At 49.7% G+C, this 143693-nt stretch overlaps 1 protein-coding gene across 1 annotated transcript; it reads left to right on the forward strand.

The window, feature by feature from the left end:
- Positions 1-9539: 9539 nt before the first annotated feature.
- On the forward strand, positions 9540-94836 carry SYNDIG1 (synapse differentiation inducing 1). The gene is made up of 3 exons (XM_065402127.1): positions 9540-10004; positions 22467-22604; positions 94678-94836. The coding sequence occupies exons 1-3, from the start codon at positions 9540-9542 to the stop codon at positions 94834-94836; spliced, it is 762 nt and encodes a 253-aa protein (XP_065258199.1).
- The last annotated feature ends 48857 nt before the right edge of the window (positions 94837-143693 follow it).

Raw genomic sequence — 143693 nt, forward strand, 5'->3', positions numbered from 1 at the left:
CCCACCCCAGCCCTGGGCTCTCACCCCCACCACCAGTGCCCTCCCCCACCCGCACCCCCTGCCGCCCCAGTCCTGGGCTTTCTCTCCCCCCCCACCCACTGCTGCCTCAGCGCTGGGCTCTTCCCCCCTCACCCCACCCACACCCCCTGCCGCCCCAGCCCTGGGCTCCCCCCCACCAGTGCTGACTCCGCCCGCTCTCCCCTTGCCTCCAGCTGCTCGGGCGCTGGCAGGGTCGGGGTAAGCAGCGGGGCTCCCGGACCGTGCCTCAGCCCAGGGTCCCTCCAGCCAGGGCTCCTGCCTCCAGGACTGGCCGGGACCTGGGAGGGCAGGGCTGGGGGACCACCCCGGCAGGGGGCTGAGGAGCCGGGGCAGGGTAGCCCCAGAGGGAGCGGAGCCCTGGAGAGCGGGACGCAGGCCCCGCCCTCTATGGCCCTGCTGCTGCTTCTGGCCGCCCTGCCGCAGCCCCTGGGTGGCACGGGCCGCTTCGCCCAGCCCCGGCTGCAGCGCTGGGGGGCGGCCGCCCTGCAGCACCTACAGGTGGCTCCGTGTGCTCCGCGGGGTGGCCCCCAGCCCGAGTGTTCCCTGCTCGGAGCCTACCCGGCCCAGCCACAAGGTGTGGGCGCTGCTCCCCCGCGGCGCGAACTGCAGTGGCCCCAGGGCGCCCCCCCACGCATGACGCGCTGCTGCTGCCAGGGCCGGCTCTAGGCTTTTGCCGCCCGAAGCAAAAAAAAAAAAAAAAGGATGGTGGCCGGAATGCCGCCCCTGAAAATGTGCTGCCCCAAGCACGTGCTTGGTTTGCTGGTGCCTAGAGCCGGCCCTGCCAGTGCAGAGCTCGTAACAGCGACCTGCTGACGCTTCGCTAGGGTTCCAGGGAACGACCGTTCTCCAGGCTGGGAATGGACAGGAAGAATCTCCTGCAGGTAGCTCTCTTGCCAGCCAAAATATTCTGCGCTACAGCTTGGCCTGGGAACTTGGGCAAGGAGCGTTTTCGGCCCTGCGAGTGAGCCGTGAGTATGTGATGCTGGCCTACGAGCCGGGCAGCGAACTCCCCTGAGGAGGGGGGCGGCGGGAGGGAAGCTCTATAGATCAGAGGAGCCAATGTCAATAATAAATTAGTTGCAGTGCTCGTGTACTGCTGTTGGCTTCCATTCTCCCGAGTGAATGCAATTCTACACCAGGAGCCTGAGCCCCAGGGTAGCAATACTGAAATTAATGGGGCCAGATCCCCAACTGGTGTAAATCAGCATAGGGGCATTGAAGTCACTCCTCAGGCAGCTAGAGGGGTCGCTAAGGGGTCCCTGGACGGCAGTGGAGTTGTACCAGTATACGCCGGCCGGACCGTACGTGTGTTTCTAACAACACATGCGTCACAAAATCAAGCACCTCAAACTGCCCCCAGCTTTAGCATCCGACCAAAGTTAGAACTTCACCAAACAGTTATTGAGCATTAGAAGTCCCGGCAAGGCTCAGCCCCACCTGTCAGTAGCCCAGCGACCTGCCCCGCAGCGGATCCAAGCTGACCATCCCGGCTTGATTCTGCACTCTTGTGCCATCCGAAGAAGCTGCGAGTCCTGCATGGGGAGCGTGCTCCGTGCAAAAGGGGCAAGTGGCCCATGTTCACAACCCCCCTAGCTCAGGGAGGGTCTGCTCCTGCTCCTGTCAATCTTGGTGGAGAGTTTAGCATTGATTTCATAGGGAGCAGGGACGACCACAGGAGGAGCGCTGGGGTGAAACACGTCCAGCTGTTGTCTGCTGAAGGAGGATCAGCTGGTCTCATGGGGAGACAGGATAAAGGGGCAAATAAAGAGATCTTCAGAGCTCTGACATCCCGGCGGGTTGCTGCTGCGTGGGGTCAGGGCTGCGAGGATCTGAATGGAAAGCGATATGTTTGTAACAAGGGAATGAGCTCTTCTTCTTGTTGTTGTTATTGTAGCAGCAGGGAGAGGCCAGCCAGGGCTCGGCATTGTGCGGACACTGAGGAAATGACCGTCCCTGGCCCAACGAGTGAGAATTTTAAATCTCTCCCTGACCTGCCGTTCGGCAGAAGTCAGTCTGGTAACTCCAGGTGACACATCCGGCTGAAATAAAAGCCACTTTGCAGCACATACGATGGCAGTGTTAAAGCCCAAGTGAAGGCCCAGTGCAGACGCTTCTTATTGCATACCCAAACACTCCCCTTAGCTTTGCATTTTGACCCTTAGTTCCATCCCGGCTGGGACCCTGGTTCATTTCTGCGCGTTTCAGAAGCAAACTCTGATTCTAGTTTTAAAGAGGTGCAGCAACGACTAACAGCAGCGTTCCCATCCCGAAGGCAGCGATGTCCTGCTGGAGGACCCAGCTTTCAACAGGTTGGCAAATGAAACCCATTGTGCCCCTTGCCGAAAGTGTGGGTAGCCTGGGCTGAGGTTGGTAATCGGATACATCTTCCCCTTTCTTAGGGCTTGCTTACACGAATTGTACCGCTGTCGTTTTACCAGTCTAATGACCCATGTGACACTCTTACTCCAGAATAAGAGAGCCTTTTTCCAGTTGAGTTTATATTGCTTTCAAAGTGACATCAGCTAAACTGGAAAGAGGCTCTCTTATGTTGGAAGAAGCTTGCCCACATGGGGAGATACGCCAGTATAACTATCTCGGTATAATTAAGCCACTGAATTTCCCCCTATAGATGAGCCCTCACATGCTCTCTGAGCCATGAAATAGTTAATGTAACGTAATCACTAAGACCCATTGAAATCAGTGGTGCAGTTCATGCTTCTGAGCAAGATTGTTTCTGGCTCTCTGCAAACTCAGGCAGACACCTGCATTGGTTACATTCAGGCTACGTTCTCAAGGTTTTTTTCACAACCACAACAGCTAGAGACTTGCTTTTTTTGTAAATGAAAGCTGAGTTTCTGGAGAACAGTTGAGAGGCCTATTTGTGTTGCTCTAGCTGGTTCTTCAGGTGCACTTCATATTCTGGGGAACACTATCCTAATAGATTAATAACCCCCCCCCCTCCCCAGAAGAACTAAATCGATGTAGAGATTTATTTATTGTGGTGAGGGTTTTCAGAAGTGCTCAGCACTGGCTGAGTTCTGCCCTCAGTGAAATCCATGATTAAAACTCCCGTCAACTTCAGCGGGAGGAGGGTTAGGCCAACGAGTGCTTCTGAAAATCACATTCTTAAAACAGATCATTTACAGATGAAAAAGTCAAAAATCTTGAAAATGTTCATTCAAAAACCCATTTTTTTCAGTTAAAATGTTTTGTTTCAATAATTTTCAAGTGTTTTGACTTTTTTTTTTTTTTCACTCATTAGCTTAAATTTCTAAACGAAAAGTCACTGCGAACCAGAAACCTGGCATTTTTGTTTTGAACAAAACGAAGTATTTCAACAATTTAGTAACTTTTTTTTCAACATTGTTTAGAGTCTGGAGATCTGTGCAAACGGACCCTGTATCATCAAAACCAAAATTGTTTGTGAATCAGCATTTTTTGATGAAAAAGCAATTTGTGAAAAAAAATTCCCAACCAGCTGTATGAACAGGCTGAGAATTTTCATAATTTCCCATAAGGCTCTTTTGAACAATGGACTAATACGGCGTGGGGGCTAGACCTGATAGCCAGACTCCGACTTCACAAAGTGACACACACACAGGCACAGCTAAGAAAATTGTCTGTAACTCTGTTTGCACGTGCATAGCAGGGAGGGCGAGTGCCATGGTCGGTGCTTTATCTTTGCCTCAAAATGCTTGTCCTTATATGCCTCTGAAATATGTCTGGTTTCACTCTGGTAAACCTGTGGCTCAGAAATACAAAGGACTTGTGAGGGCTTGGAATCAGACTGTCTGCTGAGGGTTCATCCTTGCTGCTTTACTGCTGAGAAATGTATAGATAACTCTGAGTCCCTCAGTATCTATTGCCCTTGTTTTCTACTGCACAACAAAATTTGTTGGCATTCAAGTTGATTATTGATTAAAGCTTAGTGGCTCGCAGCTCAGGAATTTCCCCTCAAAAGAAATCAGTGACACCTTTTATTATTTTGTTGTTGCTGTATTCAAATAAAGAGAGGCAAGCATCTCACCCAGTCTGTGCTCAGAACATTGGGACAGCTTCCTGTTAGGGGTGGTGCGTGGTTAAGCAGCTACAGATTATGGCACGAGGGATAAGCAGTTTTCCTAGAGTGTACGGCGTATCCTGATTGACCATCCAGTGACTTTTTCTGAGATATGTGAGATGCATGATTCCTTGAGAATCACCTCTGAATTAGGGGAATGCATTAGCCCTATTACTATAGGAATGCTGAGTGGAAATACGGTTCATTTTCTCATCCTTGCAGTAATTTCAGACATAGATTTCAGAGTGGACCAACCAAATGATCCTTCCTGTTTAAGAAAATGCCTGTTGGTTTAGGATCGTAATTCAAGTGGGTGGCCACCAGCCAGTTAATCATTAGCTCTGCCCTGGGCGTGTTGAAATCAATGGCAAAATGCTCTTGGGAGAGTGGCGCCTTAAGAAATGTATGTGTTACTTCACCTTTAAGGTCTGGAACTTCTGGTGTGGCATTCCTAGCTGGAGACCGAACTTGGCCTCTGGGCTACACTTAAATGAGATCAGCCTGGGTACGCCATTCAGGGCTGTGAAAAATCTCATGCTGTAAGCCATGTAGTTAGGTCAACCTAACCCAAGGGGTAGACACGGCTCGGTTGATGGCAGAATTCTTCTGTTGACCTAGCTACTGCCTCTGAGAGGTGGGTGAACGATGTTGATGGAAACACCCCTTTGGTCGAGGTAGGAAGTGTTGACGTTATGGTGCTCTAGCGCCATTGCTGCGCTGCCGTAGTGTAGACATACCCTCCATGATCACCATAGCAACGAGAGTGGCCATTGTTTGCTTTTTTTTTTTTTCTCAAATCACCTACGTGACTGAAACAATGAGGAGTCCGGGGGTACCTTAAAAACTAACTATCTGTTAGTCTTTAAGGTGCCCCCAGACTCCTCGTTGTTTTTGTGGCTACAGACTAACACAGCTACCCTTCTGCTAAGTGACTGAGGAGTCTAAGTCCCAAGATTTAGGCACTTACAGCCAAAATCCCATTGGCTTTCAATGAGATGTAGGCGCCAAAGTACCTAAGTCACATTTGAAAATGTCACTTGGCTCCTAAGTCACTTAGGTCCATATTTCAATTGACTCAAGGGGAGATAGGTGCCTAAATGCCTTTAAAAAATCTGGCCCTTATGCACTTAGGAAAGCTTTGCTCTGTGTTCCCCAGCCTCACACCTCTTTTCTCCCCTGGGATGGGAGAAGAATTGAAGGCTGGCTTTCATTTCCAAAAGTGCCAAGTGATTTTTGGCTGTCTCAATTGTGGAGTGGCCAACTTAAGACCCGTGAAGGGCTCTAGTTTTCAGAAAGTTCTGAACGCCCTGCCTCTGTCAGGGCCCTTTGTGCTGCTTCAAGTAGGGTCCTCAGACTCACTGGTCACCGGAAATTTAGGCCGCTTGGTGCCCTGCCAGATTCTCCGGTCCCGCTGCTTCTCTGAGCACTCCCTAGCCACGTGTGGACAGGGCCCAGGAAGCTGCTGTCCCTATGGTCATGGAGGCAGGATTAGCCTGGGTGCTTTCCCGAGGATAATGCCACTGATCTTGCCATTGCCGTAAGTGGCCCAACTCTCCACCGCTTTGTGTCCCCACTCACAGCTGTGCGGAGCAAATCCAGCGGGTGTTGAACGCTCTGCCAGATGAGATGGCGAGCGTTTCACTCCCACTTGTGCTGTTGTAAATAACAACCCGGGATGAGACGCCGGCTCCTGGAGCTGGGTGTTATCTGGCCAATATTAGCACCTACAGCAAGCAGGCAGGGAATTTGACAGCTGAACTTGAAGGCAGAGATAAGGGTGGCTTGAAATTGCTTTTTCCCAAGTGCTACTGACACAGACAAGACTTTCTTTGTTGGGCGGTGTGACTTCCCGGAGGTGTGGGTCCTGATCGCACGACCTTAGAGAAGCCACTCAGGTGACCGGCACAACAGCGGCAACCCTGTGCATTATTTTTGGGCACTGCCTGACGTACGCTTTTTATCCCAAATGATGCCCCAGTTGTGGGGCTTCCCGTCGGCATTTCTACGTGGTGGCTCCGTGTGCGTGGACAAATGCGTGTCAGGTGCCAGCCACGGGGCAGAGGGCAATTGTTGGTTGAAAAATTTCACTCTACTGAGAACCAGAACACTTTTTCTATCTGAGACGGGAATGGGCAAAGCTGGAATATCCAGGGAACAATGGTTAGCCCAGGTTATGATGTCTGATACTGAGAACTCATCAGAATGTGAGAATGTTTGTTTCTGTGCTTTCCTTGTCTTGTCTTGACGTAACCTCACTAGCTAGAAGAGACCGATTAGGCCTCTTCTAGGGGCTGAGTCGCATAAGAGGTTGGTGAGGCTACGACTGTGCCCATGTACGGGCATTAGTCCTTTAGCTCCAGCAGCAGGTACGTTTGCTTTCAGGTCTGTAGGGCCTGTGTTCAGACCCACTGGCTGACCCATGCAGCATTGATGACGCTGACACTAACGGTACATCTACGCTGCAATTAGACAACACGACTGGCCTGTGCTAGGTGGCTTGGGCTGCGGGGCTATTCAATTGTGGCGTATATGCCCGGGTGATACCCAGGTTTTTTAGAACCCAAAGCAGTGGTCATTTAAATTTTTGTTCGTTTGTTTTTTTAGGCAGTGTGGGGAATAAATTAATAGCGGGCACAGCTCATCCATCTGATAAATGATTGATACAAGCAAGTGTGCTTTTATTGAAAACTGCTATTCATTAGATTTTAAGCACACATACGCGATAGGTGTAGGACATATTAGGTAAAGTTATTTTCCGTTTGAGACGGCTTGGAGTGATCACCAGCCGGGTTTTTAGGGCCCTTTTTTTTGTCCAGCTGATGGGCAGTTTAGATGTCAGCTTTTTGCCCGAAGAAAAGCTCCCCGAACTGCTTTAAAGCATATTTTTTTATTTAATTTTTATAGCTAATTTTAAACAAAGACAAACAAATCATAACCTTTAGTGATTTTAGTGGGTTACCAATTTTTTCAATGTTAATGAACTATTATTTTAAAGCATTTTTAGTATTTGTAGTTATAACAACAATATGTTAGGGGCACTTAAAACCAAGGGTGCTATTTATTGACTTTATTATATAATTTTTTGTTTTATGTTTTTATTTTGATAGCAAAGCTGCTCACATGCAGCTGTGTGGCTTTGCCTCTTAGGCCCTAACATTTCCCTAGCTCTGAGAGGTCTGGTTTAGAGCTGGCAGTGGCTGAACATACAGAATTGCTGACTGCAGTTCTGTCCGATTGTGGGGTGCACATAGGAATGTGACACGGGCTCAGGCTGGAGCCCGGGCTCAGGGACCCTGCACGGTGGGAGGATCCCAGAGCTCAGCCTGCTGCCAGAATGTCTACACTGCAATTAAACTGCCTCGCGACCCGAGCCAGCGGGCACGGGCCAGCTGCAGGTGTCTAAAGGCAGTGTAGACACACCCTTTGTGAAATGAAAGCCAGGGCTGCCTGAAACGACTCCCCAAACCCATATTCCTTCCATATACAGCAGCCTCCTTAGATGAGGAATTGTTTGGAGATGGGTGAAAAAATAACTGCTAGCATGAAGGTCTCAATGGAAATATTAACACACAAACCCACACTATAGATTTGTGGTGATCTCTGGAAGAACTGAGTCCCATTAGCTCCTTGGGGCAGATGTAATCCCTTGCGCTCAGGCAGTATTGTTCAGTCAGTTTGAAGGGAAACTGCCCCCCGGCCCTTCCCCTTTTCCTCAGACCAAAAGGCTGAAATTTCAACAGATAATGCGCCCCTGCCAGGAACCCTGAGAGCTCGGCAAGGATCCATTTGCTGTCAGGTCTGGGCAAGCACAATGGATGCTTTCACTTCGCCTTGCTTGTGGACTTGTAAGTGTTTTTGACTGTGGCGAGTGCACACCAGGACAGGAAATTCTCCATCCACCGATTGTGTGGTCGACGTGCGAGTGGAGTGAAAAGCACTCGCCATGCAACCCGCTGCGTGAAACATTCTGGGTGATGGGCCCCAGCCAGGCAGTGGGCACGGACCCTGCCTTTCACATCCCTGCCTGTCGCGCCGCACACCGCCACGTTCCCTGCTGTTTCTCTTGGAACCTGATGTCTTGGCTCCATCAGCAGCGTGGGAGGACCTGAATCGACCTGTATGTCGTGCATGTCCTACCTGGCACACAGGGATTGCCACACTGGTCCATCTGGCCCCTTATCCTGTCTCTGATGGCCATCAGCACCAGCGGTTTCAGAGAGAGGCACAAGAAACCCTGCGTCATGGCTCTGTCCCTCTAATGGCGGTTCAATATGAGAGGTTACAAGCCTGCTACTGGCTGTGAGCTAACAGGCCTGGTGCTTTGGCTCAAGCCAAGTGGTAGCTGCTGTTGCTTTTAGGACAAGGGTTCCGTCCCCTCAGATGATCCACCCCCTGGTGTCATTGATAGGTGATGACCCATAGGGAGCTTTGAACTCCTCTGAAACTCAGGGCAGCTTACGGGGCCAGGGGGAGCACAGGATCCCTCCTAGCAAAGCCTCTCTCGCTGGCCCTGCGCCTGGCTGAAGCGTGTAGAAAGGGGCGGTGAGTCTTCGACACTCTCTGTGCGAACAGGGCAGGCCAGCTTCCAAGATGTGTGTTTTCTTCCCGTTCTTTGTTCATTTGACAGGGGAAGGTGCGGTGGATGCTCCTGGGCTTTTGTGCCATGAGTGTGGAATATCTCCTGAGGGTCAGTGCTCAGCTGAAATCCTCCTCTTGGCATGGCGCAGCCCAGTGCGAAAGCGTAAACCCCAGGCCGGCTCGGGCCCGTCGCTTGGGCGTTCCCTCTTGTTCGATGTGTTAAACTACAGGGGTTCTCAGACTTCATTGCACTGCGACCCCCTTCTGACAACAAAAACTACTACCCGACCCCGGGCGGGGGGCCCAAAGCCCCACTGCCCCAGGTGTGTGTGTGGGGGGGAGGTCAAAGGTGAAGCTCAAGAGCTTCAGCCCCAGGCAGGGGCCTGTAACCCGAGCCCCGTTGCCCAGGGGTGAAGCCCTTGAGCTTTGGCTTTGGCCCTGGGCAGTGGGGTTCGGGCTTCAGCCCCAGGCGCCAGCAAGTCGAACCAGCCTTGGCGACCCCATTAGAACGGGGTCCCGATCCACAGTTGAGAACCCCTGCGTTAAAGCCTTGCTTTAAAAGGACTCGGTTAGAAAAGGCCTGGGAAGTCCCCACTCCTGCTAGCTGTGGTGTGCACTTGGGGCTCTGGGTGGGCCGGGCGATCTCTCTGCATGGAGTGGCTGGCAGGATCGGGGCCTACATTGCTTCAGTCGTTACACCTGCTACCAGGTGTCGGATGCAGATTTGGGAGGTCCTGCTATTTAATTTTCATGTTAGTATTTATTTCACCCCCCCTCAGGAAAATGGGAGCCATTACTCCAGTGTGACCAGTGTTTCCGAGTGACCAGCTAAGATCCCTGTGGGAGGAAGGCGAAGAAAAACATGGATGGGCTCCTAGAACAGACCAGTGTGTTAATGCACAGTAAAATCGCTGAAGCTGGGAAAAAGAATGGCTTAATTAACACCAGGAACTTAATGGCGGAGAACAGAGATGGCCTGGTCTCCGTGTACCCAGCCCCACAGTACCAGAGCCACATTGTGGGGAACCTCGCTGCTCAAAGCAGGAGCGACCCGGTGCAGCAGCTGCTGGACCCCAATATGCTCCAACAGACCGTGGGGTCCCACTACCGCCCCAACATCATCCTCTACTCGGAGAACGTGCTGCGCTCCTGGGGGGAGAGCGTGAGCGCCGAGTGCTGTGAGACCACCTTCATTGAGGACCGCTCCCCCACTAAGGACAGCCTGGAGTACCCCGACAGCAAGTTCATCGACCTCTCCGCTGACGACATCAAGATCCACACCCTCTCCTATGACGTGGAGGAAGACGAGGATTTCCAGGAGCTGGAGGTCAGATATTGCATGTTGCCTGATCGGCGGGGGATGGGGGGGCGTTATTTCGAATGGTGTGGGAGGGGCATGATGCTCATTTCGAGGACTGGTGTGGCCCCGATCCGGCAAGGCACTTGAGCACACGCAGGACTGTAACTCGTCAGGTGAAACCTCCAGCCCCATTGAAGCCACAGGCAAAATTCACATTGACTTCAGTGGGGCCAGAATTTCACCCGTTCGCTTCAGTAGGGAGCCTCACAGGCTTACAGTGGTGCACATGCTTTGCTGGGCTGCGGCCTGGGTCGTCTTGCCTGGATCTGGCTACCCCTAATTGCCCTAAGAAGCGTGTCCACATAAGATGTTACTGTATTAACAGCCCTGAACCCCACAAAGTTCTAACTATGTTGGTTGATGCAGATGTTCCGAGTGAAGGTGAGTCCATAGCCTCACATGGTCCAAATAGAACCTAAGAGGCTAAATATTTCTTTATGTTGTTCCCTGGCCAGGGGATTTCTCCCTTCAAAAAGGGCCGGATGGGAAGAGTTTGCAAGCTTCCGTTTTCCCTAGGGCTAGCATTACCCTTTGATTGGCTCAGAGACATGCAGCAAAAGGCAGGAATGGTTTTTTCTTTGCTGTTTCTGTACCGATAGGGCAGGGAAAGGGGAATTCTTCACGGCCAGTTTAGTGGCCGCCATGCCGTCTTGGCTACTAACTCCACGCGAGAGACGTTGTCTTAGCAAGGTGTGCCAGAGGAGTTTCTGTAAGAACCCTGTCCTGCGGCGTTTGCCAGTCAGCTCTGGGGGCTGGGATTTTAGGAGAACAGATTGAGCAGCTGTCCCCTTCAAAGCCAGCTCTTCCACGTGGGGTTTGATGTAGAGAATTACAGTGGGTGTTTAATTGCATGATGCTGTTGTTGACACATCTGGCCCTAACTCCTGCTCCGAGAGCCCCTCCCTTTAGTTGAACTCAAACCAGCCAGGCCTCCTGAGGCCACCTGGAATTCCAGTGAGAGCATGGTGCGAGCTGCAGACTGCCCCTGGAGCCCACGTGCTGGGGGGATCAGTGGAGGGCCTGTGTGCACGCTGAATGGGCTTCTCCCTCTTGCACAGGGTTCTGTGGTCTTTAACAACCAAATATACAAGAGGAGCCCAGTCCAAACGTGCCCTGCTGTGGTCCGGGGGGCGCTTCCTGCTAAGTCTAATGGCTGTTCGATTGGGTCTGCGGAGGCGTGGTTCTGTAAAACCGGAGGCGCTTTCCCTCTTTGCTTTCAGAGGAGGTAGGAGAGACGCCCTCCTATCGCTGTAGGGAGCAGCGTCGGCTGGTGGCTCAGGCGCTGGGCTCAGGAGACCTGCATCCTGCTCCCATGTCTGCCCCCGACCTTCAATGTGACCTTGCAGCATTCTGTGCCCTGGTTAGATCGCCCAGCCTCTGGAGCCAGGCGCGTCTCACGCTCTGCGCACGGACAGCGCCTGGCACAACCCAGCCCCCATCTCAGTTGGGGGCTCCAGCTGCTACTCTTCTACCACAAAGAAAATTCTGCTGGGGGGGAGCTGGGCCAATTGCTGTATTAGGACAAGTGCTCCGAGCAGCCATGGGACGTCTTCACTTCGGGTCCTGGGTAGAGTTCGGGTCACCCCAGCTGGGGTGAGTAGCTCCAGGGGAAATGCACGGTGGAGGTGCCCGTCTGAGGAGAGAGCGGCAGGGAGTCTGCGTGTCTGAGAGAGGCGAGGAGGAATGTGTGTTGTGTGCAACAGGCACAATGGGGCCCTGGTCTCAGTCGAGGCCTCGAGCGCTGCTGTACTACAGCAAACACACAGCAATTGTCCCCCTGCCCCAAACAGGGACCCCGTCTCTCCACACCGCGTGTGGGGGTCTATTGTCTCGGTGCCGAGTGGGCACTGGGGCTGCGATAAGCGCTTGAACCCGGGCTGAGATGATGGCGCATGTGTGTGTGTGTGTGGGGGGAGTAGCTCCGTGCATGATCCCGCTAGCAAAGACACAGGGCTAGGCCCGTGCCAGGCCTGCAGCCTCACTGAGCCCACAGGCAGCTGGCTCGAAGCCAGAAGAGCGCTGCGTTAGCGCGGCTGGCTCTGCAGAATTGGCAGCCGCCGGTGGGAGCTGAACGCTTCGTGCCAAGCCAGCTCTGATAGCAATCGCAACACCCCGCACTGCTTAAGAGAGCCCCTGTCACGGAGCAGGGGCCCTGCTGACGGAAAGGGGATAGCAGGGGTCAGCATGAATGGGCTGCCTCGACCCACCGCGCCCGGATCAACCTGTTCATTGGGCCCCCCAGTGCAATAGCAACTGAGCACCTCAGAATCGACAGCGAAGGGAACCTCCCGGCACCCCTGTGAGAGAGCGAAGTGTTCCCGGCCTGAGACACAGAGAGGTTACGGCCCAGGCTCTCCAAAGGAGCTGGGTCCCTAGCTCCCAGCGAGTTCAATGGAACTCAGACGTCTCAGTAGCTTGGAGGGTAGGAGCCCCAGGTCAGAGTCTATGGCAGGCCCAGGACTTGAACACAGAGCCCTGATCTCTAGCCTTCTGCCTCAGCCCCACCCCCCATCTTCACAGCCGCTCCCATGTCTCGCCCCCTGCCTGCCCCCTCACGGTGCTCAGAATGTGACACCGAGAGGAAACCGCAAAGGGTGGGTCCCCTGGCATGGGAACATGCGGCCCAAACATGCCTCTCTGGGTGCGGCCCCTGCATCAGTGGCTGGAGGTTGCCACAGCGTGAATGAAGAAAACATTAGCGCAGCAGCTGCTGAGGCGGGGACTGAGCCGCGCTGGGTTGTTAATGACATACAAATGTCTCTGTCTAAAAGAAGAAACGGGCTTCTAAATGACACCGCAGGAGCCCTGCAGGCTCCCCGTGCTCATCCCCAGTTATTGGTGAGCGAAGGGGTCTCCCTCCTCCTGGTACTAAAACGGAGGAAGGGAAAAGGGTTTCATCCCACAGCTTCCCTGGCTGTGCCGCAGAGTTGTTAAGGCAGATCAGCAGTAAAGGGAAATGTGAGCAGAGATCCAAGTCTTTTTTTCATCAGCCTTTGGAGAGACGCAGAGAATTTGATCCTGCCATCCCGTATGCGCGGCACATCGCTGCGTATCTGGGAGAATCAGCTGCTGTGCCAAGAGACACTTGGATGTGAGTTGCATGGCCCAGTGCCCATTCAAGGCACAGATTTGCAAGGGAGGTGTTGTCTTCCCCACACATCTGCGTTGTGGCTTCTTTCTGGGCTAACCCCCAGCAGCAGACCCTTTCTAGGCGGGCCAATGTGTGACCTTGTCTACATGGGGAAGTTATACCGGTTTGAATTTACATTGGTTGTTAAACTGATTTAGCTAAATATTGAATCAACAATATTTAATAGGAAGTTTAATAGACAGCAGGTTTAAAACAAACAAAGGAAGTATTTCTTCACACAATGCACAGTCAACCTGTTTAACTCTTTGCCAGAGGATGTTGTGAAGGCCAAGACTATAACAGGGTTCAAAAAAGAACAAGATAAATTCAGGTCCATCAATGACTATTAGCCAGGGTGTGCAGGGATGGTGTCCCTAGCCTCTGTTTGCCAGAAGCTGGGAATGGGCAACAGGGGATGGATCACTTGATGATTTCCTCTTCTGTTCATTCCCTCTGGGGCGCCTGGCATTGGGCACTGTCAGAAGACAGGATATTGGGCTAGATGGACCATTGCTCTGACCCAGTTTGGCCGTTCTTATGTAACATTCAGAGGGGTAGCCGTGTTAGTCTGAATCTGTAAAAAGCAACAGAGGGTCCTGTGGCACCTTTAAGGCTTACAGAAGTATTGGGAGCATAAGCTTTCGTGGGTAAGAACCTCACTTCTTCAGATGCAAGTCATCTGAAGAAGTGAGGTTCTTACCCACGAAAGCTTATGCTCCCAATACTTCTGTTAGTTTTAAAGGTGCCACAGGACCCTCTGTTGCTTATGTAACATTGAATTTCATCTGTTGTTTTGTTGTCTAGTTACCCGGTTTAGTGAGATTCCTTTGTAACTCTTTGCAGTCTGCTTTGAACTTAACTATCTTGAGCATAGGCACCGACTTCCTCTCTACCCGGGAGGTGCTTGACACCTCCCACCTCCGCCCCAGGCCTGCCCCCACTCCACCCCTTCCGCCAAGGCCCCACACCACCTCTTCCTGCCCCCACCCTGCCTCTTTCCACCCCCTCCCCCAAGCGCACCCTGTCCCTGCTCCTCCCTCCTCCCCTCCCTGCAGCTAGGGTTGCCAATTTTGATTGGATGTATTCCTGGAGGTTTCATCACATAACATAATCTTTAATTAAAGATTAATCTTTAATTCCTGGAGACTCCCGGACAATCCTGGAGGGTTGGCAACCCTACCCCCAGCACCTCCTTCAAGGTGCAGAACAGCTGATCGTGGCGGGTGGGAGACGCTGGGAGGGAGGGGGTGGAGTTGATCAGCAGGGCTCTGGGGGGCAGGGGGTGCTTGGCTGCCAGTGGGTGCTAAGCACACGTTAATTTTTTTTTTTCATGGGCACCTATGATCTTGAGTAATTTTGTATTGTCTGCAAACCTCACTGCCACCTCACTGTTTACCCCTTTTTCCAGATCATTTGTGAATATGTTTAATAGGACTGGTCCCAGCACAGACCCCTGTGGGACCCCGCTATTTACCTCTCTCCATTGTGAGAACTGACCATTAATTCCTACCCTTTGTTTCCTATCTTTTAACCAGTTACTGATCCAGGAGAGGACCTTCCCTCTTATCCCATGGCAGCTTAGTTGGTTAAGAGCAAACTCAAAGGCTTTCTGAAAGTCCAAGTACATTATATCATATACATTATATCAGCTGGATCACCCTTGCTCACACGCTTGTTGGCACTCTCAAAGAATTCTAATAGACGGTGAGGCTTGATTTTCCCCTACAAAAGTCATGTTGACTATTCCCTAACATATTGTGTTCATTTATGTGTCTAATAATCCTGTTCTTTACGATAGTTTCAGACAATTTGACAGGTACTGAAGTTCAGCTTACCAGCCAGTAATTGCCAGGATCACCTCTGGAGGCATTTTTAAAAACTGGGTGTCACATTAGCTATCCTCCACTCATCTGGGACAGAGGCTGATTTAAGCTATACATTATGTACCACAGTTAGTAGTTCTGCAGTTTCATATTTGAGTTCCTTCAAAACTCTTGGGTGAATCCCATCTGGTCCTGGTGATTTATTACAGTTTAATTTATCAAATTCTTCCAAAACCTCCTCTGCTGACACCTCAATCTGGGACAGTTCCTCAGATTTGTCTCCTAAAAAGAATGGCTCAGGTGTGGGAATCTCCTACACATCCTCTGCAGTGAAGACTGGTGCAATGAATTCATTTAGTTTCTCTGCAAGGCCTTATCTTCCTTGAGTGCTCCCTTAGCACCCTGGTCGTCCAGTGGCCCCAAAGATTGTTTAGCAGGCTTCCTGCTTCTGATGTACTTAACAATATTTTACTGCTGGTTTTGGTGTCTTTTGCTAATCGATCTTCAAAGTCTTTCTTGGCCTGCCTAATTATACATTTTCACTCGACTGGCCAGAGTTTATGCTCCTTTCTATTTTCCACAGTAGGATCTGACATGCGTTTTTTAAAGGATGTCTTTTTGCCTCTTAATATCCTCTTTTTCTCTGTTGTTTAGCCATGGCGGTGGTGTATTTTTTTTATTTTTTTTTTAGGTCCTCTTACCCTTTTTTAATGTATTGATTAATTTTTATTTGGGGCATACATTTTAGTTTGAGCTTCTACTACGCTTTTTAAAAATAGTTTCCATGCAGTTTGTAGGCATTTCACCTTTGTGACTGTTCCTTTTAATTTCCATTTAACTGGCTTCCTCATTTTTGTGTAGTTTTTGAAGTTAAATGCTTCCAGTGGGTTTTTGAAGTTAAATGCTACTGCAGTGGGTTTCTTTGGTATTTCCACCCCCCCTGCACGGATGTTAAATTCAGTTACATTATGGTTGCTGTTACCGAGTGATTCAGCTATATTCCCCTCTTGGATCAGATCCTGTGCTCCATTTAGGACTAAATCAAGAATTGCCTTCCCCTTTGTGGGTTCCAGGACTAATTCCTCCAAGAAGCAGTTATTAATCGTGTCTAGAAATTTTATCTCTGCATCCTGTCCTGAGATGACATCCAGCCAGTCATAATGGGTATACTTGAAATCCCCCATTATTACTGAGTCTTCTGTTTTTGTTTCCTCTCTAATTTCCCTGAGCATTTCACAGTCATGGTCACCATCCTGGTCAGGTGGTGGGTAGTGTATCCCTGCTGCTATACTCCTATTATTCAAGCACAGAATTTTTCTCCATAGAGATTCTATGGTACAATTTGATTCGTTTAAGATTTGTACTACACCTCTACCCCGATATAACGCGACCCGATATAACACGAATTCGGATATAACACGGTAAAGCAGTGCTCCGGGGGGGCGGGGCCGCGCGCTCCGGTGGATCAAAGCAAGTTCGATACAACGCGGTTTCACCTATAACGCGGTAAGCTGTTTTGGCTCCCGAGGACAGCGTTATATCGGGGTAAAGGTGTATATTTGACTGTATGCTTTTTTTCACATATAATGCCACTCCCCCACCAGCACAACCTGCTGTGTCATTCCTGTATATTTTATAGCCTAGTATTATTATGTCCCATTGTTTATCCTCATTCCACCATGTTTCTTTAATACCTATTATATCAATATCCTCAGTGAATACCTGGCACTCAAGTTCACCCAGCTTAGTATTTAGACTTCTGTTTGCAGTGCTGTTGTAGCCATGTTGGTCTCAGGATATTAGAATGACAAGGTGGGGGAGGTAATTTTTAAAGGATGCATTTTTGCCTTAACAGCTTCTGTTACTCTGTTGTGTAGCCAAGGCGGCGTTTCTTTGGTCCGCTTACTGTTTGTGTTTTTTAATTAGGGTATACATTTAGTTTGAGCCTCTCTTATGCTGTTTTGAAATGGTTTCTCTGCATGTGACTGTTCCTTTTTAATATTGCTTCACCAACAGAAGTTGGTCCATTAAAAGATATGACCCAACCTACCTTGTCTCTCTATTTAGACTTCTAGCATTTGTAATAAGCACTTATAACATTTGTCAATATTTAGTTGTCTGCCTTCCTGTGATGTAATTGAATGGGACTCTCTTTCATTTGACTGTTTCTCTTGAGTTCCTGCCTGTACTTTGTCAACTTCTATCCTCTCCTCTTTGCTAGGACACAGATTATCCCCTTTAATAAATCCTCCCCTAAGGGGTGTCTCTGTCTGAACCATGTGCTCTTCTGCACTTGTCGACTTTCCCTCGGCCCTTAGTTTATAAACTCCTCTGTGACCTTTTTAATGTGAAATGCCAGCTATCTGGTTTCATTTGGGTTTGGGAGCCCATCCTTCCTGTATAGGCTTCTCCTTTCCCAAAAGGTTCCCCAGTTCCTACTAAACCTAAAACCCTCCTCCCTACACCATCGTCTCATCCACGCACTGAGACCCAGCAGTTCTGCCTGGCCCTGTGCATGGAGCTGGAAGTATTTCAGAGAATGCTACCATGGAGGTCCTGGACTTTAATCTCTTACCTGACAGCCTAAATTTGGCCTCCGGGTCCTCTCTCCTGTCCCTATGTCTCTGGTACCAACGATCACCGGTGCCTCCCCTGAACTGTACATAACTCTATCTAGATATCTCAAGAGGTCCGTAACCTTGCAGGCAGTTCTTTATGTCAGGGCTAATGGCTAGACAACCCATCAAATAAGGCTTCATTAAAATACTGCACCGGCTCCTTACTGAGGTATTCTTCTGCGGCTGGGCTGCTGTCTCTTCTCCAGGAGTATCATTCATCATACCCCACACACTCTGCTATGCCAACGTCTCAGTGACTAGCTTATTAAAGAAACCCAAGTTATTGATGAAATACAGGAGTGAGAGAGTGAATTATTCATACATAGAGCATAAGAGAATGGATTTGAGTTCTCGTGTTAAAAAAAAATCCTGCGATGTCTGAAATATTCTCTGTAAAATGAAAAAAAGAGAGAATGTTTAAGTGAGTAAAAACCGAAACCTGTTACATCTGTCTCAGTGCTTATGTGGCCCTTTTCTCCATCGTGTCTGAGTGCCCGGGACTCGCGCCTGGCTTTCCAGCCTCACAGCACTTCTGCGAGATAGAGCAGTGCTCTGATGGGGAACTGAGACCCGGGGAGGCTCAATAACTTGCCCAAGGTCATGTCAAGGGGAGTTTTGGGATTGATTTCAGTGAAGCCAGGATTTCACCCCGGTCTCTGTGTTAACAAACTCGACTTACTTTGTGGCGCCTACATGGAGGATGAAATGGTTAACGGGATTCCAAGGCCTCTTATGACTGAAGTCAGACTTGGATATTGATTCTAAAATTCCTGGCTGAGAGCTCAGGTTGTACAACATGTGCCCAGAACAAATGCCAGTGAAGGAGGTTTCTCCGTGGACAGGCTGGCGCATGCTAAAGCAATGTATGTTCCTTTGAGTGCAGCTACCGTGAAATACATACAGTCGGTTCTGCGGGGGGAGCCTTTTCATCCAATGTTGGGAAATGAATTGCCTTCCACCCTAACACAGTGATGAACTTCGTGCTGATATGGCTCAATAGTCCAGCAATGACTCTTCAGAGTGTGCAGAAAGCTGAATGGTCCAATTCTCATCTCAGATGCACAGAATCCCCTATTTTGGAAGAAACCCTATAGGGCTTGCACACGAGTGGGAGTTTAGACATAGGAAACAATAATGCAACATGTGCGTGAGATGGGAATCTGGTATTTAACAGACCTTTGCAGTTTCTATGGCATTTATGTGAGTTGAAGAATCTATCACAGGTATTTGTGTGCTCCCCATTGCTATAGTATTCATGCACCTCACAATCTTGAAGATATTTATCCTCAGAATGCCCCATGAAATAGGGAAGTGCTCTTAGCCCCATTGTACAGATGGGGAACTAAGGCACAGAGAGGCTAAGTGACTGGCCCAAGGTCTCTCTCACACAGTCTGTGACAGAGTAGGGACTTGAGCTCCCATCACCTGAGCACCAGACCAGCACCCTAACCACTGGATAAACTTCCTTTCTGGAATATTAATGCAAATGCAAACCTATGGGCCCAAGCCTGCAAACACACTTTACTCCCTGGCCTCGTCATGCTGCAGCCAAGCTATGCACGTGTGTACAGGTCTCTAGAATCTGACCCTATAGTAGAACCCCAAGTCCCAGAACAATGAACTCTCTCCTGGGTTTTCACTAGAAACCATACTGTTTTCAGGGGTCTAGAACTTAGCTGTAACAGCTGCTTCTTGTCAGTCAGTGTCTGAGGTGAGAAATGGATTTTTTTTTTCTTCGATACAGTTTGCATTCAGTCCACTTCATCTTTTTATTTCCTTCGTTAGTGGAAACCAAACTGGTATTTTTTTTCTTCCTTCTTTCTTTGATTTCAGATGCAAGTTTGGGAATTCTCCATCCAGAAACTAGCTTTGATGTTTGAAATGCATGTTTGCAAGGTGCCAACTCCCATGTGCAGTAGAGCTTTGAGGTTGTATTTGTCTCTCCATTTAAAACAAATGACCTATTAACATTAACAAAAGCACCTGGGGTAACAGCAATTCCTGGACACTGTGGTACTGACCCGATCATACAACTTTTGTGGCCTGACCCAGGTTCAGTGACGTCCTTCCCCATTTACCCTCCCCGCCACCCCAGTTGCATAGAACAGTGCGAAGTGTGTTGTGAGCAAAGCAAAATCAAAACAGCAAGTTTTCCTGGGATGTTCAAAGGGGCCCAACTCCCATGGGACTGTCAATGGCAATTTAGGGCCCTTTGAAACCCCCCAACCTTAGTTCTCAGCACTTTGAGGTCTGCAGCCATCCTTCTCTCCTGCAGGAGCAAGTTCTATAATGTAAGTGTAGGCCCGGCAGATGTTCTGCGTCCCACATGCGCTGGCCTTGGGGAAATGTTCATCATTCTAGTGGATCGTAGCTGGCGGGGGAGGGGCTTTAGTGTGGGAAAGGGAATAATCTGTTACAGGCAGAACAGACAGATTGAGAAGCTCAGGTCAGACCCCCTCCCCACGTTCCATGATTCGACTATGTAGGCGATTAATTAACAGGCTGCACTAGTTATGTTTTATTTGCATTTGATTTTTTTCCCCCCTGAAAGGAAATATGTTAATAGAGCTCTGTCAAGCCGTAGGGATATTAACACTTGTTAGCCATGCATGAGGCTTGGGGCTAATTTTCACTTGTCTCTTTACCAGCCTTCCTCTGAGTCACACTTACTACACCTGGGGTCCAGACATAGAATCATAGAATATCAGGGTTGGAAGGGACCTCAGGAGGTCATCTAGTCCAACCCCCTGCTCAAAGCAGGACCAATCCCCAACTAAATCATCCCAGCCAGGGCTTTGTCAAGCCTGACCTTAAAAACCTCCAAGGAAGGAGACTCCACCACCTCCCTAGGTAACGCATTCCAGTGCTTCACCACCCTCCTAGTGAAATAGTGTTTCCTAATATCCAACCTAGACCTCCCCCACTGCAACTTGAGACCATTGCTCCTTGTTCTGTCATCTGGTACCACTGAGAACAGCCTAGATCCATCCTCTTTGGAACCCCCTTTCAGATAGTTGAAGGCTGCTATCAAATCCCCCCCCCCCCTCATTCTTCTCTTCTGTAGACTAAATAAGCCCAGTTCCCTCAGCTTCTCCTCATAAGTCATGTGCCCCAGTCCCCTGATCATTTTCGTTGCCCTCTGCTGGACACTCTCCAATTTGTTCACATCCCTTCTGTAGTCAGGGCCCCAAAACTGGACACAATACTCCAGATGTGGCCTCACCAGTGCCAAATAGAGGGGAATTATCACCTCCCTCGATCTGCTGGCAATGCTCCTACTAATGCAGCCCAATATGCCATTAGCCTTCTTGGCAACAAGGGCACACTGCTGACTCGTATCCAGCTTCTCGTCCACTGTAATCCCCAGGTCCTTTTCTGCAGAACTGCTGCTTAGCCAGTCGGTCCCCAGCCTGTAGCCGTGCATGGGATTCTTCAGTCCTAAGTGCAGGACTCTGCACTTGTCCTTACTGAACCTCATCAGGTTTCTTTTAGCTCAATCCTCCAATTTGTCTAGGTCACTCTGGACCCTGTCCCTACCCTGCAGCCTATCTACCTCTTCCGCAAACTTGCTGAGGGTGCAATCCATCCCATCATCCAGATCATTAATGAAGATGTTGAACAAAACCAGCTCCAAGACCGACCCCTGGGGCACTCCGCTTGATACCGGCTGCCACCTAGACATCTATCCATTGAGCCCGACGATCTAGCCAGCTTTCTATCCACCTTATAGTCCATTCATCCAACCCATACTTTTTTAACTTGCTGGCAAGAATACTGTGGGAGACCAAATCAAAAGCTTTGCTAAAGTCAAGATATATCATGTCCACTGCTTTCCCCTCATCCACAGAGCCAGTTATCTCGTCATAGAAGGCAATCAGATTAGTCAGGCATGACTTGTCCTTGGTGAATCCATGTTGACTGTTCCTGATCACCTTCCTCTCCTCCACGTGCTTGTGCCATGGTCAGTATTGTAACTAGCCCCAGCAAGGCCAGACAGGCTCTATGCTGGGATTGTAAAATGAGCAGTCTGGTAACCGTTCCATTGCGGGAGGATGTGTGTGCTGTTCCTTGCAACCTGCAAAGGAATCCTCCACTCCACACTCACATCTTTAACCCTTCCCAAAATGCCTTGAGATGCTTGAAACAGCATTAGCAACATACAATGCAGTCCCGAAATGTACACGTCCCGGTCCCAGGCTGAATGACTCCAGGACAGCATTTGTCCTGGATTCCCTGTGGCACCACTCTGCCTCTGCCTGAGGCTCTGTGTGGCACCAGCCTCTTCCCAGTGGGGGGCTGAAGTGAGCCTTAGCACCCACTCGCCATCAGGCCCCGCCCCTGCTCCTCCTCTTCCCCCCGTGGCCCCGCCCCTGGCCAGGCCAGAAGCCGGAGACGGGCAGTAGTAAGAGTTGCCTAGGGAGCCCCAGAGTCCCAGACCCTCCCCCTGCCCTGGTCAGCGCAGCCCAGGGACAGGGACACAGGCCGGGCGCTGCTCTGGGGCACCCTAGCTCCAGTAGAGGGTCCAGGGCTCCCCACAACGGCCAGGGCTCCCTGGGCAGCTCTTCCCACGTCTCAGCTCCGGCTTCTGGCCTGGCCAGGGGGTGGGGCCACGGGGGAAGAGGAGGAGCAGGAGGCGGGACCATGGAGGGTGTGGGGCTCCTGTATGTGACCTTTTTTTTTTTTTTTTTTTTTGCATTTTGGAAAGGTGATTATCCTGTCTGAGCTATAAAAATACGCCTCAAGTTACCGGGGAGGTTCTACTCGTAGGTGCTCACAGACGGCACCTTTGGCAGGGGAGGAGTAACTGAATTATTAACCGGAGTCTTTTCTTTCTTCCTTCTTCCACTTGCTATTCCAGAGCGACTACTCGAGTGACACAGAGAGTGAAGACAATTTCCTCATGATGCCCCCAAGGGATCATCTCGGCCTCAGCGTATTCTCCATGCTCTGCTGCTTTTGGCCACTGGGAATTGCTGCCTTTTATTTGTCACACGAGGTAATGTAAAAATCTCTCCTGCTAACTCAGAACACGGCAGCCTAGGATTTGGATGGACCCAGTGTGATGTGGAAGGAGGCAACTGGGCATATCTTTTTGGGTTACACACACATGATGTGGATAGCTAGAAGCAGAGAGCGGTTCAGAGTGTAGATAACCCACTGGTGAGTGTGTGTTCCAGGTCTCCTTCTGTGGAAATGCATATATCGATGGTGGCATGTACCTATATGTTTTCCTTTGTACCGAGTGCAGATGCTATAAAAGTCCTTAGCTCTGATTCTTGTGGTCCAGTCCTATGTTGCTTCATAGTTGAGAGGGTCACCACTTTCCTGTTGGAAAATATCCTTTTTGGAAAAATTCAATTTTGCACGGGAAAAATTTTAAATTTTGCTGAAAAATTTCCATCCCCCCTCCCCAGGAAAACTCAAAATCACCGCTCCCAGACAGCCCACCTGGAAGGCTCCGTCAGTTTCATTTTCTGTCCAGGGAAAAAGTGACATTGACAAGAGCATTCCAGACAGGCAGAGGGAAAGCTGAAAAATTCCAAAATGGGTTTTTTCTGGGAATCCCTTCCTGTGAACCATTTTGCTTTTTCGACTTTTCAGCCCTATTCGGGATAGACAAATTTGCAAAAACATGACATTTTTCTTAGGAAGGATTTCCTTTTTCCAGCCACGCTATGACTAATATCCACTCAACGTCTCCCTCCAGTGCGTCTTCAGAAAGGCTGAAATGCCGGAAGTCTCTCAGAGCAGAGGGTAATGTAACTTACAGGCCTGGAATCACATTGCTGGACTCATCGGTGGTTACAATGAAGTGTGCTGCCAACACTAGACAAAAATATAAGAGAAATGAAGCAGCACATTGGCGCATGCCATCTGTGTGCTTCACAGCCCTGAAATCACTCACATTCTAGTCTGACTCTCTAATCTCCCAGCTCTAAAGTTCACCAGTATTGTCTCTGTCATGTCTGTATGTATCTATGTACCTCTGAGGCCCTTAAGATCAAAGGAACCTACAAATATGGTTTATTGTGTAGCACCTAGAGCAGTGGTTCTCAAACTTTTTTTTTTCGCGGACCACTTGAAAACTGCCGAGGGTCTCAGCGGACCACTTAATGATCTTTCCAAAAGTCGTTTTTACCATTAGCTAACTATTGTAAAGCGCTTTGGATAAAAGCGCTATATATATAAAAAAACCTTAATAATAATTAATGGTTTTTTGTTCTACAAATAAAAGCACACAATTCATTTTTTAACATCAGTAGTCTTACTTTTCTAATGCGATGGATGTGTCCTCTCTCCCCTGCCGCGGCAGCCCCCGAGCTGGGGCTGGGAAACCACAGCAGCCACAGAGCTGAGGCTGGGAAGGAGGGCTGTCCCTCACCGGCAGCCGCAACCCTGGAGCTGGGGAAAGTCGCCTCTTTCTCTGGGGACATGCAGGGCTGCAGCGACAAATTCCCCCCACTGTCCCCTCCCACCTCCCCATATTGTCCCCAAGGCAGCCACATCACCTTACATGTGCGTCTTCTCCAGGGTCCAGGCACCTAATTAGTGGAGCCACACCTGCGCAGTTCCACTAATTAGGTGGGTGGCCCTTGATTCTCTTGTGTGTGGCCACCCAGGCGTGCATCTTAGAGGGAACTATCCGCAGACCACCTGAATGGAGCTCGCGGACCACTGGTGATCCATGGACCACAGTTTGAGAACCTCTGCCCTAGAAGATGCTTAAAATTAAAATCCGTAGAAGTTAGGTTTTGAGCCAAAGTGTAGAGGAATATGGGAAAATGAAGTTGCTAGTGTGAGAAAAGTTAAAGATAAGTTGGAGACAGAGTGTTCTGGGCAAGTCAGAGTTGGCAAGCACATGACCTGGGGTTGTGTTACCATTATGTTTTCATAGAATCATAGAATCATAGAATATCAGGGTTGGAAGGGACCTCAAGAGGTCATCTAGTCCAACCCCCTGCTCAAAGCAGGACCAATTCCCAACTAAATCATCCCAGCCAGGGCTTTGTCAAGCCGGGCCTTAAAAACCTCCAAGGAAGGAGACTCCACCACCTCCCTAGGTAACGCATTCCAGTGCTTCACCACCCTCCTAGTGAAATAGTGTTTCCTAATATCCAACCTGGACCTCCCCCACTGCAACTTGAGACCATTGCTCCTTGTTCTGTCATCTGCCACCACTGAGAACAGCCGAACTCCATCCTCTTTGGAACCTCCCTTCAGGTAGTTGAAGGCTGCTATCAAATCCCCCCTCATTCTTCTCTTCTGGAGACTAAACAATCCCAGTTCCCTCAGCCTCTCCTCATAAGTCATGTGCTCCAGACCCCTAATCATTTTTGTTGCCCTCCGCTGGACTCTTTCCAATTTTTCCACATCCTTCTTGTAGTGTGGGGCCCAAAATTGGACACAGTATTCCAGATGAGGCCTCACCAATGTCGAATAAAGGGGAACGATCACGTTCCTCGATCTGCTGGCAATGCCCCTACTTATACAGCCCAAAATGCCGTTAGCCTTCTTGGCAACAAGAGCACACTGTTGACTCATATCCAGCTTCTCGTCCACTGTGACCCCTAGGTCCTTTTCTGCAGAACTGCTACCTAGCCATTCGGTCCCTAGTCTGTAGCAGTGCATGGGATTCTTCCGTCCTAAGTGCAGGACTCTGCACTTATCCTTGTTGAACCTCATCAGGTTTTTTTTGGCCCAATCCTCTAATTTGTCTAGGTCCCTCTGTATCCGATCCCTACCTTCTAGTGTATCTACCACGCCTCCTAGTTTAGTGTCATCTGCAAACTTGCTGAGAGTGCAGTCCACACCATCCTCCAGATCATTAATAAAGATATTAAACAAAACCGGCCCCAGGACCGACCCTTGGGGCACTCCGCTTGAAACCGGCTGCCAACTAGACATGGAGCCATTGATCACTACCCGTTGAGCCCGACGATCTAGCCAGCTTTCTATCCACCTTACAGTCCATTCATCCAGCCCATATTTCTTTAACTTGGCGGCAAGAATACTGTGGGAGACTGTGTCAAAAGCTTTGCTAAAGTCAAGGAATAACACATCCACTGCTTTCCCCTCATCCACAGAGCCAGTTATCTCATCATAGAAGGCAATTAGGTTAGTCAGGCACGACTTCCCTTTGGTGAATCCATGCTGACTGTTCCTGATCACTTTCCTCTCCTCTAAGTGTTTCATAATTGATTCCTTGAGGACCTGTTCCATGATTTTTCCAGGGACTGAGGTGAGGCTGACTGGCCTGTAGTTCCCCGGATCCTCCTTCTTCCCTTTTTTAAAGATGGGCACTACATTAGCCTTTTTCCAGTCATCCGGGACCTCCCCCGATCGCCATGAGTTTTCAAAAATAATGGCTAATGGCTCTGCAATCTCATCCGCCAACTCCTTTAGCACCCTCGGATGCAGCGCATCCGGCCCCATGGACTTGTGCACATCCAGTTTTTCTAAATAGTCCCGAACCACTTCTTTCTCCACATAGGGCTGGTCACCTTCTCCCCATATTGTGCTGCCCAGTGCAGCAGTCTGGGAGCTGACCTTGTTTGTGAAGACAGAGGCAAAAAAATCATTGAGTACATTAGTTTTGGTTATAACCGGTTTGAGCAAGATTTTTCATTAGTGTTTTTGAGAATTGTGACTGTTTTATTACAATGCTGTCTATATTAAGAGCATGGGAAGGACACTGGGGCAGATGTTAATTTAAATCATGGGTAAAGAGCCAACAGGAAGGTGGTGGAACTCTCAGAATGGTAAAGGACAGTTTAATGCTAATTCGTATTATAATGGCATCTAAAAGGAGTGGTTTTGCTAAATTGTGGGAGCGTGCCAATTAACATCCAGGGTTCCAGGATGAGACGGCTGTGGCTGATCACCCATTTCACCTTTGAGTGTCAGGATAATAGTAACATTTGTGTAAGCCGTTTGCCTAACGAATCATTGTTTCTTTTTAATAACATTTGATTCTATCATTCCAAGTGTCGCCTAGCAGGCCTCTCCTAAATCGATTGTCTGTAACTGACCTACACAGTCAAACCTAAAAAACTAAAGTTGGGTTTTATTGAACCCTTATCTTTAACAAGGTAATATTGGGAACATTTCAACATAAAGGTTACAAAAGGTTACAGTAGGAGGGAAGAGGTATGAAGCTACTTTATTTTAAATGTATCGATCACTGGACATTTGATCTTAGCTGCCTCCAAACTGCAGAGAAGATTAAGACTGATTCAGTAGAGAATTTAACAAGTTTTTCCTTGTTTGAGGGGTATTGATTGCTCCAGGCTTGTGTCAGGGGAATGTTCAGGAGAAAGCTGAAAGTGGAGATTGCATACCTGGTGTAGAAACACAGTACACCTCTACCCCGATATAACGCTGTCCTCGGGAGCCAAAAAAATCTTACTGCGTTATAGGTGAAACCGCGTTATATCGAACTTGCTTTGATCCACCGGAGTGTGCAGCCCCGCCCCCCCGGAGCACTGCTTTACCGCGTTATATCCAAATTCGTGTTATATCGGGTTGCGTTATATCGGGGTAGAGGTGTATTTGGGTGCCCAGTATTTCAAGTCCTCTGCCATCCAGCCAAAGCTGTTAGTGGACAAGATTCAGCACAATATGAAATGTTTTCCTACCATAGAGAACTGTTCCATGGAGGTGCATTTGGGATCCTACTTTGTGGCCATGACCCTACTTTTATTTTGGGTAGGTTGCTGTAATACTGTTACTCCAGTAAGACTGAAAACTACTAACTGGTTTTATCCAGGCAGTGAACTTACAGCCGGTTCTATTAAATGCGAAACCTCCCCACTGTTCATGTACTGGTACCGTTTTGATTATAAATGCACCCAGAGGGAGGTTATTTAAATGCTTGATTTCCATACTATGGGTGAGCATAAGAACGGCCAGACTGGGTCAGTCCAAAGGTCCATCTAGCCCAGTATCCTGTCTTCTGATAGTGCCCAATGCCAGGTGCCCCAGAGGGAATGAACAGAACAGGGAATCATCAAGTGATCCAGCCCTGTCGCCCATTCCCAGCTTCTGGCAAACAGAGGCTAGGGACACCATCCCTGCCCATCCTGGCTAATAGCCATTAATGGAGCTATCCTCCATGAATTTATCTAGTTCTTTTTTGAACCCTGTTATAGTCTTGGCCTTCACAACATCCCCTGGCAAAGAGTTCCACAGGTTGACTGTGCCCTGTGTGAAGAAATACTTCCTTTTGTTTGTTTTAAACCTGTTGCCTATTAATTTCATTTGGTGTCCCCCTAGTTCTTGTGTTATGAGAAGGAGTAAATAACACTTCCTTATTTACTTTCTCCACACCAGTCATGATCTTATAGACCTCTATCATATCCCCCCTTAGTTGTCTCTTTTCCAAGCTGAAAAGTCCCAGTCTTATTAATCTCTCCTCATATGGCAGCTGTTCCATACCCCTAATAATTTTTGTTGCCCTTTTTTGAATCTTTTCCAATTCCAATAGATCTTTTTTTGAGATGGGGCGACCACATCTGCACGCAGTATTCAAAATGTGGGCGTACCATGAATTTATATAGAGGCAACATGATATTTATCTATCCCTTTCTTAATGATTCCCAACGTTCTGCCAATGCACATTGAGTGGACGTTTTCAGAGAACTATCCACAGTGATTTCAAGATCTCTTTCTTGAGTGGTAACAGCTAACTTAGACCCCATCGTTTTATATGTATAGTTAGGATTATGTTTTTTCCAATGTGCATCACTTTGCATTTATCAACATTGAATTTCATCTGCCATTTTGTTGCCCACTCACCCAGTTTTGAGAGATCCTTTTGTAGCTCTTCGCAGTCTGCCTGGGATTTAACTATCTTGAATAGTTTTATATCATCTGCAGATTTTGCCACCTCACTGTTTACCCCTTTTTCCAGATCATTTATGAATATGTTAAATAGGACTGGTCCCAGTACAGACCCCGGGGGGACACCCCTATTTACCTCTCTCCATTCTGAAAACTGACCATTTATTCCTACCCTTTGTTTACTATCTTTTAACCAGTTAGTGATCCAGGAGAGGACCTTCCCTCTTATCCCATGACAGCTTACTTTGCTTAAGAGCCTTTGGTGAGGGACCTTGTCAAAGGCTTTCTGAAAATCTAAGTACACTATATCCACTGGATCCCCCTTGTCCACATGCTTGTTGACCCCCTCAAAGAATTCTAGTAGATTGATAAGGCATGATTTCCCTTTACAAAAAACCATGTTGACTTTTCCCCCAACAAATTATGTTCATCTACATGTCTGACAATTTTCTTTACTATAATTTCAACTAGTTTGCCCGGTACTGAAGTCAGGCTTACTGGCCTGTAATTGCCGAGATCACCTCTGGAGCCCTTTTTAAAAATTGGTGTCACAGTAGCTATCCTCCAGTCATTTGGTACAGAAGCTGATTTAAATTATAGGTTACAAACTACAGTTACGACTAACAGAAGTATTGGGAGCATAAGCTTTCGTGGGTAAGAACCTCACTTCTTCAGATGACTTGCATCTGAAGAAGTGAGGTTCTTACCCACGAAAGCTTATGCTCCCAATACTTCTGTTAGTCTTAAAGGTGCCACAGGACCCTCTGTTGCTTTTTACAGATTCAGACTAACACGGCTACCCCTCTGATACATAAACTACAGTTAGTAGTTCTGCAATTTCACATTTGAGTTCCTTCACAACTCTTAGGTGAATTCCATCTGATCCTGGTGACTTATTACTGTTTAGTTTATCAATTTATTCCAAAACCTCCTCTGCTGATACCTCAATCTGGGACAGTTCCTCAGATTTGTCACCTAAAAAGAATGGCCCAGGTTTGGGAATCTGCCTCATATCCTCAGCCATGATGCAAAGAATTCATTTAGTTTCTCCGCAATGGCCTTATTGTCCTTGAGTGCTCCTTTAGCATCTCGATCGTCCAGTGGCCCCACTGGTTGTTTAGCAGGCTTCCTGCTGCTGATGTACTTAAAAAAAAAAAAAAAAATTGCTATTACTTTTTGAATTTTTGCTACTATATATATATATATATATATAGTAGCAAAAATTCAAAAAGTATATATATATATATATATATATATAAACAGCAAGCAGCAGCCTGTTGCAGAAGAGAAGAGCCCACTTACCATTACAATTACCTGGCTCTGTCAAATTTCAGAGGGCCTGCTGGGAAAAAAGGTCCTACCAGGAGGCATCTTTGCAATTCAAATAGATTAATAAAGGCTTGATTGTCAGAAAGGAAGGTACAGTGTATTGTATATTACCTCCAGGGCAGGATGACAAGCATTTGTGGGGAGAGGGTCAACAGTTTTTGTTTTTTAATTTAAATTTAAATATATTGTGAAATGTTAGTATTATTAAACTCCCTTTTTAAATGTAAAATGTATTTTAAAAAGCTGTTCTCCCCCCCCCACCTCCCCCCCCCCGCCCCCCCAAAAAAGAAAAAAGATCTCTGAATGGTTATTGAGAGGTTTTAAGTTTTGTGAATTAAAAATTCTGAGAATGTTTTCCATAAATTATTCTGAAGAAAAACCATTTGGGAAAAATGTTGAGTCTTTTGGGGTGGCGGTGGTGAGAGAAAGACACGCACAAAGTGGGTGAGGGAATATCTCTTATTGGACCAACTTCTATTGGTGAGAGACACACTTTTGAGTTACACAGCGCTCTGCTTCAAGTCTGGGAAAGGTGCTCCGAGTGTCACATTAAATCCAAGGTGGAACAGATTGTTTAGCATACATAGTTCATAGAATATCAGGGTTGGAAGGGACCTCAGGAGGTCATCTAGTCCAACCCCCTGCTCAAAGCAGGATCAATCCCCAGACAGATTTTTGCCCCAGATCCCTAAATGGTCCCCTCAAGGATTGAACTCCTGGGTTTAGCAGGCCAATGCTCAAACCACTGAGCTATCCCTCCCCCATTGCAAGATATTACCTCACCCACCTTGCCTCTAGTATATTCTAAGGAACCATTCTAGGTGAAGTGGCCTGTTGACACCCCTATAGACATAGGTCAAAAAAGGGAGGTTAGTGGGTTGCAGATTGTTGTAATAAGCAATAAATCCAGTGTCTTTATTAAAACTACGATTGAAATGGCTATCAAAGTTATGAATTTAAGCTCCCAGGCCCGTCTTTTGAAAGTGTTGTGCAGGTTTCCTTTGAGGATGAGGACTGATCGGTCAGACATAGAGCGATCTCTTTGTGAAAAGTGTTCACCCGCCGGTGATGTGGTGGTTTTGTCTTTTATCACTTTCCTGTGTGAGTTCATTTGAGAGCGCAGTGATTGTCTGGTTTCCCCCACAGAGTCATTATTGGGGCATTTAGTGCACTGGATGAGGTACAGCACAGGTTGTGACAGGCTTGTGTAGGATCCATGGATCTTGAAAGGTGTGTTGTGGGAGGCATTGATCATTGTAGCAGGTGGAGATATGTCTGCAGGGTTTGTATCTGTTGTTCTGGCAGCATCTGGTGCTGCTTTGGGTTGGTGGGTCCTGGTCTGCGGAAGCTTGCTTCTGATGGTGAGCTTGGCGAGGTTGGGTTGGGGGGGAAGTTTGCAGGTCAGGGGAGAGTGCATCATGGAACGGGCGACCCAAATACCCTAAGAGAACTACACACCCCTAGTTGCACCTGCCACCCCATACTGGAACCCATACAGGGTATCATCAAATAGCTACAACCCATACTCGATGGGGACCCCCCCCCCCCGCTGAAAGAAATCTTTTCTGAACCCCCTTATCTGGCCCCATTTTACAGACAGGAAAACTGAGGCACAGGACGCTGAAGTGGCTTGTCCACAATCACCCGGCAGGCCAGTGGCAAAGCCAGGACTAGAACCCAGGTCAACTGAGTCCCAGTCCAGTGCTCTATCCTTTAGACCTCACTGTCCTATCATGTCACGTGACATATCACACCTGACAGATAAGTAAACGATTGAAGGCAGAGTCAAGGCGGGTAGTTTGCAACCAGGCTTGCCGAGATTTGTGTGCCTGGACAATTCTGCAAATACTCGTGTGCAGCAAACAAATGTGCAGAAAAGGAACAAAAGGCTAAATTCATCAGACAACTTGTTTGTAACAATACCATCATAGGAACAGCTCTGGTTCTTGGTGACGTTACTGTCCCATGCAGCAAAGGGGATGAGACTAGGGACGTAGGAGTGTTGGCTTAAATTTTCAAAAGCGATTCGTGACTTTTCAGTGTCTCTATTTTTAGTTACCCAAATTGAGACACCTTAAAGGGGACTGGCTTTCATGAAGAGCTGAGCACCCGACCGCTGAAAACATGGCCCCTTTGCGGGGGTCTCAGGTTGGGCCCCCAAACTCCCTCGTTGCTTTGAAAATGTAGACCAACGTTTCAGCTCAGGGTTAAGTGCCGCCCTGGGGCAGCGAGGAGAGGCCTGTATTGCCATTGCCTGTGCAGTATCAATTCTGCAGATGCTTTATCCTCTCCATCCTTTCAGGCTGACATCTTATGTAAGCATTAAAGTCACGTTCCAATAAAATAGTGTGATATCGTCAGAAAAAGAGCGAGAGTAAGCGCTTTGAAGTGTCCCTCCTGAGAACTCAGAAAAAGAGCCTTTTCTTTGTCCTTTGTAACAAAGCAATATTTTAGAAGGCTTAAGCTTTAAACGGCTTAGCAAAAGAATGACTGCGACAAACCCCTTTGTTTTGGGAGCGAGTCAAAATTAGAAGCATTTCTTCAGTCTCCTCACACAAAGCTCTTGTGAGAAAGGTGCTCTTCAAAGCCGGGACGGTTCATGGCAGAAATCTTCACAGCTGAGCTCTGTGCAGGTCTCCAGGTCCAGCAGTCCAAGGCTGCACTTCCATCCTTCCTGCCTCAGACCCCCCTTCCCCAGGAGAATTGTACTTAGCGTTGCGATTTAAAAACCCCTCCCGCCAAGGCTTTCCAGGCTCCATACAGAAGACACAATGATGTCTTGGTTCCTTTTAAACTGTTTAAATGTTAATAATTAGTTAATATTGCTTCTAGTTCATTCATATTATTTCGGTATTTACATTGGCCTAAATCTTGAAGTCCATACTCAAAATCACTCAGGGACGCTCCCAATGGGCCAGATCCCCAGCTGGGGTAAATTGCCACTTCAGTGGAGTTACACCAATTTACACCATCTGAGGATTTGGTTCGTTGTCTTCAGTGACAGTTTGCTCCAGTAATAACCTCAGCATTTGCTCCACACTGCACGTGTATGTGCTTGAGGTTGCCAAGTCAAGCACTCAGCAGTTAGGAAATGCCAGTATTAAGGTTGCCCATGTAACCTTAATTTGGCCCCTTTCTGTGTATTCGGTCCCCTTCTGCGTACGTGTTAGGATAGGCTTTAATTATACAATCCCATACTATTTTTTCCCCCGGACCCCAAACTCATTCGGTGACTTGGTAGCTGTTTAATATCTCTCTTTAACCTCTTCATCCAAAGTACAGCTGCAAGCCTTATTTCCTGCCCAGAATACCGAATTATTCACATCCTCCCAGGCGGTGCTCTCTCCAGTGTGTCTGAGAGCTAGATCCACAAAGGGGACTCAGACACAGCGTAGCAACACCGAACGTTTAGGTGCCCCGCCGTCAAATGGAAGCCACCGCTCTGAGTTATGGGTCCAGGCTCCCTGGACAATGCTTGGGCGGGAAGAGGTGCCGTGAGACCCACAAAAGCCAGCGTTCCAAGCGGGAAGCCACCTAAGCCAGCCAATAGGAAATGCCAAGGAGAGGGGTATGGCCTAAGCCCCACCTCTTAAAGTGACTTGGGTAGCTAAGTCCGAGACACTTCCTTCCATTCAGGATTCACAGCCGGGTCCTCTCCTGGAGTCCGGCACTGGGATGCCCTTATAGGCTTTCGCCTAGTGGTTAGGACTCTCATGTTTGATTCCTGCTCTGGCTAGCTAGCAGGGTCTTGAATGTGGGTCTCCTTTCTTCCCAGGGGAGTGCACTAACCACTGGGCTATACAGTCCTTCTGTCTCTGGCCTAATGCCTGTTGAACTATTTATACACAGGGGAACTGATCCGACAGGAAAGACCGAGAAAGCCCCACACCCAAGTATCCTGTGGCCCAATGGCTCCCCCAGCAATGTTTTGTACAGGGCCTGATCCCGTGGGCTGCAACTGAGAAGTCCGATCTGGTCGGCTCCCACAGGCAGGATAAGCAGGGGAACAGCTAGGCTGAGGCTACCTCAAGTCGAGGCGGCTCAACCAGCTCTGCCTGCAGAGTGTATCCAGCTTGTGAGAGCATCCGGCTTGTGCTCAGAGGTTGGGGAGTGACGCCATTAAGGTGCTCGGCTGTTACGGGACTCTGTAATTCACATCTCGTTTCTCGAGTGCATCATCCGATTTGTTTCTAAAGCTGTAGGCTCACGTGTACAATCTTCCAGTCCTGTGTGCTCCTCTGTATGACGGTGGTTTTCTTGTCTCCTACCCTGTGTCTGCCTAGTTTATTTAGACTGTGAGCTGTTTGGCGTAGGGGCTGTCTCTTAGTGTGCTGTGTGTATGGGATCCTGAGCTCGACTGGGGCCCAAGCAGTCAGTTTCCCGCTGAGCCCGAGTTACCGCCTGCTGCCCCCGGGGTCATCTCTCCTCCTCCTGCTGTGGGGTTGGAATGGTGGGAGCTGCATGCACAGCTCCTGCCAGCCGCTGCCGCTCTGTGTCTGCTGCGGCGCGAGAGGCGCAGCTGCTGCCCGGCACGCTCACTCCGCAGCACGCACCGCGCAGAGCAGTAGCAGCGGCTGGCAGGAGCCGGGCTTGCAGCCCCTCTCCCAGCACCAGTCCTGCAGGCAGGAAGAGGAGAGAGAGCCTGAGCTAGAGACGGCCCCGTTGTTTTCCAACCTGACACTTGGGTTGGGTCTGGTTGCAGAGCTCTAGTCTGTGCACGTGATTTTCCTCTCACTTAAAGTAGTGGAAATCCAGCTTGTCTGGCCATCTTGTTTCCCCCAGATCACTAGGATTCTGCCCACTGGCAGCTGGGAAGAGTCTCTGAAATGTGGGGATTGGTTGGCTGCACGGCGCCAGGACTCTTCAGGCCAGAGTGCGATACTAGAGCAGCGGATGTGAAAATAATCCATAGGAAATGAAATCGACCATGAAGCAGAGCAATACTGCCCCCTTGGCAGTGACTTTGGGGGGTTTGCCTTCCCCTGCAGCACAGGGAGTGGGTCACTTGCCAGGATTACTTGGGTGTGTCTGTCATTGCCCTGCCATTGCGGGAGCCTCAGGCACTGGTGAACCTGGGTCCCGCCTGTTCTCTGCCAGTGGCACATCTCCTGTGGGCTGGGATACTTTGGTCTGGTTTTGCTTGTCGGGTGCTGGATGGTGCCGATGGCCTATGATATACTGGAGGTCTGACTAGATGATTTGCTGCTCCCTTCTGGCCTGGCAGTCTATGACTCTAGGACTTGACTGGCATAAAGCACCCATGCAAGTTTGCAGTGAGTTAGCTTCCCAGTTTAGGAGCTTCTCTGGAAAGGCGCAGCCCCTAATAACCCTGGCACCAGGCCTCAGCCCCCCTCAAGCGCACGTGAGGACGCAATTCCAAGATCAGATATACAGACGCTCTGGGGAGGTCCCTTCAACTCTTCATAAGAAGCGGGACATCTGTGGTGTTCTGCCTGCCAGCAGCATTGCAGAGCCATGAGGACACGGAGAGAATTCCACTTCCAATTCCTGCAACAGGTGGTGTTTGCCCAGAACACCGGCCCTGCCAACATCCCTGTTCTCAGGGTACCTTTCAATGACCCCAAGTGGTCACTGGTCGAACATCTCGTTTGACTGACACTTCTTCAGAAGCACAACACGCCCAACCGTCCATGTCGGTAGTTGACTCAGAGTATGGACAAGACAGCTTGCTACAGCAGGTAGGCACCCCTGGCTGATCTCCTCTCAACGTTCTCATCTAATCTGCTGCCCCTTAAGGCAAACAGACGAGACTCCACAACAAAGCATCCAGTGTGTGCCGGAGAAGTGCTTGAAAGCAGATCAGGTAGACTATTCCTTAACAATCATTCCCTTACCAAGGAGGAATGAAGGCCAGATTATGCACGTGCAGATTTCACCGAAGAAATGTTTTCCCTCCAGCAAGGTGGCTCACATGTGTGGATGCTCACGAGGGACTCGGTTGGCTGCATGCAACGGACAGACATGGCTGTCATGGCAGTGATCATTCCACATGGTGCCTGCGTATTAAGTTGAGTTTGAGTGTGTCTGCATGTCTCTGGGTATAGCAAGCCGGCGGAGAAGGGCACGTGCTTGCCGGAATACAGATCGATCCCTTGTTAATGAATTTGGTGGTGCTGGGATGAATGCATGCCAATCAAGTATGTATGGGTTGTTATTGAAAGGCACCCAGGCTGAAATTTAGCATCCAGAGTGTGTTTGCAGAAAGCCTTTGGTTTTTCATTGCTCTCTCTCATCATCGCTCCGATCACACAGATGACAATCGGGTGGGCGGAGGGTGGCAGTCAATATGGAATGATGGCAGCCAAGGCCAACATTAAATAACATGACAGCTGTTCTCAGCAAAGCTACGGGAGGAATGACCTCGCTGGAAATCTATCCCAGCGTAAGGGGACTGACTATGGTGTCTGGAGAGGAAGAATGGTTTGGTAATTAAGGCAGTAGCCTGGGATGCAGGAGATCTGGGGTTAATTCCCAGCCATGCTGCAGACTTCCAGATGATCTAGCTCATTTGGGGTTACAAAATCATCCTCCTTTGAAAGGAGTCTGAACATAGAATAGAATCCAGCAGGGGTGGTGATTGTGTGACGGAAGCGCTGTCTTTACAGTAATTTTGTCCTATCTATTGGCTAAAATGGGCTGTGGATCAGGAAACCTTAGCAATACCTTGGAGAAGGCCCCTTCCTTCCCCCTTGTCCCCTTGGTCTTGTGATTGGGTTCCCAAGTCAGGAACCAAGGCACAGCAGAGGAGATTAGGTTAATGAACCGCTTGATTGACTCGGCCCTGAAGCTGATTTTAAATCATTAGAAAGGTAGCTTGCAAGGAACATTCTCATCACCGTTCAGTTTATTACGCGTCATTGTTTAATTATGAGAAAGCTGTGGCCCAGAAAAGAAACCAGCTTGAAATGTTCAAAGAGATAGAGGGGTCTTTTACAACCACCCGAGTGTGGCAGGAGCTGGTCCAGCCCGGGGATTGATCTATGAATGCTTTATGCTCTGAGACCATAAAAACAAATGCAATTTCAACCGGTGCTGCTGTCGTGGCCTATATTAAAGGTTATGTCACAATGTTAGTCAGTGAAGGAACGCGTTGTTCCGACACCGAGGGAGAACGTGGTTTTTAGAATACCCTTAATGTGACCTGTTCTTGCTTTCTTCCTGAGCACTGCGCTTCTGACACATTTATGAGGCTGCATGATAGAGGATGTCCGTGCCAGTGCTAACAAACATCATGAAAATTAAATGGTTGTAATTTCCTTTGTGCTCACAGACATTGATAACACCCCGTGGTGTCAGCCAAGATCCGGTACCCCGTTGCGGTAGGCGCTGTATCCAATGAGAGACGGTCCTTGCCCAACAGAGCTACAACCTAAACAGACAAAGGGAGTGTTGGCGTAAGCCTCGTTTTACAGGGCAGAGAGAGTGAGTGATTTGCTTCGGCTGGCCCAGGAAGTGCATGGCAGAGTCGAGAACTGACCGTAGATCTGAATCCCAGCTCACTGCCTTACCCACCAGCCTATCCCCCTTGGGTGCTTTAAGCCTACCACAAATTTCACTTAGCAGCCATTTCCTTTGTCTCTGCTTGATGAGACATGTAGTATAGCCCATATGATGGGTGGGATTTTCAAAGGAGCATCAATGACTGAGGAGCACAAGCCTGGATCTTGGAGTTCGTGCTGCTCAGTCACTGGTGCTTTGGAAAGGGGCGTCTTTCAAACCGTGGTGTCTTGTTCTCATCCGAGTGGAAAACAGGCCTCAAACGCCTGCCCTCCCAGCCCGTTCTGTGGCCCTCATCACCATAACAGCTGAGCCTCCTCAGGCCCAGTAGAAGGTGTCGCCCGCCTGGTCAGCCGGAGGTAGGGCAGTGCTGTTATTGTACACGTGGGGAGCCGAGGCACAGGGAGAGACATGACTTGTTCACGGTCACACCAGGAGTTTATGGCGGAGCAGGGACGTACCAGGGTTGGGTGCAAGTGCCGGAATCCAAGGATTTAGGGCTAGATTCCCAAAAGAAATCAGGGGCCCAAATCCCAGAATCAGCCCCCACTGGGGCTCCCAAAGCCCAGTTCAGCTGCCGCCCAATCTGTAGGTGCCTAAGTGTTTGCAGTAAAAGTTCCCTAGGCGCCTGTTTCTGCAGCCCTGCCCAGTCCCCTTCTCCCAGTCTGCTGCTAGTTAATAACCCCCACGGATGAGACTCAAAGATCCCAGTCTGCCAGTGGCCGAACTTTCTACCCCACAACTGGTACTGCCCCCCAATGCCCCCCCAAACAAATGGACTGGTGCTAGGCACACTTGTCCCTCCAATCAATCACTTCGTGCTGGACTTCCACGCCCTCCCCCTCCCCGAATCAGGGCTGCTCCCTTCCCCAGCTCGGCAGCCACCCCCACCTCCCAGTACATCCCTTGCGACCCCGGCACTCCCCGCCAGTGCCCGCCGCCCAGAGCTGTGATCAGGGAATTCCTGACATGGGCTGCCCCTGGGCACTATACGCCTGTGCCACCCCATAGGGCACCCTTGGAGTCCGCAGGCGCTCGCGGGGAGTTCCAGCTGTAAACAGTCCCTGGAAGTAGGCACCTAAGCCAGGTCAGACCTTCCTTATGAAAAACCAGAGGGAGAGAGACGTCTCTCCATGATAGCCTGCAGCCCCATGGCCGGGGCACTCTGCTCGGATGTGGGAGACCTGTTTTCAAATCCCTATTCGACCTGGCTTGGAGCAGGAACTGGAGCCCCCCCCTCCCCCGGGTGAGTGCCCTGACCACTGGGCTATTGGGTATGCTAGGGCTCACCCTCTGCCCAATCCACCTCCTCCTTTGGCGTGAGGCCCATCTGGTAGGCCTGCTTTGGACGGCACCTGCTGGACTGGGCCCCACAGGCAGGGAAGTGATACTGTGAGAAGCTTGCCGGGACTTGGGCGTCCCCATTGGCAGGAATTTGGGCCGTTAGGGAATTTGGGTGCCAGCTAAACAAGGGGTTTGAGGCTCTCAGTAGCACCCAACTGGTGAACTTGGGCACCTAAGGTGTCAGCTAGACGTATTAGCCCCTTTGTGGATCCAGCTCTACCTGGCTGGCCTGAGGTCACTCAGCAGGCCTGGGGCAGAGCAGGGATCTGAGCCAGGCTGATGCCTCAGCCATCAGCCCATCCTTCCATGGCTGGCGCTTTTAGTGCACCTAAGAATTAAGCTGTAGTGGGGCGGACGGCCCCACTCCCTGAGAGTGTGGGCTGCGGCAGGCCAGTGCGCCTGCGCAGACAGGGAGCCAATTAGAGAAGGTCTTATTGGGAGCCAATCAGGGCCCAGATTGGAGGCAGCCAATCAGGGCCAGGCTCAGCCCTATAAAAAGGCTGCTCAGGGAGAGAGCAGGCAGTCTGTCCCAGGCCTTCGATAGGGGAAGGTCTGTCTCCAGAGCAGAGAGACTAGCACCGTGGACAGCGCAGTGCTGGCCAGGCTCGGGGAGCAGAAGGGAACTCCAGCCTGGTGTCTGCCAGACTGCAGGCCCTGAAGGGAAGGACCTAGCGGGTGCAAGGGGCCGTAGGGGAAGCGGCCCAGGGAAGTGGACAGACGAGGGGAGAGGAGGAGGACAGTGAGGCTGCCACCATAGGGTCCCTGGGCCAGGATCCAGAATAGAGGGCGGCCTGGGTTCCCCCCCTTTCCCCTTTGCAGTACACCCAGCCATCGGCCGTAGGGAGCAGCCATCATAGACTACGCCAGATCCCTCACAAGAGGGATTAGACTTTGGGGTGTGTAGTTGGACATGTTGGCTGGGGCACAGAGAGACTGCTAATCACCAACACCCCCAGAAGTGGGTGAGACCGGAGCAGTGGGCATTGCCAGAGGGCAGTGTCCTGAAGAGGACGCCGCCGAGCAGGAAGCAACGCGGGTCCACATGCCAACCAAGGGCGAGACAACGGGCGGGACACTACCGAGAGAGGGCGCTCCACTGGACTGAGCTAATTCCTGAGATGACCAGCAGGAGGCGCTGCGGTGGTGAGTCCCACTGTCACATAAGCCCTTGTGTTCCTAGCTGTTCAGAGGCAGCCAGACTCCTCCCGCTGGAATCACACCTGAACCTTTGAGATTTCTCCAGTCCGAGAAGGCCGTGTGTAAAATGTCGCTCATCAATCATCTCAGAGCAGTCTGGAAACTGGGAAGATTGTAACGCAACCGGCATGTGAGAATGGGGAAGATGTGGCGTGAGGGGGAAGGTGCAGAAAAAGGTCAATAGCGCTTTTCTCCAGTGTACATAAAATATTCCATTAGTTTTATTACCGAGAATACATTAGCATCATGTGTATCAGTAGGTGCATTTTAGTGCCGTATGCACCTCTGAGAGATGAGAGGAGGCTGAATCTAGCGAAAGGGCTATTTTGATTAGAAACAGCCCTTAGCTTTGGGAACAATGCAGTAATATTAGATAATGGACTAATCTTTCACCTCTGACTGCACAGATTTCAGTTGCCTAAGACACAAATGAATTGAGTGGTGGAATTAGATGACTCAGGAGACTGGTAATAGACTATGGGAAATTTAATCTCTAGATCACTGACCAAGGCTGGTAGTGGCTAAAAGTAATTACCATCCGATGGCTGCTCAGAGACCTGAGGCTAAGGCACTGATTCAGGAAAACACATGGTTTCCCTGACATCCTAGCGGGCTTGGCTCCCGAACGGATTGGTCAGTAAAGCTGTGCATCTTCGCTATTCCTGCTGTGGCCCGGTAAATGATCCAGGTCATGGAGATAAAGCTCAATCATCTCTGGCTACTTCTAAGGGCTCTCGTCTGCATTTCAGTTGTAGGGCTTTCAATCAGCCACGGCTCACAGGACCTCAGCCAGCCGCCAGCTCAGAGCTCTGGCTGAGATTTGCAAAACACAGGAGGCTAAAGCCTGGCTCCTAAATCCATATTTAGGCACCTGATTAAGTAGACTGGGTTTTGGAAGCACTGAGCCCCCTGCAGCTTTTACTGAGCTCAAAGAGAACCTCTGAGGGGCCCACTTTGGTAGTGGGAATTTTATTCATTATTTATTAACGTAATGCCTGGCTGCCCCAGTCTTGGCCCAGCACTCGATACAGACACAGAATAAAAAGCCTCCAAAAGCTTACAATCTAATAGTGCCCAAGCCTTTTACAATCCAAGCCATGCAGCCGGGCATGTACATTTAGACATTTCACAGCTTGGCCAAAGACGCACCATGAAAACCTTTGTGAACGGTGGAAGCAGCCAGTCCAGCTGGGAGCTAGAAGTGTCTGGCCGACATCCTTTGTAATTTAAGGCTGCTAGAATCAACTCCTGCTTGAGAAGTTCTTTTGTCAGTGGTTTGAAAGGGGTGTCTGAATTGTCTTATGTCTACACTACGAAATTAGGTCGAATTAATAGAAGCCGGTTTTATAGAAATCGGTTGTATACAGCCGATTGTGTGTGTCCCCACATAAAATGCTCTAAGTGCTCTAGTCGGCGGACCGCGTCCACAGTACCGAGGCTAGCGTCGACTTCCGGAGCATTGCACTATGGGTAGCTATCCCACACTTCCCGCAGTCTCCGCCGCCCATTGGAATTCTGGGTTGAGATCCCAATGCCCGAATGATGCAAAACAGTGTCGCGGGGGGTTCTGGGTATATGTCGTCAGGCCCCTCCCCCTCCATCAGAGCAACGGCAGACAATAGATTCGCGCCTTTTTACCTGGGTTACCTGTGCAGACAACATACCACGGCAAGCATGGAGCCCGCTCAGCTCAGCTCACCATCACCATATGTCATCTGGGTGCCGGCAGACGTGGGACTGCATTGCTAAACAGCAGCAGCAGCTAACTGCCTTTTGGCGGTAGACGGTGCAGCATGACTGGTAGCCTTCATCGGCGATCTGGGTGCTGGCAGCCGTGGGGCTGGCAGCCGTAGGGCTGCATTGCACCAGCCCTTGCCTTTTGCCTTTTGGCAGTAGATGGTTTATTACGACTGGTATCCGTCGTCATCGTACTGCAGTGGCTGTCAATCATGGGCACCTGGGCAGACATGCTCATCCTATCGAACTGTCTTGACAATGATGGCTATCAGTCGTAGTATGCTATTTTCTGCCAAGTGCCCAGTATTTTCTGCTAAGCACCCAGAAGAGGCCGAGGGCGATCTGGGTGCTGGCAGACGTGGTGCTGGCAGACGTGGGGCTGCATTGCTACACAGCAGCAGCCCCTTGCCTTTTGGCAGTAGATAGTGTACTAAGACTGATAGCCACTGCAGTATGACGATGATGGATACCAGTCGTAATATACTAACTGTATACTATATACTAACTGATGTTTCACCAACATCAACGTGGGATGGCCGGGAAAGGTACATGATGCTCGCGTCTTCAGGCACTCTGCTCTGTTTCGAAAGCTGGAGGAAGGGACTTTCTTCCCGGACCAGAAAATAACCGTTGGGGATGTTGAAATGCCTATCGTGATCCTTGGGGACCCAGCCTACCCCTTAATGCCATGGCTCATGAAGCCGTACACAGGCAGCCTGGACAGGAGTCAGGACCTGTTCAACTACAGGCTGAGCAAGTGCCGAATGGTGGTGGAATGTGCATTTGGACGTTTAAAAGCGCGCTGGCGCAGCTTACTGACTCGCTCAGACCTTAGCGAAAAGAATATCCCCATTGTTATTGCTGCTTGCTGTGCGCTCCACAATATCTGTGAGAGTAAGGGGGAGACATTTATGGCGGGGTGGGAGGTTGAGGCAAATCGCCTGGCCGCTGATTATGCGCAGCCAGACACCAGGGCGGTTAGAGGAGCACAGCAGGGCGCGGTGCGCATCAGAGAAGCTTTGAAAACGAGTTTTGTGACTGGCCAGGCTACGGTGTGAAACTTCTGTTTGTTTCTCCTTGATGAACCCTCCGCCCCGCCCACCCCACCCGGTTCACTCTACTTCCCTGTAAGCCAACCACCCCACCCTCCCCTCCCCCCTTCGACCACCGCTTGTAGAGGCAATAAAGTCATTGTTACTTCACATTCATGCATTCTTTATTAATTCATCACACAACTAGGGGGATAATTGCAAAGGTAGCCCGGGATGGGTGGGGGAGGAGGGAAGGAAAAGGACACACTGCAGTTTAAAACTTTAACTCTTATTGAAGGCCAGCCTTCTGATGCTAGGGCAATCATCTGGGGTGGAGTGACTGGGTGGCCGGAGGCCCCCCCACCGTGTTCTTGGGCGTCTGGGTGAGGAGGCTATGGAACTTGGGGAGGAGGGCTGTTGGTTACACAGGGGCTGTAGCGGCAGTCTCTGCTCCTGCTGCCTTTCCTGCAGCTCAACCATACGCTGGAGCATATCAGTTTGATGCTCCAGCAGCCGGAGCATCGACTCTTGCCTTCTGTCTGCAAGCTGACGCCACCTATCATCTTCAGCCCGCAACTTGCTCTATTCATCCCGCGATTCAGCACGCCACCTCTCCTCTCATTCATATTGTGCTTTTCTGTAATCAGTCATTGACTGCCTCCACGCATTCTGCTGTGCTCTGTCAGCGTGGGAGGACATCTGGAGCTCTGTGAACATGTCATCCCGCGTCCTCCGTTTTCTCTTTCTAATCTTCACTAGCCTCTGTGAAGGAGAAACATTTGCAGCTGGTGGAGGAGAAGGGAGAGGTGGTTAAAAAAGACACATTTTAGAGAACAATGGGTACACTCTTTCACGTTAAATTTTGCTGTTCACATTACACAGCACATGTGCTTTCGTTACAAGGTCGCATTTTTCCTCTTATATTGAGGGCTTGCCGGTTTGGTGTGAGAGATCACTCACGCAGTGTCAGGCCACAGATTTCAGCTTGCAGGCAGCCATGGTAAGACACAGTCTTTTGTCTTTTTTAACCTTCTTAACATGTGGGAATGGTTTCAAACAGTAGTGCTCTCATTTCCCATACCAAGCACCCGTTGGGTTGGCCATTTAAAATGGGTTTGCAATGTAAAAGGAGGGGCTGCGGTTTCAGGGTTAACATGCAGCACAAACCCAACTAACTCCCCTCCCCCACACACCCAATTCTCTGGGATGATCACTTCACCCCTCCCCCCCACCGTGTGGCTAACAGCAGGGAATATTTCCGTTCAGCAGAGCAGGAACGGGCACCTCTGAATGTCCCCTTAATAAAATTGCCCCATTTCAACCAGGTGACCGTGAATGATATCCCTCTCCTGAGGATAACAAAGAGCGATAAGGAATGGATGTTGTCTGCATGCCAGCAAACACCGGGACCATACGCTGCCATGCTTTGTTATGCAATGATTCCAGACTACGTGCTACTGGCCTGGCGTGGTAAAGTGTCCTACCATGGCGGACGGGATAAGGCAGCCCTCCCCAGAAACCTTTTGCAAAGGCTTTGGGAGTACATCCAGGAGAGTTTTCTGGAGATGTCCCTGGAGGATTTCCGCTCCATCCCCATACACGTTAACAGACTTTTCCAGTAGCTGTACTGGCCGCGATTGCCAGGGCAAATTAATCATTAATCATTAAACACGCTTGCTTTTAAACCATGTGTAATATTTACAAAGGTACACTCACCAGAGGTCCCCTGTGTGCCCTCAGGGTCTGGGAGCACGCCTTGGGTGAGTTCAGGGGTTACTGGTTCCAGGTCCAGGGTGATAAACATATCCTGGCTGTTGGGGAAACCGGTTTCTCCGCTTTCTTGCGGCTGTGAGCTATCTACATTATCTCCATCCTCATCTTCCTCGTACCCCGAACCCGCTTCCCTGTGTGTTTCTCCAGTGAGGGAGTCCTAGCACACGATTGGGGTAGTGGTGGCTGCACCCCCTAGAATGGCATGCAGCTCCACGTAGAAGCGGCATGTTTGCGGCTCTGCCCCGGACCTTCCGTTTGCTTCTCTGGCTTTGTGGTAGGCTTGCCTTAGCTCCTTAATTTTCACGCGGCACTGCTGTGCGTCCCTGTTATGGCCTCTGTCCTTCATGGCCTTGGAGACCTTTTCTAATATTTTGCCATTTCGTTTACTGCTTCGGAGTTCAGCTAGCAGTGATTCGTCTCCCCATATGGTGAGCAGATCCCGTACCTCCCGTTCTGTCCATGCTGGAGCTCTTTTGCGATCCTGGGACTCCATCACGGTTACCTGTGCTGATGAGCTCTGCGTGGTCACCTGTGCTCTCCACGCTGAGCAAACAGGAAATGAAATTCAAACGTTCGCGGGGCTTTTCCTGTCTACCTGGCCAGTGCATCTGAGTTGAGAGTGCTGTCCAGAGCGGTCACAATGAAGCACTGTGGGATAGCTCCCGGAGGCCAATAACGTCGAATTCCGTCCACACTACCCCAATTCCGACCCCCTAAGGCCGATTTTATCGCTAATCCCCTCGTCGGAGGTGGAGTAAAGAAACCGGTTTAAAGGGCCCTTTAAGTCGAAAGAAAGGGCTTCGTCGTGTGAACGCGTCCAGGCTTAATTCGACTTAACGCTGCTAAAGTCGACCTAAACACATAGTGTAGACCAGGCCTCATCAGGTGATCAGTTCACATGACTGTGTCCAAACGAAAACAAACGACACCAAACCGACCAAACAATCCAGCACAAAGTAGCCGTTGCAAGATGTGCAGAGACGCATGCTGCATATCTGAGAATCCTGGCCTGGTCTTTGTTATACAGCTCTGATTGCTGTTAGAATGGAAGAAAAATACCCCTGCAGACTGCGGAAAGGTCAGCGTTAAGTCCTTTCTGCTGAAGACATCCATTAATTTTATCACTCTTTACATTACACAGCAGGCGTGAGGAGCTTTCTTTTTGCAAAATGGGGCCGTTGCTGTATAAAATGAAAGAGCTTTATTACATAAGCTACATCCAAAGACATACTCCCGGAGAAGACCAGAGCCTGATTTCTGTATCACAGAAGAATTAAGATCACTTATCCTCCATATTCTGTTGTGGGTGTCACAGTTCAGGGCACCTGCACCTGTATTCCCCCTCTCTGCTCCAGCCAGGGCACCCGCCCTAGGCTCCCAGTTCATCAGCTGCATTCTAGACCTGCATCTCTCCCTGTTCTGGTGGGGGTGTTTTCCCTGCCTTCATGGGGTCATTCCCCAGCAGAAGTCAGACTGGCTGAGCAGGCCCGCTTTGCTTCTCTCCTCAGAGCTGGTACGCGGTGGAATTGCCACAGGTTTGAGTTACCCCCCAGCTCTTTCGAAGCAAGCACTTGTATTCGTCAGGCGAAAGCTTTACAGAGCAAACACGTGAAAAAACCCGTGGGCAGGTTAACAAGCGTGCCGGAGAGCAGCCCCTCCCTCCACCAAGGGCCCACGCTGCTGTTTAGTCCTGCACACCCCACGCAGGCATTTTTCCGATAGTCACAAGTTCATCACAGCTTCCACTCGGAACAGGCACCCAAGTCTTAGGGGCCTGAGTGGGCCAAAGACTTTCCAACCTTTCCAAGGAGTGAATGACACAGGTCAGGTGAAGCTTTCCTGCAGCCCCTCCCCCCCCCACCACTACGAACCCCCTGTGGCCGGGGGCGTGAGGGGAAAACCGTTGTAGACGCCCTTTGGCGAGTTTACTGGTGTCGTTTTTCATTCCGCTCCCTCCGGATGAGTCAGGCTCCCTAGGGACCGCTTCGCTGGTGTGAATTGTTCTAGTGCCACTGAGCTGTAGTAATTAACACCCCTTCAGGCTCTGCTCTGAGAGTCCAACCAGACAGGCTGTAAAGAGAAGGGGAAAAATGCTGACTGATGACATCTTAGGATCTTCTCTCACTGACCTAAAATAGATTTGTCCATATATAAGAATGACATGATTTAGGGTCTGGTATCCTGGGACATGCCAGGGCTGGCAGCAAACGCTGAGCCTCGCTTCACAATGGTCCATGGAAAGGCCACCTAACGCAGCAGGGTTACAAGACCCCCCCTAGTCCTGTCACCGGGCTGGGAGCGGTCACCCTCCTAGACCTATTCCAGTGTAATTCGTGGCTAAAATTCCTCCATGAAGGGAATAAGGAAGGAATATTCATCTGGGAGATGATGAGCATGTATTAATAAGGGCAGCTCTTCAAAGCTACTCGGAGATCTGTAATTCCAGCACCAGGCACCACCTGCCATTGTTTGTCCCACTAACAGCGTGCTTAAACAAAGGACTACGGCCCAGAGCCTCAAAGTAATTTAGGTGCCTAACTCCCATTGGAGCCAGCGGCCTCCAGATCTAAAAGCATGAGCTATTGGTGGGCGCTGTTACAACCCATATCTTCTGTGGATTGGCACAGAGCACCCATTCACCACCAGTGGGCTACATGAGCTTGATTCGTGTTGTTTTGTGTCCTTGAGTGTTGTTCTTATTCAGTTAAAATCATTGGAGTTGACTAAAACAGCAGGATTGTTGTAGTCCATCCTGGCATTGAGTGGCCTTTTGGCTAGTGGCTGCACTATGCAAAGAGTTTGAGTCTGCTGGTCCTTTGAAGTTAAAATTCTTTTAGGTCAAGCCACAGAAGTCTGTGTTTAAACCCAGAGATTCCCTGGTTCCATTCTTGCAGCTGAACTGACAATGGCCATTATTACGCTGAACAATCAGAGGAAAAAAATGCTGCCAAAATGTGTTGCGAGATATTGAATTTGCCACTCAGACTTGCCATCCCAACTGACTTGGTTCTGGAGCCTTCACAAGAAAATGACTTGGGACAGGTCTGGAATCCCATGTGAAGGGTCCCCATTGGCACCAGGTGATCCAGGCAGCAGGGCTGAAGGGGGAAAGGTCTCTAAAAAGAATGGAAGAAAAAGTTTTTTAAAAGTGGCCATGTGTGGGAAAAAATGGATTGTCTCCATTTTGACTGAAAAGGGGAGGCTTGTGACCTTTTGTTGTTCTGTTCAGGGCATACACCCAGAGAGTTAGAAATTCGGCAGCAGGACTCTCCCGGCCAGGCGGTGACCGAACACTGACTGTAACGCACAACAGCCTTGTACAGAGACAAAGCAGGCTGCTCCCTGAGCCAGAGAACCACAGCTCAGCCCTCCTTACACAAGGCTGCCTGTCTGCAGACGAACTATTGAAGACCCAGATAAGGGGCGTCCCTACAGAGCCCCTTAGCCTGTCAGCAGGACCAGGAAACCTCTTAAAACGTAAAGTGACAGCATGCCATTTTCACACAGCTTTCAATACACCACATCATGCGTGACGGGTACAGTACTGTTTTTATGGCAATGAAAATGAACGCTGCCCAGGGTTAGGTTGATTTATAATGATGATTATTAGCACTGCAGTAGCACCTAAGAGCCCGGTCGTGGGCAGGACTCCCCTGCTGCACAGGCACAGAACAAAAAGACCGATCCAGCCACGCTTACCCCTGAACTGGGAAATACTAATTTGCAATTGCTAGTTCTTTGAACCGTGAAAGAAAGCAAGGCACAGTACATGCTGACGGCAGCCCAGTCCCCTGGTGAGGTTATTTGTTTGCTGCTAGCAGCTAGACCACATAGAAAAGTTTGAGTCTCTGCTACTGCCTCGGAGCTAATTGAGCCGCTCCTTTCACTCAGGTAGTAGAACTCCGAGTGTTAGAGCCAGAGACAGGAGGTTTGTTCCTTGCAGCCGACACGAGGCGTTCTTACACTGAACAGCCAGAGGAAAATGCTGCCAAAGATTGTCATAAGGCATTTCAGTTTCCACTTAGATTTACATATGGCTGAAATAGTCCTGTTTTGTGATGCATGCAAGTGTGTTACTCATTCAGATTGCAAACTCTTATTTTGTGTGTGCAAGAAACTGCCCGTTCATTTTTGTTACTGGATTTATTTAGTGGCAGGGGGTGGGAAACATTTTTCAAGAAAAGCAAGTTGAAGATTTCTGGTCCATAATACATGGTGCAGTATAATTCCATTGATTACTAATTCCAGAGAGAGGAAACAAACCAATGATGTCATTGTCTTGTGTCTTCATTCGAACATTTCATCTCCTCTTTTCTGGATTGCGTGCTTCATAAAATCAGAGCCATTAGAGATGGGACAGACCGATCAGTTCGTCTTGTCAGTTTGTCTGCCACTGCAGTGTTGTGTAGAATAATAAAGACATAGTAGAGACAGACAGGATCTTCTCTCCCACACTTCAAGGATGATCAATATTAAACAATTCTGTGACTGTTTCTGTCCTTCACCGTGGGATGGATCTGAAGTCCACTGAAGTCAGTGGAAAGAACCCACTGATGTCCAGGGGCTGGGATCAGGCTGAAAGTCGCCATGGAGCCAGTTTTCCCCTCTCCCCATTTTTTTGTGCCTTCTTAAGCCACAAGTGTGGAAGCCTCTTTCCAGGTGCCCAGCTCAGGGACAGTGGAACCAGGCAGGTGGGGGGGGGGGGTAAACACCCCTGCAGTGGAAGTATTGTGGGGGCTCTACCCCCACATAAACTCAGGCCCATGTGGGGGGCCAGGGAAGTCAAGTAGGATGTGGAGGGGCTGGAGCAGCTCCCACAATGTCCCGCATTGGGCTGGGGAGCAGGTAGGAACCCCCCAGGACCCCCCCTTCCCAGCCAACTGGCACTGCACCCCCTGGCAATTCTCCCCTCCTATCCCTTTGGCCCCCCATTCACAGCACGCTTCTGCCCCGGGCTTGACTGGCCTCTTTTCCCCGGGAGCTGCAAATGCCCAAAGTGTCTCATGCTGGCACCCGAGCCTGGAGGCAGCCAAAGTGGTCTGGAAAATGTGTCTGTCTGAGGGTGAATGCTCAGGGCAGGGGCTGGCTCTTATTGTGTGTTTGCAGAGTGTCTGGTACAGCGAGGCCCTGATCTCATCGGGGCCTCTCGGGGTTACTGAAATACAACGTTCGGTCATAGTCGTATTCCAGTGCTGCCCTTTGGGGCAGTGGCTGTCGTCTTCTGTGTTTGTACAGCGCCTAGCATAATGGTCCCTTGCTCCCAGGCTCGGACTCCTAGGCACTCACTCACACGCCTAATGTCACTACAACGCCTCCTCGTCAGGGGTTACAATGACACTCCAGCTTAGCTGTCTGACATGGGCAATGCCTGACAGGAGCCCTCCGTAGCACAGCCTGCCTTCCCACGGGTAATGAGATCTGTGACATCCCTACGAGAATAGGGCCATGGTTTTTTTTTTTCCTGGCGAATAGTAAATTTGCCCCAAAAATGCAGTTTGGGCGGCACTGTAACAATGTGTGAATTCGATGAGTTCAGCCAAGGGGGAAACAAAGGTAAAGTGCTTTGTTTTGGCCATTTTGAAATGAAGCATTTCAAATTGTAATTTCAGAACAGTGATTTGTTTAGAAATTTAACTGTTTTTTTTTTTTTAAAGGCAAATTAAGAAAAGTGTGTGGGGAGAAACAGAGAATAACCAAAAAAGAAAAAATTCATTTCAGGTCAAATGAAATGTTTCATCTCTTTGTTTCAGCAAGAAAACCTGCGAAAAGTCAGTTTCAGTTCAACCAAACCACATTGTTTTGGATTTTTCAGGTTGGCCGTCAAACCAAAAGCTCCATTATTCACTCAGCTCTAATCCCTCGCTGCTAAGAATGGCCAAATAAGCATCTAGTCAGACTCTGTTATCATGTCCCCAAGGAGATGAATGCCTTTTACCAGGAGATTATATGCCACCAATTATTTCACCAGGGACGAGTCCTAACTGGTGGGCTTTTAAGACATGGAAAAAGCTGCTCATGAACCAGCTCGTCTAGTGGAGCTTCCGCAAATTGCTGTTTCATGCTTATTAATTCCACTTCCTCACAGCTTGATCCCTTGGGCGGGGGAGGAGGGGAAACAATAACAGAACTAAGCACCAAGGTGCTCAAGGCAGAATCCCCATGGTGCTGAATGAAGCCCCTAGATTCATAGATATTAAGGCTAGAAGAGACAAGTCAATCATCTAGTCTGACCTCCTCCATAATACAGGCCAGAGAATTTCACCCGGTTACTTCTGTACTGAGCCCAATAACAATTCATTCTCACCTACTGATTTCTGTTGGATTGAAGAGCAAACGGTGCGTCAGACATCCAGAATATGCCCCATGACAGGGGGAATTGTAAAGTGTTACCCGCTGTGCTGTTGATTTCTTCCTCCAGCATCTCCCTTTTCAGCCGTGCACACTCCAGCCTCGCACCGCTCCAGCACGCCTCTCCCCATGCCCGTCACGCCTCCTACACTGGAGTGGAGGGCAGCAAGCCCGCTATGCCCCTCTAGGCCAACTGAGGAGTCCCCCATGCTTTGGGGCTGGCTTCCGGTCACACCTGCACAGAGAACTCAGGATGTGGCCCCTGGTCTCTGAGCTCCCATTCTCAGGGGTGGTGATGCCCCATTAACTGCTCGAATAAGGAGTTTCTGCTAATGTCCAGACCAGCATGCCATGTTCACTGGCGGGATGCTGGGCCTGCCGTCCACCTGGCCCCAAACCTCTGAAAATGCCTTTGCTTGAGCCTCTGACTTTTCCTGAATGCAGGAATCTTCAGTGCTGAAGCCAGAACTGGAGCTTTCCAGCATCCTGATTTCTTTTTCACCTGAGAAACTCCTGCAAGGCAGCACCTCTTCCCAGGGATCAGTTTTCTCAGGGCAGCCATTTCCCCAGCACACATTCTGGCGCTTTCTCAGAGCGAATCGATCACTGCAGTCCTCACAGGGCCCCAGCTGTTTCTCTGTTCGAGGGGTGATTTGCAGTCTCTCTTATTTGCAATTGCTTCCCATTCTCCACTGCTTGTGTTGGCCTCGGCTTCCGCTGGCATAAGCATCTCTGTGTCCTGGTCGCAGAGGTGACCCCAATGCAAAAGAGCCGCCGAGAAGAGTCTGGCTATTCCTCAGTCAGATGAATTTGCTGGCTCCTGTTGTAGCAATCCCTGCAAGATCCTGAGTCTAGTCTCCAGCATTCTCTCTAGCGTCTATGTGATAACACGTGCCACAGATTTCTTACCCGTCAATGGCCATCAGATGTGGCTGTCCCCTGAACTGGGGCATTCGGAGTTGTGACTCTGGACATATTCCAAGCAAGGAAAAAGTGCTCCCAGCTGTTCCTCTTAGCTCTGCTGTATGGTCTGCAGAGAAACCATGAAGAGAAGGCACTAAGGGGTCCCCGGGATGTTATAGTGCTGATCATGGAGGTCTGTGAGTGCCACTGAGGAACATTTCTTGGCTTTATGTTTGTGATTTACATTGATTGCATGGTAGAAGTTTACAGTCTAATATAAGGTTTTGCAGCTGTGTTGGGAGCAATAAAGAAGAAAATCATGTCATGAAGCGCCTTCTGGTCCTGACATAAACTTCACCATGACACATATTATCTCTGCTCTCAGCATCACATATATTTCCCATGTACAGCAGCATTATCCCTTCCAGAACGTCTGTCAGGGTCTGCTGCCCCAGTCCCCCAAGTGACCACCCCCTCCGCAGAAGAATAGAGCAGAAATGTCTCACTAAAACGCCCGCTGATTGCCTTGTCTTTGCAGTTCAGAGACCAGCCTACGGGATGATGATTACTATCGGTTTGTGAGAACGAAATCCTAGTATGAGTTGTAAAACTCAGCTGTAGGACTAGCTGGAAAATGAGGATTCAGTGAAACATTTCAGATTTGACGTTTGCTTTTGTTCTGCATTGGAATGAACCCAAGACCTTTTGTGAAAACCAGAGAGAGAGAGAAACACCTCCTGTGATGGGGTATTTACCCCACGAATGCCATGAAATCCAGTCTGGGTGCAGCTGGAGGGTGGGCCAGGCCTAATTAAAGCTATAAGCCAGCAAGTTCCTTCTCTCTGGGAAGCAGCCTGGAAAAAATACTGACCAGGAGAGACGAGCTGGAAGTCTGACAGGCCCTGGTGTGCTGTAGCCTGGCTGAACCCTGAGGCCATGGCATTGATCCAGGCCTAGAAGCCTGTGGCTAGACCAGAGGACTGGCTAAAGAAGCAGAGGTCAGCCTGCAGTGAGGTGGCTGCCAGCTGAAGGTTTGGTTTCTATATACAACACATTAAGGCTTTGGCAAAGGATTCCTTGGCCCTGGAAGAGGCAGGACTCTGTACAGTAGTCAGGCCAGAGAGCCAGGACACTTCTATGGCCAGAATAGGCAAAAGGAGAGAAGGGGAAGGGGAAACTGAGGCAAGTGGCTGCAACACACATCAAGCCAGGAGGGAGGTGCTGGGTTAGCAACTTGCCACACATTCCCCCCCCCCCCCCCCCCGCCCCCGAATAGCCAGTTGGGTCAAACATTTCCTTGGGATTTGGGAGACCCAGGATCAAGTCTCTGTAATTCAGAGCAGGGACTTGAGCCTGCATTTCCCAGATCCCATTTGAGTGTCCTGAACAGCTGGTGATTCAGGAGAGGGTCGGTGTCTCTCTCTCTCTCTCTCTCTCTCTCGACCAGAAATTCCATCCTGGGCCTGAGATCCTTTCCCACCTAAAGTCTCATTGGAACGATACATTCCCATGAAAATTTCCAAGCAGCTGCAGTCAGCACCGCGCTAACCAGTATCTAGCTTGGGATCAGACTTTGTGGTCCACTTCCTAGGCTGTTCTCAGTCTCCCCTTTGTAGTCCTGTTGTGTTAGCGCAAATTACGGAGCGATCAGTGGTTGCTCTTTAGTTAAGGTTGTGACTTGGTTTCTGTTAAAAGGAGAATGTTGAATCCTGTCTAAATTTATATTAGATAGTCAGATTGGCTTGAAAACTGATATGCTAGTTTCAGGGGCAGAGTAAAGTTTGTGGTCAAGATCTGAGGTCATTTGATCTTGTTATTATTTAAATCTTCACCATGCTATCAAACTCTCCATCAATGGGTGAAGGGGTACATGCCTCAACCCTACCTGAGGGTCACTCACGGGGCCACCCCAGAGATTCATGGATTCTGAGGATTAAACCAGATCTAGGACTTCACTAAACTTCCTGGCTCTGTGCCTCCGTTTCCCCTCCCACCCTTTGTCTACTTAGACTGTGAGCTCTTTGAGGAAGAGGTTGTCTTTCACTGTGGGTTTACCCAGTATCCAATGTAACCTAAATTTGGCTGGGGCCTCTAAAACCTATTGTTATACGAATGCTGCTAATAGAATACCTCTACTTGTGTGTATTGTAAAGGAAGGAAGGCCCTGTACGCAGGGAAGGAAAGCAGGAGTCATCACCCATGTTTGTCTCAGAGCATCGTACCCCCCAGGGGAATGTTTTTCAGGCAGTTGAAGCATAGGAGTTGTGATAAGATGCGGCTCGTGTGTGTAGCACAATGTAGCAGAGAAATCAGCAAAAGGAATTTATGTGGGTCTGAAATTCAGAAGCTGTTTGTGGCAAGGGCCCTCTGTTGTTATGTGCGTCCAGCAGCTCTCACTAGAACAGGTCAGAGAAACTTCAATGGAACCATATTCTCTTGAAATTGAAACTTCACAAAATCGGGCCAAGTTTTGCCGGAATGTGTTTGTGGAAGAAAACCAGGAAAGAGTTCTGATAGTGTCGAAGTGGTTTGACATTTTTGGAATGAAATGTTCCAATTTTTTGTTTTGAAGTGACTGTTTCTTTTATTATTATTATTATTATTATTATTATTATTTATTATTATGTGCTGTATAATAGAAAAGTCACAATCGCAATGAAATGTTTTGATTAATGATTTTTTCCCCAGCATTTTCCTTCGTGGAGAATTTTGAAACTTTTGGGGTTTTGCTCTGAACGGAAATGACGTCAGAATTTGAAATCTCAAAATCCTTCGTGAAATGGCACTTTTGCCTCTGCAATCTCTGCCTAGCTGGGGCCTTGCTCGCTGCTACCCTAGCACAATAAAATCCAGGGCCACCCAGCTCCAAATATGGGGTTTGATTTAGGGAGGAGAGTGTTTCTTAGATTAGGTCTACACTGTAAGCTGGGGTGTGAGTTACCTGCTCGTGTACACGCATTCATTGAGCTAGCGGGAGCAGAAATAGCAGTGTAGACACGGTAGCTTGGGTGGTGATGGCGGAGATGGAGCTGAGCGCCTGAGCCATGCCAAGCACCTGCCCAGGGCAGGTCTGTGCTCAGCACAGCTCAGCCATGCCTCTGCTGCCGCTTTCGGCTGCACTACTATGTACATACACACTAGCTCGGTGAGTGGTGGCGTGAGTGTGTACAGACAAGCAGGGGAATCACACCCCTAGCTCGTAGTGTAGACATAGCCTTCAGGGGCTGGTACCCAGAACTAATACCACAGTAACTAGGGAGAAATTGTGGATTATTTCAACATGATATTAACAGTGTAACGGCAACTGATATTGGATGATTTGTAGTTTCTTCCCATATTGTTAAACGATGGAATGAATCCAGTTGCTGGGCCAGTTCTTGCCATCCTGTTGATTTATTTTATTTATCTGCTATCTGTTCTTTGCTTATTCTTTACAACCAGTGTTCATTTTACTTCTTCTCTCTTTTGTATACAGGGCAGGTTGTTGTTCCATACCACACATTTCATTTGTTGCCTGGATGTAATCTCGCCACATTCACAGGGTAGCTAAGCCAACAATACCAAATTGCCAATATTTTCTTTTAGGATTAGGCGCTAATACACTGCATTGGTTTCTGGTCTGGAAAGTTAACCGCATCTTTTTCAGGATTGCTGATTTCAAAGCTGTTCTCGGTTTGGGAAATGTTTACTTTCTCAGTGCTTTATTTTTCAGAATTAAACTCATCTAAAATAAATTGCCTTTTAAATCAACTGGAAAAAGATGGTTAGCAGTGTGGGTGTTTTAGTATTGAACTAAAGCTATGGAACACTAAGAATAGATGCTACTCATTCTAGCAGGCTACGCTCATGTGTTTTTCTCCTTCAAACATAATTTCTCTAGCTAGTCAGAAAATAGGCTTTTTTTTCCATAGAACATTTTGACAAAAACCGAAAAATTGTTGTCTTTTTTCAAAATTTTCCATGGAAAAGTTCAACTCTTCAGCAAAAAAATCAAGCAGCACATTTTTTTTTAACCAAAAACCTAAATAATTCAATTTGGAAATGCTGCCTTGGTGCCTTATGGGAGTTGTAGTCTGAGTGCTTGGGTATCCTGGTTGGAGACTGCATCTCCCACAATGCATCATCATGTCTACTCATGGTGAGGGGAGACAGTTGCATCATGGGGCATGTAGTCTGGCCAGGGAGCCTGGCCCTCAGAGGAGAAAGGAACATGTGGAAACCAAACTACAGCTCCCATGAGGCACTGTAGCAGGATATCCAAATCAAAATATTTTTGTTTTGGGGGGTAGGTTTTTGTTGAAAAACAAATCTTTTTCTGCAAAAACACTCACATTTTGGCAATAACCCTGTTTAAAACAAAAAAATAAAAAACAAAAAACCAACACCTCCAGTTATGATGGAAAATTTCCAACCAGCCCCAATCATTTTCTGTAATGAATCTAAACCTCAGTCTTGGAGAACCCCACTGGAGTCAGTCTCTTGAATTGGGAATATGGTGATGTTGTTTTATTTAGGGAACTCTGTGTTTTACCCAGCCTTTATCTTCATAGAACCATAGAAAGGCAGGGCTGGAAGGGACCTTGAGAAGTCATGAAGTCCAGTCCCCTGCTCTTCGGCAGGACCCAGTAAACCCAGACTAGCCCTCACAGGTGTTTGTCCAACCTGTTCTTTAAAACCTCCAGTGATGGGGATTCTACAGCCTCCCCTGGAAGCCTGTTCCAGAGCTTTAGTACCCTTACAGCTTGAAATTTTTTCCTAATACCCAACCTAAATCTCCCTTGCTGCAGATTAAGCCCATTACGTCTTGTCCTAATTCAGTGGCCATGGAGAACAACTGATCACTGTCCTCTTTAGAACAGCCCTTCATGTATTTGAAGAGCGCTATCAGCTCCCCCCTCAGTCTTCTTTTCTCAAGACTAAACATACCCAGTTGTTGGTTTTTTTACCTTTCCTCACAGGTCAGGTTTTCTAAACCTTTTGTCATTTTCTGTTGCTCTCCTCTGGACTCGCTCCAGTTTGTCCTCATCTTCCCCAAAGTGCAGCACCCAGAACTGAACACAAGACTCCAGCTGAAGCCTCATCAGTGCTGAGTAGAGAGGACAGTTACCTTCCGTGTCTTATATACCATATCCCTGTTAATACTCCCAAAATGATATTAACGTTTTTAACACTATATCGCATCGTTGACTCGTATTCAGTTTGTGATCTGCTATGTCCCTCAGATCCTTTTCAGCAGTACTACCACCATGCCAATTATTCCCCAGTTTGTAGTTGTACATTTGACTTTTCTTCCTAAGTGAAGTGCTTTGCACTGGTCTTTATTGAATTTCATCTTGTTGCCCATCCATTGTGACGTCCATCTTGCCTGCTTCACAGATGTTTATTAGTATTTACAATCTGCGAGGGACAGTATTTACCAGGCTGCTGTTTCTGGTGTTATCTTCACAATCAAAATGAGATGATCATGATGGTCCTAGAGTCTGAGTTTAGGAATCAAAATAAAAGCCTATCTGCAGGGAACAAAGTATGTGAGACTCAGACGTCCCTCTGTAACCGAACAGCCAGCTTCCAAGGACGCCGTTTTCCAAGGTTGCGTTGCAAAAAGGCCACTGCTGGGGAGGGACTAGAGCAGTGCTGCTCTCACGCTTTTTCAGATTTCACAATACATCTCAAGTCAGAGAATCATCTCCCTTCCCAACCCCAATTTCCCACCTTCCTGGCAGTCGCTGGGTAAGAGATTTTCAAAGACACAAATGAGAGGCTGTGTCACAGTAACTCCAACCCCAAGCATTCAGAACTCAGGAGGTAGGCCCCAGGAGAGCCTGAGAGTGGCCTAAAGATAATCTATTTGGGTTTCATTTTCTTTGCCTTCCAGTTTTTCAGCCTTGACGGTTCACGTTTGAAAGCTTTTTCCCCCGCAAACGCTGAGGACTAGGAACTGACTTCTCGTGTTTTCTTAATGAAAGCTGAGATTCTCATCGCATCACCTGATCCCAGGAGCTGAGGCTTCCAGAAAAACACCAGCTATGATGAAACTCTCACTGAAGTCACCAGAGCTGACAATGTTGCAGGTGCCTAACTCCCTTTGACTTCCCATGGGAGTTGGAACCCTAGCTGCCCTTTGTGTCCTTGAAAATCTCTCCCTAGGGTGCTTGGCTGAAGGGGTGACTGGGCAGTGTGGACAGCAGATTCTGTTCGTGCAAAGTGTGTGTGCAGCCGACACCATCCATGTCGGCTAGTCCAGGGTGCGGGTCAAGAGAGGGCGGATGCTCCTACAGGTGGGGTGCTCTCTCAAGGTCTCACAGAGGGAGTAGCCCCTGGGCTCTCCCAGGCACAGGGCCTGGATTGTCTCTCGCCCCTGTGCACAGCAGTCAGGGAGAGGGGAGAAGGTGGCTTTCAGCTTGCTCCTGGCTGCCTTTGTGCCCTAAAGAAACAGACTGACGCTGAGGGGACCTGGGCTCATGTCCTATCTCTGCTGCCGGTTCCCTTGTGACCTTGAGCAAGTCGCTGTGTGCCTCTCGTCCCCCTCTGTAAAAAGGGGGTCATGGTCCCCAGCTACCTCCCAGTGACCTTGTGAGGATACGTTTACATGGTGAGATTCTGGTTCCTCTCCCCAGGCACAGGGCTTTGTACGGCCTCTCCCCTCGTGGGGGGGGGGGGGGCTGGGGGCTGTACTCTGTTATATCGGTGAGCCCCTCCAGTTGTGTTGGCATCTGTAAATCTGATCATGATTAAATTCACCCCCAGAGGAACAGCCAACAAGGAAATTGACGAAGCAGCCACATGGAGGACCAAGAGGTACTTAATTATCTGTACAGCCCAATAGCTAGTGCATTAGAGACTGGCACTCGGGAGACCTGGGCTCTGTTCTTCATGCGGCTGCTGACCCCCGGGGTGACCCTAGGCAAGTCACTCTTCCATTCCCCATCTGTAATTTGGGGGGTTATGATACCTGCCTCGCCTGCAAAGCACTTGGTGATCGATGGGTGAAAGCTGTTGTGTGAGGTGGTGGACAGAACCCCTACAAGAGACTGGTGGGATCGATGGAGTGGGAATTGGCAGGACCGATCCAAAGAGTGGTTTCAATCTGTGTTGCTAATGTCTGCCTGGCTTCCCAGTAGAAACATGTTGCTAAGTGCTGCTAACAGGTCTGGGAGTGTGTCATTCGGTGTGTGGGTGGGTAAAAACGTGTGCAAAGGAAGCTCGAGAACATCAGGAGGAACTGCAGCTCTTTACAAATAGCCTGGCCCCGTTTACAAACCCGAACACCTCCCCCGCTAGCTGGGAAGATCAGACGATGCCACGAGGAAAACTGTGAATTCTTAGCTAGAAACAATAATGGGCCTGATACTAATCTCGCTCCAACTGACTTTACGCCAGTCTCACCCTCTTGATATTGCTTCTAATTGACACCGACAGATATATTGTTATTTCTATTACAGCCGCGGGGTCCTGCAGGAATCCGTTCCCTACCCAATGCCAGTCACGACTTTTACCAAGGCTCTTGAAGAAAATATAAAATCATTGCTGATAAAGTTTGCAGGTGACACACAGATGGGTGTGGTGAAAAAGAGAGATGAGGACAGGTCACTGGTACAGAGCGACTTGGATCACTTGATGCAGTGGGTGAAATCAAAACACCAGGCCTTTTAATGCAGCCATATGCAGCTTCATCAATCTAGGAACAAAGAGTGTAGGTCACACTAACCAGCTAGGGGACTGGATCCCAGAAAGCCGATACTCTGAAAAGGACTTCGGGGTCATGGTGGATAACCAATTGAACATAAACTCCCAGTGTCATGCGGAGGCTAAGAGATGTAAGATGACCTATGGATGCATTAACAGGGCAACATCGAGCAAAAGTCGGGAGGGGATAATAGACCTATTCATGACACCAGTACTGGATACTGTGTCAGTTCTAGTGTCCACACTTTTAAAAGGATGTAGAAAAATTGGGAAGGGTTCACAAAAGAGCAACAAGAATTCTCTGAGGTCTGGAAAACCTGTCTTATAGTTGGAGACTAAAGGAGCTCAGTCTTTTCCCCCTCACATAGAGAAGATGAAGAGGTGACTTGATCAGAGTCTAATTAACATGAGCGGGGAAAGATGTATGATACTAGAGGGCTCTTTTATCAAGCAGACAAAGGCATAACAAGAGCCAATGTGGACGTCATCGAAATTCAGTCTGGAAATAAGATGCCGTTAGTTAATGGTGAAGGCAAGTAACCAGTGAACATTTCACCAAGGATTGTGGTAAATTCTCCATCACTTGGGGTCTTTAAATCAAGGTTCGATTGCTTCCTAAATGGTACTAAAGTGAAGTCAGTGTGAAGATTCATGTGCTTAAAGTTAACCATGTGCTTAAGTGTTTTGTTGGATCAGGGCCTCTTGCCAGGCAACTGAACCAGCTGGAACACCTTGTACATGAGAACCCAGATGACCAGAGATCAAGGCAAATCAGAGAGCTGTTTGTGTTCTTTTACCATCTACTGGGTAGGTGGCTTTGACATACTGGGGTATGATCCAGACCAGTGGGGGGCCGAGTCACCCCTGCCCTGTGACCTGGGTTGTCTTGCAATATCTTGCTGTTGTAGCTTCCAACCTGGACTTCTCACAACCAGCCACCAGCCTGCAGCCCGCTCCCAGATGTGTTTGTGTAACTGTAGCCTGCAAGTTACACCCTGGTTCTCAGGGCCGGCTCCAGGCACCAGCCCACCAAGCTTGTGCTTGGGGCGGCACCTGGAGGGGGGCGGCGCGGCGCTCTGGCCGCCGGGGAGAGCGGAGCCCTGGCCGGGGCTCGCCGCCCTGCCCCCGGCGCTCCGGCCGCCCTCCCCCCCGGCGCCCTCCCCCCGGGGCTCCGGCCGCCCTCCCCCCCGGCGCCCTCCCCCCGGCTGCCGGGGGGAGAGCGGAGCCCCCGCCGGGGCTCGCCGCCCTCCTCCCAGGGCTCCGGCCGCCCTCCCCCCCCCACCCCTGCTGGGGGAGGGGGGCGGCCGGAGGCTTTTTTGCCTGGGGTGGCAAAAAAGCCAGAGCTGGCCCTGCTGGTTCTCACCAGCCTTGGTGACCCCAACACACTCCCAGTCCCAGACTTACCCCCAGTAATGTATGTCCTGCACTATCCAGCCCTCTCCCAGGCAGTCCAGAAATAAGTTGGTTATTCCTTTCAGGTAATAATATACACAAGTTTATCATGATAAATGAAGTTACGCAGACACTATAACTTTAAACACCCTAGATTAGATGACACAATAAAACAAGTTGATTAACTACAAAGAGATACCTTCTAAGTGAGCACAAGTCATGAGGCATAGAAGTCAGAAATGGTTACAAGAAAAATAAAGATAAAAAACTTGCTAGTATCTACTTAGGAAACTATCCTAGTTGCAAAGCAAACTTTCTCACCACATGCTCCAGCAGATTACTACCAAATGCTGAGGTCAGGCCCACCCCCTGAGGCCAATGGCTGTTTCCTTTTGTATTCCCAGGTGAAGAGAATGAGGTGGGCGGGCGGAGGGTGCCTGGGGGTGTTTGCCTCCCTTTTGATAGTTTTAGTCCCCCTCTTGAAATACATTTCCAGTTGACACCCAAGAGACTAAGGGTATGTCTACACTTAGCCGCTGGTTCGGCGGCAAGCAATCGATCTTCTGGGATCGATTTATCGCGTCTTGTCTAGACGCGATAAATCGATCCCGGAAGTGCTCGCCGTCGACGCCGGTACTCCAGCTTGGCGAGAGGAGTACGCGGCATCGACGGGGGAGCCTGCCTGCTGCGTCTGGACCGCGGTAAATTCGAACTAAGGTACGTCGACTTCAGCTACGTTATTCACGTAGCTGAAGTTGCGTATCTTAGTTCGATTTGGGGGGTTAGTGTAGACCAGGCCTAGGAATCTATGGGGAAGGATGTTCCTTGCTGGTTGTTTTTGTTTTTGTTTTTAACTTCTTTGAGCTTCCTTTGTTTCCCCTCCCAGCTTGATGACTCTGTTTACTACTTAAATGCATATTAAGGCAGCCACACATTCCTTCCTTTGTTTCAGACAGACCTGCCTTCTTCCTGGGCAGGGCTGTGGGGTTTGGAACATGTGTCAATAACACCATACAGGGGAATCCTATTACTTCACATATGATGTTGCCACACACATTGTACAAGGACAATACAGACCAGCAAATTATGAGTTTTCAAATGATACCTTACAAGGCATACCTTGTACAAAGATTATTACAGTAGCGTGTAGGGTGTGAATACAGGGGTGTATTCCGTCACACTGGCCATGTATTTTTTTCAGTCACTTCCCATTTCAGGCACAAACACTCTCTCATTTGTAAACTGAATATTTTGTCTCTACTTTACCACGATCTTGGCGGGCATAAGCAATCTGCAGCTTCTGGCCTTTGTGAACTTGGTATAAAAGAACTCTCATCTGAACATGGGTGTGCGACATGAAAAATACTGAAGGCTGTAATAGGTGAGATGCAAAGGTGAGATGTAATCAGCCTCTTGGAACAATCCGTTCAAATGTATGCATGATCCTTGGGTGACAGCTTGCACTTACTTTGCTCAGTGGTTCTACTGTTCCTAGCAGTAGGAAACTCAGACAGATGCTTCTCATTCCAAGTAACCTTTTGTCCCAGAACAGTGTGCTGAATACATGATCAGAAAATGACCTGGGGGGATGTTGGTCTGCAAGACTTTCAAGGCTTGTCATTCTCTTCAGTTTCTATTGAAGTGCAGAAAACCCCAGAGGTAGGCACCTTAAAGTGGCGCTTCCCAGTCTTTCATTTCAGAGTGTGTGTTTGGAGTAGTCAGCCCCAATTTCTAGCTTTAAAAGTCCTAAATGCCTTGGAAGATCTTCTCAAGCTTTTGATTTGTGGGCATTCATTACACCGACCATGAAGCTCTCCCTGGCGTCACTCCAGTAGTCTTAGCTGTTGAAGTGTGAACAGTGAGGAGCATGTTCTGTAATTTTTTACACCTCGTACGCTGATGCTCTGAGAGGCTGCTGGTAACTGACATGCTGAAAGTATGGTATGTGACTTCAGGAAATGCCACGTATTCTGTATTCCTGAGCAACTTTCTGACACAGCTTACAAATCAGGTTATTACTGAGGTAATGTCCCGTTACTTTTAATAGCAGAAGCATTGAAAGTCAGCAGATAAGGTACCTTTTACCTCCAGTGGGACCTAACACTTATGCAGGTTCTTAAATTTGCTACTGTGAGCCAGTGGGATTCCGGTAGGAAAATTAAGCACGTGCCTAAGTGTTTGTAGAATTGGGGCACAGATAGATAAGGAAAAGGCCAGGGTAGTGGGAGATGGAGAAGGTAGCAGAGACCTGGAGAGGGCTGTTGAGAGCAGGAAGGCTCCTGCAGGAGACTCAGAGGTTATATCTACACTGCTATGGAAGCCCAGGGTTAGTGGGACTCGCGTCAGCTGACCCGTGTTAGGGAACCCTGTATTGTATTGTAACCCTAGGTTAAGAATTTTCTGACCCATGTTCGAACCGAGGGCTCTGGAGTCCACACTCTCGTGTGCCAACCCGACTCAAAGTAACTGTATCCCAGAGTCCCCAGTGCCACCAACCCTCGTGTGGCCGCTGTAGCCCAAGCTGCATTGTGGGAAAACTCTTCTGCCCGCCCTGCATGTTACCAGGAAAAGGCAAAAGGCTCACTGAGTTCACTCTCTGTTGCAAACCCACGGGGCTCTCCAATAGCGTCCTTGCAGATCGGCGGTCAGATGAGAATGGGTTAAGGCCAGCCTGAACTGCTGCAGCTTCTGGTTTCAATAGAGTGGAGTTCGGATTGTTGGGATAGAGAGGACTAAGGAAGTTGTCTTGTGGTATTGTGGGATACTCCTGGATGACCTGAGTCAAGCGGCGCTGCAGCTGCAAAACAACAGAGCTCGGACCCTGGGATCCCGGCTTGACTTGAACTCAGACCCTCCAGCCCTGCAGGGTCCTGGGACCCTGGGTCCGAGCCCTGGGTTAGCGCAACAGTAGTGTAGATGCAAGGAGGGTTAGCCTTGAGCCCGGGCTCACGAACGGGCTTACTTTGCAGTGTCGACATATTCTGAGACACCCGGGGGGAGAGAGCTGCAGACGGCAGGCGGCTCCTGCGGCCTGCCAACGCAGGGACAGACTCCAGGCAGCAGGGTCTGGGAGGGCCTTGAGGAGGAGCGAGGGAGGATGAATACATGGACTTTGATTGTAGACTCTGAGCACTTCCTTGCCAGTGGGCTGTGATCCATAATGAGGGGTTTATTGGCCAAGAGAAAACTGGCCTTTGTGGAGTTCTTGGGGTGATGCTGGCAGGCCAGGCGCCAGTGCATGCCAGGTCCCCACGTCCCCGCTGGATACTGCGAGATGCAGAGCTGGGATCTGCATGCTCACCTGTGGGTTCATAGTGCTACGAAAGGAACTAAGCATGTCTATGCCGCTTGGACTGTGGGGGTGGGGGTGGAGGGGTGGTAAGGTGTTTCTAGGCATAAGCAAGAGCTCCCTAGCTGCTTAGCCCTAAAGATCAAATAGCGCTTGCTGTTTATAGAAGCCGATATTATCTTTTGAATCCTAGGACTGTAACCAGGGCCGGCTCCAGGCACCAGCCTACCAAGCATGTGCTTGGGGCGGTACCTGGAGGGGGGCGGCGCTCAGGCCCGAGAGCGGGGCCGCGACTGGGCTCGCCGCCCACCCCCGGCGCTCCGGCCAGCCGGGGAGAGCGGGGCCGCGGCCGGCCTCTCCGCCCTCCTCCCGGCGCTCCGGCCGGTCGGGGAGAGCGGGCCCACGGCCGGGCTCTCCGCCCTCCTCGCGGCGCTCCGGTCGGCCGGGGAGAGCGGGCCCACGGCCGGGCTCGCCGCCCTCCCCACGGTGCTCCGGCCGATCGGGGAGAGCGGGGCCCCGGCCGGGCTCGCCGCCCTCCCCGCGGCGCTCCCCGGCGGGGGGCGGCGGGAGGCTTTTTTGCCTGGGGCGGCAAAAAAGCCAGAGCCGGCCCTGACTGTAACTCATTCGTGTGTCTACGTTTGCTTGCTTTAACCCAGTAAATAACTCGCTAATTTCCTGTTCCTATTTAATACATCTTCACATGGTTTACTATAGGATTGTACTATAGGTTTACACGGGCGTTGATCTGGGATAAGGGCCTGGTCCTTTAGGATTAGGAGCAAACTGAATATTGCTGTGATTCTTGGAGCAAGGGGCCATTTATGCCAGAGATACACTCACCTGGATGGCAAGACAGTCTGGAGTACCCCGGGGCCTGTCTGTGACTCCGTGTTCAGGCTGTTAAAGTGCTGGCGGAGTCTGCACTTCGTGCAGTTGGTGGGTGACATCTAAGTTTGGAACTCCCAGCCAGGGCGGGGATTGAGCCCTGGTTTGTAACAGCCTGACCTGATTCTTCCATCACCGTTAGGAGCATGATGCTTGGGAAGCCCTGAAAAGGGGAAACTGAGGCAGGGTCCCTGTGGGGCTGTCCCAAGCCATAAGCGGGTGCTCTAGAACGGCATCCATCCACACGCCTCAAGAAAGCCAGACCAGTGTCCTGCTGGCTTTGTTCGGATCTCTTCTGTTCCTCTTCTAGCGCTGCTCTTCGGGGGTGATGGGTGGGACCTTGGTGTGGATGGCGTAGCTGTGACTTTGGCAGATTGCCAGCCACGTCCTGTTTAGCTTCTGACATTTTCTCCCACTTGAGATGGGCCATTCTGGTTTGACATTCTTGTCAGAGTATTTTGTTTTCTGCTTTAGTTACCTGAAGCACAGTGCCTTTGTGGTGGCCTCCAAGTTCATGGTGTTTGGCTCAAGAAACGTTGTGAGATGTTGGAATGGAGGTTTTTGTCCATCTGTGCACAAGTCTCTGCTCTGATAGTCCTAGTGAAGCATTGTGAGATGGGCGGTGATATTCTAAGAATGCGAAGTAGGGACCCTTGGAATGCCCCAGGCTGTTTGTTTTCCTTTTAAAATCCAGTCCGTCGCTGTTGGCACCAACTTTTTGCTAACTCATTTGACTATGCCTGGCCCAGCACCATGAGGCTTTAGATCTCTGAGACTCAGGCGATAATGAGGGGAAGTCACTTACGCCTTTGTCTCCAGAAGAAAGTTGCACTGGTTTAACTTAAATTATTTTTAAAACCAATTTAGTTAGTGTGGTACAAAGCAGAGTTGGCACACTCTTATTTCAGGTTAGCTTAAGTCAATTAGTAACTAAATTGGTTTAAAATCACCCTCTAGTTAATTCAGTGCAATGGTCTCATGTAGACAAGCTGTTAAACATCTGTGTGCCAGGAGAGGCGCTACTGACAAAACCTTTTGGCTCGCACCTAAAACTGAAATTACTGTTGCATTTTGAAGTCTAGATCTGACCTGCTCAACTGTTCGCGTGGGTGAGAGCTTGCAGTTGAGAGGCTTATTCCTGGAAACCCTTGGGTTTGTTTGTACAGCTTCCAGCACAGTGGGGACCTATGCCAAGACGGGGGCTGCCAGGCACTAAAACAACATGAAAAAATAATAATAGTTACTGAGTAATGAATAGAGGCGGTATTGCCTAGTGGGTAGAGCAGTGCACTAGGACTCGAGGGGCCTGGGTTGTATTCCTGCTGGGTGTTCCTGGCACAGTCACTCCCCCGCGCCCCCCCCCCCCCCGTGCTTAACTTACACCAGGATAATGGTACTGACCTCCCCTGTAAAGTGCTTTGAGATCTACTGATGCAAAGCACTAGATAAGCGCTAGGTATTCGTACTAATGCTCAGAACAATGTTTGGTTATGTATAAATCCTTAATTTGCTTGGTTTTATTACAGTGACCCTCTCTCTCAGCTAGCAGGAGATTATTGCACATACTTTAATTAGATGCACGTCAGCTTTTTCACTCACTTAGGAAGCACAACACATCCCCCATTCTCACCAACATCAAATTAATTTCTCACAACAACCTGTCATATACCACAGAGAGACTGCTCATCGGGCCCGACTCAACACCGCATGCTTTAACATTGTTTTCAAATGGGTCTGTTAGACCAGTCAGTGGTTAATCTGGCAGCTGGCTTGTTGCAAAGACAATGTGCCTTTTTCAAGTGACATTTGGTGTGACTGCACATTTCTCAGAAAGAACAGGAGTACTTGTGGCACCTTAGAGACTAACAAATTTATTTGGGCATAAGCTTTCTTGGGCTAAAACCCACTTCATCGGATGCATGCAGTGGAAAATACATTTCTCAGTGACTTTGTTTAGCAGTTGGTAATCCCCTTCCATTCCTGCTCCCTCTGGAACGGATCATTGCGCTCCAAGCACTAGGACAGGCGGAGCATGCCATCTTGTGCGATTTCTCTTGAGGGCCACTCATTCCCAGGAAAACTCACCTCCCCCGTACCTCGGCAAGGTTCCCTCTCAGACAGAGGGACTCGGGGACTTTCTTTGCTCCATCTTTGACAGCGATTTAGTTTTCTTCTGTTGCCGTTAAGCACATACACAACACCAAGGTGTCCTAGTAAGGGACTGGCATTGATTTGCTAGCCAGAGAGTATGTCTTCACTACCCGCCGGATCGGCGGGTCGTAATCGATCTATCGGGAATCGATTTATTGCGTCTCGTCTAGACGCGATAAATCGATCCCCGAATGCGCTCCCCGTCGACTCCGGAACTCCACCAGAGCGAGAGGCGGTAGCGGAGTCGACGGGGGAGCCACGGCCGTTGATCCTGCGCCGTGAGGACCCGAGGTAAATCGATCTAAGATACTTTGACTTCAGCTACGCTATTCACGTAGTTGAAGTTGCGTATCTTAGATCGATCCCCCCCCCCCCAGTGTAGACCAGCCCAGAGTCAGCTGATGTGGGTCCGGTTACAAATGGCCAGCATGGACCTGGTCAAAAAAAATTCCGTCAAAGCATTTTTGACAAAACAGAAATTTTTGTGGAAAATGTCTAATTTTATTGACAATTTTCAGTGTTTTGTCAAAAAATCCAAAAACCCATAGAAAAATTTCAGCAGAAACAGAACAATTTTATTTTGGTCGGGGGGGGGGGGGGAAACAACCCAGCTGGATCTGGTTTAATATACCCTGACTGGGACAGTATCCATTGGTACTTTAACTATAAGGCTAGTTATTTACAGGTTAGAAGAGAGCTGGTTCATATAAGTCTGGTGCTAGCCAAGGAAAGAGTTGCTTGTGCCAAAGAGAGAAAGTAAATATTGGCCCACATTCGAATCTGTAATTGGCTTAGTCAGTTTGCCTCTGGGCATGCTGGAATAGCAAAATACAGTGTTACGAGAGAGCAATTGAATTACAGAGGGAATTCATAAAAGGGGAGCAAGAGATGAAGTATTCATAGATTCAAAGCCCAGAAGGGACCATTGTGATCATCTACTCTGACCTCCTGTATTCTCCTTGATGTATAATCCAGGCCTTCTCAAGACATGCATGACTAGCCAGTATTTCAAGAGCATTACTATCTTTGCATGCACTCACACGGTAAAGCATACACCTGGGGCAAAGGGTGAAGGTTCATGCTGAAGCCGGATGAAGTTAGCAGAGCTGACCCCCAAATGAGAGCAATCTACAAAGGAAATCAGATATAAGGCACCTCTTCAGGGGGCTGATCCAAAGCCCAGGGAGAGAGTCCCATTCACGTCAGTGGGTTTGGATCAGACCCCACATGAGTGATTGTTTCTTAAAGTGGATCTTAACGACGTCCCGTAAGATCTCCTTGCAGCTCTGTGATGCCATTTTCTGGGCCTCCTCCCCAGACACCTGTGTTACAATAATCATCCTGCCAACAGAGAGGGACTCCAAATGGCTCCTCCCACTGGAGACTATCTATGCCCCACCTCCAACTGACCAGAGGATGTCCCAAGTGGGCCACGTAACCGTTCCGGCTGAGTATGCGTCCTTTGCTGTGCAGTCACCTCCTGTCAGAGACAGAGGGGCTGAGCTCCGGACTCTAGCTCAGACCCACTGAGTAGACATAGTGGGCCAGATCCCTGGCTGGTGCAAACTCGAACCGCTTCATTGGAGTCAATGGGCCAGATCCTCAGATGGTCTCAACTGGCACCATTCCATTGCACTCAATGGAGCCAGGGCAGTTTACACCAGCTGATGATCTATGTTTAAAATGCTATTCCTGCAATCCAAATCTTTGAAGGAAGAGGTAACAGGAAAGTCTGTCCTTAGAGAGACTCCTATGCCACTACTGAATGTCTCAGAAACCAAGCGCGTGTCTTTGGACACCATTAGGGGCTAGTGTTCTCTCAATGCATAGTGGATTTCCAGGGGTAACTGTCAGGTGCTGTCTCCCAGGAGTCAGGCCTAGTGGTTGGAGAAGAGGTTGAAGCCAGACATAGGGTTGGAACTGGGCCAGGGGTAGCGCTGGATTCGAGGTCCAGGGATTGGAACCCAGATCAGAGTCCGTAGACAAGCCAAAATCAGTACCGTAGCCGGCGTGCCGGTGCAAGCCAGAGGTCAGAGCCAGGTGGTCAGGAGGTGGGGACAAGGCTGGAGTGGGTCAGTAACAGGGCTGGAGCAGAGTCAGAGCAAGGACAAGACTGGAAGAGGGCGGGGGCAGGCACCGGAGCCGGCTGGGAGTCTGTGATGCTGCGAGGCAGACGGAGGTTCCTGGTCAGGCGGAGTTGGGGAAATACCTTCGTTTGGGGGTCATCTGACCCAGGCTCTGCTCAGGGATAGGCTGCCACACGCCGGAGGGCGGAGTCCCCACAGGCTCTGCGGGAGGGAAGTCAGTATGGCTGGGTTGTTGCCTGAGTGGTGACTCACCGCAGCTCTGTCGGGGGAAGCTGAGCGAGCAGCCCTGGTTTGGCTGCGGGTTTGCCTCCCTGTAACTCCCTTGTGCATAAATCCTCTGGCACAGATGCAGAGTCCATCCCTAAGGGTATGTCTACACTACGGGATTAATCCGAATTTATATAATTCGAATTTAGGAAACCGATTTTATAAATTCGAATGTATTCGGCCACACTAGGCACCATTAATTTGGTGGTGTGCGTCCAAGCTACCGTAGTAGCATCGATTTCCAGAGCGTTGCATTGTGGGTAGCCAATAACATTGAATTGCCAATAACATCGAATTGCGGCCACACTAACCTTAATTCGGATTAACAATACCGATTTTGACGCTACTCCTCTCGTCGAGGAGGAGTACAGAAATCGAATTAAAGGGCTCTTTAATTCGAATTAAATGGCTTTGTTGTGTGGACGGGTCAAGCGTTAATTCGAATTAAAGCAGCTAAATCCGAATTAAAGTCGTAGTGTAGACCAGGCCTAAGAATACCACAGTCCCCTTAGCTTCACACAGCAGAGCCAGCCAGCGCCCCCTGGACTCACGTTCTCTTTTGGGGGTGAGTGTTGCCGCTCAAATTCTCTCCCAGGTAAACCTGCTCTCCCCCTCGTGGGGTTAAAAGAAGATCATTTAAAGTACAGCAAGGGTGAGTCACCTGTTTACTCCAAGAACTGTGACAGCTGAGACTTGCTAAAGTTCCTGTCGTGACCTTGTGCTTCACTCCCAACCTGCTGCTGGAGATAAACCTCTCGCTCTGCAAAACAGCATCAGCTTGTGTCTAGAGAGATGGGCATTTAAATGGAACTCGCTCCAGCTTGGTAACCCCACTCCTGCATCCTTCCTTTGACGCGGGTACCACTGGGCCGTCTTGCTCATATGCAGCAGATAGCAGGAAGTCTTGAGTTCACGCCATCGTGGGCTGTAGTTCAGGTGCTGTCCCAGCCTTCACTGTTGACAAGCATGATGTATTCACGTCCAGCCAAAGGGTACATGAGTGGGGATGAGGATTGAAAGAATCTTTCCACTGCTTGCAAACTTGCTCACGGGAAAACTTTAGGTTTGACTTCCCTGCAGAGTTAGCCTGTGTGATAGCCATCTATGTCTGAGCACCCAGGTTAGCCTAGCCTGCGTGTGAGCTGCCACACCCAATTTATTGCATTGATGCATTTGGGTCATGGACTATCAGAACTCTTCTTGACAATGACCAAAGACTGGAACGAAGAACAGCCCTTACTGCCAAAACACTGAAGAGGTGTAGACGCCAGTGCCCTCAGTGAAACCAGACTCGCTGATGAGTCCCACCTTGTGGAGGTCGGAGCAGGCTACACCTACTACTGGATTGGCAAGCCTAAGGATGAACCCAGATATTTGGGGGTAGAGGTTGCCATATGGTCCGACATTGCCCACAAGCTTGACTCACTCCCTGAGGGGTGTCACACCAGGACAAACTCATTGTCCTTGGCGATTTTAATGCTCGTGTGGGAACCAACTCTAACACGTGGAGCAGGGTGTTTAGGCCATCACAGCATTGGAAGGTCAAACTCCAACGGCCAAGTACTTCTCTGCCAAGTTCAATCTCACTGTTACGAACACAGTCTTCCAACAGGTCAACAAATATAAGACAACAGTGGCACATGCTGGACTATGTAATAGCATGGTATAGAGACATTAAAGATGTGCACATCACCCATTCTTTGAGAGGCACCAAATGCTGGTCAGACCATCGGCTTGCGAGAAGTACCATGTTGCTACACTTCTCACCAAGGCACCCGGAAGACGCCTCAAACCACAAAAGGAAATCAATGTTGCTGCAATGAAAGATGCCAGCAAACAAGCAAAGTTGGAACAGACACTGGAGACTGCGTTAGCTGAGGTCCCAGAGAACTCCACAGACAATGAGGCAACCTGGCAGAAGCTCAGAGATGTCACATATAATACAACATTCAAAGTTCTTGGCTTTGTAAGGTGGAAACATCAGGACTGGTTCAATGAATCATAGAATATCAGGAGGTCATCTAGTCCAACCCCCTGCTCAAAGCAAGACCAATCCCCAACTAGATCGTCCCAGCCAGGGCTTTGTCAAGCCTGACCTTAAAAACCTCTAAGGAAGGAGATTCCACCACCTCCCTAGGTAACGCATTCCAGTGCTTCACCACCCTTCTAGTGAAAAAGTTTTTCCTAATATCCAACCTAAACCTCCCCCACTGCAACTTGAGACCATTGTTCCTTGTTCTGCCATCTGCCACCACTGAGAACAGTCTAGATCCATCCTCTTTGGAACCCCCCTTTCAGGTAAAGCCAGTGCGGAGTGAACACATACCGCCCTTCAGAAGTGAGGTAGGAGTCGCTGCTGCACTCTCCCCTCTGCCCCGGAGCTGCTCTCCCGGCCTGGGTCTTCCCCATGGCCCCTCTTCATCAGCCAACCCCCTGACAGCTGTGCTGAGTGAAGGCACAACACAGTCCTCCCTCCGCGTCACAGACACACGTTGTTCTTGTGATGTATTGTGTTCTCTATATCACAGGGCTCAGAGCCCTGTTGTGCTGGGCCCTGGACACCACGTCCCCGAGGGACTGGCCGTGCCCCCACCCTATAGCAGGGCTTTTCTCTGTTTCTGCTCGTCATACTACCAGCCGGTTCTGGTTTGCAGAAATGTCCTTAGGCCAGCATGGCAGTGGAACCTGGGTTGTCTCATTCAGATGTGGCAGGACTTCACCCACCTGGCTGAACACCACCTGGATTCCTACTGTATAATAAGAGGGGCACAAATAATCCACACCGCATCTTCTGGTTGCTCCCCCCAACCTAGCAGCATCGTCACGTCGGTCTTGGCTGGCCTGAGTTTCAGCCCACTAGCTCCTGTCCCTGCCCTTTTGTCACCCACACGTTGGCTGAGGCATTGGACAGCACTGGCTGACTTGGGTGAGGTGGAGCTGGAGGTCCTGATCCTGGCTGAGAGGGAAACAGAGTCAGGGAGAGGTGAAGCTCCTGGCCCAAGCTCAGAGAGCCAGGTTGGTGGGGGCATCAGGAAGAGACCCAGCCCAGCCCCCCAGCCACTATTCCATGCAACGCCAGCTCCAGCAAAGTCCCTGGAGCTTTGCCGATTCACACCAGCTGAGGAGCTGGCTCCTAATCTTTACAAAGTAGAAGCAAATGAATTGCATCACCGTCTGACAAACAAACCATCAGAATGTGGAAACGGTCTAGGTCATCCGAAACCTGTTATCTGGATCCTGAGTGCAGCTGGCTTCCCAGAATGAATAGTAAAGAGCTCAGCTTAGATCACGTGCAACTTTACGTGGGGCCCTGCTGTTTGACTAAGGAAGCATGATGGAATTTAACTGAGCACAAATTTCTCAACCTCGTGATATTAAAAGAAAATATTTACTGAGTGAACAGACAATTTTTCTGTAATGGATAGAAATAAAAAAAAACCAAAGTGCCTAGCTAACGTGAAGTCTATCTGTTGGGTTACTATTGCAATGTATTCTACTTTATAAGCAATACCTCAGAGTGTAAGACTCCTCGCTGCTACAGACACCTAATCTGTGACTCACAAGAACCCAAAGGCTCTCCAAGTCTAGTGTAATAGTGTCTGCGTCCCGTTGAAAAAGTAGTTGGCTTCCTGCATTGGGATAGTGCCTTGATGGGAGAGAAGGGAGGGAAGACAGAATTAGAGATGAGCAAATAATGAAAATAATTGTTCATGAAGAGTTTACTTAAGAATGTGCACAAAGTGTGGATTTGAGTATTGGGGAATTATTTGCCTGGCAAGGCTAAGAAAGCAAAAAATACTTAGCAAATGGTGCGTTCTTCAAATGTTACAAAATTCAAATGATTTAAATGAATATTATTCAGCCAGCTCCCCACGGGATCCTGTCATTTACTGAAGAACAAGCAGCCAGCTAGAATGTGAGTTCATAGCTCATCAACGGGGCATCGCTTTCCGAACTCCAAGCATGCAGCTCTGTGCTCCAGTCCCGTCCCTCTGATTCCTCAGCCTGCATGCCGCCTCCCATTCCATGTGCTGCCCTGTCTGAACGCGTCTCCCCTAATGGCGTACGACTGTAGCTGTCACTCACTCATCACCCCTACATATCCGGGGTCACACTTTCAAAATTGCTCCAGGCCTGATTTCCAAGGACTTGGTGCCTACATGGGAACTGAGCCGCCAGGTTTCAGTAGTGCTCAGTTCCCATTTCAGCACCTCTGTAGAGGCCAAGTTTTCTCAAGAGCTCAGTATCCCAGGAGCCTTTGGGAGAATCTAGCCCCTAAGGGTGTGGCCGGACTAAGCTAAAAGGGGAGGTGATCGCTAACACGTTTTAACTAACAGGGAGGGTTTGACAATGTGTGAGTTGGCTGAGTGAAGAGAGGCAGCAGCATTTCTCTGTCTGTAACACAATAGCTCTTGACCACCGCGGCCAATCAATTCCAGAATTTCAGGGAATGTTCTAGGCATCCAGGAGCAGAATGCTTTTGATTTTGGTGAAAATCAGGAACGCCAGAAAAGCCTACATAGAATGCAGGGCCTGTAGCAGCTTCATAGGCTGCTCTCTCTCCTGGCTACACCAGCAACCCTCTAGTTAAAACCTATTCACAAACACATTTTTGAAAAAAAACACCTTTTACCCTATTCTTGATTGACCCTTATTTTGACTCTCCCAAACCTTTGCGGACCCCTTTGACGTTGCCAGGCTTGACAAAAGGAAGCCATTTGAACGGTATTTACATCTGTGAGGAGCTTCTGTCTCCGAGGCAATGATTGTCTGAATACTCCTGTCATAACTATAAAGGGAAGGGTAACAGCTCTCCTGTGTACAGTACTATAAAATCCCTCCTGGCCAGAGACTCCAAAATCCTTTTACCTGTAAAGGGTTAAGAAGCTCGGGTAACCTGGCTGACACCTGACCCAAAGGACCAATAAGGGGACAAGATACTTTCAAATCTTGGGGGGGGGGGGGAAAGGCTTTTGTTTTGTGCTCTTTGTTTAAGGGTTTGTTCGCTCTTGGGACTGAGAGGGACCAGACATCAATCCAGGTTCTCCCCATCTTTCTAAACAAGTCTCTCATATTTCAAACTTGTAAGTAAAAAGCCAGGCAAGGCGTCTTAGTTTTACTTTGTTTTCTCAACTTGTAAATGTACCTTTTACTAGAGTGTTTATCTTTGTTTGCTATACTTTGAACCTGGGCTAGAGGGGGGTCCTCTGAGCTCTTTACGTTTGATTACCCTGTAAAGTTATTTTCCATACTGATTTTACAGAGATGATTTTTACCTTTTTCTTTAATTAAAAGCCTTCTTTTTAAGAACCTGATTGATTTTTCCTTGTTTTTAGATCCAAGGAGTTTGGATCTGTATTCACCAGGAGTTGGTGAAAGGAAGGAGGGGGGAAGGGTCAATTTCTCCTTGTTTTAAGATCCAAGGAGTTTGGATCTGTATTCACCAGGGAATTGGTGAAAAGTTTCTCAAAGCTTCCCAGGGAAGGGAATGGTGGCAGCGGACCAGAACTAAGCTGGTAATTAAGCTTAGAAGTCCTCATGCAGGCCCCCACACTTGTACCCTAAAGTTCAAAGTGGGGATACAGCCTTGACAACTCCACTTCGGGAGACGTTTCCCGTCATCTGCACTAAGCGCTATAGCTGCAGCGTTGTGTGTGTAGACAAGCTCTTATCCTGACAGGTGCTAAGTGTAACCCGCTGGTCTTTTAATGCCTTGAAGGAAGGTCACTGAGGACTGGTTCAAAGCTTTGTGAAGTCAGAGGGAGGCTTTCACCAGTTACACCTGAGTCGTCAGTGCAACCTATTAGGGCATTGGGAGGGCGTCCTTTAGAGAGACACTTTATCCCTTACCATGGACAGATGGGGGCATAGCAGACACGATCTTCTGCCAATGCATTTATTAGTTCAGCATCACTTTTGCTACCTCTGTATTAAAATCTGTGTAGGATAGAACATACCGGGTCAGACCCAAGGTCTATCCGGATCCCTGCACTGCCCCTATACTGGGTTTCCAAGTGATGCAACTAGCATGGGGAATTTAAACCCCAGCCCACACGTCCAAGTGACTAGGAGCTGGCATATTCAGTGACAACTGTTTGAGCTTGACTCCTCCGTTGTCAAACAAATGAAATGGGGGGAGGATGTTTACAACCATTTTATCACTTTTTTGCAGGGAGAGCGGTGCCTATCTATTTGTGTACAGCAAGGTATTCTCTGCCTGTATGCAGCAAGCAGAGGGGAAGGGTCTGTTTAATTTTCTTATTTTTATCCTGTGAAATAATGTTCTATTCTAGAACCTCGCCAGACTGCTAATCATGCCTAGCTGTAATAAAAGGAAGATAATTATTAGCAATTGGAGCTGTCCTGGTTCGCCACTCATGGCTTGCCATTTGCATGCTAATGGATCTCCACCACAGAAGAGTTCCACCCCTATGGCGCAGTTTGTTAAACCTTATGGTGTGGAAAGAAACCAATATGCGTCAAGGCAGCCAATACTGCAATCGATTTCTTTGATGATTCTAAATTAAAGGGTCACTACCAGCTAATGTGACTTTAGAATCCATCGTAATAGTTCACTTTCATGTGAAATAATACTTTGTTTCTATTAGTATGGCAATAAGAGATTTTGAGAACACAGAGCACAGGGGTAATCCATTAAGGGAAAAGGTACTAATAAAACACTGCAGAAAGAGATTGTATCGAACCGCTAGAGGACCACTGGAAATATACAAGTCTTTGTTTGGTTCGTTATCCTTTCTTCCCAGTGATAACAAAAGTGGAAATGTTTAAGATGTATTTGAAGAAAGCTCGTGTTTTCACGGAGGTATTCTCCTCTTCCTTGGGAGGCCCTGGGGCTTTTAGTTAACCTTCACTGTGATCCCAAGGCCTGCTAGAGAAAGGAAGAGCGAGCCTGCGATTAAGACACTGGCTACCAGTTCGGAAGATCTGGGTCTCTAGTTCTGCTAAAGACTTCCCTTGTGAGTGTGGGCCACGCGACCCCACTTACCGGCCGGGTTCTTCATTGCTCCATGGCCCCTTTGTGCCAGCTAGGCTGCTGCAAAGGGTCTCCTGGTGGCTACTACCATGCTGAGGGCTGTAGTACAGGCACCACGCCAGCTGTTCACCTGCGCAGGAGTGACCGGAGGGGGTCAGGCCAGGGCAGACCTGCATCTTGGCCGTTGTGTGCTCTTTCAGAGATCATTGAAGCAGACGTGCAAGAGTAGCAGGGATGAATTGGGCCCGTATCTCTCTCGGCGACAGTTCCCCAGCTGTTCCCTCGGCTTAGCACAATTCCTTGTTGGTCTTGTCTATTTTGGCTGTAAGATCCTCAGAGCAGGAGCTCTGATTTTACGTGTGTACCACACTTACCCCAGTGGAGCCTGGATCACTGATGGGCCTCCAGCGATACAAATAAAACAGAATCTTACGACAATTGCAGTGTCTCATAACCTGGGTCAGTGGCAGAGATGCATGAGACCGGAAACATAGCTGACAGCTAGCACGTGTATGAAGTGGGGTGGGCATGAGACGTGTGTCTTCCATAGCGAGGCAGCAGACTGTTTTGTTGCTCTGATATTACCAAAGGTAATCCTGAAACATGCAGAGCTGTCCTCGATCTGCTCCTGGTTGCCGAGTGAGATAGCTGTTAGAGTCTTGTACGCTTAGGGTTTGTCTCCACTGCAAATAAAAGATGCGGTGTTAACCTGGGTTCTCTAACCCACATTTGCTAACTAAGCAGAGAAGGCATAGCAACTTGGCTTTTAACTCAGTTTGGTTCCTCTACAGTCTTTAGCTCGAAGCGCTAATCTGAGTTATAACCCGTGTCTTCATTGCTATTTTAATCCAAGTTAGTTAACCTGTGTTAACCCCCCTTTTTTTGGGCAGTGTGGCCATTCTCTTGGTGTTGGCTGGGTATCAAAGGACACATTTTAAGGAGCTCTCTGAGGGAAAGGATACATATGTGAGAGCTCATCTACATATGTACTGGGTCATCCAGACTACATACACTCTGTCACGGTAGCACTCTCTTGTGGTTGTACTGAAGTTGTGAAGGTGTGTTCGATTGTACCACAGGGTGCCCAGGAGACCTGGAACACTCTTCTCTACCCTGCCTAGCTCCAACTACAGGTGGGACGTCTGTAATGGAGGAATGCCCAACAGCGGGAGCTGTTATACGTAGAGAGCACTAGGCCTGGGGAGCTCTGGGAAATGTAGTTTAGGCGTCGGGCGGCCATTTTGTTTGTGTTTGTAATGGGTTAAATTAGAGGAGGATGGTTGTTAGAATGATGTTGGGTAGGGTGAGTTACTGCTCTGTTCTTTGAATGAAGAGGGAACTTTGAATTCCTTGGCCAGGCAAATATCGGCCATCTCCTAAACAGCCAAGGGAGGCTTTAGCCAGCAAGCATGGATAGAGGGGACCTGGGACAAGCAGAAGCATGGTTCTAGCTGGGAGCGCTGGCCTAGAAGGCCCTGATCCTGCCAGTAGCGGAGCTAGGAGTGGAAATATGGGTGGGCCCCGACCTTTGGGTGGCCGGGCAATGACAGACAGTGCTCGCTCAGCTTCTCCCCCGACGCCCTGTTCCTAGCTCTGGTGCCCCTAGACACAGGGCTTCACCCGCCGAGCTGGGCAAGCACCTGGGGTGGCTCAGAACTTGGCCAGGCAGAGCTGCCGGAGCGTGGCTTTCTGACAGGTGGGCGCAGAGCTCCGTCCTGCTTCTCAGGTGCCCGAGTGATGCTCCGGGTTGCTGTGGCAGCACTGCACCCCTGCTCAGATCTGGGTGGGCCTGGATGCTAAGTGGGTGGGCCGCAGCCCACCCGTAGCTACACCCCTGGATCCTGCAGACTCCCGGGGACTACTCCTGTACACAAAATGAAACACATGCACCAGTCTTGGCAGGCTTGGGGCCTGCTAGGCTCATTCTGTGATGCACTTGGAGCTCCTTGACAGGGGTTGCAATGGTTTGCGATTTGCATTTTGCTAAATGTCTCCTTCTTAAAAATCAAGAGAAGCTTTTACTGAGGCCGTCCCTGGTTCCCTACTGAGCTGTGCCTCCTTCACACCCACCTGTGCCAGAACTGCCGTTCACCCGGCATTCTTCTGCGGCTGTGGAGCATATTCCAGCCTCCCCCGAGGAAGAGGCTGTTGCATGTTCCAGTTCTTCAGGAATCTCTCTTGGACTCTGATCATTCAAGAAGGTGCATTGTAGCAGACCCTTCCTCCGCCCATACAGAGCCCCTGGCAGGAGAGGGGCTTGGCCAGCTCCCTGCCTGCAGCAGATCAGGTTTTGGGACTTCAGCTGGAGAGCCGATGCTCTGGTGTGTTCCGGCTGAGAACATAAAGTTCTGGCTTTTCCTGAAGTCTGCTCTGACTCATAGAAGACATAGATCTTTCCTGCCAGGGTGCAGACAGCTTAATGCAAGGCTAAGGCTCCTATGTCGAAGCAAGTATCAGAGGAGGAATACAAATGAATCTTGTGTTCTTTGTTCCAGGTCAGCTGGTGAATTTTATTCCGTGTAAAAATGAAAAGGTACGAAGTGAGATTCCTCTGTTGAATGAGAGGTTGAGTCAAGCGGTGACCTGAGGATCTAATCACTTTGGAGCTGTGCATATATTCCCTGGCATTTAGTGACTGTTTAGAATCTGTCAGCTGGAGCATGTGGAACGGAGTGTTGCCTTTTCGCATTTAGACAAGCTACTTATGTGGAATTTGTTTGTCGCTGATTCTTGCTCTGTGCTTGGTATCCTGGATAACTGTTGCTCAGTGGCGGGGGTGGGGGGAGCTCCTAGGTATGGGTCTCAAAGGTCACGTCCCTTTAGCAATCCCCAAATCTCACGTACCTGTTGAGTTACTGGTTACGGGACCGACTGTCGCCGCCTGCAGAAATGCCCGTCGGAGAGGTGCCCTGGGGCAGGGATCGTCCCCAATTTCCCCCCCCAAAACAGCGCCTGGTGGGAAGGTGAGAAAAGGGATGGAGTTTCCCCTGCCCAGGGGAGCAAATAGCAATTCCATGGGTCCCCCAAACCACCCTTGCAGCGGCTGTGGCCCTCAATCAGCCCGTGGGCCCCCTGTGAGTTCCCATGGCGACCGGCTGCCCCACCAGGGACTCAGTGTGATGCTGCCCCCAGAATTCAGGAGGCGGGTGGGCTCCCAGGTGCGCAGGGGGGCTGCAGATCAAACTGTCGCCTGAGGAGCTGCACTCAGCCATGTTTCCCACTGGGTTAATTTTCTGCTGGATTCCCAGGAGGAACTGAGGGGCAGTGAGATTTGGGGCAGTCCCCTCTTGTCCCCAGGCCATCCCGGCCCCAGCCAGGCATCACTGACCCATAGACGTTTGTTGGCTTGAGAACACGGGGGGGTAAACTACGAAGGACACACCTGAAAAAGCAGGAGAGTAATCGTGCTAACGATCTTTTGACTCAGTTCTCACTGTAAAGATAGGCAAGAATGTCAAATAGACGCATGGACTGGAGCATCAGCATGTAAGACTAACATACAGCAATTGCAGGGAGCGCCGGACTTACTCTTTCCGAAACAAAGTGAAGAACTTTAAAGCTCCGGACTCCATTTTTAAACTCTGTGGCAGAACATCTCCAACCCTTTGAAAGAAGAAAAGAGGGAAATTGGCAGGTAGACGATGGAAGGCGAAACTGGCTTGATCTGAGTTGAATATTCTCAAAGAAGTAGAATAGCAAAACCTCCTTCAGCTGGGCGATCGTTTTCTAACGTACAAACACCAGTGCTGGGTATTCAGATACGGAATAGGGTCGCTATTTTATCATTTCCTTTCTTAGAATTCATCCTTTGTTATCTGCTTGACGAATGCAAAGCAGGGGGCATTATCCCAAAAGAAAAAGTAGAAATCCAAGATGAATGCACAGACTGAATGTATCTTGGAGATGTGTCTGATTAGTCTGATTTGTATAAGATCTGTGGACATGACTTCAGTGAAAAGCTACGTAATGAGGGGGGAAATCTGGCTCGTTGGAAGCCAGGTGCGCACTTGGAAAAGTATCCTAAATGTGACAGTCTTACAGCAAAATGTGTCTATCCGAGTTGAAGATCTGAGGGCCTGCACAGCCCCCGCGGGGTGTATGTCTGTGGGGCGCAGGCTGCACATGTATTGCAAAGGGACAACAGCAGCAATCACTCAGAAGAAGAATATTGATCACAGGAATAGCAAAGCTCACCAGGCTGCTGTTACAAATTTTACAGTCAGCCAAGCAAGAAACAATCAGAAGTGCCACTTCCATACAGTTGGGCCAACCTGGTGTATTTAGAAAGATGGAAAGATTTGCCAGAGTTGCGAGGTGTCGCGTTACCGGGCATCTGACTGGGCTGGGTGTGGGAAGAGGGATTCCACTCACATCAAGCAGGCAGGGATCTAGAGCCTCGTGCAGGGAGGAAGGAAGGCACAGCTGAGATACGGTTCAAAATCAGGGGCAGATCCTCAGATGGTGCCGATTGCCAGAGCTCCTCTGACGTCAGAAGCAGAGGATCTGCCGGCTCCCATGGACAGTACGTAGCTCTCTGCTTTAGTTCCCCCCGTGTACAATGGAGGTGATGATACTTACCTGCCTCTCAGGAGTGCTTTGTGTGTGAGTGAGTTAATTGCAGTACAGCACTTTGAGAACATAAAGCTCTATATAAACGCTGGGAAGAATTAGGGGTCTCTTGCTGCTGACGGGATGCGGAATAAGTTTGCAAGGAAAGCGGTGATTTTTGGAAGCAAGAATACCCAGCCACCATGCCACTGATGTGGCATTTTGTCAGTCAGTCTGAACTAGCAAGGCTGTGGCCGGGGTATGGGGATAACAGAGGGACTCACATGGCAGCGAGGCACCCAGCTACCATTGACTTTCCAGAAGAATTGGGCATTTCACTGCCATTTGTGCTTTTGAAAATCCCCCTGTAAATCACCTCTAGATTGAGCGATTGATTGGATGACCTTTACACAGTCCCTCCCCCAACGACTAAACTTGAAATACAAAGCCGTGCAGTGGAACTTGGCCTGCAGTTAACATCCATTGGCAACATTCTTGGAATTCGTATGGCTGCATCTTACCTATGGGCTGTGTGTGTACACGTGCCTGCATCTGCCATTAGCACTTCATTCAAGCATCTGATCTTTAAGGGACAAATTCTACTCCAAGCTGGGGGGAAAGTCCTGATCACTTACCCACAGGCAGCCAACACTTAGGCCTTGGCTACACTTGGCAATTCACAGCACTGCCGCAGCAGCGCTGTGAAGCGCGAGTGTAGTCGCGCCGCCAGCGCTGCGAGAGCTCTCTCGCAGCGCTGTAAGTACTCCACCTCTCCGAGGGAAGTAGCTTGCAGCGCTGCGAGCGAGCGTGCAGCGCTGCAGGTGCTGATTACACTGGCGCTTTACAGCGCTGCACTTGCTGCGCTCGGGGGGGGGGTGTTTTCACACCCCTGAGCGCAGCAAGTTGCAGCGCTGTACAGCGCCAGTGTAGCCAAGGCCTCAGATGCATTTATCTGACAGAATTGTCTTCATTGTCGGGCTGAGTTCTCATTCTTTCAAGTGCATTAAAATGAACTTGTGCTGTTGCTGTGTTTGTCTAACAACATCTCCCTGCGTTCTGCTAGTTCTGGGGGCTATTGTGCCCGGGATTCCCATTACGAGTCTTGTTTTCGGTGTGTCAGGAAATCACTTGGACTTGCTGGTTTTTATCTTCCCTTGAATACAAACTGAAATGTCGCAGGCCCCACTCTGCTGAGACCGAGACAGGACTGAGCCTGTGCCATATCTCCAGAGTCAAAAGGAAATGTGGAGACCTCGGTTATAGGATGGATAAAGCCTGTATGCTTTGAAATCTTTTTACTGGTTGTCCCAGCTGTGGGAAAGCGCCCCCTTCTGGACACCCGGCTGCTGTGTCGGAGTCCCACCACACTGGGCCCAGGCACTCAGAAGCTTCCCTGGTTCTGAGCAGGTTGCAGTACTGGCTCTTCCTTCGGCCTCTCTAACACTTCCTCAGCCCAGGCTCTGTCTGTTACCCCTTTACGGACATCGGCCCCCATGGCCCAGCTGCCCTAGACCCCCCAGACTTCTCAGTAGCTTACGCAAACCTTTCCCAGAGCCTCACTCTTCGGGGACATGTGGCAGCTGAAACACATGCCACAAGCTTTCCAAAGGTTTCTGAACACAGTTACTGTTTATTGAACTGGCACAAGAAATACAACAACTCACCTCTTTGCCATCCCTGCCTCAGTTTCCTCACCGCTCTGGGTGTGCTTTGGGATTTGGGCAGAGTTAGAGTTGCCACCTGATGCACAAAAACCCGGGACATCCAGGATGATGGCCAGCGGGCAGTGTGCACTGAGCACCCTTATGGATTTCCCAGGACTGCTACCTGGAAAAACCTGGACACTTGGTGGCATCCCTAGTCAGAGGCCTCGGGGTGTCCAGGATGCCCCTCCTGCACACAGCTTCTCTTCTGAACCATGAAGCCTCTCTCTCTCCTGCAGCCAGCTGTCCCTGCAGTCCCCTCTGCTCCGAAAGTCTGTTCCTCTCTCTTGCCCCAAACATCCTTCGTCTTTTTAAACACCTGCTGTGTCACCTCTGTCCCTTTGTTCTCCTGTCTGGATATTTTCCATTCTCCACTCCTGGCTTTCTGCAGATCTACTTGGTCAAACCAGTTTTCCAGCTCAGGCCCCCTCCTTGGCATACCCATTGTTCACCCAGAGCACAGTCCTTAAGGTTAACAGAGGGAGTGGGAGATTCATGTTGGGGATTTTGTCAGCCCATGAATGATGCACTACACACGGAGGCAGTCAGTGATACAACAATTGCATCACATTCATAGATTCCCCAAATTGTTCCTCTCTGCAGACTAGGGAGGAAGGCTCCTCCAGTCCTGAGGTTGGTGCAGCAGCCACACAGCGCAATCTGGCAGGGAGGACACCTCCCCAGGGACCTTCCAGCACATTGCCAGCTTCTCAGGCCATGGCAGGGGGCAGGACGTAGGGTTTAACTGATAACTGTGATGGATGCGTTTCTGGGTTTAAAAGCCAGCATCGCAGAAGAGGCATTTGTGAGCAATGTGGGTGTGATGTATGAGGCACTGTATGATGCATCTGATTTTTAACTCGCAGCTACAGAGATGTAATATTTATCTTCCTCAAGCCCATAGACCTGCAGCCCAGAGAGATGATTAATATGTTTTGTAGACTCTCTGGTGGAAATGCCAGAGCAGTTCCTTGAACAGTCTATTGAAGCAACAAGACATTCATTTTGGTAGCTGAGCAAAATTGGAATTTTCCCATAGCTTTTCCACAGCTTTGCAGAAAATATCTTTCAACCACCGTAGCGTCTAGAATGAGTACGAGGTTAAATGCTCTCAGACTTGGAGTCCTTCCAGCTGTGTCCACAGCCTGCTCTGGTAGCCGCACAGTACAGTTACTCTCAAGCGCATGCAGTCACATGGGAAATCCACGGCACGTGAGTCAGAGTCCTGTTATGGGTTGCTTGAATGTAAGGACAATCGAGAATCGGTGAAGCACCAGGCTCCGAACTCTTTGCAAGAACACATGCCACATTCTAATTGTGTCGGCAGTGCAGCGAATGAGTGCCCAGTCCAGTGCGTGATGAACTATCCCCAACTCACAATTCTTTCAATGTTCTGTGCCTATCACATCTTTTATTTATCAAACCTGCTGGCCCTGCTGCTGCCGAACTTGCAGCCTGAAGATTGAGTTAAACTGGCTTAGCACTCACATGGGTGCCAACCCTCATCTTGCCATGCAAGAGAAAAGGAGGAAGCTGCTGGAAATCTGACACAATTCTCTCTCCATCCTGGCCATGGGTCAGTATGGGACTTCGGCCTGTGCCTAATTTTAATGTAAGCGGGGGAATGGTCCCGCTATTGTGGGGAACTTTCCTGGCTTCTGCACTACCCCGGTGAAGTGGGCTAGCGAAAGGATCTGAGTCCTCGCTCCCACTCCCTTTACCCAGAGGCCTCCCTGCCCTTGAGGACTCCCCTTCCACTCTCCTGTCTGGCAGAGTCCTCGTAAATCCCGACAAGGCTGGGCCCAGGATTCCTGGGGGTCTCGACCCCCAACCCTGCTGTGGTCACCCAGGACAGGGGCTAGGGTGTCCCCACTCCGGGGTACTCTCTCTGCACTGGGCACCTCCCTGACCCACTGATCATTTCATACAATTTAAAGCAAATACAAGTTCTTTAATTAACAATTAATTTAAAAAAAAGAATAAGGAAAAATGGGAAAGGTTAAAGGAAAACCCATCACCCCGCTCTGTGGCAGGGAACATCACAAACTGTGTCTCTGGCACGTCAGGGCAGGTCACAGTCTGTTCCTTGTAGGTCCCAGGCTCCTTCTCAGGCCCTGGCTGTGCTGCAGAGACGCTGCGGGTCGGACACTTGCTCTGGCGGTGGCCACACGCCCTCAGGCTCTAGGTGGCAGGACCCTTTTTCCCAGCGTTGCCCCCCCCCCGCCCTGACAGGGTTACGATCCCCTCCAAGTCTGGCCTGCAGAGCCTCTTGGCTGAGGTGTCTCCCTGCGCTGGGCCTGCTGCCCAGGGTCCCCCTTGCTCTCCCCAGCTGCTCACCGCACCCAGCTCCGGACTGCTCCAGCTCCAGCTCCAGCTCCAGCCCCAGCTCCAGCCCCACTCGGCCTCAGCACGGCGGCTGCTGCTGCTCTGCCTTCAGCTCCCTGGGCTGCTTGTCTGGCCCCTCTGGCTCTGGTTGCTACAGCTCTGCCCCCAGGGCAGCTCTGCTCTCTCTGGGCTGTGCTCTGGCTTTGGGGCTGCAGTTCTGCTCCCAGCAGCTTAGCTCGGGCCCCTGCTCTCTTCTTAGCTCTGCCCCCTCTGTCTGACTCAGGCCATTCCAGTTCCCACGGAGGACGGGACCCCCCTGGCCTCCTGACTCTCTGATTAGCCTGCCCGCCCTGTCCATCAGGCTGACCTGGAGCATTGGCCTCTCGCCATTGTTCCTGGGGACTGTCAGTCTCAGGCTCCTGATTTGCCATCGACCCTTCCCTTTTTAGTGCTGGGAGCTAGCCAACCAAAACACCCCCACTGAACGTTAGTACATTCAGCACAAGAGCGCTGCTCACATTCTTAAAACTGGGCTCCTGCCTACGTCCCTCCCTCAGTCAGAGACTTTGTTAACTGAGATCCTTGCAGAGGCATTGATCCGTATCCGATCACCCGGGGAGCTACGCCAGGTTACACCAGCTAAGGAGGCAGGCTGAGTGGCTTGGGAAGAATTGCACTTGCGCTCTGTGTTCTTTTAGCCCAAGTGGCTCAGCGGTGGCCCGATCGTGCTAGTTTCATATTTATGATTTTCAATCCTGCAGCCCCTGCATGGATGGACGAAGTCGCTTGTTAGCGTCACCTAACATGGGGCAGTTTTTATTTTACCCGTAAAATACAATTTTCTTCATTCATGGCTGGGAGGTACAAGCACTGTGGGCTAGATCCTCAGCTCGTGTAAAATAGTGTCGTTCCACGGACTTCAGTGGAGCTACCCCGATTGATACCAACTGGGGATCTGGCCCATTGACTCCCGCGGCGTTACAGTGGTTTACACCAGCTGAGAATCTGGCCCAGGTTTTAACCAATGCAGCGCTCTGAAAGTTTTTCTGCATTTGACCATAATAAGGGTTCTGCGAAAAGGGAGATTAGATTTTTGAGATGACCTTGGCTCCATTCTCATCGCCAGTGGACATGGCCAGCAGTATTCTATCTCTGAATCCTGTCTCTGTTGTGGTTTATCATGGTGTGATTGTGCTTTTCTATCCCTCTTTGATGCTTGGCTGTGGAACTAGGTAGATCGGCCGCTCAGTGGCCATAAAGCCTGCCCGTTAAGGAAGTTACTTGTTTCCACTTCAAGCGAATAGTGTCGGATGTAGAGTATATGAAAACAGTAACAAATGGTACAGTCACTGTGTCTTCAGTTTGAAGCCTTGGCCTGTGTTAGATTTAATTCCTTCTTCCCTTGCAGCTTAGAGCAGAGATGATGTCTGATCCACTCAGCTTCTTTCCTGTGCTGAGACCTCAGGAGTGGTACCTGCAGCTGGTTCCCACTCCCGGATTCTGTGGGTTGATCTGTGCTGACACTGGCATAGGTTAGCGCAGCTAGCAGAGAGAAACAAGCTTTCTATTCCATTGGTGCCCCAGAAGCAAGGCAAACGGGAGCAGAATTAGACAGAGATCGTGCCCATTTACCTTCCCCCGTGGCTCATCTGCTAAAATTGCACAGCCATGATCTAGATTGCTTCAAATCAGGGCTGCCTCTACTAAAAGTAGCACTTCTGCCTAACTGAGGCTGAAACGAAGATATCTACCAATTAACAGTTTCTCTTTATTTTCATAGTGGATTTAACATGTCCTCCTGAATTCTGATCTTAGAACCAGATATTTGTATCACTTCCGTGTATATTTATCGTTTTTTAGCAAGCTGAACTGAACGATATTTGTGAAAGGGCTTTGTGATGCCATAGCTAAAAGTTACGTTCTGATTCACACTGAGGGGGGAGTTGAACCTGATTATCTTATGGGGAAAACACAATGAATGTATCAGTCCCAAAGTTTCAACACATAGTTTGAGTAAAGCTGGAATTTTGGGAGAAGTTTCAAGAAAATCCGCGAGTTTCCAAGTTCTAATCCATCAAAAATTGGCCCCAATTGCCTTCTGCATTTCACGATTTTTTGGGCTCCTAGTTTAAAAGCTACAAAGTATCATTTGTACATAGTGAGAGTTTGGAGTTAGGGATTTTTTGTTGTTGTTAATTTTTAAAAAGGAGGGGGGAGGCTGTTGCTAATCATGAGCGAGTTCCTCTAAGCTGTAGTTAGCCAGTCGAGAAAACATTCTGCATCAATGGAGATGTCTACTCTGCAATCAGAGTCGCTGCTTCCCAGGATAGAGGGTCCCATCTGTAAGTGTGGCCTGCCTTCTTTGTTCCTAGCTGTATTCCTTTACATTTAGCCCTATTAAAACACATATTGTTCGCTTGCACCCAGATTACCTCCCAACCCAGATCGCTCTGTATCAGTGACCTGTTCTCTTCCTTATTTACCACTCCCTCAACTTTTGTGTCGTCTGCAAACTTTGTCAGGGATGATTTTATGTTTTATCCCAGATCATTGATAAAAATGTTAAATAGCAAAAGGCTAAGAACTGATCCCTGCAGGACCCCATTAGAAATACACCCACTTGATGATGATTCTTCATTTACAATTACATTTTGAGAGCTATTAGTTAGCCAGCTTTTAATCCATTTAATGTGTGCCATGTTCATTGTATAGAAACAAGGTGGGTGAGGTAATATCTCTTATTGGACCAACTTCTGTTGGTGAGAGAGACAACGGAAGTTGGTCCAATAAGAGATATCACCTCACCCGCTTGGTCTCTCTAATATCCTGGGACCGACACAGCTACAACAACACTGCAAACAACAAGGGACAATATGTTAATTTTATACTTTTCTAGTTTTTTAATCATGGCACCTAGATAAATGCCTTGCAGAAGTCTAAGTATATTACATCAACACTATTCCCTTTATCAACCAAACTTGTATTAAAAAATAGATATCAAGTTAGTCAGGATCTATTTTCCATAAACCCGTGATGAATGACATTAATTATATTACCCTCCTTTAATTCTTTATTAATGGAGTCCCCCCTGTCCGTCAATCCATTATCTTGCCCAGGATCACCATCAGACTGACTGGCCTACGTTTACCTGGGTCATCCTGTTTACCCTTGTAAAATATTGGCTCAACAGTAGCTTTCTTCTAGTCTTCTGGAACTTCCCTGATGTTCCAAGACTTATTGAAAATCAACATTAATGAGCTCCTCCGCCAGCTTTTTAAAATCTCTTGGATGCAAATTATCCAGTGAGACCGCTGACTGAAAGATAAGATGTACCCAGTGACTTCTGTTCTCCAACGTGGGATAGGGAACCCTTTCTGAACAGATTAGAAGACTAAAAAACTGCCTTTTGTATGTGCTCTCAGTAATGTTTCCTGTATCCACAACTGGGTGCATGGTGACTGGATCTTGCTAGGCTTGCTTGGGTTGTGTCTGAGAAGAAGATTTTGATGAAGTAGTTCATTGAAGACTGGGATCTCCATGGAAGTGTTCAGCTGGTTCCGAAGCAAATCGGCTGAGCTAACGGAACAGTGTCAGGATGAGTGGGGCTGTAAGTGAAGTAACTGTGGGTTTGTCCAAAAACAGCAACTCCATGAAAGCTGTTAGGCAATTCAAGACCTTCGCTTTTGCGTGGGGTGAACAGTTTAACCAAGAGCTGGATCTCTGCTCTAGCAAGGGCTCCATTCACAAAGAGCTACACCCTTCGTCAAAGAGCTCGTTGACAAAAATGCTGGTTTTTATTAACCCTATCATTGCTATAGTGAAGGTCCTATCTAAAATAGCTGGAAAATTAATACAAATACACGGTGTTGTGTGTCTATTTAGATGGCTCCATACATAACAGGTGAACTCCGGGCCCCATTGAAGTCAATCTACATTTTGCCATTGACTTCAAAGGAGACAGGATTTAACCCCATACACCTAACCCACAGCCTAAAAAGCAAGGACATTAGACATTAAAGCGAGCATCAGCTCATGCCCTCTACTCCCCCACCCAGAGCGAGACATTCGGCACTAGCACAACCATCATAAACCACAAAGAATGCACCACAACGGTATCCCTGCTCCAGCAGAGATGCCTCCATCCCGCAGCACCTTCCCCATCATTGTACAGAACTGTGCAGAATGGATGGTGTAAAGGGAGTGACGTCCGGTCCGTTTGCGGTGGAGGTGGGTGGGTTGCATTTGGAAAGGGCGTGTTGGAATGCTGACATCCCTGCTGGGGCACTGAGGAGGTTACATTTAAGGTCCCCATCCTACAAGTTGAGTGACTTCAACGAGATGCTGAGCATTTTGAACTCACACCAGCTTCAATAGTAGTCAAGGATTCCTAGCAACTTGCAGGATCAGACTTGAGATCAACAGCCTTACTTCGAAGATTTGACTGTACCAAGGTTAATTTTGTTTCCTTGAAGCTTTCAGGCAGCAGTTTGGTGCCACGGAACTAAAGCAATCAGCCCAGTTACGTAGGGGCCCATGAGAATGACTGAACTGGGTGAGGCTGATCCAGAGCCCATGGAATTCAATAGAAAGACTCCTCATAGAATTCCATTGGCTTTGGATCATAAACTCCCAGAAGTGTGGAAGAGAGGTAAGCCCGCAGGCTTCAGGACATTGAGTGTAGTCGGAAGAATCTTCTATGGGCAACAACTGCCTGCTTCATGGGTTTTTGAACCATCCAGTGAATTAGCTGGTTCTGGCCTCTGTTGGAGACACGGCACTGGACGAGATCGGCCACTGGGCTGACTCTCAGAGTGTCAGGCAAGAAGGGACCATTACGATCATCTTGTCTGACCTCCTGCATAGTACGGGCTGTGGAACCTCCCTTAGTCCTTCCTGCGCCAGGCCCATACCTTCTGTTTGAGCTAGAGCTTATCTTTGAGAAAGATTCCCCGTCTTCATTAAACCATGCCCACTGGTGGAGAATCCTTCTCATCCCAGGTAACTTGTTCCAGTGGTTAATTACCTGGCTATTAAAAATGCGTGTCTTATTTCTAATCTGAATTGGTCTAGCTTCGGCTTCCAGCCGCAGGAGCTCGCTATGCCTTTTTCTGCTAGATTAAAGAGCCATCGACTATCGGTCATCTCTGCCCCATGTAGGTACTTGGTCAAATCACCTCTTTGCCTTTTCTTGGGTAAGCGAAATAGATGACCGCCTTTAGTCTCTTGCTATACGGCAGATTTCACAAACCTCAGGTCATTCTCCTCGCTCTCTTCTGAACCCTTTCCAACTTCTCGGATCCGGTATGGCAATTCCTAACACAAAGGGAACACACCAGTACACGTATGACTGCATGGTAAAGAGAACATACATCACCTACAGAGAAAGAGAGACTGACGTTGCGGGGTACAGTGCAAAACAGTTCCCCTGCGAGTTGAAAAGTGACCTGCCTGAAAGCAAATGATCACTCGTGAAGCTGCAGGCGATGTGATTTGAGCAATAGTCATGCCAAGTGTGAGTTGTCTACACGCCCTGCCATATGATGCTTATGATGTAATCATTATTTTTAGCCGAACCCCAAAATCACCAGGAAATTAAAAGGTGACAGTGGAGAGCTGTAAACGAGGACAGTGTGGACAAGAAACTAACGCGCACTGCCCTATGCTTTCTAGTGACTGAACTTGCCCTAGCAAGATAAGTCTTTCTTCAAGATGGCGCTTCTCACCCAGAGTTTTCCAGCAAGATGGACGTCACCCCATCCCCTCGATCAGGATCTCCCCCGGAAGCCCAAAGTGCTGGTTCCTTTGTTGTCTTCACTGAAAGAGAGAACTTGGGGTTCTTTGTCCCATTCTTTTATAGTCCAGTGAACCTTTGAAATGGATTCTTCCGAAGGTTCCCCCTCACAGTAAAGTTTTATTCAAGTTGTGAGGAAGGTGAGGTGGAGTCTGGCAGTGAAGGAAGCTCCCTGGTGTTCCCTCCGCCCCCTTTCCCTTCCCGCCCCCGCTTGCTAAATGCAAATTGTTCTGTCTCCTGCAATCTCTTTGCCTTGTTAGCTTGATGGCCCTGTTTACTGCTTGTATGTAAATTGAGGTAAAGCCACATTGCTTGGTTAGGACCGACCAGTTTTACCTTTTTGCCTAGGCAGGTGGTCTGGTCTGGAACGTGTGCTAGTGGCATCGTATGGGGGAATTCATAACCTTACTTATCATGTTGCTACAGACATGTCACCATGATGTGACTGACCGGCGAGTTATTAGTTTTCAAATGACACCTCACCAGGCATGTTCTGTACAAAGATTATTACAGTGGTGTGTAGGGTGTGAAGACAGGGGTGCTTAGTGGCTACCGAGGGCAGATCTAAGCATGGCAGTTGGGGCATTCCAGACAGATTTCCCATGGGAGTATGGGCCGGAGCAGTAGGAGTTTTTTTAATTCCCTTCAGAGAGTTTTGGATCAGGCCGTTTGTTAAGACTGCTGCAGATAGCCGGGGCATGGAGGTGGGGAGCAAGTTGAAGCTATCGCAGTCCCCTGAGGAAGGAACGACAATCTCTGAAGCTTTCTGTGGGTGTCTGCACATGTTAGGAATAAAGAGTAATGTGTAAATGGAAACTCCTCTCGCTATGGGCCTGATCCAAAGTCCGTTGAATGGAAAGATTCCCAGGCCCAGATCCCCAAAGGTATTTAGGCACCTGACTCACATTAGTTTAAATGGGGGTTATGCACCTAAATACCTTTGGGGACCTGGACTTGGGATCAGGTCCTATGGCCAAGCCTTAAGAGTGACTAGTACGTTCATGTAGTGAACCGGAGACCCTTCAACGGGCCCCACCTTTCGGGCAGGCCTGCTTGGCCGTAGCCCTCGCTGGGCTAACGGGAGGCCCTGAAATCACTGGTCACTTTGGGAACTTTTGGCCTGTGTGTTCAGCCAGATGCCAAGAGCTGGGGAAATACCGTGCGCTGCTCAGGAAGTCAGCGGCAGCTTCGCCTGGTGGCAGAGGAGGAGGGGTTAATCTCATCATGGTAGCTGTTTACTTGTCGCTCTTTCCCAAGAATTATTCTCCTCCCCTGCCGGCCCACCCTGATGCCTACTAACGTGTTGTTTTCGCTTTCATAAGACATTATGCTCAAGAAGAATTAGGCTGATAAATCAGAAGAGACAGTTCTCCTAATAGAGTCACTACGTAATGGCCAGCAGCCTTTTTGTCAGCTTCGTGGATTGTCATTTGGCTGCTCGAAATTGCTTCAGGGAGCAAGATGGTAAAAAGGCAAATACCGGCGTAGCGGGAACCGGTTAGAAAGCTAGAGACGGGCAGAGACGTGTCAAAAACAGAGTGTCTGTGCACCAAGAAATATAATCAAAGCATTCATTATGCCCCCCCCTTCCCCCGCACACTGATATATTGTAATTGACTGACGAGTAAGTCTGCCAGTGACAATATGAAGCCCACAGAGTGACAGAAGCCATTTGGGAGGCTGTGTGGCCTAGTGGCTAGAGTACCATGTTGGGCCTCTGGAGACCTGGGTTCCATTCCCAGCTCTGCCACTGGTCTGATCAGTCACCTCACTGCTCTGTGCCTCAGTTTCCCCATCTGTATAATGGGGATAACGACACTGACCTCATTTGTAAAGCGCTTTGAGATCCATTGACAAAAAGCACTAGATGAGAGGTAGGTATTGTTATGAGTCAGCCCTGTGATGTCGTTCCTTTTCTAACTGTTTACTGACCTGGGTCAGGGACTGGGGGTTTTTGTTCCATGGTTGCACAGTGTCTAGCGTCTCTGTCTTTACTGCCGCTCCTCGGTGCTCGGGCAGTACAAACAATAAATAACAGTAGGGTCATCATTAGACTTGGAAGGATTCAATTTTTACTGGTAAATGTTAATTTCACTGTACACAAGCCAACCAAAAAATATTTCCCTAATAATTGAAATGTACAGACAGGCACAGTAAGAAAAATGCTGTTTGAAAATGTATTAGAGTTTGATTTAAGGAGATTTACTTTGTATATTTTGACACGTGATGATGACAATTTGTGTTTCAACAGTTATAAAGCTGTCACTTTTTGAATCTCAGCATCTCCTGTCATTAAATAATTGTCTGACCCCCAAGTAATTTCCCACAACTGTGAACATTTAAATAGATAAAAATAGAAAAAAATGCTTAAAAGTAACCAGCGATACTGTCAAAATTGAATTCTGCTCAGACTACTAATAAATATACTTTAAAAATTCTGCATGTGGGGCCAGCCCATGCACTGCACCATTTCATACCCAGGGTTCCTAGGAGTAAGGTAATTTAAAAATACAAACGAATGGTTGACCGGGGTCACAACCCAGCAAAGCGCTTAAGCGCATGTGTAACGTTAAGCACACGAGTAATGCCACTGCGGTCAATGAGGCAAAGTCCCACATTGTCACCGGTCTCTAGGAGCCTACGCCCATGGCTTTGAGGATCTGGGCCTTCGTGTATCACTGGCGTGGGGTGGACAGGCGTAAGGATACTCCGAACAGGGAAAGGATGCTGTTTGAGACATTGTCGTCTTGGTTTTCATTGTTAGCAAATGGAATTGCAATAATCAAAGGAGCGCCCTTCAACCTTGCAGTTTCCCATCCAGCGTCCTTGTCATGTAGCTTTCTAGGGCAGACAGGGGAAGAATCCAATGGACTGGTTTCAGTGGGATGGTTCCCATCAGCTTCAGCCAGCTTTGGACTGTGCCTCTGAGCCATCGAGTCAGCTAGGGAAAGAGATGTCCGAGCATACTCAGTGCCTCTCCTGCCACTGTCCGGGGTGGGGATCAAGGTGAGGTTCATCCTGTAGGTCCCTGGGGGTGGGGATCAAGCACTAAATACAGCGTGATGCAGCCAAACCAAGGGAGAAGCACCCATATGGCCCCAGTTCCGCAAAGCACCTAAGCATAGGAGCAGTAACTTTGCTGGTTAATGGGAGCCCCCAAAGCCTCCAGCTGCAAACCTGCTGTCCCACAGCAGCACGGCTCTGGCTCTTGTCCCCAAGCCATGTGGAGTGACTGTCTGCAGCGGCTTTGGCCAGGTTGGCGAGAACGTTTGTCTGGCAGCTGGCAGCGAGCGTGTGAAGCAGGAAGCGCGTCAGCCATTTGAAGGCCATCTGAGAGGAGCCAGTTGTGATATTCAAATTTCGCTAGATCTTTGGGTTCCCAGCTCTTAAACTGCTCCTTGGACACTGCATGTGGAAATGGAGAAATGGCCTCAGGGCGAGTCCCATGAAATGTTCCATTTGATGTCCACAAATCCTTCCCCCCGCCCCCAATACCTTACGTGTCCCCAGTGTGGACATTCATTGTGGAACAGTACAACTCACTCGTAAGAGAGATGGGGGCCGTGTTACTGCTTTCTATTGTACCCACTAATTATGGTAATCATTTGCCAGTAAGAAATATATGCACAACAGCGGTACGGTAATGAGAACGTTTAGGGCTGCTTTGCCCTGCTTCGTTAAGGGCGAGGCCAAAGTGAAAGCCAAAAGAGGCCCCTTTTGAAAATGAGATTTGATCTCCTAAATTAGTTAGGTTTTGTGATGTGACCACAGTAGCACCCAGATACCTTGCAAAATCTGGGCCTATCTCCATTAAATTCCACTTAGAAGCGGTTACTGATTTATGAATCGTAAGATTCATCTCCGTATTGTAGGAATGTGTCCACTTCATTTTCAGGGTCAATAAATACAGTTTTTGTCGATTTATCTTTCAGACGAACAAAGCAGTGGCCAAGGGAGACTTCCACCAAGCAAGCTCCAGCTCCCGGCGAGCACTCTTCTTGGCCGTGCTGTCAATCACGATTGGAACTGGCATCTATGTGGGGGTTGCCGTGGCTCTGATCGCCTACCTGTCCAAGAACAACCACTTGTGAGGCTCAGGAGAGAGGAAGAACCACCTGTGCAGCTCTCTGCAGTGCAGAAAACCACAGCAGCTCGGACTGCGATTTTCCAAGGCGCCCATGAGACACATGTGCTGGTGCTGGATACTGGAAAGACAGGAAAGTGGGTTGATGGTTTATGATGCACACGTCCTGCATCTTTTCATCCTCCAACTCTTCTTTGTTTTACGCAATACTGTGTTTACAAGAATCTAGCTCCTACCGGTGATCTAGAACTTTGCCCCCACCGCTGGTTTGCCCCGGCTTGCTAGTTAATACGTTAGTCCGCACTGCACTGAACTCTGCGGGAGCACACTCAGCTACTGGTTCTTCGAGGAGCGATTCCTGAAACGGAAAGTTTTTCTTTGGACACTAGGACGCATTTGCTGAAGGGTGAGCTTGAGGCCTCAGCATAGAACAGTGTTGCCTAATCTTCTTGTATTCAGTAGGCTGCCGTAAGAGGAAAAAAGAGAAAATGATTTTCCTTTCCTGCTCTTGGTTCATTTTAAAAAGAAACTAAGGGGGCGGGGCTGTGCATAGCGACAGCTAAGCACGAACACGCTCAGTGCACGGCACGTGACGTTAGTCTAGCATGGGATCTGTTGGGATCTGTAGCAGGGACCTCCACCTCCCTGGGGGGACTATGCAGCACCTAAATACGAGCAACCCTCGGCAATATGTCCTGGGCAAGCAGGGGACTAACACAGGGAAGGACCACTTCGTAGGCCCACCCCGGAGCAGACTCGGACACAGAACAGCAAAGGAGGACCCTCAAATTCCAACATCACGGCACCGCAGCTCATTCTTAGACATCACGCCCAGCCGCCTCATGGCGAGAGAACATGTGCCATTTTCTCACTGTGCCGCCCCCGCTAGACAACTGAACTGGTCCACTGTAAAGGAACTAAGCGTTGTCCTCATTTCACTGACCGCAATAATCGGCTTCTTTGCTTTCTGACACCCCCTTCCACCTTTCTTTTTCAAATCTAGCATTTCTTTCAAGAGAGTTGGTTGATCGGAGAGCTATATGTATATAATAATGTTGAAACATTGATCATTGCAAATGGCTGTTTTAATATTCATTCATTTGGGTTCTGTCAGCACCACTTATTTCTCGAAGAAGACCACTGAGGATCATTTGTTCCAATTCTGTATTTCTTGTCTAGTTTCTCCCTGTGCTTTGGGATTGTGCTCTGGGGGGAGGGGAGTGGGGGAGGATACAAACACATTCAGAACTAGTTTTCGGCTAGTTATACGGTTTAGTAAAACACATAGCATACAGCCGCTAGGGCAAGTGGTGGAGCTTTCTTTGGACAGCTGCCAGTGCCCTGTACTGTACAGGGGTAGCAGCCCAGGCTCTGTCACTCCTGAGTTCATGCAATCAGGGAAGACGACCTGATTCTGCCCTGTAGACGGTGAAGGCCATGATAATGCTCCCCCTGCATCAGGACCGAGGCGTAAAGCAATGTCTTCCACTGCTGAAGCCCAGGGCTGGATTAAGGCAGTCAAACACCCGCGGCTGGCCCGTGTCAGCTGACTTGGGCTCGGGCTGTGGGGCTGTAAAACGGCCGTGTAGACATCTGGGGTGGGGCTGGGGCCCAGGCTCTGGCCTGAGTCAAATGTCCAGTGCAGAGACCTGTAGCCCACCCCCGAGTTGGAGTGGCAGGAGCCCCTCCCCTCAAATCAGGGACTTGCCATTCCCTTCTCCTTGCAGGAGTAGCAGCAGGGGCCACTGAAAGGGGGTGCACCCCAATATTTGCCCTAGCAAGCAGGGTCTATCTGCTGGAGTGGGGGCACCTGGCTGGCTGCTTTCTGCCCATTCCACCCACACACAGGGCCCCCTGCTGGGGTGGTGTTGGCCTGGCTCCCCACAGCAGTGGGTCTTGGTGTTAAATGCACCATTGAGATTCATGACGTGGTTCACACCTCTCCAAGCTTTAGTTTCAGGCTGCCTGCAGACTCAGGCAGATGGCACTCCATCGATTACACTTGGGTCATGTTTTCAGATTGCTTTTCACAACCACGAACACTAGAAAGGGTGACTTTACAGAAGATTATCAGCATTTATTTTTTAATCACATGACTCCAGGATCTGGGGCCCTAGAATACGTGGCCATTAATATTGCCCTGTTGGAATCAAGAGCAGTTTGTTTCGGTGCAGGTTGCGTGTCTGGTCTTGGCTCACGAAAGACATTTTTCTGATCAGAGGTTCCCATGTGACAAGTAAGAAAGCAAAGGTTGCCATGAAGTCAAGCCTAGAAGTGCAGCTTGTATATTTAAGTTAAAAAAAAGTTTACAATAGAGAGATTGCTTGATTTGGTTTTTGAGCCACCGAGCGAGCTGGAAGACAAACAAACGTGAGATTGCAAGCCAAGTGCACAGCCGCTGAGTCTACAGCTGCATTACACCCTGACCACATGGAGTTTTCTAGTCTGAGGCAACACACGAACTTGTAGGAGCAAAACCTTAACAGCACCACCCCCGGGTTTGGCCCCTCTTGGCCAGGAAGGGCAGGATCAGAGGACGAGGGGCTGAAAGCTGAAGTGGGCACAAGTGAGACGTGGTGTACACCTGGCTAAGCGTGACGGTGATAAAGCACGGGGGTGGGCGCTCCCCCACTAGCGTTGTGTGGACACCGAATACAGGGCTAGCGTTTGAAAAGTGCATTCAGCTGTGCTACAAACCCTGGTGCACGAGTCCCGTTAATACGGGTGTCCCCTGGGCTCGACAGGGTCCATGAGCCAGTTTTAGCCCAGCACAATCATTAACTCTACAGCAAGCGCAAATCGGGAGGTGGCGCACGCCCCCGGCTCTGCCCCGAGTTCAGCTCCGCATTCATAGCACTGGCCCACCCTTATTCAGGGCCCCGCCTGCAGCACCAGCTCGGCGCACCCCGACACTGGGCCTGTTCTGCTCGGGATGGCGATTTTTGAACCGCCAGGTGATGGGTTTTTCAGCTCCTTGGTCCCCCTGGGGTTTGGATTTGGCGTCAGCCTGGGTTATAAAGCCTGTCGCTGACATTTTACACACAGGCAGAGATGGGGGGGGCAATGCCTCCCTCCCCCCCAAACTGTACAGCGTGTCCAGCCCAGGCAGCAGAACCCCCTTTCTGCAGTGGGGCTGCAGCCACTTCACCCACAGACTCCAGCACCCCCCCACACACACACACCCGCCCCATGCCCAGCAGCTGCAGTTAACTCAGCACAAGCTCTGCTCCCACGTCCTGGGCAGCGAGTCCTTCAGGGCCAGTGCCCCCTTGGCTTCCTGGGGGCCCCCGTGAGGCGCCTGCCACCCCTGGGAGGGATCGGAGCGGCAGAGACGCTCCAGTGCTGGCCACAAGGAGAGAGGTGAGGCATTAGGGACTGGGGAGGTGTCACCCTAGCGATGATGACATCATCCCTGGAGAGTGGGGGCTATAGAGTGTGCCTCTCACCCCCCCCCCGACACTGTGGGGATAGGGATGGGGGGAGCATTATTCCAGCTATCGGGGGGGGGTCATCTCTAGGTTATGGTGGGAATCCACACATTGGTGGCCAAAGTGGGGTTACCAGCTTTGTCCAGGGGCGGGAGGGGTTTGTTGGGCCCTCCCTCGTGTGGGAGGAGGTGGTCTCGGGGGGGGCCATACGTGTGTGTCGCGGGGAAAGTCTGTCGGTCCCTCCCCTGGGAGGGGTGGGAGCATGGGGAGGAGGTGTCCGTGTATCACTGGGGTCAATGGCCCTTTGCCCCAAGAATCACAGCGACATTCAGGTTACTCCTGAGCCCAAAGGACCAGTCCCTTATCCCTGGTCAATTGCGCGTTCGGTCTCACACCAAACACAATGCTTCAAGCCAGTCCTATTGCAAACTGAAGCTTTATTGAAAAGGAAATTAGCAAGTTATTTACTGGGTTAAAGCAAGCAAACGTAGACACATGAATGAGTTACAGTCCTAGGATTCAAAAGGTAATATATCAGCTTCTATAATCAGCAAGCGCTATTTGATCTTTAGGGCTAACCCAGGCTAAGCAGCTGGGGATCGCTTGCTTATGCCTAGGAAGACCTTACCGTCCCACTGCACCCGCCCCCACACACAATCCAAGAGGTCTAGACATGCTTAGTTCATTTCATCTGGGGTTTTTAATCCCCCTCCTACCATGTGCTCTGAGCTGCAAATTGAGTTGATGGGAGGTGTGCACTTCCCTGCCTCTTCGTCACAGGGAGGGGTGCAGAACAGCAGTAAGAGTCTTTTTGTTGCTGGTTTATCAATCCAGATCTAAGGATTTTCCAGTTGTAAGATCCACCCAGAGCCTGTCTGGTATCGAAGGGTCTCCAATTTTGGCAGCGCTTCACACTCATTAACAACCCTCTTTTGTGTTGGTGATTCAGACCATCCCAGAGGCTCTCAATACCTGCTCAGATCTTACACAACCAAATGGACAACAGCTACTGCACGTCAGATCAACGCAGGCAGCACTAAACACGCATTCGGTAGAGTCCAACTGCTACTCACTTCCTATCGTTCTAATACTCATCCTAGCACTATTAACCCTTAGGTGAGCCGGACAGACTCCAGCTATGCATCTGTCTGGGTCCAGCTGAGACCTAGGGACCTGGCCGTGAGCTGGCCCCTGGTCTGCCAGCATCACAAAGGCAATGGAAGGAGTTCTGCTCAAATAACGGGGGTATGTGAAAGACACCACAGGAGAGGGCATCTGCAGGATCTCAAAGCACAAGCCCCTACTGTTTGAGCAAGAAAACCAGCCCTTAGCACATTCATCCCCCTAGATACAGATACTAGTGGGCCAAAGCCATATTGTGTTAGCCTGGGTCACACATGCAGAGCGTGATTTATGAATCGCTTCATGACTCATTGTCACTGTGGCAAGAGACGACTATCATTGATGGGGGTCAGACGAGTCATTATGTAACTACCTGAGCCACTGCTGGTTACTTTATGAGAATATTCATGAGCAGGGCCGTAGCAACAAAGAACGTGGCCCCCTCCGAACGGTGGCCCCCTCCGAACATATGTCCGGGCGGGGCCCCTTACAATGCAGAAACTGGAATGCGGTATTTATTTTGCCACTTTTAGGGGCCCCCTTCTTTGCGGGGCCCCCTCCGGTCGGAGGGTACGGAGGGCGCTCGCTACGCCTCTGTTCATGAGCCCTACAACATCCACAAAACTGTAGCCTGAATGATTAGCTGAAAATTCATACCCAACATGCATTCTTCTTTGTTTGCTTTCTGTCATTCATTATTAGGCTCCTGTTTAAGAAATGCCATGTGACTGACATGCCCAATCGCACATGAATAAGGAATAGCAAACAATCAAAGTGAGGCCATTACCACCAACTCGAATTATGAAAACCAAGTTCAGACAAGCCAGCAAATACTGAACAAATAGAAACGCCATCAAAACAAAGTGGGACTGCTGTGCAAATTGAAAATAGCTTGCCTTCAACAGCGCTAGGACCATTTACATGCGTTAAGGATCAGCTGTATTGTGTACATGATTTGCACTGAACAGTCTTTACCTGCGTGATGATGCAGCAAAGTGGAGCAGCGTGATTGCTCTCTCCATAGTACCAGCTGTTCCTAAAACTCATTGCGTACATTCACCACCGAGCAAAAGCATCAAATGCCCTGTCACTGTACCCTTCACCTGTGTGCATATCTAGCCAGGGCCACTGCAAACAGCGCTCACTGAGAGATTCACAAATCGCCTGCTACGGAAAAATATTGATAGCCCCGGAGTCAGCCAAGTTGCCTTCAGGCATCAGTGATCTGCCCCATGACTCCACACCCAGCAATGACTGTCCCAGTAATTACACTGCATACTGGTGAGCAGGAGATCTGGATTTTAATCAGGAGTGCTGCTTTTGGCTTGCCGTGTGGCTTAAACAATGCCATTTCATTCCCCAGCCGTGAGACGGAGCTAACGCTAATCCGCTTTAGACCTGCACTGAGAGTAGAGCTGGGTGACATTTTTTGGACAAATAGTTTATTTGCAGCCCAAAACTATTCACAAATTTGACACAAATGGTTCCGGCCATTCCCAAGCCAGGCGGGGGCGGGGGGAGGGGTAGGAGATGGTGGTGCCACTGACGTCCCACATCCCGTCTACCCCCCGATCATTGTTACCAGCAGCATGAGAGTCTTCCAGGGTTCGGGGTTCAGCCATTGTAAGGCCAGACAGGAGCACTGCGATCACCAAGTCTGCTCTCTGGCCTAGCACCGGCCGTGAATTAAATCCGGTTTGACCCAGGGCAGAGCTGTTCTTGGAACAGAACCTCGCGTAACTGGGCAGGTGGGAGGGTCATTGACTTGTCTCCTGCTTTGCTGCGCTCGGCCAGGATGCAGCGTCTGCTCCCAGAGCCTGGCCCAGGCAGGGGCTCTGCAGGATGCCCGACCTGTGTCTCTCACTAGGTTGTGTTGTCTGCTGCCATCAGGAGGAAATCCTGCTCAGCCTGCAGGGGGGGGGCCTATGGGACCAGCACTGGCCTCTGCTGTTCTTCTCTCTGGAGCGGCTGGGTCTCTGTTTGGCCAGACTGTTCACTGCCTGGCTGTATTTATCCCCACCTCAGCAGTGATTTGTCTCCCTCCACGGGCGTGAATTGGGGCCGCTCCATCACAGCCAAAGGAGCGGCAGTGAATCACGCCAGCCAAGGACCTCCTTCCGTTGCCCTCTGGCTGTCGGGCCTGGGCACCTCCTCTTCACCTGGCCTGCGGTACTGGCAGGTTTTCACTCAGTGGCAGGGACAAGAGCTCCTGCCTCTGCCAAGGGAGCCAACGAGCCATCCTGGGCTTCCAGCCCTGGTCCATCTGGCGGCCCTGGGGAAGGAGACAGGCCCAGTCCTCCCCTGTTCTGCACCAGGCAGGCTCATTTACCCCTGTGCAGAGCTCTGCCTTCTCTTAGTGCCCTGCAGGAGCAAGCCAGGTCAAAGGAAGCAAGGCCCAGGGCGCTCCACCTACAGAGCTGTTCAGACTGGCATAAGGAGATAAGCAGTGTCTTCACCCACAAGGTACTGCACCCTACTCCTCTAGCCTGCCGAAAGGAAGCCCTCTTTGCAAAGGCGCTTCACGTTTTGGGTAGCCCGTTCTCCATCCTGCCTGCACGTTAGCCAGGAAGAGTTCTCCTTTAGCTTGGGGACGCCCAGAGAGGGAACGACACCAGGTCATTCTCACAATAACTATGGTAGCTTGGCCTCTGTAGCACCGCTCCCTTCCCCGTTGATGTGAAATGCTCACTTCACTTCACCTGGGCGGTACAAGTCACCTAAAAACCAGGGCACTCGGCATCAGAACAGTTGGGCCCAGACCAATCACGAGGCATCAGCAAAACAGGGTCAATGTCTAACCAGTGACCGGCTGCAATAATAACCAAGGGTTCCCACAAGGAGTGACTACGAACCCGTCCATGCCAGCGTGGGAAGCAAGGGTGGCTCTAGCTTTTTTGCCACCCCAAGCACGGCAGTCAGGCAGCTTTCGGCGGCATGCCTGCGGGAGGTCCGCTGGTAACGCAGATTCAGCGGCATGCCTGCGGGAGGTTCGCCGGTAACGCGGATTCGGCGGCACGCCTGCGGGAGGTCCGCCGGTAACGCGGATTCAGCGGCACGCCTGCGGGAGGTCCGCCGGTAACGCGGATTCAGCGGCACGCCTGCGGGAGGTCCGCTGGTCCCACGGATTCGGCAGCATGCCTGCGGGAGGTCCCCAGTCCCGCGGATTCGGCGTACCTGCCGCTGAATCCGCGGTACCAGCGGACCTCCCACAGGCACGCCGCCGAAGGCTGCCTGACTGCCGCCCTCGCAGGGACCGGCAGGGCGCCCCCCGTGGCTTGCTGCCCCAGGCACGTGCTTGGAGCGCTGGTGCCTGGAGCCGCCGCTGATGGGAATGCACCGATTGACTCTTGTAATGTAAAAAGGGTCATGTGTACAAGCCAGGTCGTCTGCTTTCTTGATTGACTGACTGCATCTTCTTCCTTGGAAGCATCAGAGGTGGTCGTGGCTGGCGATGAGACATTGGCCGGGGAGGGCCAGGGCTGTGAGGTGGTGCTGAGCGTTCTCTCTCTCCGGTGCTGGGCTGGCTGGTGCTTGCTCTCATGTTCAGGGCTGTACCAATCACCACAGGCGGGGTTGGGAAGGAATTTCCCCCCAGCTCAGATTGGCAGTGACGCTGGTGGGTTTTTGCTGTCCCCTGCAGCAGGGGGTGCGGGTCACTTGCTGAGGTTATCGGGGTCTCTCCTACTTCAGCATTTCCCTGCCGGCCTCAAGCACAGGCCTGTTCTCTGCCTGTGGCCCATACCAGTCTAGTCTCCGGGGGCTGTAACACTTCGGGCTGGGTGTGTTTAGCGTGCAGGAGATCAGGCAGGATGACCTACTGGTCCCTTCTGGGCTATGACCACAGCAGCCTCTAGGTCATCTGGAGTGAAGGCTGGTGCTTCCTCACCGAGCCAGGCAGAACCCAAAGAACCCAAGTCCGGTTTTGGAGAGAGGCTGATGTTTGGACCTAGTCTTATTTCATGATTAACCCGTTGGTCCAGCCCTGCTCTATCTGTGTGCTGAACACGCTGCAGGCTGGGACGTTGCGGTCCATCTAGAAATGCCAGCTGCAGCTCTCATCAGGCACTCTGCAAATGAGGACATGAGGCCAGCAGAGATTGAAGTGGAAGCTGGGAGGAAAACTAGGCCACTGGCTAGTTGTGACTTTGGTTTCTTTAACTCTTCGAGAGGCATTTAGGCTCAGCTCCTCCACACTAACTAGGTGCCTAACTCCCCTTTGGTTTCAGTGGGAGTGAGGCACCTAAATATCTGTGAAGACCTGGGCCCTCGCGCCTGCAGTGACTGGCACCATGATTATCATGGTAGTGTCCCCAGGTTATTGAGGAGGGGCAAAACACCAACAGAGTGGAAGCTGGATCTGTGCTACAAAGGCAGCATCGCTCTTCAGCGGCCGCCTGGGAACAGTCAGCAGTTCGCGTGCTTCATACCTTGCTTCTGGTTGTTTAGCTTGGCCTCTCACTGCTCTGAGCAGAGCTTCTGCAAGCGAGTCACACTCCAGACTTCCCAGGGAGAATTGGGGAATTTATCTTCGATTGACAGAGCAGTAACCGATGCTCTAAGCTACCGAGGTCTCTACTCTAAGACACTGAGAATCAATGAAAGTATCTCAGTGGTTATGAAATCCTATCAACCGATAGCTGTAATGTGTAATTAGTCTCTGAACTGACTGTGTTATTTGCTCAGAGTCCATCTAAGCAAAGCATCTGTGTTCCCTCGAGCGCTGAGACTTTTTGTGCCAAGGTCATTAGTAAAAATATTGAATAAGATTGGCCCCAAGACTGATGCTTGAGGAACTCCACTGGTAACCTCCCTCCAGTCTGATAATTCATCTTTCAGCACAACCCGTTGTCTTCTCCCCTTTAGCCAGTTCCTTATCCACCTTGTACAGATCCTCATCTTCTCAAATTTAACTAATTATTTCCCACGTGGTATCCTGTCAAATGCTTTACTAAAGTCCAAGTATATTAGGTCTATTGCACTTGCCTTATCTAAAAAGATCAGTTATTTCTCAAAGAAGAAAATCAGGTTAGTCTGGCCTGATCTACTTTTGGTAAATCCATGTTGCATTATATCCGCTTTACTGGCTACCTAATTTAATTTAATTATTCTTTCCATCACAATTTGTTCTAAAGCTTTGCATATTTCTGAGGTCAGACTAACAGGTCTGTAATTGTCTGGATCACTTTATTTCTCTTTCTTAAATACAGGTACAACGTTAGCTATTCTCCAGCCATATGGGAAAACCCCCGGATAGATTCATTAAAAATCCTTGCTACTAGCAATCTCATGCACCAGTTCTTTCAGTATTCTGGACTGGCAATGATCCGGTCCCCCGATTTGAGTGCGCTGAGCTCTTTAAAGTGGTTCTTCCACCTCAGATGTGGTCATTTCCATTTCTAGACACCCATTTCATCAGCTGTCCTGCCTTCATGCCCATGGTCCAGATTATCATCATGACTGTAACTGAGGCAGAGTATTCATTTCGTTTTGGGGCCATACCTAGATTATCTTTAACCTCCTGCCAATCCCCACTGCATAGTGGCCCAACTGCATCCTTCCCTATTCTCTCTTTGTTTTTTATAATAAAAAACCTTATTTAATTTAATGGCCTTGGCAAGAGCTTGGCTTTTACCAACTCTCACTTTATTCCTACATTTTCTAACTTCCATGATGTAGCTTCCTTTGCTGATCCAGTTTTCCGTTCCCTAGGGGTTCTCTGCTTACTCCGAATAAACTTTTTGCAGTGGTTATTCATCCAACAGGGTCTGGGGCCTTTCCTTACAGGTTTTTGCTCCTTGCTTGGGATGCAAATTTGAGATTGTTTTTGTATAGTTGATTTGAAGAAATTCCAAGCCTCCTCCAAATTTAAGCCCCCCAGCTCTTCTGGCCAGTTGACTTCTTTAATTAATTACCTTAATTTCCCCAAGTCTGCCCTTTTGACATAAAAAAAAAACACAGCTGATGACCTGGTTTGGATAGTCCTTCCATTTAATTCACACTGATCACTCAAGCCAAGATTATTTCCTATCACCAGCTCTTCTGTGATGTCTTCACTACTTACCAAAACCAAATCTAAAATTGCATCACCTCTTTTTTGGTTCAGTGACAATTTGATGAAGAAAACGGTCATCTATCACCTCCAGAAATAACCGGGTTCTACCAGTATGAGTAGCATTTATTCTCCAATCTATACCCCATTATCACAATTCCCAATAGTACTTCTCGCTAATAATATTAAAGAGATCTCTATCCATATCCGAGTCTGACTGGGGGGTCTATTGCAGACCCCAACTCTATCCCAACAGAATCTTTTACAATCCTTCCCCACCGTGATTTTGACCCAGACAGTCTGTTTTGTCCATACCGTCACTTCTCATTTCTTCAGTTTACTGCTTCATTGACAGGTTTCAGAGTAGCAGCCGTGTTAGTCTGTATCCGCAGAAAGAACAGGAGTACTTGTGGCACCTTAGAGACTAAGACATTTATTAGAGCATAAGCTTTCGTGGGCTACAGCCCACTTCTTCGGATGTACAACTCTACACTGCCACCTTACATTGATTCCTCTCTCTCCTAAACAGCACATCCCTTCAATACCTGTAGTCCAGGCGAGTGCTATTCCACCATGGTTCTGTAATTCCCGATACTATCCGCCCTGACCGCCTGCACCAGTAGTTCCACTCCACTGCCCAGACCTCTTGCGTTCATGTACAATCATTTCAGTGGTTCCTCTCAGACCTCACCCAGTTTTCTAGCTGGATTACATATAGTCCTTTCACTAACTGTAACGCCTACCTGACTGCTACTCCAGCCAACGCTTGTACTTCCTTTCTCCTTGCTGTCCGTACTCTTACCTTGTGGTGTTCCATTATCCCTGACCGGATCTCCAGTTAGCTGATTTTCCTGCTCCTGTGTACTCAGGCCAGGCATGGAGATCTCACAAGTCTCTGCCAAACTTCTCCCCTCGTCTCCTAGTTTAAAGCCCTTCTTATCAATCATGCCAGCCTTGTTCTCAGAAGATTGGCCCATCAGTCAAGAACAGTCTACTTTCTACAGATGCCTCCCAATGGCCAATCTTCCAAAACCTTCTCCATAGCACCAGTCCTTGAGCCACCTGTTGCTCTTCATTATCTGGTCATTCCTTCCTCCTCTTTCTCTAGGAACAGAAGTAGTCTGCCAAAGATCATCTGAGCTTCCTCTTACCCAGCCGAGCAGTCATCCTGGATCCATTCCAGTGGGAATCTAGCAGTGTCATTTGTGCTGACATGCAGCACCACTAGCCGATCTGTTCCTCGGCCTTGTCCCCATGGTCACATTCTGCCACAGACACCCCTCCTCTGCTGGCAATCTGCCCTCCAGGTCCTTTTGCTGGACTGGTGTCTGCCAATCTTGAAGCTGTCCGTACCACCTTCTCTCTCCTCTCCTGTATTATACCTTCACATTCCCCTTTGAATTCATCGTAGTCTCCAGCTCCATCTCAGATCCTTGGCTCTGCTCTGCTGTGAGTGCTAACAGGCGACTTTTCATGCGTAAGTAGCTTCCATCAGATACCCACTGAAGGATGATGTGTCTCCCGCAACTTCTGCCTCCAACCAGTTTCTTTGGCTCCTTTCCTTCTCAGGATGCGCCTAGTGCTGCCTCAGTCACCATCAGTCTCTTCTCTTCCGAGACGCTCCTAGAAAAAAAAAAAACGGGGGAAAAATTCGCTTTCCTCCCCCCAACTTACAAACTCCCACAGAAACTGCTGCTAGCTGGTCACGGCTCCAACAGCGGCTAGCGACTGGCTTTTAAATCCAGCCAAACGAGGTCAGCACCGTCCCCTCGTGAGGGCACACAACAGGAACAAATCACTGTCCCTTCAGAACACAAACTTCCCACTCTGCTCTCAGGCCAGACTCCCAGCAACGCCGCGGCTAGCTGCCCACTGCTCCATTAGAAGGGTGCTTTTGCATACGGTCGTTCTGGTGAGCTGTTCATGCCTTACCATCGGATGCCACTGCAAAGGCAGCGGCGTGTTTCCTGGAGCTGAGCTCTGCCTTTCCAATCCAGGCTCCTTTCGTAGCGTGGAATAGACCCGGCGCTGGCTTTAGCGGTCGTAGTCTCGGAGAACTGGAAATGGGGAGACGCAGATGTCAGCAGCGCTGTCGTTCAAAGTAACAACAACGGGTCCATCATATTTAAGGCTTTTGAACCGCCTGTCTCTCTTGGTCTATACGCTGTAGCGTTGAGATGGAGCCACCTACCCTTCCCTCGCAGGGTCTGGACGTCTCCAAGGGCTAAAGCACAGGGGCTGGAGTCAGGCTTCCAGGAGCCTATTTTCTGACCAGTCTAAGGGTGGCCTGGACTACTAAACAGGGGGCTGTTGCTGCTCTGGGACTAATTAGTCAGTGCCACTTTCCCAGGCTTCTGCTGCTCAGAGAGGCGTCTCTCCAGGAGCTACAATTATACATTAGCAAAGCGGCTGTGCAGCCTGGTATGGAAGCGTTCATTGCAGCGAACAGGCTGGACGGAAGAGACCAAATACAGAGCTGTTTCCTCTGCAATAGGAAATATATTCAGAATGTGGCCAAAAATCCTCCCTGGCACTCACACTGCCAATGCGTTCCACGGGAACATGCTGCATTGAGATAGCCCACCGTTGCCAACATGTCTGCAGAGAAAGAGAACGGGACCGTGTTTTTAGAAACTATGACCAAAGGAAAAAAGGAAAAAACCAGAACCCTTCGCCAATGGAAACTAAAACATACCATGCAACAGTCAATTAGCCCAGGAGTTCTTTAATATTCATCTGGGTCCAAGCAATCAGTGGCAGAGAGGTACCACTCTGAGCAACAGTTGCCATGGGATGGAAGAGGAAAGGCTAGAGATTAAGAAAAGAGGCTTATATTTGCAGTCTGGCATTCGGAACCACAGGGCTGTGTACTCACCCCAAAATCCCCGAATAACCACATCGTGGCCACACTGTTCTGGCTGAATTTTCAGCCAGCGGAAGTGGCCGCAAACGGAACATCTCTGAAACCAGATCTCCTGAGCTTGTCGGAAGATAAAGCATCTGAAGTGGTTGTTACAAGTTATGTGTATTACAGTAGTACTGCCACTGTGGCTTCCCTTACCCTTGTTGGGATGGAGCCTCAGTTTCCCCTCAGCGGTTGGTTAGTTTAGCTGACCGGCTAAGCCAATAAAATTCCTCCTCTTCTGGCCTAATAAAAACCCAACCAAAATATATTAAATTTTGGAAGAAACAAGGTTGTTTCCTATCATTTTATTCAGTTTTTTTCACAAGATTCATGGGGGGTTGATAAAGACTTAAAAAAATTATTGTGGGCAGGGGGAAAAAACCCTTCATGTTTCTTCCTCCCCCACACAAACGTTTTCTCACCAAACCAGAATTTTTAACGCAAACAAACTCTTCCTCTGCCATTTTCCCTGGGTCACCAGCGCAGCTTGGTCTGCCCACGCCCAGCTCTCCACCCACAAGAGACCATGTAAGATCCAAAAAGTAAACAACAGCTTTTCCCATGTGGTCCCGAGGTTCCCAGCCCCTCACTGCAGGCCAGGGCAAAGTCCCCAGAATGTTGCCAACTCTCCTCATTTTATCCCAAGTGTTGCAATGTTTGGTGCGATTGAAAGCCTCAGCTCCTAGAGTCAGGTGACTAGTTAGGTTAAGTCCAAAGCAGACTATGAAGAGTTACAAAGGGATCTCACAAAACTGGGTGACTTTGCAACAAAATGGCAGATGAAATTCCATGTTGATAAATGCAAAGTGATGCACATTGGAAACCATCATCCCAACTATACATATAAAATGATGGGGTCTAAATTAGCTGTTCCCAGGCCAAAACCACAGTGGGGTTCAAAAAAAGAATTAGCTAAGTTCGCAGAGGATAGGCCCATCAATGGCTATTAGGTAAGATGGTCAGGGAGGCAATCGCATGCTCTGGGTGTCCCTAAACCTGTGACTGCCAGAAGCTGGAAGTGGCTGGCTGGGGCTGCATCGCTCGATAATTGCCCCACTGAAGCATCTGGCACCGGCCACTGTCGGCAGACAGGACACTGGGCTAGAGGAACCATTGGTCTGACCAAGTTTGGCCGTTCTTATGTTCTTAATCTCAGCGTTCCAGACCGCATATAGCACTTTAGGGGGTGCTCAGCACCCACCAGCCACAGCTGTTCGGCAGGGTGCGCACACACACCCCAATTTACAAGAGGTGACAAATTCTAAAGCGCATCCTGTCCCTAGAAAGAGGGGGCATCTCCCCCCTCAGCAAAATGGCTGCAACGAGGCACGCAGCACTAACACGCAACCCGCCAGGGTCTGGCTCGGGTAACGACTAGCAGTGGATTCTGAAATTCAGCATAGCCCGTGCGATGGGTCTGGGCGGCTTTCATGTCTGTTTACCGAGCCGCAGTCTGTGAAGCCCGGGGATGGCGCTGGGATAAGTTGTCGGTCTGCTTATGTTGTCATGATGAATTGTAACCCTGATCCAAGGGGAGGTGTGAATAATGTTCTGCATTAACATCTGCCCTTCCCCAGACACAGGCGAACAGCGAGAGAAGCAGTAAACTAGGCCACCTGCTCTTTCCCCGCTCCACCACCATGAGGACATTCTCTGCATAATAAAGCTGACCCGTCAATTAGCAGCACTTCCTCCTCTGTTCCATGCACACTGGACTAATGCAACCTGTGTGGGAAGCGCCCACCCCTGCACCAGCTCTCGCTTCCAGAGTGGTGTCATTTCATTACTAGTGCTACCAGTTCATTTGCTTCTGCCGTGCATGGTGCTGCTCGCTGGGGGGCTGGTGCTATTTGTAGGGCCTAGGGGAGGGATCAAGGCCTAAGGGCTCTGCAGTGGCCCCACCAGGCATAGAGGGTTGGAAGGGGGTTGTTGCTGGAGCCCATTGCACTGAGACTATTCTCTGCTTGCCAGCGCATTTATTAGAGCAGCCCTGAAGCTGCTCTAAGTGACACTGGGTGCTGAGCAGGCCCATAGCTTCCCCAGGACATTGGCACCACAAAAGTGACTTAAATTCACTTCCCCTCTTGCCTTCTGTTCACGCCCCACGTACAGGAACAGAGTAACCGAGATGGGGGCCAACACGTGTGAGAACATACATGATCGTGTGAGTGAGTGACGCGTGATCATAGCTGGAAACAGTTCAACTACCCGGCAGACTGACAGGCTGTATAAACATGACCCTTGGTACTAGGACAAAGCGCAAGCAGAATAATGAAGTCCAGCGCTGTCCATAAATTACTGTGGTTACTGAAGATGAGGGGAGGTTAGCAGGACTAGAGCGTGACCCGGGCACTGAAGGTCGGGGCATCGAGGAATTTCACCCAAAGCCCAGATAATAGCGAAGCACTCAGAGGAGACCAAAGCTCTGGTTACTAATCCAGTGCCTATCCTTCCCTTCCCAGCGATGGCAAATCTCACATGCCAAGATCGTGGTCTCGGGAGACCCATAATTTATGGGTATTAACTAATTCATCAGGTTGCAGGAATCCCATGGTCAAGCAGCAAACAGTGCAGCGAGTAAAAAGGCCGCCTTAGCGCACCTTGACAGGCGGGCAGTTTGCTGTGCAGACGGCCTCGGCTGGCTTTGAAAAGGTAACCTAGTGGGAAAGCAAAGCTCTGGCTTTTGAAAAGCATCAGCAGAGCACAGCACGCCAGCGTGTCCTGCGCTGAGCTGCCTGCTGCCGGGCAGGGGCGGACTTGTGCAGTCACCACGCGTGCAGGGAAGCTCTCGGATCTGCAACCGCTTTGCAAGCTGGCTAATGAAAAGAAAACAATCCTACTCCCCGTACCGGATGAACTGTCCCCCCAGGGATCAGTCACGCTGGCCTGGAACCATCACTAACAAACTTAACACAAAATAGTCCTCTTGGGCTGATGGCCAGTGTCCTGGACCAAGTCAGCAGAGCTGGGGGCTAATCCTGGCTGCTGGGTGACCTTGGGCAGGTCACTTCATCTCCTTTTCCTCGCCCGCCCTTTCCCTGCTTGCTTTGTTGTAAGCTCTTGAGCGCAGCTCAGTGTGTGTACACATCCTTAGTGTGATGGGGCCCCACTCTTGGGGGACACCGCTAGGTGCTACCATGCTACTAAAAAATCTCACATTTCTCTCCATCCGTCCCTCTCAATCCTTTCTCTCCACACACGCTTGCAGCCCGTTCACCCCTCCGCGCTCACACAGGCTGACCGGAAGGCTGGGCCAGTACTCTGTTGGGTGGTATCCCAGGACAAGCAGAGGCTAACTGCAGCAAGGGGTTTGGCCGGCTCAGGAGGTGCGTGCTTCCCTCGCAAGCTGGTAGGGGGCAGCGGGATATCACAGGTGCTGACTTTCTGGGCCGAGCATAAGACACAAGGTGCCGGACGCATGAAGTGAGTAAATTGCCCACAATCTGTTTTACAGGAGCCGTTTGCCCTGGCCCGAGTCCCGGCTGAGAAGCCATGTTCTACAGCGGAAGGCCAGCTGTGTAGCTCAGGCCCTGGAATGGGACTCTGGAGATGTGGTTCAGGTCCAGATTTCCCAGATGATCTTGGCCAAGGCACTGAGGCCCAATACTCAAAGGTATTTAAGTGTCTTTCAATGGGAGTTGGGTGGCTTCTTGTCTCTAAGAATCTGGCCTTTAATCTCCTCGTGCCTTAGTTTTCCAGCTCTAGAATGATCCCGCGATGAGGGATCTATAGACGTACCCAGATACACAAGTCTAATTCATTTTGTAGCTACTCTTCCCGAGAGAGCAGGGTGGGGTTAACCTCTTTGACATTCCTCCCTCGTAAGGATTGATTGGAAAGATCAGGGGAGTTTGATAGCATCAGCTGTGGGACTGGGGCCAGACTTCCTTGTTAGAGCACGGAATTGGATTGCCCAGTATATTTCCTGGAGCCACCAACCTAGAGACGAACTGTTCTTTGTTATTTTCTAACCCTTCAAGACATTCGCAAGATGCCGGGCTGATCTAAAGCACTGACATAATTGGTCAGATGAACCAATCTATGGCCTAAGTAATATAGATTTTCTTTCAAATGTGAATGCACGAGGCATCAACTTGTGTTATAACTGAAGTGCTTCGGTTATGAATAACGTTGTACAGCAGAGACAGCGTTATAGGTGATTCGAGGCAGTGAGGGACATGAGACCATGAAGAGCAGGCAGAAAATGCAAACAGCTATTAATGATTAGAGCTGGGCAGGAAACTCTTTTCCCGTCCCACAAATATTTTCGAGATGGTGGAAATCTCCCCAATCAGGATGAAGCAGAGACCGCTTGAAGTTTTTCAGGGAAAAACAGCACAAGACCCGGTGCCTCGGGCACTGCTGGGAGATCCCGGTAAGTCCTGCTCCACTGAGGAGAACAGCTCGAGCAGGAGACACGGCTGGGCCGGAGAAGCATCTCCTGACAAAACTTTCTTCAAACCTGGCACGGCCTCACCCAGAGTTTCAGTCTCAATGAATCTTCCCCCCCCAAAAAACGAAAAACCATTTTGCCAAAAAGTTCCCAACCGGCTCTGTTCATTACGCATAATGCACCCCCCAGCGCGTATGTGGGGCCCTACTTGAATCAGGGACCCAACGCCAATATTTTGACACGGGATTCTAACCCCCAAACATCCCTGAAATGTGATGCTCAATCCCTCACAGCAGAGAAATTTGCTGCAGCAAGAACCTTCCCTGCACTCAACTGCTCTGTTCATTTCTCTTCCCATAAAGATGAAAACATTTGTGCACAATTACAACAGTGAAACGGGGAGGCACCATTACTCGGACAGGCTTCCAGGGGCTGTGAACCAGGGCCAGAATGCAGGTGTTTTGCTCCTGAAGATTATTACATGCACACTAGGTGAAAGTATAACTGGCTCCGGGTGGCACTCTCTCCCCCGTTCCTGGTGGCTGGGATACATATAAAGGCTGATTAGCCTGCTATAGTGTTGGCTAAAAAAGCTGGGTCTTTTGGAATCAGAGGTCCCAGGTTCAAGCCCTGCTCCCAACACCACATGGGAACAGGGCATTACAAAAGTACTACACTCTATGGGCAGATTTGATTATCAAAGCAGCGCATCTCCCATGCCCGCCCATCACTTCAAAAGTGTCCTTAGCTAATAATCTGCAGTGTAGGCTCCTGCCCTCGGATGGCATTGATTAGCTCCGACTGGGGGCTGCATAACTAACACGGCTGCCTCGCTGAAGACGTGAATAGAACCTTTGTATCTCGGGCCAATTACTGATTGGTGTCCTCTAGCAGAGAGTTCAAACGTGCCACGTTTCCTGCACCCACAGCGAAGGAGACATTAACAGTGAAGCCCGAGGGGCATGTGGAAAATTGAAGCGCACTGAGAGAGATGCTGACTGAAAAGGTCTCAGGTCAGCAGTGGAATTTACAAAAAAACCCAACAACGTTTTATAACACTCAGAGCCCCATAATGACTGAGGTCACCCAATGGCAAGGGCCTCGCCGTGTGGGGACATTGAAATTAGTTGGGTTAGTCTGACAATTGGCCCGTTACAAGTGTCTCTGCCCTCTTCGGCAGTAGAACGCAGTGGTCAGTTGGCTCCTGGTAGGGGTTGGAGATCAAAGACCTTGTATGGGATTCTGAGAACATCCTTCCCAGGGCACTTGCTTTCCCCTGGGCACCTCCCCCGTGGCAAACGGGGGCATTCCATAGCCCTGCAAAGGGAGATTTTTACAAGGAGGGTGGTGTCGTGGTCAAGGCCCTGGACTAGGGATCTGGATTCAATTCTTGGCTTTGCCACAGACTGTGTGTGTGACCTTGGGCCAGTCACTTAATACCTCTGTGCCTCACTCCCCACCTGCGGAACAGGGATAACACTTCCTTTCTCACGTCTTTGTCTTCTCCATGAAGGCCGTGTGAATGGGAAATGGTGATGTAGTTATACAGCTGCAACCCAGCCCGCTTTTACTGTGTCTGAGCATGGCTTAGCAAAGAGCAAAGAAAGGCCACTCTGACACCAGAATCTGTGTCCACCCACAGGGTTATACCGGCATAACCACAGCCGTTTAAATTCAGACCTTGGGTTATACACAAAAAACCTCCCCATGTAGCCAAGGCTGCAGGTATAAGCTCCTCCGGGGCTTTCCCACCAAAGGAGAAATCAGTGACATGGAGTCTGGGTCTGGGCTTGGTAAAACTTGTTTAGTTTACACAGATACCACAGTCCTGGGGGCCAAGCCGCATGCTGGGCAAACCCTTCTGTCAGGGCTCTGAGCCCAGCACCGATACCCATTCCCAGAGAGCACCTTTGCCTCACGTAACACAGAGCGCAAAGCCACAGCACCCTCAAAAACCTGCATCAGAAAACTACCACCACAAGCTGTCTTCCCAAGGCTGAACATCAGCTCGGCCGCTAAGAAAAAGCGTTTGTAAGACTTTGTATAACAGTGCCGCCTGATGACCCCTGTCATAACAGTCATAACGAGGAGTCTCAGGAATACGTTATCTTTGGCAGCCATCAGGTAAGGTTAAGCATCAGCTGTCTCTTAGGTGCGGTGGCAGAAGGCATTCCTCTGAGCTCCTGCAACTGCATGCACCCTAATGCTCCTCCGTGACCTTGATGCACTGATTTCAAACCAATGGGCGCACAGCATTTGGCCCGTGGAATGTAAATGTCCTTAGTGACTATTTAAGGACAGAGAAATACACATGTTCTCCACATGCCCTTGGGGAGAACGATTTGCAGTCGCAATCCTCATTGACATTCCAGGACACCTGCTGACATCCTGATAAATTCATGTTCATTACATCCCATGGTGCTGCATGCACGGCTCACGCCACAAACACCCGAATTGGTTTTAATTATTATAGCCCGACACCAGGCTTTGCCATTCTTGTACACATTGCTCCTCTCAGTAAGGATCTGAATGACAAGAGTGTGGGAAGAGGATTTGGAGTGACAGGCAGAGACAATGCGTGTCACAAAGGTTATCTTTATCTTCTTGCTTGATCAAATTGTTCCTGCAGCTTTGAACCTTTGAGTTCACAGACAATAGTTCCTTAGCAGTTATTGAGTTTGCTCACCAGCACAGTCTGATTAACAGAAAATGGGCAAAATCAGCAGGAATTATCTGCTATCTTCCTCCTGGCACATAGCGGTAATTAGAGCTGGTTGAAAAAATTCAGACAGAACTTTTTCCCCTTGGAAAACGGTGTTTCCGTTTAAATCAAAACTTTCTGCTGGGTCATGTCAATTTCGTTTCAATTTCATTTTAAAAAAGTCAAAAGGGTGCATTTTGATAACATTGAAACAGAACATTTCAACTTTTCATTTAGAAACTTATTTGATTATAAAAATCCCTAAAATAAATAGCCAAACTGAAACAAAACATTTCAGTTTTATTGAGACAAAAAGTTTTGAGTGAACCGAAAGGAACATTTTTTTTAAATTTTGTTTTGTGGAAAATTTCAAAATTTGATATTTTGTTCGAATTTGGAACCAAACCACATTCTGAAGTTATTATTAGTTGTATTCCCAAAGCCCAGAGGTGCTAGGCGCTGTACAAACAGAACAAAAATCACAGAATTTCCCACACACAGGATATTCCAGTTCGCACACAGCTCTACTGGTAATAGACTGGGAGGCAGATTTTAACTGATGCTTTCAGGAATAGCCACAGTGGAGCCATCTTGTCTAGTTTCCTGTCTCCAGCAGTGACCACACTCTTCTTCCAGAACTAAGAGTCGGGGTCGCTATAGCTGGAGCTAAAGGGCAGGCAGCGGCAGCTTTCTCCCCTGTGGCTCTGACGGAGAGGGGAGCTCTATAACAGTGGGTAAGGATGGCAAAGAGGCTTGCAAGGATGGCTGCAGAAAGGAAGGGGCAGTGCATGTTCCCACCAACTTCAGTGTCCGGAAAAGGGAGGCTGGAGGCAGGGCCCTGCTTTTCTGCCACGCCGTAGCCTCGTGGGCGTGTTCAGCCAGCCTCAGGGAAGGAAGGCTGAGTTGGAATTCTGCCTGGCTGCTCCGTGGGTCTGTCCGGGGTGGACAAATTGTATTTGAGTCGCCACAGGTTCTTCTGCTAAACTCATCACAGCCATATGGTCCCTGGGTCCCTTTACGCAGCTAGTGCATCCTTGTAATACAGGGCAGGATTTTGCTTGATTCTCAGACCATGACCAACCCAGTGGTATCTGAGCACCCTCCGGGAGCGAGACAGAAAAAGCCTGAAGCAAAGGCTGCAGGAGAGTGGGACAGAGCGCTGATCTGGAACAGCTAGATCGCTGTGTCTGGATGTGTCCTCTGGAGCCCAGCGGCTGCGGAACGAGCCAGGCAGACGGTGCAGGGAAAGGCAGTGTGACGGAGCAGCTTTAAAAAAAAAAAAAAGTCAGATGTAGCTCTTTTCCCCCACCCTGCGCTGGTCACAGCAGCCAGCCCCAGCTGGAAGTGGCGGAAGAGACAAGTTGGGTTACAGGGGAGGCTGGTTCTTGGGGATTTCATTTTTCTCTTGCCTGAGAAAATTCCCACCCCCGTGAGTGTCATGTCTGCGGCTGCCAGGCAGTCTGGCTGCCTGCTTGTGCATCCAGCATTAACCCAAAGCTTAGCAAAGAAACGCCTGATTCTCCCCAGCGGGTTGGCTCGGATGAATCCAGGAGGGCGAGCTGGGCTGCTGGAGCTCAGTGAGTTCATATTAACCAACCAACTCCCAACAAGCCCCTCTTGAACCTGCCCACCATCGCCTACGCCACGGGCCAGGAGACCGGAGTCTTCCCCTCCAGCGCTCTGCAGATCCGCAGCTGGGTCACCCACTGTGGCTGGATGTAGTGAGCAGGCTGCTCCCCTCCGGTACCCTTCGGCCAGCCAGCCAACAGACCTGCTGGGCCACTTCCCAAAGCCAGGCAAAGCACCCAGGAGCTAGTGCCAGCCACCGGGTCAGAACTACTCCCGACCTCTCACTCCCTCTTTCAAATGTCTTCTCTTGCCACCATTATTTATATTGCAGGTGCCCCTGGAAGATCCATCTCACATCAGCCCACGTGCAAGGCGTTGTACACACCCCTAGTAAGAGACAGCGGCTGCACCATGGAGCTCACAGTCTAAACACAGGAGAAAGGAAGAACGATGATCTTCCTTTTACATACGGGGAAACTGAGGCACGGAGCAATGCTGTGACTTGCCCCAGGTCACCGTGTCTGTGGCAGAGCTGGGAATTGAACCCAGCCCTCGAGCCCAGTGCTTTACCTGCTAGTCCAGCCTTTCTACCCTAGAGCCAACGTCCTTTCTTCTCCTCCTGACACAAGAGCAAAGAAAAATCCGGTAATCCTGTAATGACTGAATTCTAACAGACCAGCCGGAAAGCTGAACAGCTAAAGGTCCTTGCGTGAGAGCCAGACATGCTGCATCGCTGCAGATCACCATTCATCCGCCTTTGCTGGAGCAATGGCTAAAGCCCTCGAGGCCCGTGACATTTGGATCCAACAGTCAAGCCAGCTTTTGGAACCCGATGCGGAAGGGTCATTTTGGGTGCTATAAATAGAGCACACGACAAAACCTGCCGCGGCGCCCTAGCGAGCCAGTGAGCCAGGAGACCCACAGGTGGGCCGACCGGTATCTCCCATGTGAACGCTGTGGAGAAGAAACGTAGGTCACAGAAGCTGGTCCAATAGAAATGGCCTCACCCAGCTTTTACAGAAGAAATCACAGACCTGCCGTCAGAAGTCTGAGGGCACATCTACACGGTGATAAGAGACCCACAGCACAGACCCACGGCACGGACCCACGTGGGCCTCCCTTTACAGCACACACATATATTTCGTTAACCAAACTAAAGCCAACGCTAATGCTTTAATTTCACAGTCATCCCACAGCTTTCCCTAGTAGCGGCAGGGATGCCAATGGAGAGATGGGCTCGCCAGGCTCCGCTTCAGATCCCCGACTCGGCGGCTCTGTCTACACCGCAGCTGGGCCAAGCCTCGCCGCCCAGGCGGGCAGAGACGCTCTAGCTTGGCGCGAGCTGGGGCACTACAGACAGTAGCGTGGACCCGGTAGTCATGTGCCCGCCTGAGCTCGGACCCAGGGGGTCAGGGGCACTTGTTCTCGGGCAGCCAAGCCCCGCTCAAGGGGCGCACTGCTATTTTTAGCACACTAGCTCAAGCAGCGCTGGTGCCTGTCTCTCTAATCAGGCTGGGGAGGCTCACTGCCAGCTGCAGCGTAGACAGACCCGAAGGCCAATCCCAAATCGATTCCCACACTACGCCAACGCCTGGCGATTAGATTTGAATTGCTTGGCTATGCTAACATGTCCCTGCGTCTCAGCCAAGCGCCTGGTTCTGGGGGTATTTCCATGGGTACAATCTAGCCAGACTTGCCTGTCACTGTGTAGATCTCCCGCATGCCAGAGACTGATTGCGTTCAGCCCAACGGATCGGTCATTCCTGGCCAACGTAAGGCTCTTTTCCATGGCACATTACACCTGCTCTCCCTGTGCGGATCATCGCTAATGCCACAAAGCAGCACACAGGCAACAACTACTTCCGCCTCAGCCTGATCCTTCCAGAGATGGGTCATGATGCTTTAGCACAGCACAGGCAATTTATTATTATTACTGTAGGGCCCACAGGCCCCAGTGTGCTAGGCACTGTACAGACACACCGCAAGAGACAGTCCCTGCCCCAAAACTCAACGTCTGGAAAGGGAACTGGAGGCCCAGAAAGGGGAAGCATTTTTCCAAGGCCCAGACCCCGATCCAAAGGGCAGCAGCTGAGAGCTTATTTCCCCACAGGAGAGCTGAAGGGGCAGAGCTTTTCTCTTTCTCTAGCAAGTCAGCCCAACGAAACCCTTGGCTTGCATCCAGATCTGAAGTCATGCCTGCATTTCGAAGTCTAGACATGAGCTCCTCAGCTGATCTGACGGAGCAGAGCTCCCAGCTGATGGCATCCTTCCAATGTCTACAACTCCTTAGCCTGCAATAAAACCGGGCCGTGACCACAGAGCTGGTGTCTGAAGTCACTGAATAAGCTCTAATTTTCCTATGTCAAATTCAGTTTGTGCTTTCTCTGTGTTAACCACACAACACAATGTGGTGCGTGGATTGTTGATGGTGCCCTGGCATCTGCGTCAGTGTTGTGTGTTCCATCCTTAATATGTCACTGGGGTCACAGCCTCGGTAAGTTCTTTAAGAATGTCTTCTGCATTTTGCTGCAAGGGCAGGTTATTCACTCGCTTGATCATCTGCATTTTCAGCTTGCTCTTCAACCCAAGCACGCACACAGCTCGGGGTTGTTTCAACTTTACTAGCGGTATGTCCTTAAGCTCCTCCCATCTCTTTGTTCTGTGTTTGTACAGGGCCTAGCACCATGAGGGCGGATAGACGGCTCAGGCTGCTAAGTGCTATGGGAATGTAAATAATAATAATACAGACATAACTGCTTTGCAACTGGATTCATTGTGTGTCTGCTACATCAAGCAAGCTTCATTATCAATGTTAACATGCCATGGAATTTTAAGAGCGCTGGAGTATCAGTTCTGATCCTTTATCTTTGTTTATCCCCAAAGTCCCTAGCTGAGCTGTTGGAGATGTGTTAACGGATCCAACAAAGAATTCTGTTTCCATATCATCATCAGAGCTTTGTACTCCAGTGGTATGCTCGTGCGCATATCTTGCTTCTGCAATTTATTCAAGAGAAAAATCCACTTGCAAAATTATTGCTTTTATTGCAAGCATGACACCTCACCCCTTTGAATTGTGTTGTATCTGCCTCCACAGTTACTGCGCACAAATTGGGTCCCTGCTGATTGTGTCTCTTTATAGTCCATCTTCATACCTCGGTGGGCATTTCCAATTAAATGCACTTTGTTTCTTCTGCCCTTTGCTAACCTCTTCATTGGGGAAGCACAATTTTCACTAGCCCTGCAAATAGCCAGTGTCCATTCGAATGGAAAGTTTGCTTTTTGAGGTAACCTTGCTCTGACCTGAACATCAGTTTCACTACAAATAAAGCAGTCTCTAACTGGCCCAGCTACTACCTGTTCTCATTCACAGGACCTGGCTTCAGTGCCTACTTCTGAGACAGTTCAATTGCCTCACAAGGCAGCTACTTTGTTGTAGAGGAAAATGTGCCTTTCCCAAGTGACTTTGGTGCAGCATAGGAGGTCTGAGATTTCCAAATTACTTTGCCTAGCTCATGCGTAACAAACCCAGCTGGGTTGTCCAAAGGGAAATGAACCTGGGGTCCTTCAGGCTAAGAGCATCTCTTGAGGTAGGGGACTAAGGCCAGGTTTGCACTATAGACATATCGGTATAACTACATTGCTCGAGGGTGTGAAAAATCCACCCCCCTGAGCGATGTAGTTATACCGACCGACAGCGCTGTGCCGACAGAAGAGCTTCTGCAGTCGATGTAGCTTCCTCCTTCCGGGGACGTGGATTAGCCATGCTGAGGGGAGAAGCTTTCCCGTTTGCTTAGAGTATCTTCCTTAAAGCGCTACAGTGCTGTACGTCAAGACAAGCCCTAAGCCTAGTAGCTTTCAATCAGTAGACTCAAATGTCTTTCCTGGTCCAACCACTAGAGGGATACAAACCCCCAAACTGTGTTAATGTTTGGTTGCTTTTTAGGGTTTTCAATAGTAATTAGTATTGTACAGTAGCAGCTAAGCAAGTGATGTTTGTTTATGTTACATAATAGAAAAGTGCTAAAATGTAAGTAGAGTAAAGGTTTTCGGGCCTAAGTTTAAGCTTGATAATGAGGCAGGAGAAATTCTGGGTGAAGTGAAGTGAGCCAGCTCAGGGGCACGTGAGAAAAGTGAGGAGGTCAACCCAAGCATGCTAACAACAGGGCCTGGCTTAACAAGAGTTTCAGGTGCAATGTGGAGGGGTTTGGAAGATGCTATCTATACTGATCGTTATTGGCAAGGCATTTACGCAGATGTTAATTAAAGGTGATGATAAATATTAACTAGCCAGTGAGGGAGTAGAAGGCATTTTAATTACAGTAGCAGAAATACAGATATGGTAAACGGCAGGCTTAACACTAATTAATTACAGAGGGTTATTGTAAAAGATTATAAAAAGGGTGGCATGCTCAGTTCAGCTCAGTGCGCTCAGCTACCATCCAGATACCATTAGAGGGCGGATTGTGACCCATTCGTCTCATCCAGGTACTGATCGCCCCGGATGCACCATTTCATCTCAGAATGGGAGGATAAAACGCAGCGCACGGTTACATTGTGATGCCCATTTGCTTTAACTGTTCTTCATTCTATCACTCACCACCGTGCCATTCAGCCTTCTCCACTCAATTCAGTTGATCTGTAACCGCCCTGGAGGCTGAAACCTAGAGAAACTAGAACACCAATACTCAAATTCAATTACATGAATTGAAAACATTTTAAATCCAAAGTTACATACCTAGAAGCCCCAGTCACAGACCAGGAGCCCACTGCGCCAGGTGCTGTACGGACCGAGCAAAAAGATGGCCCCTGCCACCAAGGGGCTTATAATCGAAGTATAAAATGAGACAACAGATGGATACAGGTGGGGAGTACAAGGAAACAGAGAGACAATGTTACCGTCTTGATAGGCTGCGGTCTTTACACCAGAGGTTCTCAAACTGTCGTCCATGGACCACCAGTGGTCCGCGAGCTCCATTCAGGTGGTCTGCGGATAGTTCCCTCTAAGGTGTGCGCCTGGGCGGCCGCACACAAGAGAATGAAGGGCCACCCACTGGCTCCACTAGTTAAGTGCCTGGATCCTGGAGAAGACGCACATGTAAGGTGAGGTGGTGGCCTTGGTGGGTGGGTGGGTGGGGATAGGGGGAGGTGGGAGGAGGCAGTGGGGTGAGAAGAGGGGGTGGGGGGAATTTGGGACGTGCAGGGCTGCAGCGACCAGAGAAAGAGGCGACTTTCCCCAGCTTGGGCGCTGCCACGGCGGGGGGAGAGGGCACATCCATCACATTAGAAAGGTAAGACTACTGATATTAAAATCTGAGTTGTGTGCTTTTATTTGTAGAACAAACAATTATCACTATTAAGGTTTTTTTTTATATAGCACTTTTATCCAAAGTGCTTTACAATAATTAGCTAACGGTACAAACGACATTTGGAAAGATCATTAAGTGGTCCGCCGAGACCCTCAGCAATTTTCAAATGGTATGCGGGGGGGGGGGGGGGGAGTGAGTGAGAACCACTGCTTTACACAAAGAGCTTAACTAACGCCAAGTGGGTTGTAGGTGCCACAGCAAAGGAAAGTTTGAAGGAAGGATTTGAAGAATAACCAGGTAGCTCTGTGGGTGTCTGGGGAGCTCCTCCAAAGCACCAGGGACTGCAGCATGGGAGGAAACACGCAGGGGCTTGTTTGAAAATGGAGCAAGTGGGAGATGAAGGCCGGACAGACATCTCTTCAGTGAATGAAAGAGCCATAGGGTTTTTAGCCATAGGAAAGAGCATCTGTTTGATGCACCAGAGAAGGGGGAGCCAGTGGAGGGCTGCAAAGAGAGGGGTGACAGGGTCAAAGCGACAGGCTAGGAAAAGAACCTTTGCAGCAGCATTCTGAGCGGATCTAACCAGCGCAAGATGCAGTCAGCTCAGCAGGGCCTGAGAACAGGATGCGCAATAATTGAGACAGGGGATGGAGAGAATCATCAGGGCTGGTTGTTTTGTGAAGGCTATTTCAATAAAATTACACTCCATGCCCCCCGCCCCTGGATCCTCCCAAATTAGTTTCCTACCATTTCCCAGCGTTTATACAGCCAGACAGGAGCTTTTCCAAACTCACTCGTGCCTTTGCGTTTTCCTTGAGCAACTTGCAAAGCCTTTCCTCACCTGGAATCTGCCGTCTGCTAATTGAACTAATTAGATTTCATTACTAATTTTTCATATTACTACCATCCTCACGTTACACATGTCATGGGAATAGAGTTTAATTACCGCATAATATCAATCAGCTGCATAAATTAAAATATTCAAATTTTATCACAAGCCTGATTTCCATATTCATTTACCTAAGTGGTATTTTTGGAAAACGAGCCGTGCACAGAAGCCTCTCGTGTGTGAATTATGTACCGTGCACGTGAGGGCTGTAACCAGGGCAGGGCGAGTGGGGCAGCTGCCCAGGGCACAAAGCCGCAGGGGCAGAAAAATGGGGTGGACAAATGACAGAAAAAAGACGGTAGGGGGCAGAGGTGACCCGGAACAGTTGATAGTGGGGGCCCCAGAGCACAATTTAAAGGTTCCAGGGGGCACATGACTGCCCCACAGAGATTGTCAAAGTGTGGCGCGTGGGCAGAGAAACGTTTGGGGGGGCAGGCAGTGGCAGCAGGGCTTGGGCCATGGGGCCAGCCCTGCACGTCCACCCCGACTCACCTCCGCAGGCCACGCAGCCTATTGGGGTGGGGGGACACGTGACCCCAGTGTCAGCTCTGCCTGGGCCAACCTGCCCTCGCCCTGCAGCAGTGCTCTGGCTGGGGCCGCGGGGCAAGTTCTGCTCCTCAGTGCTCCTGCATCTACCCCGGCGCGACTTGCTGATCGCAATGTGGGGCAGGTCTGCGAGTGTGAGCAGCGTCAGGCCCTATAGAGGGCCACAGGGAGGGAAGCTCCTCTCCCCCAGCACCTCTACACCCATGCGGGACCTGGCACAGCCTAGCCCAGGTTTGAGTCCTCTTGCCCTGAGGACGCTCCCTGGGAGTAGAAAGCCAGCCCAGAGAATGCCCCCTTTTGCGCTATACTGATGAGGAATTGTAGTTTAACTCTTGACTTTGATAAATTACTTGATTAAATTAGAAGCTATTAAGAGATAAAGGAACTGCATTTGGGGGGCAAAAAAACAGAAAATTAGAGTCATTTGGAAAAATGCCTGAATAAAAAAAAATAGAGTAATTTTGTACAGGTGTCCAAAAGCTGCAGTAATTTGGCTAAATACCTGCTTCGACATGTGCTATTAACCCGAACAAAATCATATTGTGTTTTGGGGCCTCTAACGCTGCAGCTAAACAGCAGGCGTGGTACACCCACAAATCCCCAACGGTGTGTCACTTGCACTAGTGAGCGGGTTGTAAAATGGATCAAGTTAAATAGTTGCTGGAAACTTACATCTCAATAGCACCGAAATAACCATGTACTGCAATTGATTCTGAAAGAGCAACAGCACACGGGAAGCCCACAGGGACTGGACAGTTCTGCTGCGGATAACAAGAATATCTACAATTACAACAGTTAATGCTAACAAAAGAGTTCTTGGAAGGTATATAATAAAACATTCTGAGATTAAGACAATGTCTAACTAGAGTTAGGCTAGGACTCAGGAGACCTGGGTGCAAATACCAGCGCCACCAGACTTTCTGGATGACCTGTGGCAAGTCATTTATGCCAAGATTTTCAAGAGTGACTCTGGATTTTGGGTGCCTCCGTTTTTCAGCATCCAATGTGAGAGGTTGTGGAAGCGCCTGATTTCCAGAGGCTGGTGCTCAGTGCATTCGGAGAACTCAGACCTCCTTCAGGTGAGGCAGCCTGGGAATATAAACATGGAGGCGCCCGAAGTCACTCGTCACTTTAGAGAATGTTGGCCTTAGTCTCTGTGCCTCGGTTCCCCACCTGTTACAATGGGGACAATAGCGCACAAGGGTGTTGTAAGGATAACCACAGCAAAGGTGATGTGCTCAGATATGGTTGTAAAGGGGCCAGATAGGCACCTAACAACTATGCGGGACCTTCAGGGGCGCGGGCTCTTATCTACCAAATTCTCTGCTCCCCCAGCAAGAGGCTTCTCAGCGCAGGGGGGAAGGTTCAGAAAAGGGCAACAAAAATCATTAGGGATATGGAACGGCTGCCATATGAGGAGAGGTTAATAAGACTGGGACTTTTCACCTTGGAAAAGAGATTACTGATGGGGGGATATGATAGAGGTCTATAAATCATGACTGGGGTGGAGAAAGTAAATAAGGAAGTGTTCTTTATGCCTTCTCATAACACAAGAACTAGGGGGGTCACCAAATTAAATTAATAGGCAGCAGGTTTGAAACAAAAGGAAGTATTTCTTCATACAGTGCACAGTCAGTCTGTGGAACTCCTTGCCAGAGGATGTTGTGAAGGCCAAAAATATAACAGGGCTCAAAAAAGAACTAGATAAATTCATGGAGGATAGATCCATCAATGGCTGTTAGCCAGGAGGGGCAGGGAAGGTGTCCCTAGCCTCTGTTTTGCCTGAAGCTGGGAATGGGCGACAGGGGATGGATGACTTGATGATTCCCTGTTCTGTTCACTCCCTCTGGGGCACCTGGCATTGGCCACTGTCAGAAGACAGGATACTGGGCTGGATGGACCTTTGGTCTGACCCGGTGCGGCCGCTCTTATGACCACTGACACTGTCCTAGTGTCCCTGCATGAATACGAGCAGCCTTGCAGAAGCACATGCATAATGCTACCTGCCGCCCTGCCGCACTCTTCGGGCACCAGCTGCCACCGGTATCTTGTACAAACACACCCGGCATTGCTCCCTTGAGATCCACAGCTGCACGCTGCGCTCATGCTGAGCCAGACTTACAACGAACAAACTTGCTAATCCTGCGACTGAAGAGAAGATCATTCTGCCTAATTCACGTCACTCAACCTGCTGAGCGGTATCATCCCTGAGGAGCAGCAAAGCGGGCTGGGTAGGGCTAGAGTGCTCAGCCCTTCTCTCTACCATGAACTCGCTGGTGCTAGCAAATGCTCGCCAGCGTGAGCTGCACAATCAAGCCTGTAAGGGATTCTGCTGGGGGGCAGCAAGACACCCTCACAGCCGGACGAGCACCAGCTACCATAGCGACATGGATTCCAGCCCATTGAGTCGCAGCTCCACGGAGAGAGAGGCACGGCGATTAAGGAAATTGCTGCCACAGTAAGATGCAAACACGGGTCGCGTCGCTGTGTGTGACGGTAACTCCGTCTCTTGTAGGTCATGGGAGCCTGAGCAAACACGAGTCTGTCTGGCTGCTGCTGTTTTACATACCTGGGAACTAAAATGGACCAACATTTCTCCCACACACAAACCCTTTTCCGGGTGAAAAATGCAGATTCCACATCCCTGAGACATTTCTTCAATATGTGTTGATTTCGCTGATATTTTTTTGTTTAAAAATAATGTTCAAAAAAATTCTGGAAAAAAAAATATCAAAACCTCCAGTTTCAGCATTTTCTAAACAAATCGGCTTCAATTTTTGGTTTGAAGCAACTTTTCATTTCAAAGTTTCTTTTAATTGTATTTTTTAAAAATTCAAAAATATTTTAAAAGGCTCAAAACTGAAATGAAGTGTTTGTATTCGGTCAAAACAAAATGTTTTGTTTAACCCCAAATTGTTTGTTTTCATTTTAACTTTTCAAGATTGCCAGTGAAACAAAACACCCGTCCCCCCCCCAGCTTTACTGGGAACACCTCGGCTCCGTCTGCACTGCACTAACACAGCCGAGACGCCGAGTCTCAGAGCCCAGGGAGCGGACTCGGGTTTGTGGCGCTCAGGCCAGGGGGCTAAGCAATCACAGTTAGATGTTCAGGCTGGGGCTGCAGCCAGGGCTCTGAGATCCACCGTGAGCCCAAACGTCTACACTGCAATGTTTAGCCCTCCGAGCCAGCGTCACTGACTTGGGCCAGCCATGGTGGTGCCGGGAGTCTTACTGCAGTGTAGACGTGCCCTTAGAGGCCTCACCTGGTCAGGCCTGGTGGAGAAGGTCTGAGATAGTCTCCTGTTCCCAGAGCCCCCTCCCAGGGGTCCGGGGGCAGCTAGAGCCTGGGGTCTCTCAGGCAGTGCCGATCCATTGGAGCCATGGTGCCAGGGCTGTGGGGAGAGAGACACCCCCCAGACTGTCCCACCCCGACTGCCCCAACAGGGCTTTTACCTGCAGAGATGGTGGATCGACCATGGTACCCAACGGCCTGTGGGGTCTCCCAACAGCACAGCACAGTCTAGATCCCATGAGCAGCAGGACAGCGAGGGAAGGACCCAGCCCTCACGCGGAACAGTGAAGGAGCCAAGGACAGCCATGCTGCCCCACGGGGAGGGTTCAGGCGCTCGGGGCATTTCGGTTGTCCAAGTGATGGCAGCGAGTGCTCTGCTGATCTGGCACCGGGGCCCACCCGCTGCCTCGGCTTACCTTCCGTCTCACCTCAGGCAAACCCTCACCGCTGGTCTTTACACTGCACTGCTGCCCCCTGGATCTGGCTCATTACCACCAGGAGTATAGTCAAAACCTGCCAGCCTCCTCCCGGGGGCTGTTAGCCGGGATTTCTCCTTCAGCAGACTCCTGCTCCCCAGAGATGTCCCCTGCCTGGGCGCTCTACAGAACCTGCCCTGCCCTGCTCTGCCGCTCTGACTAACGAAGCTACAGGCTGACTTTATATATGGTGGCTGGGCATGTGATTGCCACCTGCTAGCCCCTCCCCGCCTCAGTACTACAACTCCCCACACTCCTGAGGGAACGACGTGTCCCAGCATGCCTGGTCCGAGAGGGGCTGGCCTTGGAACAGGGCTGGCGGGACCTGAACCCTGTTCCCCTTAAAGGGGACAGAGCAGGCTGGTCCAGGTGACTTGACCACACTGTATAACTATCACCATGGGGAGAAGGGTGCTAACAGCAGACGGCTTTTTAATCAAGCAGACAAAGGCAGAATGAAAGCTCATGGCTGGAAGCTGAAGCTAGACAAATTCAGAATGCAAAGAAAGGCCCAGACATGGGCAGCGTGTAACGGAGGCTGCGGGAGGATCAGCCTCCCCAAACCTCACACTGCCAGGGAGGGGCCACGGCGGGGGCACAGAGCTTTTCCGGTCTTGGGACTGGGGGGAGGGGGGCTCAGAGGGAAGAGGCAGAGTGGGGCAGAGGCAGGGCCGGCTCTGGCTTTTTTGCCGCCCCAGGCAAAAAAGCCGCCGCCGCCGCCCCCCCCCTCGCGGGGGGGGGGCGGAGCCCGAGGGGGGCGGCGAGCACCGGCGGGGGCTCCGCTCTCCCCCCGGCGGCCGGGGGGAGGGCGCCGGAGGGGAGGGCGGCCGGAGCCCTGGGAGGAGGGCGGCGAGCCCCGGCGGGGGCTCAGCTCCCCCCCCCGGCGGCCAGAGCGGCGAGCCCCGGCGGGGGCAGGGCGGCGAGCCCCGGCGGGGGCAGGGCGGCGAGCCCCGGCGGGGGCTCGGCTCTCCCCCCGGCGGCCAGAGCGCAGGGCGGCGAGCCCCGGCAGCCGGGGGGAGGGCGCGGTGGGGAGGGCGGCCAGAGCGCCGGGGGGAGGGCGGCGAGCCCGGCTGTGGCCCCGCTCTCCCCGGCGGCCCGAGCGCCGCGCCGCCCCCCTCCAGGTGCCGCCCCAAGCACCAGCTTGGTTGCCTGGTGCCTGGAGCCGGCCCTGGGCAGAGGAACGGGTGGGACCACAGGGGGAGTGGAGGAACAGGGGCGGGGCCATGAGCAGGGTGGTCCCCATGGGGTGGCACCGCTGTCCTGGCCGGGGCTGAGAGCCGGACCCCAGCCAGGGTTGAACTCTCAGCCCTCCTCCATGGCCCCGACCAAACTCTCAGCCACCACCCTCCTGCCATCCTGACATCACGTATCCCCTGTAGCACCGAAATGAAAACCGGGTCAGTGACCGCTGGGAGCCCAAGAAGCCCTTGGCACAAGGCGTAAAGGGCAGAATAAACAGGAGGCACGTGGTGCCATCAGCACGCAGCATTGGGGTGTTTATCGCTGCTGCCCGGAACGCTGACGTCAAGGCACAGCCGCCTGCCTGCTGATTTCACCCTCCAGCCTCAATCTCTGTTCCCCATTCCCCCCAGCTCCTGGCCTCCCCGCGCTGGCACAGCAGGCGATTTCCGTTCCCCGGGCTGCTCTCGTTCCCATCTGGCGCGCTCCTGGTGCAACTGGCCTCCTGCTCCAGCCCGCACACGCCCATTCTCCTCCTTTAAAGAACATGGTGCCTGGCTCCTCTCTGCTTTCTCCAGCTGGGTCCCTTTTGTCCATCGGAATCCCAGCTCCTCCTCCTTCCTTCCTTCCTCCCTCCAGTGCCGTCTTCTGGCTCCCCAGTCTCCCACCCTCATCTGCGTGACTTCCATTCCAGCTCAGTGATTGAGGCTGGAAAAACCTGTTCACTAGGGCGAGGAACATTTCCCTACGTGGTGGCCTAGACCTTCCGTTTGTGCCGAATTCAGGTTTTCACTTCAACACAAACAAACGTGTTTCCAGCAGTTTGAAGCACAATGACGCGCTATGGCACGTCAATCAATGCGGTGCTGCCTTCCTGAGTCTGCAGCCAGACAGCACCAATGATTATGCTATTACGTGGATTACAGTAGCAACGCAGGCACTAACTAAGGTCCCAAGCAAGATCAGGGCCCCCTTGTCCTGAGCGCCATACACAAGTGAAACAAAAAGACAGTTCCTGCCCCAAAGACTCTGCAGTCTTTGTATAAGACAAGAAGTGGATATGTCAGACCGGGTGGGGCAGGGCAGGGCAGGGCAGGGGGGTAGAGGAATTGGGACATTACAGCGAGACAATTATGATTAGCATAATAAACCTAAGGCACAGCACACCAGTCACCTAACCATTGGCTTCAATGGGCTACCACTCGGTCCTAGAGGGCAGTTCCCATGGAGCTCATCATGGGATTGGTGCTTTGCATACAGAACAGCCTACGTGGGCAGATGCAACTTGCTCCTGACAAGCTCTGCTGGCTCATCCAACAGCCCTTGTGAATGACACCCACGAGGCTCCATCCTGACCAGGCCTCCGGCAGAGCGCTCAGCGGGAACTGAAGACTCAAGAGGAACCTAGACTCAAAAATAAAAGATTTTGGTGACAGCAATTTAGCAACAGGCTACAAAGGGGACTTAATTCATTCAATTACAGGAAGGCCTTAAAGGACTAGAACTTCCCAACTATGGAGAATCTGTTTGAAGAAATCACCCACCGAGTTGACTCACTTTCACATATATTGATTTGTAGATTAATAAAGTGGTGACTAAGTATTGGTCTATTTTGAACATTACTGCTGAAAGGCCTGTTCTGGCTTATAAAAGCAATGAGAACAATCAGGCTCTAGTGGAACATGCAGGTGAGCTCAAATATCTCGCGAGAAGTCATTTCCATAGCAGCCCAGCCCGAAGGGATTTCTTTGAAAAAAACTGCACCCAATGCCATACGATTCCTGCTGAACTAGAATCTATTGATTCGCCAAGTTGGGATACTAACCCAAGATGGTGATTTTGTATATCTCTGTATTGAAATACCCATCCAACAAGATGAAAACTATGCTTTGGTCTAATAGCCTTGATTCCTTCATTTTTGTCTTAATATTGCAGCGTTATTAGGCTGAAATGCATAGTCATTTCACTCGCTTCTCCTATTTATACTAATATTCATGTTCCTTCTTCCCATTGTGGGTATCATACACCCTGTGAGGTTCAAACTTGCGAAGACTTCACAGCTAATATTTCTCTGCCATGACTATGATGGGAGATCACATTTCTTGCTTGCAGTCAGCACTGTTACCATTATATAACATTTGATGCTCAGAGTGGGGAGAATTGGAACGCTTGTGAGCCGCAGTCTTTCCCAGCTGACAGAGGCTGAAGGTTAGTGAAACATCCTCAGGCACTTTTAAATAACACACACGTTTTTCTCCATGTTAAGTTGCTTTGGAGTTTCTTTGTGTGGCTCATCCCCTGAGTTATGTCTGAGAACAAGCACCTCATTGTTTACCCCTTTTTCCAGATCATTTATGAATATGTTGAACAGCACTGGTCTTACTACAGATCCTTGAGGGACCCTGCTATTTATCTCTTTCAGTTGTAAAAAAGTGCCCATTCATTCCTACTCTTTGTATCTTTTAACCAGTTACTAATCCAGGAGAAGACCTTCCCTCTTATCCCATGACTGCTTATGTTGCTTAAAACCTTTGGTGGGGAACCTCGTCAAAGGCTTTCTGAAAGTCCAAGTACACTATAGCAACTGGATCAACTTCTCCATGTGCTTGTTGACACCCTCAAAGAATTGTAATAGATTAGTGAGGCATGATTTCCCTTTATAAAAGCATTGTTGACTCTTCTCCAACAGATCATGTTCATCTATGTGTCTGATAATTCAGTTCTTTACTACAGTTTCAACCAATTTGCCTGGTACTAAAGTTAGATTTACTAGCTTGTAATTGCTAGGCTCATCTCTGGAGCCTTTTTTAAAAATCAGTGTTACATTCACTGTTCTCCAGGTGTCTGGTATAGAGGCTGATTTAAGCGATACATGTCACAGTTAGTAGTTCTGCAATTTCACATTTGAGTTCCTTCAGAACTCTTGGGTGAATACCAGCTGCTCGTGGTGACTTATTACTGTTCATTTTATCAGTTTGTTCCAAAACCTCCTCTGATGACACCTCAATCTGGGACAGTTCCTCAGATTTGTCGCCTAAAAAGAATGGCTCAGGTGTGGGAAGCTCCCACACATGCTCAGCCGTGAAGACCAATGCAAATAATTCATTTAGCTTCTTCACAATGGCCTTGTCTTGCTTGAGTGCTCCTTTAGTACCTAGATCATCCAGTGGCGCCAGTGATTGTTTGGCAGGCTTCCTGCTTCTGGTGTGCTTATAAAACAATGCAGTTAGTTTTTGTCTTTTACTAGTTGCTCTTCAAATTCTTTCTTGGCCTGCCTATTTATACTGTTACATTTAATTTGCCAGAGTTTCTGTTTCTGTCTATTTTCCACACCAGGATTTGACTTCCAATTTTTAAAGGATGCCTTTTTGTCTCTCACCGCTTCTTTTACTCTGCTGTTTAGCCACGGTGGCATTTTTTGGTTCTCTTCCTGTGTTTTTTATTATTATTTGGGGCAGACATTTAATGTGAGCTTCTATTTCTGCTGTTTTTAAATAGGTTCCATGCAGTTTGTAGGCATTTCACTTTTGTGACTGTTCCTTTTAATTTCCATTTTACTCACCTCCTTGTTTTTGTGTAGTTCCCTTTTTGAAGTTAAATGCTGCTGCGGTGGGTTTCTTTGGTATTTCCCCTCCTACAAGGATGTTACATTTAATTACATTATAGTCGCTATTACTGAGTAGTTCAGCTCTATTCACCTCTTGATCCAGATCCTGTGCTCCACTTAGGACTAAATCAAGAATTGCCTCTCCCCTTGTGGGTTCCAGGACTAGCTGCTCCAAGAAGCAGTCATTGATGTTGTCTAGAAATTGTATCTCTGCATCCTGTCCTGAGGCGATATGTTCCCAGTCAATATGGGGATAGTTGAAATCCCCCATTATTATTGGGTCTTCTGGTTTTGTAGCCTCTCTTTGGCTACAAAGACATGACTTTGGCTCTTTTGCTTCCAGGGACCTGCTGCATCTTTGTGCTAAGGGTCTGGCCCTATTCACGGACTGTTTGGCCTGGTTCACCCTTTCTCTCTCCCCCATTACAGGTACAATCTGAGGGGAGAGTGGATATGGCTAGTAGCCAGTCAAATTACAGACTGCTGCAAAGACCAAAGTACTAAACCTCCTGACTGTCTTTTCACCAGACACTTGATGGATTAAATCCTTATTCTTGTGACAAAGATGATAACCGGAGCAGAAACTGGCATCGCATGAATCCCTGCTCCTGACAAGGCTCGGAATGAAAATGACATGAACCGTCACTGCTGCTGCACAAATGCTACACATCGGTCTTGCTCACGCCTGTCAGAAAAAATACAATCGTCGCAACGTCTTCCTAGCAAGACAAATGCCTAGCATGCGCTGCAGTGAAGGGAATGTAAATAGCTCTATCTCCCATGCAGCTGTGTTCAGAACAGCTGGAATCCATTGACATACAGGCAGACCAAAGAGAAAGCAAACCTCAGGTCCCAGCAGAGGGTATTCTGCATACATAAACGCATGTTGGAGTGGTATTGAGACACCTTTCCATTGTGCTGTGTTGTCATCAACGCTTTTCACGAGATAACCTGTCATTGCCCTCAGCACATGCAGTATCTTCTACAATGCTGCATGCATCTTCCTTTTCTTCCATGCCCTTCAAAACACCACGTTACATTGGTTCATTACAAAGCAAGTATATAAACCCCAGATAAAGGACTGGCCAACTTGTCTTTTTTTTTTTTTTTTTTCATTTCCAGCTGCTATTGCTCAGCCTCCTTGTAATTTTCTCGAAGTGTCACAGACTTAATTTGATGCTGAAAGAACTGTACCACTTCTGCTCCCACAGACGCAGGGCTGGGCCCAGCGATTGCACCACAGGGTGCAGTGGGCAGACGAGCTAAAGAAGCAAATAAAGGTGGGACATACTAAGCTGAGATGTGAATTAGAAATGGAAGAATAAAAGATAATCGGGAAGAGGCCCGAAGTCCCCTTCTTCCCTCACTCCCTCTGGCAAAGCACCTCAGCTTTATAACAGCTGCAAGGTCTGCTGCATGGGAACGCATAGCAATGCTGACTGGATGGCCCACTACTCAGGACTGCTAGTTTTCAGGAGCTGAGCGGTTGCTGAGTCTAGGCGTATTTGAAAGCCTCCCAGGCCATGGCGAGTCTGAACATAGTGGCTGTTCCAAGCTAGGACGACGGAGGGGTATATTTCAACAGGTCTTGCAAATTAGAGCGCGAGCCGACAACAGGAAAATGTTCACTGTCTGTATTGCAGCTGAGGGCCCGGTGCTCATTTCTCAGGAGGTGGGGGAGCCAATATCTGTGCTGGATGATGAGTTACCAAGACCAGATCCTCCATTGCTGTCAGTCTGCAGAGCCACGCTGAGTGACACCAGGGGCGGACCTGACTCAGAAGCAGTTGGGGTGTGAGGAGAGGGATCGCTGGGCTGGACGGTTGTTTCCGTCTCTGGACTGGTGTCCTCCAACTTGGACCCTTGTTGGCTTGGTTTTTAATGCATTAATTTGTCCTTCTACATGATCTTCTTCGACAGGATAACGAGTCTTGTGGATAAGGGAGAAGCTGTGGATGTGGTATACATAGACTTTAGTAAGGCATTTGATACGGTCTCGCATGATATTCTTATCGACAAACTAGGCAAATACAATTTAGATGGGGCTACTATAAGGTGGGTGCATAACTGGCTGGATAACCGTACTCAGAGAGTTGTTATTAATGGTTCCCAATCCTGCTGGAAAGGCATAACGAGTGGGGTTCCGCAGGGGTCTGTTTTGGGACCGGCTCTGTTCAATATCTTCATTAACGACTTAGATATTGGCATAGAAAGTACGCTTATTAAGTTTGCGGATGATACCAAACTGGGAGGGATTGCAACTGCTTTGGAGGACAGGGTCATAATTCAAAATGATCTGGACAAATTGGAGAAATGGTCTGAGTTAAACAGGATGAAGTTTAACAAAGACAAATGCAAAGTGCTCCACTTAGGAAGAAAAAATCAGTTTCACACATACAGAATGGGAAGAGACTGTCTAGGAAGGAGTACGGCAGAAAGGGATCTAGGGGTTATAGTGGACCACAAGCTAAATATGAGTCAACAGTGTGATGCTGTTGCAAAAAAAGCAAACATGATTCTGGGATGTATTAACAGGTGTGTTGTGAGCAAGACACGAGAAGTCATTCTTCCGCTCTACTCTGCTCTGGTTAGGCCTCAGCTGGAGTATTGTGTCCAGTTCTGGGCACCGCATTTCAAGAAAGATGTGGAGAAATTGGAAAGGGTCCAGAGAAGAGCAACAAGAATGATTAAAGGTCTTGAGAACATGACCTATGAAGGAAGGCTGAAAGAACTGGGTTTGTTTAGTTTGGAAAAGAGAAGACTGAGAGGGGACATGATAGCAGTTTTCAGGTATCTAAAAGGGTGTCATAAGGAGGAGGGAGAAAACTTGTTCACCTTAAGTTTGGTGTTCAAGTGGCTACATTTTTGGCTCCAGTATTTGGATTTGAACCTGAGTCAGTGGAAGTTGAGAGCATTCAATACTCAGCACGGCACAGGATTAAACCTTGCAGGCTAGATTGTCATGTGCTCAGGGCTGGAGTTTCAAGAGTGTTCAGTTCCCATCTAGGCACCGAAGTCAGGGCTAGATGTTCAAAAGTGCTCTGCACCGCACGTACACCCAGTCTGCTGAGCAACTGGCAAATCAGGCCCTTAGTCACAGGGAAGTTTATTTTGTTCATAGTTATTAAATCTGCATAACAATGGGCACATTGCTCTTCATTATTGTATATTATGCTATTCTTTTCTATTGATGACAATGGCCATTGAACCATACCGAAATGATGAGTATATTGAACTGAACAATAGATATATCTGGAGTATATAACTAGATCCTGCTTTTACTGTTCCACTTTTTTTGCCCGAGCGTAGGAGTAGCGTGTGCATTCACAATGTACAATAGAGCTAATACTGAAGAGCTGCCTGTTTGCAACCCCTGGAAAATGTAGGAATTGGATTCAGAAGGGAGCTGCGTCTTTTGTTCATGCAGTTTAAAGTGACACTGTCAACTTAAGTCCTTGTACATCTGAAACATACAAGTACAGGCAGGACCTTAATTTTTAGGACCCACTGTCTGCTTCAGTACTTCATTTTGTCTTCACTGTTCATGCCTCTCCCCTGTCTTTTTAATTCTTGTTTCTCTTTGTTGTGTGAGTCACATCGGCAGTAGAGCAGGCATTGACGCTGACACACCTGGGACCTAGAGCTGGTTGGGAAAAGATCTTTTCCACCCATGAAAAATTTCAATCAAAATGATTTTTTTTGCTCAAAATTTTTCATTGAAAGTTTTCAGATTTTCTTCCAAAAAAAAGCCCCCACCTGACCACTGAATATTTGTTTCGTTAGTGATTCCATCCACCAGCAGGCTGTCCAGGCAGCAAGCTGCCTTCAGCCCTTCACTGCAACCAGGCTTCCTCCCCCAGGGAGGGGCAGAGCTCTGGTCAGCCCCAGACGGAGCTAGGCCTTCTCCTTTTAACCCTCTCTTCACCCCACACGTCTGCTGTTGAGTGCCCTGCCACAAGGAACATGAGAGAACCACATCCTTTACTGCAGTCAATTTGCACCCAGACAAACAAACCCTGACCCTGGGAAATGAGGCCATTTGTCCTGTATTTAGACTCCTTCCTGTTCTGTTTCTTTAAGAAGAAAAAAAGAAATCATTGACTGGGAAATAGCTTCAAACCCAGAGAGGGAAGAACATTCAGGACAACGTTAGAAGGGAAGACGAGGGACCCAACAAAACAAGCTTAGCCTGGCAAAGAGAGTCAAAGCTCCGTTCTGCAGTTCCCTTGGGGGGAAAGAGATGGTTTCTGTCCTTATCTACGGCCTCACTTACAGGTTTGCAGGGTTCCCTCTTGCCTGAACATTGTATTTCTCCGAGTGCCAAAACACACAGCTCCCATTCTTGTCATGCCCTTGGTGTGCCCAAGGAAGGCTACTGCCGGCATTTCAGCATCGCTTCAAAGGCAAGACACTTCCAACATTACAGCTTCTCAGACTTCTGGGGTGAAGTCTCCAGCTGTGCACAAAGCAGCAGAACGCATGGGTTTTGCTATTGTTATTTATCATTTGTACCACGGTCACGGGCTGGGGCCCTGGCCAAGACCATAGTTCCATGGTGCTAGGCGCTGTACGTTACAGCTGGTCAAAACTCAGCGTTTTCGTCCTGTGGGAAATTGTGAGAAATCAGAAAAGTTGTGCAGATTCAGAACAAACACTTTCTAGTTGGAAATTTTCCATGGAAAAGAAATTCTGGATTTCTCCATTTCGGAAAAACATCACCATTTCAGTTCTGTTTTCTCAAAAGGCAACGTAGCAGCCGTCTGCCCCGGCTTCCGGGTGCTCCTGTCTGGAATCGGGGCCTGCAGCGAGCACCCGGATCAGACTCCCGGATTGCCTGAGAGGTGTCACCAGACCTTCTCTTAAGCCCGAGCAGCAGCACTAGCCCAGGGGCTGCTCAACGCTTACACCTGCAGCTGCGACCACTCCTGGGCCTGCCTTGTTCCCAGCTTTGCTCCAGCCTTGCTTCCCTACATTCTCCTGACTCCAACTCTCACCCTGGGCTTGGCCCCTGGTTCCTGACACCCTACTCCTGCTCCAACCACTAGGCATGACTCCTGCTCTCAGGGAGTCGAGGGCAGCCCAGGAAGTCCCCAGGAGTCAGCGAGAGTCCAATTCTGGGGCAGTCCACATGGCAGGCATGTCCTGGAGCTACGGATCCTGGAAGCCCAGGCTCCCAGCAGCTGCCAGATGAACTAGCTGGAAAGCAGGTCAGAACCTGCCTGCGGCTCGTCAGAAGTTCATGGAAAGGTAGCGGGTTTGACAAAACTTTTTGGGTTCAACAAACTGCCGATCGGCTTTACTTTACTGCCATAAAGTAGGAGACAGTCCCCCTGCCTCCAGACATCGAAACAGGCAAGACGGACAAAGGGCAGGGTTAAACTCCCCCCGTACAGAGGGGAACTGGGGCACGGCGCGATTCGGGGACATTTTGATTATTTTGATGGGAATTCCATAAGGGATTCCCTGCCCGGGGATAAGAACTGCTATTGTTTTGCTCAGATAGGTGCTTAGTGGTACCCAAAGACATTACACAGTAGTTAAACCTCATTCTAAGGTCATTTTAAATCAACGCTCTTGCTACAGCGAGCCCCATGTGAGTAATTCCAAGGCACAAGCTGTTTGGCTGGAGAACACCAGGGGAACTCGGGGGGTTGCCTGTGCACTGACTGCAGGATCAGCCATCACTGGAGCTCCCTCTATAGCTGAAGTGAGCCCGACTCTTATTATTATGGTAGCAACAAGAGGCCACGACCAGGATTGGAACCGCCTTGTGCTAGGTGCTGTCCATACACACAGGAGCTGTCAGGGTGGTTGAACACTGGAACAAATTGCCTAGGGAGGCTGTGGACTCTCCGTCATTGGAGGTTGTGAAGAGCAGGTTAGACAAACACCTGTCAGGGACGGGCTAGTTATGACGGACTCCTGCCGTGAGTGCAGAGAACTGGACTAGATCGCTTCTCGAGATCCCTTCTAGGATTCTCTAGCAAGAGGCAGCCCCTGCCCCAGAGAAATCACAACCTACCTAGGCAAGGCAGGCACAGCGTGGAGGGAGAAAAGGACGATTAATCCCATGCCGCAGCTGGGGGAACAAGGCAGAGAGAGTAATTAGCTGGCTTGCCCAAGGAAACCAAATCTCCCGAGTCCCAGTCCAGTGCCTTAACCACAAGATCATCCTGCCCCCCTGAAACAGCACGCTTTGCCCCCCGCTCCCCCCCTCGGTCTGCAGTGCAGGAGTCTCCCACTCCCATGCATACACCCAGAGGTGCAGGCGTGATGGCCACCCTATTGGCCAACTCACCAGGGATTGAACCGGGGGCTCCAGTGGTCGAAGCATAAGCCCTGCAGTTTGAGCTAAAAGCGCTGCATTTGGGGCCTACAAGACCTCAGGAGCTCTGTGGGTCAGCACCAAACGCGGCCTGTAACGCACTCCCGCCCCAGTGGTCCCATAATGCAAAGGATACAACCTATAGCTCTGCATTTCTGCCTGCCGTCCGTCCCCAGCCCTGTACCCCACGTCCTGCGCTGTTCACCTTCTAAATATTTTTTCATTTACTTTTTTATTTTATTTTTCCTTTCTCCCCTAAAGACGAGCCTCTCCTTCCCTCTCCCCCCGTCCCCAACGACACCAAGCGTTAAGGGAAACATAAGCTTTCTCCTCTGTGACACCCAGCACCTCCGCAATCTTTCCATGGCCCTGAGCGATATTAACATATCCTAATGCTAACGACAATGACAGCTGGCTTCTGCAGCCGCGGGCAGCCCTGACGCCGTGCACATGCACACACAGGTTCAAGGAGGACAGGCTGGAGAGAGCTGCAGAGCAGTCATCAGAAAAAATTATTGGCAACATTGGGGGAGTTTCAACGGGAGGCAGGGTGGATTTTTCAGGCCCTGGTTTCTGATTTAGTCTTGACCAGAGTGGCTAATGCAGTGTTGTTGTAGCCATGTCGGTCCCAGGATAGTAGAGAGACAAGGTGGGTGAGGGGATAACTTTCATTGCACCAATAAAAGAAGCTGGTCTAATCAAAGATATTACCTCACCCAGCTTGTCTGCCCGAGTGCCGGAAAGGTTAATCAAGTGGCTTTCTAGTGCGTTTCCAGCCACGAAAAAGCAGGTTGTTTCAGGTGAGTTGATGACAGAAATTGTGCTCTATAGGATCCCCTCCCTTCATGTCAATTGTCTCCCTCACAACCACATGCATAGAACTGGCCACATTTTCCCCAGCTTTGAATCAAGACAGTCTAGTTGGAGTGAGCCCATCCTCCAGTCCCATCCAGCCCCAGTGAGGTAGGTCAGACTGGGACTGCGGTCTCCATAAAATGTCCAGAGGGTAGAGCAGGATGGGGAAGCGTTTGCCTGTCCCGTGAGAATTAAAAGATTTTGAACTATTCTCCCACCCCAAATCAGGATAAAAAGTCAAAATTGCAAAAATGTTCATGTACCAATAATTCTGGGGGTAACGGGATTGGGTCAAGCAAAACATCGAACGGTGATTCATTTCCAAATGTTTCCTTTCGCTTTCAGCCTTTCACATTTTTCGTTACCTTGTTTTTCATAAAAATTAATGAAACTTTCACATCGAAAAGGCGTTAGAAACAGAAAAACCAACGTTTCATTTAGGGGGAAAAAATGTTGTGTTGGAAAATTCCCGACTAGCTCTCCCTGACCTCAGATTGGCCTTCAAATGGGATGAATGTGGCGACCTGAACGGGCCAGATCCTGAGCTTGTGTAGCTCACTGCAGCACAGCTTTCCAACTTACACCAGCTTGTGCACCGCAGCTATTCCTTATCGGCTGGCGTTCCTCTTCTCTTTCTTTGGCCTGTCTTCTAGTTAAACCGTCTCTCGGATGTTTGCAGCTGCTGTCTGCTATTGTTATTAAGAGAGGCAAGGTGGGGGAGGGAATAGAGAGACAAGCTTTCTAGCTACACGGAGCTCTTCTTCATTGAAAGGAGCCCAGCATCATCAGCGCGTCATGACAGGAACGGAGGCAGCATTCACGGTAGGTGCCCTGACTGGGCAGGCAGCCCACAACCAAACTACCTGGGACTACTCCCCTGAAATGCACTCGGGGCAGCCGGCCAGGGGAGGGCTCTGGGGACCGCACAGCAGCCGGGGTTGGCCAGTAGCAGGCAGCGGACAGGTTGGAGAAGCAGGGGCATGAACAGTACGTGGTGAAAGCCCCACGGCAGAGGGGGTCACTGTGAGAGCCGATAGAGGGCAAATGCCCCGGTGCCAACGTGGGCAAGCAAAAGGGGATGCGTAAAGGAGAAAGCGACTCATGGACCCAAACTCTGTTAACTTCAGCCTGGCCTGCGGTCAGGGCCAGAGAAACCCATCCCCGGGCCCTCGGCAAACATACCCCGATGCTGCTTCATTAGCAATGCTGCTTAACAAACCTCTCCTGTCCTGGGTCAGTCCGTGGCTGGCTGCCGCTACACAGACACTGCCCTATCAACTCCCTCATGTCCATACCCCCCGGGCTCCTGGCCGGCTCCCCCGAGGGGATGTTCAGTGCAGCGTGTAGACGAGCGCGGTGAAACCCTGGCTGGTGGCTTGTGTCAGCTGGTCCAGGAGCCAGTCCCCTGGCCGCGGAGAGGAGGAGCTGCACTGGCTGCCCCACCACCCAGTCAGGTTTGGCCCCGCTGCCCCTCTGTTCTGATGGGGGGGGGGGGCAACAGGGCCAAATCTGAGCGAGTGGCGTGACCTGGAGCACAGGGTTGCAGCACCACTCAGGTTGGGCCCGCCCACGAATCTGGCCCTATGCACGTGTCTAGGGTGCTTATGCCCTAGTCCAGCCCTGCCCTGGTGGCCAGCAGGGAGTGGCAGAGGACAGGCACAAGCCCCGGGCCAGCCGGCCCATTGCCCAGCATGCAGCTGCATGGGGGAGGTTGGGAGACAGCGACTGACCCACACAGCACACGTGATGGCTACCAGGCTAGCCAGAGAGCCCAGACCACAGCCTGCTCCCGCTGGCACAGAGGCCATGGGCCCGGGGAGCAGAGCCGACGCACCCCCGGCGCAGGGCGGGCACACTCTCCATGGCCAGGCGGGCTCCGCTCTGCAGGGAGAGTTGGGCTGGCCGGTGGGAACGCGGTCGAGCTCCCGGGACAGCGAAGCACTGGGACAGGCGAGCTGTGAAACCCCCAGCAGTGGCGGCTCTGAAGAGGAGCTCAGAACACCTCTCCAGGGTGGCACAGGCATCCTCGGTCCTGTCTGTGGCTACGTCTACACGACGCCCCGGCGCGGGAGTCCCCTGCTCGTGTACTTACACCGGCGCTAGCCCTCATCCAGCCAGCAGCATCGCCACGGGAGCTCAGGTGGGATCAGCGGAGGCAGGATGAGCCGGGCTGAGCACATAGCCATCGATTTTAGGCCCTGCCACCCAACATTTCTGTGACGGCTGCTCCGTCCTATCCCCCTCCGCCCTGGGGCGGCCTGTGGACCTGGTCCTGCGGTGGCACCATCCTTTCCGCCTGCTGGGCATGTGCTGTTGGGCACAAACTCGGGGCACATAGTCTAAACCTTCCTTTTGCAGAGATAAATGCACCTTCCCCTAAACAGACTCTATTCTTCAGGACAGTCCCCTTTGCAGCCTAGCACTTTATAGCAAGGTCAAATTTTGGACATAACCTAATGGGGCCAGATCCTCAGCAGGTGTAAATCAGTGTAGCCAGATTGACTTCAGTGCAGCTATGCCAATTTACTCTCGCTGCGGCTTTCGCCCCGGGTTGGAGAGTAACTAACTGCAGCACAGAAGCAAAAGCACGTCACGAGAACTTGGCCGAGTCTAACTGATAACAGTTGGATTTTAAAATCGAATCAAAACAAAATGATGGAAAAAAGATGCAGTAATACCCAGCCTGTGAGTCCTTTGAAATTGACACAGTAAATGCAGAACCAGACCAGAAGGTCGTGCTTACAATTGCTGACATCCACAGTAATCATGAAGAATAGAACAGGATGACGATGCTCTAATGTATTCGCAAAAGCAAAAGACTGCCCCCAAAAGCCACAAATCATACAATGCCCTATTGTTCTGTCTGCAGATCTTAATGACTGAGAGAAAATGTTTTTAATTCTTTAGAAAGCAAGGATGAAACTAAAAGTTGCAGCCACTGCTACTGCAGAGCCAATTAAAATTTAATCAAGCCACATTCATTTATTAGGGACTGCCTGGCTCACCTGATAGTTAAGATGCAATTTTCAAATGGGCTAGTTATTACGGACTCCTGACATTTGAAGTCTTGGCAGACGCTCACATACGACAATGATGGGTGTGGTATAAAAACTTGAGTAGAACAGAATTATTGGCCTGATTTTCAAAGGTGCCGTGTTGCGGTCATTACCTGAATCAGTGGATACCGTCCCATCATGTGACCTTTGTTAGCTTGACCCCTTAGCATGGGGCTGGAACCAGAAAATCAAAGCAAGTGGCTTTCCAAGAGTCTGTATTTATACACAGCGCCTCTGAAAAACAGACCATTTATATTTAGGCTCCTAACCACGGAGTTAGGTTACGTGTTTAACTTTAGGCATCTAAGTTTGAAAATACTGGTTTAAAAACTATAGGCCGCTGGCATTGAGCCATGTTAGAAATGTGCCAGGACTGGATCCCGTTAGTTCAAAGAAGAGCCCGGGGAGTGCACATGAATCAAGGTAAGACAAAAATGAATTTCCCCTGGATCTTGCAGCTCAGGTCCAGCACTGACGGAGCTCTTTTTCACCTAGGCTGCTTAGAGCCACACTCTGACCCCCCTGGCTCGAGCGGTCCGTCTTGCAGAGCAGGGTAGGTAACGATTTTCATGGCTGCTTGGAATTGGCTGGACCCAACTGAAACCCCAGATCTCAACTGCCCCTTACGTTGGGGAAGTTGAGACCCAGAAGCGAAGTTCCTGGTGCCTCCTCACGCCATAGAATGGGCTGAACTGAAAGCCCAGGTCTGAACACCCCAGACTTTGAGGAGGTTCAGATCCAGAACAGGGTCCTGCTCCATGGCTGGGGCTCCTGGACGCCCCCACAACACACATCATAAATATTAATGATGCTCAGCTCCCTGGCCCCCTATAATGGACTGAACCGAAAGCCCAGACTGGACCATCCCCAAACTCAGGGCACGTTTAGATCTGAAAATGGGGCCACTTTTAGTATCCTCCCAGTCAAACCCAAACTTTACAAAGTAAACGTAAGAAGCCAACTTTACCGAGCCAGCGCTTTTACAAGAGCTGTCACTCAAGGTAATCCTTTGGCATGCTTGGTAGATAATCTTATCCCCACTTGCCTCCAAAGCGCATCACAGTCTCGGAAAGGCCTCAGAGCGTTACACTGTCAGACGTGGATCAATCCTGTTTGCCCAGCGCTCAGGTGCAAAATGGCTTTGCCAGGCAGCAAAGGATGCAGTG

This window comes from Emys orbicularis, chromosome 3, assembly GCF_028017835.1.
Source record: "Emys orbicularis isolate rEmyOrb1 chromosome 3, rEmyOrb1.hap1, whole genome shotgun sequence".
Classification (NCBI taxonomy): Eukaryota; Metazoa; Chordata; order Testudines; family Emydidae; genus Emys; species Emys orbicularis.

What these genes read in the sequence shown, in the direction of transcription:
- SYNDIG1 (XM_065402127.1), top strand. Translation starts at nt 9,540, where the DNA reads ATGGATGGGCTCCTAGAACAGACCAGTGTGTTAATGCACAGTAAAATC. An exon ending in AGGATTTCCAGGAGCTGGAG is followed by an intron (nt 10,005 to 22,466) that starts GTCAGATATTGC and finishes TTGCTATTCCAG; the next exon opens with AGCGACTACTCGAGTGACAC. An exon ending in CCTTTTATTTGTCACACGAG is followed by an intron (nt 22,605 to 94,677) that starts GTAATGTAAAAA and finishes TTTATCTTTCAG; the next exon opens with ACGAACAAAGCAGTGGCCAA.